At 45.8% G+C, this 125,956-nt stretch overlaps 2 protein-coding genes and 14 non-coding genes across 16 annotated transcripts; 7 read left to right on the top strand and 9 right to left on the bottom strand.

Annotated features, from left to right (window-relative positions):
- Positions 1–2,598: 2,598 nt before the first annotated feature.
- trnap-ugg (transfer RNA proline (anticodon UGG)) lies at positions 2,599–2,688 on the top strand. The gene is given in 2 exon segments: positions 2,599–2,634; positions 2,653–2,688. It is a non-coding gene; the product is annotated as a tRNA-Pro (tRNA).
- A 526-nt stretch (positions 2,689–3,214) lies between these two features.
- trnai-aau (transfer RNA isoleucine (anticodon AAU)) lies at positions 3,215–3,288 on the bottom strand. The gene has a single exon. It is a non-coding gene; the product is annotated as a tRNA-Ile (tRNA).
- Positions 3,289–5,671: 2,383 nt separating this feature from the next.
- Positions 5,672–5,744, top strand: trnav-cac (transfer RNA valine (anticodon CAC)). Its single transcript has one exon. It is a non-coding gene; the product is annotated as a tRNA-Val (tRNA).
- A 4,973-nt stretch (positions 5,745–10,717) lies between these two features.
- Positions 10,718–10,791, top strand: trnat-ugu (transfer RNA threonine (anticodon UGU)). Its single transcript has one exon. It is a non-coding gene; the product is annotated as a tRNA-Thr (tRNA).
- Positions 10,792–14,301: 3,510 nt separating this feature from the next.
- On the top strand, positions 14,302–14,383 carry trnas-gcu (transfer RNA serine (anticodon GCU)). The gene has a single exon. It is a non-coding gene; the product is annotated as a tRNA-Ser (tRNA).
- Positions 14,384–19,392: 5,009 nt separating this feature from the next.
- On the bottom strand, positions 19,393–19,481 carry trnap-agg (transfer RNA proline (anticodon AGG)). The gene is given in 2 exon segments: positions 19,393–19,428; positions 19,446–19,481. It is a non-coding gene; the product is annotated as a tRNA-Pro (tRNA).
- Positions 19,482–23,689: 4,208 nt separating this feature from the next.
- trnat-cgu (transfer RNA threonine (anticodon CGU)) lies at positions 23,690–23,763 on the top strand. Its single transcript has one exon. It is a non-coding gene; the product is annotated as a tRNA-Thr (tRNA).
- Positions 23,764–29,340: 5,577 nt separating this feature from the next.
- On the bottom strand, positions 29,341–29,422 carry trnas-cga (transfer RNA serine (anticodon CGA)). Its single transcript has one exon. It is a non-coding gene; the product is annotated as a tRNA-Ser (tRNA).
- A 13,499-nt stretch (positions 29,423–42,921) lies between these two features.
- LOC137318777 (zinc finger protein 850-like) lies at positions 42,922–76,163 on the bottom strand. The gene is made up of 2 exons (XM_067981428.1): positions 75,994–76,163; positions 42,922–45,445 (listed from the first exon to the last, which is right to left on the bottom strand). The coding sequence occupies exons 1-2, from the start codon at positions 76,161–76,163 to the stop codon at positions 43,351–43,353; spliced, it is 2,265 nt and encodes a 754-aa protein (XP_067837529.1). The 3' UTR covers positions 42,922–43,350.
- Positions 72,723–72,816, top strand: trnay-gua (transfer RNA tyrosine (anticodon GUA)). The gene is made up of 2 exons: positions 72,723–72,759; positions 72,781–72,816. It is a non-coding gene; the product is annotated as a tRNA-Tyr (tRNA).
- Positions 76,164–76,582: 419 nt separating the features above from the next.
- On the bottom strand, positions 76,583–94,643 carry LOC137318776 (zinc finger protein 436-like). The gene is made up of 3 exons (XM_067981427.1): positions 94,481–94,643; positions 83,658–83,902; positions 76,583–78,334 (listed from the first exon to the last, which is right to left on the bottom strand). Exons 1-3 carry the CDS (start codon positions 94,641–94,643, stop codon positions 77,474–77,476), a joined length of 1,269 nt encoding a protein of 422 aa, XP_067837528.1. The 3' UTR covers positions 76,583–77,473.
- Positions 87,161–87,244, bottom strand: trnak-uuu (transfer RNA lysine (anticodon UUU)). The gene is given in 2 exon segments: positions 87,161–87,196; positions 87,209–87,244. It is a non-coding gene; the product is annotated as a tRNA-Lys (tRNA).
- Positions 94,644–95,904: 1,261 nt separating the features above from the next.
- trnan-guu (transfer RNA asparagine (anticodon GUU)) lies at positions 95,905–95,978 on the bottom strand. Its single transcript has one exon. It is a non-coding gene; the product is annotated as a tRNA-Asn (tRNA).
- A 5,617-nt stretch (positions 95,979–101,595) lies between these two features.
- Positions 101,596–101,677, top strand: trnas-uga (transfer RNA serine (anticodon UGA)). Its single transcript has one exon. It is a non-coding gene; the product is annotated as a tRNA-Ser (tRNA).
- Positions 101,678–105,917: 4,240 nt separating this feature from the next.
- trnat-agu (transfer RNA threonine (anticodon AGU)) lies at positions 105,918–105,991 on the bottom strand. The gene has a single exon. It is a non-coding gene; the product is annotated as a tRNA-Thr (tRNA).
- Positions 105,992–115,336: 9,345 nt separating this feature from the next.
- On the bottom strand, positions 115,337–115,418 carry trnas-gcu (transfer RNA serine (anticodon GCU)). The gene has a single exon. It is a non-coding gene; the product is annotated as a tRNA-Ser (tRNA).
- Positions 115,419–125,956: the final 10,538 nt, after the last annotated feature.

The following is a 125,956-nucleotide window of genomic DNA, read 5'->3' as shown; positions in this document are numbered from 1 at the left end:
GATAAATGTGAGGTGATGCATTTTGGTAGATGGAATCGGGCCAGGACCTACTCCGTTAATGGTAGGGCGTTGGGGAGAGTTATAGAACAAAGAGATCTAGGAGTACAGATTCATAGCTCCTTGAAAGTGGAGTCACAGGTGGATAGGGTGGTGAAGAAGGCATTCAGCATGCTTGGTTTCATTGGTCAGAACATTGAATGCAGGAGTTGGGATGTCTTGTTGAAGTTGTACAGGGCATTGGTGAGGCCACACTTGGAGTACTGTGTACAGTTCTGGTCACCCTATTATAGAAAGGATATTATTAAACTAGAAAGAGTGCAGAAAAGATTTACTAGGATGCTACCGGGACTTGATGGTTTGACTTACAGGGAGAGGTTAGACAGACTGGGACTTTATTCCCTGGAGAGTAGGAGGTTAAGGGGTGATCTTATAGAAGTCTATAAAATAATGAGGGGCATAGATAAGGTCGATAGTCAAAATCTTTTCCCAAAGGTAGGGGAGTCTATAACGAGGGGGCACAGATTTAAGGTGAGAGGGGAGAGATACAAAAGGATCCAGAGGGGCAATTTTTTCACTCAAAGGGTGGTGAGTGTCTGGAACGAGCTGCCAGAGGCAGTAGTAGAGGCGGGTACAATTTTGTCTTTTAAAAAGCATTTGGACAGTTACATGGGGAAGATGGGTATCGAGGGATATGGGCCAAGTGCAGGCAATTGGGACTAGCTTAGTGGTATAAACTGGGCGACATGGACATGTTGGGCCGAAGGGCCTGTTTCCATGTATATTTACACCGTCTGACAGGGTTTTACAACGAATATTGAATAGATCACATCCCTTAAACATTGTTACTTGTTTCTGTATATATTGTCGAGGATGTAGATCAAAATTAACAAACAAAGAGCACTTTAATGTAACAAATTAAATTCCGATCAATATTATTTTACTAACAATGAACAGCCCATCTATAAAACACTGCCCCGCTATAAAACCTGTGGGCAGGACCCTGAGCTACTGTGAAAATGATATCACCGCAACGTGATTCGATCACGCTGCGTTTTGACGTTGTGTCAGATGTCTGTCTGTCTATCCGTCTGATTGGGTCTCGGCCTTATTCTCAGGCCAGGCTTTTTGTTTGCTGGCTGCAGGCCTCGCTCCCCGACTGACTGAACAACTACCGGGCCGTGTGTCAGAATCAATGACTGTGTCTGACTGTCTGCCCATTTATGGCCACATTTCTGAGTTCCTGCCATCGCTCTGTGTCGCAGGCCTGTCTCTGTCCCTTAGGATCACAACACACCCACAAGCTTCACGACTGAACGCAGGTTTGGTCAGTCTGTCCTCGCAGGTCCTTCGGAAGCTAATGATTTTGAACTGAATTATTTTTCCTGAGTGACTTGTGAAGTTTTGTTCAGTGATATGTTTGCGAAAGAGAACGGAGGAAATAGTTAGTGTGCAACTCGACATTTCTCTCCATCGGAATAGAAAACGTGATTGGAAGGATAGAAGAGGTCTGAAAGGATGGCCGATCGGCTGTGGGTGGCACCGAATTCTGCAGTGGCTGCAGTCGTTCATTACCGGTAATGAAAATGAGGTAATATACTACCACAAGCTGCCGGTGAAAATCATTCAATTTCCCAAACTTGACCCACCGAATCAAATGAAGCTGCTGGGAAAGCTACAAGACAACGCCGGTCTATCGGGCATCGTTTGAAGCAACTGGCAGTTTAAAGTGGCATCTACAGCCATGCAAGTACTGCCATGTGCCGCTGCGATCGCCGAGTGGTTGAAGCGTTAAATTCAAGATCAAATGGAGTTTTCCTTCGCAGGTTTGATTTCTTCTCGCTGAATTATTGTTTAAAGATCCGTTCAATGCTCAAATGAATGAACTGGATCTAACTCACTTCATTTATCTCCCTCAGAGCATGAGAGATACTCGAGCGTGGCCGGCGCTTTTAATTGGGTGCCCAATGTACTCTTGCAAAATTCAAATACACAAGAAAGAATCTTGCCCAATCTGCAACTAAAATTCTGCTACTTTGCAGAACCACCCATTTATAAGCGACTTTATTTACATGAATCTCTCTATCTCTCCTTTTCTCTTGTCTCTATGTTGTCCCCTGATGGACTTCTCAGGCTTCCTGGAACGGTAAAGGCTGATCTCACCTGCAACACCAGCAGGGAAAGGTAAAGGAAAAAAAGACTGAGAGGGTCGGAAAAGTAAAGGTGCAACCCAGCTGATAAATTCGTAGCTAATGTCTCCACATTTTTGTCTCTTCGCCCTCACAGTGAAAGGAAACAGCAATGTGAGTAAAATATACTTATGGTAGCTTGTATACTCTGACGATGCCGAGATGGATGCCAATGTCGCTTCAGATTAACTAATTCTGAAAAGTATTATTTGAAAAAACAAGTCGTACATTGTAAACGAATTTCGTAAAGAGAGGCTAATATTGGTGACTGGAAATAGGTAGTGTACAACTTGATATTGCTGAATATCGGAATAGAAAACGAGATTGGGTGGACAGAAGCGGTTGGAAAGGATCGCCGATCGGCTGAAGACTATGGTGAAATTTTGGACCGGCTACAGGGCTTTTAGTAAGCGGCTCGTTGGTCTAGGGGTATGATTCTCGCTTTGGGCCTTTTTCTAATGGAATTTGCGAGAGGCGCCGGGTTCAAATCCCGGACGAGCCCTGTTATCTCACTGCTTTTTCGTGAAAAGTCACCAATTGGATTCTGACATCTTTGCAGTTGAACGAATTGAATTATATTTGAGCTCCAGAGGACAAAGTGCAGAAGCTTCCAAGGCGCAACACACACGGAGTAAATAAAATGTCTCAAGATGATGTGGAGATTGAAGCTGAATGTGAATTTACCCCATTTTAGGCGGTATCATTGATATTAGATGACAGGATCGAGAAACACATATCCAAGTTTGCCGATGACACGAAGATAGACAGAATTATAAGCAGTGTGGATGGAAGAATGAGATTGCAGAGAGATATTACTCGATTAAGTGAATGGGCAAAACTGCGGCAAATGGATTTCAACGTAAGCAAGTTTGAGGCCGTCCACTTTGGACCTCAAAAAGATAGATCAGAAAACATATTAATGGATGTTACTCCAAAAAATTGACCTCATGACATTTTGTGTGGATTCGCTTGTTTCCAAAGTCTGCCAAACGTTTAAAAGTTACCAACGCATTGCAATAGGAACCTTATGGCCCGTGCGGGGATCGAACCCGCGACCTTGGCGTTATTAGCACCACGCTCTAACCAACTGAGCTAACCGGTCATGTATGTATTTTAGCTTTATGGGCTTAGCCGCGTGTTGGGTAGTTTGTGTTTATTTTTACACCAGCTGACAGGGTTTTGCAACGAATATTGAATAAACCACATCCCTTAAACATTGTTACTTGTTTCTGTATATACTGTCGAGGATGTAGGTGTCGTCGACAGTGCTATCAAGCGGCACTCACTCACCAATAACCTGCTCACCGATGCTCAGTTTGGGTTTCGCCAGGACCACTCGGCGACAGACCTCATTACAGCCTTGGTCCAAACATGGACAAAAGAGCTAAATTCCGGAGGTGAGGTGAGAGTAACTGCCCTTGACATCAAGGCAGCCTTTGACCGATGTGTCTTCAAGGAGCCCTAGGAAATTGGAAGTCAACGGGAATCAGGGGGGAAACTCTCCAGTAGCTGGAATCTTACCTGGCACCAAGGAAGATGGTAGTGGTTGTTGGAGGCAAATCATCTCCGCCCCAGGACATCACTGCAGGAGTTCCTCAGGGCAGTGTCCTAGGCCCAACCATCTTCAGCTGCTTTATCAATAGCCTTCCCTCCATCATAAGGTCAGAAATGGGGATGTTCGCTGATGATTGCACAGTGTTCAGTTCCATTCGCCATCCCTCAAATAATGAAGCAGTCCGTGCCCGCGTGCAGCAAAACCTGGACAACAATCAGCCTTGGGCTGATGATTGGCAAGTAACATTCAAGTGCCAGGCAATGACCAACTCTAACAAGAGAGAGTCTAGCCAACTCCCCTTGACATTCAACGGCATTATCATCGCCATCAACTCCCCGCCATCAACAGCCTGGGGCTCACCATTGACCAGAAACTGAACTGGACCAGCCAGATAAATACCGTGGCGACAAGAGCAGGTCAGAGGCTGGGTATTGTGCGTCGAGAGACTCATCACCTGACTCCCCAAAGTATTTCTACTATCTACAGTGTACAAGTCAGGAGTGTGATGGAGTACCCTTCACTTGCCTGGATGTGTGCAGCTCCAGCTTCAATCAAGAAGCTCGACACCATCCAGGACAAAGCAGCCCGCTTGATTGGCACCCCATCCATCACCATAAACATTCACCCCCTCCACCACCAGCGCACCGTGGCTGCAGTGTGTACCATCTGCAGGATGCACTGCAGCAATTTGCAAGACTTCTTCGACAAACCCGCGACCTCTATCACCTAGAAAATCAAGGGCATATGGCACATCGGAACAACACCGCCTGCATGTTCCCCTCCAAGTCACACACCATCCTGTCTTGGAAATATATCTCCGTTCCTTCATCGTCGCTGGGTCAAAATCCTGGAGCTCCCTCCCTTACAGCACTGTGGGAGAACCTTCATCCACACGGACTTCAGCGGTTCAAGGAGGTGGCTCACCACCACATTCTCAAGCACAATTAGGGATGGCCAATAAATGCTGGCCTTGCCAGCGACGCTCACATCCCAAATAAATCGTAGAAAGTTTACAGCACGGAAGGACGCCATTCGACTCCATGCAATCGTAATCCAGCTATTCCCACTCTCCCGTCCTTTTCCTGTCGCCCTGCAATTTTTTCCCTTCAAGCACTTATCTAGTTTCCTTTGAATCTGCCTCAACCACCCCCTCGGGCAGTGCAATCCAGATCCTAACCATTCGCTGTTTAAAAAAGTTTTCCCTCATGTCAGCTTTGGTTCCTTTGCTAATCACCTGAAATCTATGTCCTCTGATTCTCGACTCTCCTACCATTGGGAACAGTTTCTCTCTATCTGCTCTGTCTAGACCTATCATGATTTTGAATACCTCTATCAAATCTCCCCGCAACCTTCTTTGTTCCAACGAGAACAACCCCAGCTTCTCCAGTCTGTCTAAGTAACTAAAGTCACTCATCCCTGCAATCATTCTAGTATATCTCTCCTGCACCCTCTGTAAGGCCTTCACATCTTTCCTGAACTGCGGTGCACAGAACCGGACACAATAGTCCAGTTGTTGCCGAAACAGTGTTTTATAATGGTTCATCATGACTTCCATAGCTTGTTACTCGATGCCTCTATTTATGAAGTCCAGGATCCAATTTCCTTTTCAACCGCTTTCTCAACCTGTTCTGAAGTCTTCAACGATTTGTGCACATAAACCACCAGATCTCTCTGGGCCTGTACCCATTTTGGAGTTGTACCCTCTAGTTTATATTGCCTCTCCTGGTTCTTCCTACCGAAATGTATCATTTCGCATTTCTTTGCGTTAAATTTCATCTGCCACGTGTCCGCCAATGCCACCGGCCAATCTATAACCTCTTGAAGTCTGTCACCATCCTTCACACTGTTTACTCCCCTTCCAAGTTTTGTGTCATCTGCAAATTTTGAAATTGTGCCCTGTGCCATTTCCTATAACTGTTTGCACAGCAGCGTTTCCGTAGTGTAGTGGCTATCACGTTCGCCTCACACGCGAAAGGTCCCCGGTTCGAAACCAGGCGGAAACATTTTCAAAACGTTATCCACTAAAAATCAATAAATATGAAAAAACGCAAGAATTCACTCTGTGGTGAAATATGAATAAAATACAAAACCGGTATATTTTCCTTTCTCTGTTCAGTTCGACACACACTCAAACATGACACAGATACCGAAAATGTCTCTCCTTCACTCCAGTTTCCTGCCCTGACTGTGCAGAATTTGCCTCTCAAAGCTCCTCATTGCGACTGGTTTTAGTTGATTTGTGAGAGACCATTAAATGACCCTGAAGAGCGGCCTCGGTTAATAACTACAGTTCGAAACAGCATTGCAGCCGCGGCAACAAACACATCAGTTTTTCGAAGTTCGATGTTCCCCAGCTCCCGGATTGAGTGAGGCCACGACAGCAACGACATTCAGGCCGCCTGTCCGGCCCCGCTCCCTCCAATCACAGGTTGCTGTCGGAAAGCTGCAAATGCCGCCTCAGACAGCGCAATACTGCCCATCCCTGGGGGACAATATACCACCGAAGCTTTCACCACAGATCGCAGGCATCATCTGTCCCGCAGTATTCTTGCTTCGCTGCAAACACAGAACTTGCCAGCTGTTTCAATGTTTATTGTCTGAACAAGGATTTGAACTCTGCACACTCAAATCACGAGCCGCTTATGGAAGTCTGATAGTCCACCGACTGAGCTACCCAGACTCAATATTACAAAAAGATCCATTATACAGATTTATGGTAGGACTCTGAATTATCCCTCGTTGACGTCGAACTGGGGTGAAATCCCTTTTATAAAATTCTCAGTAACATGTTGAGGAGAATCCTTGTTTCTGTTGAACATGATGTAAGAAACAGACAGCGAATTCGTGAGTTTACAATTCTTCCTGTTTGTGCCAAATGTCGTGTCATTCGTTTGCACCAATTAAAATAACACTTCACCCAGTGGCTCAAAAGCTAATCTTGCCCCACACGGGAGTTAGAAAAGGCCTCTCGATCTATCAGCATATTATCATCTGTAAGCTGAATAATTTCACCCGTTACACAGTGACATCAGGCAGAATATTTCCCTTCCAAATTTTCCCCACACGAAACTTCCAACCGATGAATATCGGCTTTAGGAAAAGAAGAATTGTGTGTTTGGTTCTTCAGATTTAAAGATTTCCTACCGGTCCCTTTGCGGCATCAGCTGACGCTAATCGCCCCCTCTCCCACCGTAAACAATTAAACTCGCACCTACTGTTGTAAGACGGGAGTCTAGAGGAACCTAAGTGCCCACATGGGAACACTAAGAAGTAGATGCGTTATGGAACAGACCAGTTGTACCTTGAACTCCGGTCAAAATGTTCGGAGTAAAATGTTCGTCTGTTCTCGGTGAGGCTGAAACTCACAACCTGGGCATTTCTGAAGCTGATAAAAGTGCCGCACGCTGACCGCTTGCGCTACAAGAGCTTCGAGATCTTTCTCCGATTTCTCCAAGAAGCCTCCAATCAAGATGCACTTCGATAAATATCCGCAGTGACCTTTAAAAGCCGTGGAATCTGAAACAAAACCCCAGACGATAAGAGCCTTTAATTATATTATTATTAACTTAGGGACAATTTTTGATGGTACTTTAAGGAGGATTTGGGGAAAGTGTGAGACGAAATTGGGAAACTCTCCCTGGGCTATCGTTGATTCAAGAGATGGGCGTTATTTCATTTGAAAACCGAGGCTCGGAACTTTCTGATGGAGAAGTGTGACAGAAGATTGTGGTTCGTGACAGTTGCCGGTGAGATCGAGACGAGAGGGAGAAAAGTCAAAGTCACAGCTGTGACATCTCTCGTGCTCTGCTTCGCTGTAATATTTAAAAAGTAATGTACAGTACAGAGCAAGCCGATTTGGTATCGGTTATCAAAAATACTAAAAGACACGTGGTCAAACGCGGATTTGTGAAGAGGGAACGGATTTAACCGCCAGACCGAAATCATTCCACATGAATCTGAAGCGTCTTCCGGAAAACGGCAGCGCGAACTGTTATGTTCGTGTCATGACTTGAAAGACCCTCGAATTACCGACAGTATCTTTGAACGAGTTGTGTCAGCAAAACCGTGATTGAAGCCGCTTTGCATTTGTCAAACGTGTCGGGGACGATATTGGGATTGATAAAGGTCGATGTCAAATATTTGAAATATCACCATACGTCATGACCCGAAAATCGACTGTAAAATCGAGTTTTTCCTGTAAGTCGTGAATTGAAGGGAAAGGCGCACCAATCAGATCAGAGATAATGTATAAAACTTGATATCAACCACCAGGTTTCCCCTTTTTTCGGCGTTTAAAACAATCTGTTTCACAGTTTGTCAAACCCGAAACAGCCTCTGGGATTTGTTGATTGGAATTTCAATGCAAATTGGGACCGTCACTTAGTATCGGAACAAATATACCCGCTGAGGTATCGGGGTTGTTACTGGTTTATTGATATCAGTGAGTCACCGATTTTAAACTAGCTGAGGGTCTAAACCTGAGGTAAGAGCCTGGGATAGACAAGAGATTCTTCAATGTATCAAGTTAAATTACACTGATTCTTCAAACACTGTACATCACATCCCTTAAACATTGTTACCTGTTACGATATAACACTGGTGAGGGTGGAAACGGGAAATAACGGAAGAAACCTTCATTGTATCCAACTTATTAATATTATTATTATACAAACAATGTACAGCCTATCCCTTAAAAAAAACTCAATGCTAAACCAGTCGTCAGTCCCAGAGCCGCTGTGCCGGTTATGTGATTTGCATCCGAATCTGACTGACTTAGTATCAGACGCGCTCCCGTCAACAGTAAACGGATGGGGCCGGATTCATAAGAGAAAAATGAGGACCGACCTCCGCATAACCTGTCTTCATAATTTAACCATTTTAGCCCCGGTATCATTCTGGTGAATCTGCGCTGCACCCCCTCCAAGGCCAATATTTCCTTCCTGAGATGTGGTGCCCAGAACTGAATGCAATACTTTAAATTGTTTCTCAGCAGGGATTTCTATCTGTCACATACTTCCCCCCTTTGAATATCGGCTTCCCTGAAATAAAGGCCAACATCCCATGAGACATTTAAATTAATTTTTCTCCCATTCCACTGGCTTTGAGCGATTTCTGTACTTGGACCCCTGAATATCTCTGCTCCTCCACAGTTCCTAGCTTCTCACCATTTAGAAAATACTCTGATCTATCTTGCTTCGGTCCAAAGTAAATGAGCTCACACTGGCCCATTTTGAAAGTTTGAACAGACTGAGGCTCTTCTGAATAGAAAAGAGAAGACTCGGGGGTGACCTGATCTAGGACTTTAAGATTATGCAAGGGTTTGATAGGTTAGACGTAGATAAGGTGTTTGCACTTGCGGAGGTGAGGACTCCAAATCATTGGAGCCATGAACATCAGGCATTCACTATTTAATTCAATATGGCATTCAAGAGGAACACATTCACCCAGAGAGTCGTTAGAATGTGCAATGCGCTCCCACAAGGAGTAGTTTAGGCGAATAGCATGGATTCGTTTACGGCGAAGCTAAATAAACATATGGAGGAGAAAGGAATATAAGGGTTTGCTCATACGGTTTGATGAAGAGGGGATGGCGGAGGCGTGTATTCAGCATAAACACCGGCATAATCTATTTGGGCCGAATTGCCTTTTTCCGTGATGTACATTCTTTGTAATTCTATGTAACTCCATCTGCCACAATTTTGCCAACTCACTTAATCTTTCAATTTCCCTTTGCAACTTTATGCTTCCATTTTCACGACTCACTGTGACACCTGACTTGGTGTCAGCGACAAACGTGGATATACGGCAGTCTATTCCGTCGTCTACGTCATTTATACACAGGGTCTCTGTCTCCCACCTTCTAACCAACTCCCTACCCGTTTCAATAGGTTGCTTTAAATTCTACGCACTCCCATTTATGTTAACAGTCTCTTCTGTAGTTCCTTATCGAATCCCTCTGGAATTCAATATTATATAACACCCATAGAAACTCCATTATCTACCACATTACATATATCTTCAAAAAGTTCAACTAGCTTTGTTGGACTTGACTTACCCTTTACAAATCCATGCTGGTTCTGTCTGATTACTTCATATTTGTCCAAAGTGCTCAGGCATTCTTTCCCTAATAATGGATACTGGTAACTTCCCCACAACAGACGTCAGACTAATGGGTCTATAATTTCCAACTTCATCTCTGCTACCCATCCTAAATAATGGAGTGACATTGACAATGTTTCAATCAAAGGAACAATTCCTGAATCAAGAGAGTTTGAACGATCATGACTAAAACATGTGCCATTTCCTCGCCTATTCCTCTTAATCCCCTCGGGTGGTAACGATCAGGTCCTGGAGATTTGTCTATCTTTATTCTAATTATTTTCTCCATTGCCATGATTTTACTTATACTGAATCCCCATGATTTATTTACAGTTGTCCTCGTGTCTCTGGTATGTTAGCTTCATTTTGTTCTGTGAAGTAAATATTTCGCAATTCTGCCATTTCCTGATATTCAATGACAATATCACCTCCATCTGTCTTTAAGGGGCTCACATTACTCTTAGTCACCCTTCTTTCTCTTAAAGTACTGGTAAAAACCTTGATTGTTGTCCTCATTTTCCCTCAAAGGTTTTTCTCTTTTCCCTGATTGTTCCTCTTCCGGTTTTTAGTTTCAGCACCGCAATAAATAATACTTCGCTCTAAAGTTCGGCTCAATAGTTCTTTACTGTCAGAGAGAGAATTGTCTGATCCCCGAATTTAGTTGATATAACAAACACAAGCACACATAATCATCGGTGTATCAACGCACTGATGGATACACAAAGATAAACACAGCGAGAAATGTTGGAAGTATCGGGATGCACAGGTGAACGGACAAGCGAAACAGACAAAATAAAACGGTCTGAACCCCGAACAGACAATAACGTGTCGCTGATAGATGTTAGTGAGAGGAGGTGTGGGCAGTCTGCAATAAATTGGCGCTGTGGCTTAGTTGGTTAGAGCATCTGTCTTGTAAACAGGCGATCCTGGGTTCAACTCCCAGCAGTGCCTTATACAACATATTATTTTTACCTAATTTGTGAATTAAGCGACAAAATAACACTGTGGTGTTTGGACTTGTTCAGGTTTCAGGCGGAAACAGATATCAAGATGAATGCTCAAAAACGCCCTTTCATTATTCAGACAGAACTCTCATAGAATGTGACTGTAACATGTTCATTCAAGGACACGTTCTTCTTTCCAGTCTCGTTGGGGTCGGGGGATAATTCACGATTTGAAGTTTAAACCCGGAAGTAGTCCTAATTTGGACCGAGATTTGTGATCTTGACCTGCCGTACAAACGTTTGCAAACTGGAAAATGAAAGCCCGAAATCACTCCACCTGAATCCCCGGGCCCGAATGAAATATATCCCAGGATGTTAATAGAAGCAAGGAAGGAAATAGCGGAGGCTCTGACCATCGTTTTCCAATCCTCCCTGGTAACAGGTGTGATGCCGGAGGATTGGAGGACCGCTAAAGATGTACCGTTGTTTAAAAGGGAGAAAGGGGTAGATCGAGTAATTTGTGGCCAGTCAGCCTAACCTCGGTCAGACTGAAGGTATTCCATTAAATCTACACTGTACTTCCTCCACAGCCAATACTGGGAGGAGGGGACTGTTGGCTGACAAGCCTCAGCTACACCAGGAGAGGGAGACTGACCCACGCTCTCTCTTATTTCTGGGATGTGCTACTTTTGAAAAAAAAGGTGAGTATCTCTGTACCTTTAAACTCGCTGTCTCACTGCACGTGCAGTTAAAGTGTATCGTAGGACGGTGTGTGAGTGTCTCTGTACCTATAACCCTCTGGCTTCTACACAGGTATTGACAGTGTATTGTAGGACGGTGTGAGTGTCTTTATACCTTTAAATTCTCTGTTTCACTGCACAGCATTGACAGTGTATTGTAGGATGGTGTGAATGGGACGAGGGTCTGTGGGGCGTAGTGTAGCCGATTGGGAGCAGCGCCCGTTTGCGGGCTGAGTATTGCACGCTTGATTTTCGCGCTCCCTTATTTCTTTCTCTCTTTCTTTCTTTCATCGCCTGAAATCCTATCCTTTCTTTCACTCTCTTTTCATTTCTATTATTTCATTCTTTTTCTTTCTGCCTCCAGCACCTTTGTCTGTGTCCTGTCTTTGTTCTCTCATGCTTCTCTGCTGAAAGATCCATAATTCAGAACCGCCGCTTCTTCCAGATTTTTTTCCTTCCACAATCATGGTCTATTTCATTGACACTTTTCTGCGGCCTTGCCTACTCTAACACTCACTTTCACAGTCTTACACCTTTAAGTTTGCACTGCATCGACCGCTGTTTCTCGGGGGCACATGTCCCGTTCGCATCAATGTCCATTTGTGCCTTGAAACCAGTCGATACATTTCCATCTGCTCCAGAGACAAGCTCAAAGAAAGCAGGGCTGGCATTCGGAAGGACAGCGCATACTTTTCCGTGAAATATCCATGGGATATCTTGTGATACGCGGGATGTTAACTGAAGAACTGGGTTTTGTTTTCATGGTCGTTGGCGCTTTTCCCCGAGCAGCTGATGTGCGGGAGAGACGGGCGGCGCTCCACAGCTGCGAATGACGGCTGAAAGGTGCACTTTTGGCAATCTGGGCGGTGCAGGAAGGTCGGAAATGTTCCGCTTGATCTTAATAGGTCTGTGGAAATGTCCGATTGAAAAGGAATGAGGAGAAATGAAAAGAGCGGCAATGGTGAAAAGGTGTCGATTACCGGAGGTTGGCCGTGAGCGAAAGGTCCTTTGAATGTCCGGCGCGGAGGGGATTTTGTTCGGAAACGGCAGACTTTAAAGCGCGTGAGGAAAGTGAAGTGCGAGCTGCGTCCTTGGCTCAAATTGGGTGTTTTCAGGAAAACAGCCATTGTGAAATCACAAAAATGAAAACAGAAAATGCTGAAAACGCTGAGCAGGTCAGGCTGCACCTGTGGAGAAAGAACCAGAGGGAACGTTTCAGCTCTATGACCTGAATCATCAGAACTGAAGGATTTGCCATGTGCGTGAGTAACTTCGCTGTCTAAGATGCTGGCTTCCATCTCTGAATTATGTGAGCTTGAATCTTACTGCTGCCATAATTTGTAGAGTTTTTCATTTTGGTCGCCTCACCAAAAACACTTCTTTAATAAGAAGTGCTTTTCCGCATTGCTGATTTACACCTGTTTGCACAATTCAGCTAAGTCTGGATTGCCACCCAACTGTTTCTTGGACGGAGGTGTTGGGACTGTAAGATGTGATCTCGGCGAAGTATCAATCAATGTGCACAATGGCGCCCTGGTGAACCGAGTACCTCTTATCGTCAGTATAATATAAAAGATATGCACCATAATTATGAATTTCTTCTTTGCATCACAGTAGCATTTATTATCAGGGAATGTACATGAGCAGGTCGATTTACGTCACGCTCCGGTCGCTTCGCATCGCCTCCCACAAATAGAATAGAATCATAGAAAGGTCACAGCACGAAAAGAGGCCATTCGGCACATCGAGTCCGTGCCGGCTCTCTGCAAGTGCAATCCAGACAGACCCACTCCCCCACCCTTTCCCTGTAGACCTGTATTCTCTTTCGTTTCAAATACTTATCCAGTTCTTTATTGAACACCATGATTGAATCTGCCTCCATCACCCCCTAGGGCGCTGTATTCCAGATCCTAAACACTCGCTGTGTCGAAAAGTTTTTCCTCATGTCACCTTTGGTTCTTTTGCCAAACACCTTAAATCTATGTTCTCTGGTCCTTGAACCTTCCGCCAATTGGAACAGTTTCTCTCTATCTCCTCTGTCCAGATCCTTCATGATTTCGAATACCTCTATCAAATCTCCTCGTAACCGTCTCTGTTCCAAGCAGAACAACCCCAGCTTCTCCAATCTATTCATGAAACTTATACCCCTCATCCCTGGAATCATTACAGTAAATCTCTTCTGTGGGGATTCGTTAGTAACATCGCCGAATCCCCCACCATCAACATACTAGTGGTCATCATTAACCAGAAATTTAACTGGACCAGCCAGATAAATACTGTGGCGACAAGAGCAGGTCAGAGGCTGGGTACTGTGCGGCGAGTGACTCATCACCTGACTCCCCAAAGTCTTTCTACTATCTACAGTGTACAAGTCAGGAGTGTGATGGAGTACCCTTCACTTGCCTGGATGTGTGCAGCTCCAGCTTCAATCAAGAAGCTCGACACCATCCAGGACAAAGCAGCCCGCTTGATTGGCACCCCATACATCACCATAAACATTCACCCCCTCCACCACCAGCGCAACGAGGCTGGATATTCTGCGCCAAGTGACTCACCTTCTAACTCCCTAAAGCCGTTCAACCATTTACAAGGCGCAAGTTGAGTGAGTTGGAATACTCATGTGATGGTCTTGGACCTGAAACGTTAACTCTGTTTCTATGTCGAAAGATTCTGCCTGACCTGCTCAGGATATACACATTTCCAGTTTTTATTTCAGATTGGCAACATAGCCAGAATTTTAATTTTGAATAAAGGGGGTTTCGGATATTTTTGCATGCGACGAGGTGGCCGAGAGGTTAAGGCGATGGACTGCTAATCCATTGTGCTCTGCACGCGTGGGTTCGAATCCCATCCTCGTCGTTATTGCGTTTAAGTTTTGTTTCTCCCATTCACTCCACCCAGAAGGTCTGGTGAAAGTCCCATCCTTCTCGAAACGGCAGACGGAGGGTTTTGCATTGTTTGCTGAAATCAGCAACAGTTCCTTCCAGGAAGGTGTTGAGATTGTGAGATTGTGAGATCGCGAAATATCAGAGTGTACATTGGTGTCATTGTAAAATGAGTAAATCTTATGGTCAACGTAAGAGAAACTTACGTCCCATAATTATGATTTATGTCCGGATCATTTCGTGTCTGTGTCTGTTTCAAAGGGATGTGCTGTAAGTCCCGGATCATTCTGTGTGCGTTTTACGCGATTTTTTTGATACCTTTTTCCTTCTGAACTGAAATGACGATCCTCTCTCGAGAAAAAGGTTCACCGCCTGCTTCGGGCAACTGGTCGGAAAAATAACAAAAACTGATGAGACCAAGTTCATTCTACTGGGCTTCCATTCCAAGCTCCGCACTCTATCCCCCATTCAGACCCACCCCCGCCTGGACAGTATAATCTGCGATATTCATAAGGGAATGGAGAAGCAGAATGTCACGGTTATAATTTTCTTCGTTGCTCAACACTGAATAGCTTCAATTGTAATGATTCAGAAGGTGATCATAGGATCATAGAATCTTACATCACAGAAGGAGGCCATTCGGCCGTCGTGCCAGTGCCAGCTTTTTCGAAGACCTTTCCAAATTAGGCCCACACCCCAGATTTTTCCCAATAATCATGCAAATTAGTCCTCTTCAATTATGTCCAATTGCCTTTTGAATGATCCCATGGAATCGGCTTCCACCACCCTTTCAGGAAGTGCGTTCCTGATCTTAACAACCCTCTGTGTGAAAATAATTCTCCTCAATTCCCCTCTAGTTCTTTTCCCAATTATTTTAAATCTATGATCTCTGGTTACCAACCCACATGCCAGAGGAAACAGTTTCTCCCTACTTGCTCTTTCAAAACCCCTCATTATTTTGAGTACCTCTATTAGGTCTCCCGTTAACCATCTCTGCTGCAAGGAGAACAATCCCAGCTTCTCCAATCTCTCCAAATAACTGAAGTCCCTCATTCCTGGTATCATCCAGGTCAACCTGCTCTGAATCCTCTTCAATCCCTTTTCATCCTAAAGTGTGGTGCCCAGATCTGTACAATATACTCCAGATGAGACCAAAACACTGATTTGTAAGGATTAGTATGATTTCCATTTTTTGTATTCAATGCCCCTATTTACAAAGCGAAGTATCCCATATGCTTTCTTAACCGCCTTATCAACTTGCCCTGTTTTCTGAATATGAACCCCCAGGTTCGTCTGCTCTTGGAACCCCCCATAAATGGTTCCATTTAGATTATACTGCCTCTCCATGTTCTTTTTCGAAAAGTGCATCACTTCACACTGATCGGCGTTAAATCTGTCACGTGACCGCCCATTTCACCAGTCTGTCCATGTCCTCCTGAAGTCTGCTATTGTCATGCTCACTATTTACTACGTTGCCAAGTTCTGTATCATCCGCAAACTTCGAAATTGTATTCCCTATTCCCACATCCAAGATATTTATATATAACAAGAAAAGCAATAGTCCTCATACCGACCCCTGGGGGATTCCACTGCATATTTCTCCCCAGTCAGAAAAACATCCGTTCACCATTCCTCTCTGCCTCCTATCCCCCAGCCTATTACTTGCCCACGTTACCACCGGCCCTTTAATCCCACGTGCTTCTAGTTTTCGAATAAGTCTGAATTTCTAAAATGTGTCCTGAAAATAACTGTAACCCCGTAATTTTATTGTTAAACAATGAGAATACAGATATTAGGACCGGATGATAGATCGGGTTCATTCCCATTATCCGCAGGTGACGGGACCCGAGGAGGGGAAATCCCATTTCGGTTTATATTTTCCGAAAACGGAGACGGAAAATATCAAAACTCAACCCGTCGAAATCCAACAATTGGACGAAGAACCGACAGCCTTTTCCCATCCCGGGTTTGCAGACCTGGCTGTTGAAGGAAGCCTGATAAGTCCATTAGGGATCAACAGCGAAAGTGAAGAAACGCAGACAGAGATAGATAGATGCATGCAAAGAAAAATAGTATAAATCTCCAATTCTGTGGTTGAGCAGAATTTAGGTGGCAGCTTAAAGGAAATTCGTCGCATGCCGTGAAATCTTAGACGTGCACAAAGAGCTGGATTCTTACATTATTTCTGAAAAAAGTAAACGCTGCCTGGTAACGACAGCTCTTATTTATTTGACCATTTTAGAGTGGCGGTTTGAAGTGATTTCGAATCTCAGTGAATTTCAAGACCATGCTTGACCCACTCGTTTGGTCACCCACAGGTAGCACGCGGTTGTAGACTGCGCAGGCTCATCACAGGAACTCTGCCAGACTGCATGTTCCAGACTTGTATCCAACGCTACACGTGCAGCCTGCAGCCGTGTGTGCATTGGTGGTTGAGTGCAGAAATCTCGCCTGCCGACGGGAAACCAGGGGTTTGGTTCCAGGCCAATGCAGCTTCCTTTACCTTTTGTATCTGTACCCATGAGATCGCCTGAATTGGGATAAATTCATGTGCCGGCTTCAATCTGTACAACTTCTTGAAAGATTATCTTCATTTCGTCTACGTGTCTTTCGTGGACAAACCCTCTGCATTCTGTCCTCTGGTGTTCAAACATGCTCGGCTGGAGATAAGTCAAACCTACCTTCTGCACTTGCTTCAATGATGTGAGATGCCAATTGGTGGTTTTTGACGAAAAATGGGGACGCAAGGGGGCTCATACCGGGATTTGAACCAGTGAAACTCCGTGAGCGAGAATCAGATCCAAAGTCCAACTGGTAACAGAGCCGTGCAGCCACTGTAAAATTTCGCTGCCACGCAGCCGATCCGCCATCCTTTCAGAACACCATGGCCATCCAAACTCGCTTTCTTGTACGATATACCATGTAGAGCAATATCAGGTTCTAAACTAATTATTTCAGATCAACAATATTCGTCTCTCTTTATCAAATTTGTTTTGAATGTACGACTTGTATTATCAAGTAACACTTTACAGAATGAATTACTCTGAAACGACATTGTCGTCTGTCTCGGCATCGTCATAGTTTACACTCCACCATAAGCACACTTTACTCAAATTGCTGCTTTCATTCACTATGAGAACGAAGAGCCACAAATGTGGATACATTAGCTGCGAAATTATCAGCTGGGTTGCACCTTTCCTTTTCTGACTTCCTCAGTCTTTTTTTTCTTTACCCTTCTCTGCTATTGTTGCAGGTTAGATCAGCCATCGCCGTTCAAGGAATCCTGAGAAGTCCATTGTGGACAATACAGAGAGACAAGAGACGGAGACATGGAGAGATGGAGAGATGCATGCAAAGAAAATAAAGAGTATAAATGTCAGGTTTTGCAAACTAGCAGAATTTATGTTACAGATTGGGAGAGTTTCCTTCTTGGGTCTTGAAATCTTGCAAGAGAAGATTGGACACAAGTTAAAAGCACCGGCCTCGCTGGAGAATCTCTCATTCTGGGAGAGAGATAAATGCGGTCAATTAACTCCAATTAATCTATTTCAGCACTGAAGGGATCTTTAAACAGTAGCTCTCCGAGCAGAATTCAAACCTGGGCAGGAACACCTCACTTGAATTTTGAGTCCAACGCTTTGGACACTCGGCCACCGCAGCTGTAAACGGCATGTTCATTCAGATCGGATTCCAAATGGACACATGCTGCTATTACAAACGCGCGCATTGATGGTGCTTGGGGTCGAATTCTTACTTTTGACGCTGGAGACCTTGGTTCGATTCCCGATACAATGCAGGATCATTCTGTAACAATGAGGAACTGAAGAATAATAGTATGCTATTTCGCCCCTCGAGCCTTATGCGCAATTCAGTGAGATCCTCGTTGATATGTAATCAAACTGCATATTATCGCCTTAGCCCCATGTCCCTTAATGCCTTCGGTTAACAAAAATCTATCAATTTCAGTTTTACAATTAACAATTCAGCTCGCATCAACTGCCGTTTGTGGAAGAGAGTTCCAAACTTCTACCTCCCTTTGCTTGCAGAGGTGTTTCCCAACTTCACTCCTGAAAGTCCTGACCCTAATATTTAGGCTGCGTCCCCGAGTCCTGGACACGCTAACGGGCGGAAATGTTTTTTTTGTTCTATTTACCCCATCAGTTCCCCTTAATATTTTGAAATGTTCGATCAAATCAGCAATTAATCTACTCAATTCGAGGCAAACCCGAGTTTATGTAATCTCTCCGCGTAATTTAAACTGTGGAGTCCAGGCAACATTCTAGTAAATCGACGCTGCACTCCCTTCATAGCCAATATATCCTTCCGAAGGTGCGTTGCCCAGATCCGAAGGCAATACTCCAGGTGTGGTCCAACCAGAGCTTTGTATAACTGTATCATAATGCCTATCCCCTTGTATTCTAGTCCTCTGGATATAAAGACCAACATTCCATTAACCTTTTTGATTATTTTTTGTCCCTGTCCATGACATTTTAATGATGTATGTTCATGGACCCGTAAGTCTTTTTGGACCTCCACTGTTTCGAGCTTTTCACCATTTAGAAAGTACTCTGATTTATCCTTTTAGGTCCAAAGTGGATGACCTCACACTTGACGAAATTCATATCGATTTGCCACAATTTTGCACATTCATTTATTATATTAATGCCTCTCTGTAATTTTATGCTTTCATCTGCACTGCTCACAATGCTGCCCATCTTGGTGTCATCGGCAAACTTGGAGATGTGGCTTTCTATCCCGTCATCTAATATCCGCCTGAATTGGGAAAAATCCACATTCAGTTTCAATCTCCTCATCATCTTGAGACATTTTATTTGCTTCATGTGTATTGCGCCGACGAAACTTCGGCATTCAGTGCACTGGAGCTCAAACATCCTCCGGATATAATTCAGTTCTCCCAACAGCAAAACTGAAAAGATGTGAGAAGACAATTGGTGACTTTTCACGAAAAGGAAAAACACATGAGGGCTCGTCCGGGATTTGAACCCGGGACCTCTCGCATATCACTCAATGAAACTCCCTAAGCGAGAATCATACCCCTAGACCAACGAGCCACTGTTACTTTAGTTTTGCAGCCAGTGTAAATGTTGGTTGCGTCTCACAGCCGATCGACCATCCTTTCAGACCACTTCGATCCATTCAATCTCGTTTTCTGTTCGGGTGGACAGCAATATCAAGTTGTGCACTAACTATTTCCATTCACCAATATTAGTCTCCCTTTACCAAATTGCTTTCGAGTGCACGACTTGAGTTATCAAGTAAGACGTTTCAGAATTAGTTGCTCTTAAAATACATTCCTTGTGAGGATACTCAGAGTCGTATCGATTGATGGCACGCTCTGTTCCCTTTGCCTTGCAACCTACACATAGAATTGAATCATAGAAAGCTGACAGCACGGAAAGAGGCCATTCGCGCCATCGAGTCCGTGCGAGATCTCTGCAAGAGCAATCCAGCTAGAAACACTCCCCCGCCTTTCCCCGAAGCCCTGCATTTTTTTTCCCTTTCAAGTACCTATCCAGCTCCCCTTTGAAGGCCATGATTGAATCTGCCTCCATTATACCCTCGGGCAGTGCATTCGAGATCCGAACCTCTCGCTGTGTAAAAAAGTTTTTCCTCATGTCACCTTTGGTTATTTTGCCAATCACTTTAAATCTATGTCCTCTGGTTTTTGACCCTTCCGCCAATGGGAACAGTTTCTCTCCATCTTCCATGCCGAGATCCTTCATGATTTTGAATACCTCTATCAAATCTCTACAATACCGTCTCTGTTCCAAGGAGAACAACCTCAGATTCTCCGGTCTATCCACGTCAGTAAAGTCCCTTATCCCTGGAATTATGATCGTATTTTTTTTCTGCACCCCCTCGAAGGCCTTCACATCTTTCCTGAAGTGCGGTGTCCCGAACCCCACACAAAATTTCAGTTGTGTTCGAACCAGTGTGTTATATAGTTTCATCCTGACTTCTATACTTTTGTACTTTTGTACTCTATACATCTATTTCTAAAGCCCAGGATCCCGTATGCTTTTTAACCGCTTTCTCAACCTGCCCTGCCACATTCAACGATTTGTACACATAAACTCCTCTTTGTTCCTCTACCGCTTTTACATTTGTGCCCTGGAGTTTATTTTGCCTCTCCTCGTTTTTCCGACCGAAATGTATCACTTCGCATTTTTTTTGCGTTAAATTTCATCTGCCCCGTCTCCGCCCATGCCACCAGCCTGTCTATATCCTTTGAAGTCTATTACTATCCGTATCACTGTTTACTACCCTTCCAAGTTTTGTTTCATCTGCAAATTTTGAAATTGTGCTCTGTGCACTCAAGTCCAAGTCATTAATATGTATCAGGAAAAGCAGTGGTCCCAGCACTGATCCCTGGGGAACGCCACTGTACACCTCTCGCCAGTTCGAAAAACAACAGTTCACCAGTAATCTGATTCCTTCTGTTCGTCAATTCTGCATTTATGTTGTTTATGCCCCGTTTATTCCATGGGCCGCAATCTTGATGAGAAGCCCACCATGTGGCACTTTAGCAAACACCTTTTGAAAGTCCTTATACACCACATCAACTAAATTGCCCTCATCTATCCTCTCTGTTACCTCATCAAAAAACTCTAACAGGTCAGTTAAACACGATTTGCCTTTAACAAATCCGTGCTGCCTTTCCCTAATCAATCCACCCTCGCCCAAGTGGCTGTTAATTCTGTCCCGGGTTATGGTTTCTGAACGTTTCCCCACCACTGAGGTTAAACTGACTGGCCTATAATTGCTGGGTTTAGCCGTACACCCTTTTTTGGACAAGGGTGTAACCTTTGCAATTTTCCAGTCCGCTGGAACCACACACATGTTGATCGATAATGGCCAGTACCTCCGCAATTTCCACCCTTACTTCCCTCAACAACCTAGCATGCATCCCATCCGGACGTGGTGGCTTATCTACTTTAAGTACAGCCAGCCGTTCAAGTGCCTCTTCTTTATCAATTTTTAGACCATCCAGTATCTCAACGATAACTTCCTTTGCTGAGACTCTGTCTTCTTGGTAAAGATAGATGCAAAATACTCATTTGTTACCTCGGCCATCCCCTCTGCCTCCATGAGTAGATCTCCTTTATCGTGCCGAATCAGCCTCACCCCTCCTCTGACTACCCCTTTACTGTTTACATGCCTGTCGAAGTCTTTTGGATTCCCTTTTATGTTGGCCGTTAGTCTATAGTCATATTTCTCTTTGCCTCTCATTTCCTTTTTCACTTCCCCTCTGAACGCCCTAAATTCGGCCTGGTGAATTAACGCATTAAAAATTTAGCATTTCTTTCAGCCGGAAACAGAAAGTTACTGGTTGATCAATGGCGATTTGAACAAGTATTCGTCTTTTTTACAGAGTTGAATGAGTTTTGCGAAATTAATACAGTGAACTAATACAGTAAAGTTGAATTCCTGATCGGGAACCGCCTCAGACGGCGCATTACTGCCCATCCCTGGGAAACAAGATACGATCGAAACTTTGACAACACATCGCAGGTCCCGCTGCAAAGACATAGCTTGCCAGCTGTTCCGAAATTTGGAGCCTGGACAGGGAGTTAAACGCTGGACCTTCAGCTCACTGCCCACTTTGAAAGTCTGATACTCTACCGACTGAGCTACTCAGGCTCGATACTACATAAGCTCCCATCGTACATATTCATGGGAGGCCTCTGAATCATCCCTGCAGCCGGCGAGCAAGGGTGAGGTCCGTTTGATAAAATTCTCAGCAACGTGTTTAGGAGAATCCTTGTTCCTGTTGAACATGATGTAAGAAACATGGACAGTGAACTCGTGAGTTTACAATTCTTCTTGTATGTGCCAAATGTCTTGTCATTCGTTTGCACCAATTAAAATAACACTTTACCCAGCGGCTCAAATGCTGAACTTGTCCCACACGGGAGTTGGAAAAGGCCTCTCGACCTTTCAGCGTATTAACATCTGGAAGCTGAATAATTTCTTCCGTTACACAGTGACACCAGGCAGAATATTTCCCTTCCAAATTTTGCCAACACGAAACTTCCAACCGAAAAATATCGGCTTAACGAAAAGAAGAATTGTTTGTTTGGTTCTTTAGATTTAAAGATCTCGTACCGGCCCCTTTGCCATATGAGCTGCCGCTAAAAGCCCCCTCTCCCCCTATGAACAAGTAAACTGGCACCTGCTATTGCAAGACGGCAGGCCGGAGGAACCCAAGAGCTCCCATGGGAACACTAAGAAGTAGATGCGTTATTGAACATACCAGTTGTACCTTGAACTCCAGTCAAAATGTTCTGAGTAAAAGGTTTGATTGTTTTAGAAGACGCTCGAACTCACACCCTGATCATTTCTGGAGCCCACACTGCTATAAATAAGTAACGCACGCTCAATAATTGTGCAACACGAGAGCAGCGAACAACCGACAACATCAGCGCTCCTGCCAAACAGCTTTATTTTCGGTCTCTCAATTATCACTTCGAGATCTTTCTCTAACAGAAGCCTCCAATCAAGATGCGCTTCATGAAATAACAATTCTTAAATCAAGAGAGTTTTCATCGATCATGACTAAAGCATGTACAATTTCCTCACTTGTTCCTTTCAATCCCCTGGGATGGTAAACATCAGGTCGTGGAGATTTGTCTATCTTTAGCCTAATTATTTTCTCCATTGCCATTATTTTACTAAAACGAAACCCCTTGATTTATTAACAGTTTTCCTCGTGTCTCTGGTATGTTAGCCTCATCCATTTCTGTGACGACCGATGCAAAGTAAAAATTTAGCAACTCTGCCATTTCCTGATTTTCAATTACAATATCACCTCCATCTGTCTTCAAGCGGCCCACATTACTCCAAGCCTCCCTTCGTTCTCTTAATATATTTGGAAAAACCTTGAGAGTTGTCCTCATTTTCCCTCACAAGTTTTTCTCCTTTTCCCTTTTTGCTCCTCTGACGCTTTTTTTTAGTTTCAGCACGACAATAAAGAACACTTCGCTGGAAGGTTCGGCTCAATAGTTCTCCAATGTCAGAGCGAGAATTGTCTGATCCCCGAATTTATTTAATGTAACAAATACAATCACACATAATCATCCGTGTATCAACGCACTGATGGATACACAAAGATAAACACAGCGAGAAATCCAGTCAGTGTCGGAATGCACAGGTGAACGGACAAGCGAAACAGACAAAGAGAAAACGGCCTGAACCCCCAACAGTGAAGTGTCGCTGATAGATATTAATGAGAGGAGGTGGAGACAAAGTGTCATCAATTGGCGCTGTAGCTTAGTTGGTTAAAGCGTTTGTTTCGTAAACAGAAGATCCTGGGTTCAATTCCCAGCAGTGCCTTGTGCAGCTGGTTATTTTACCTAATTTGTGGAATTGAGCGACAAAATAACACTGTGGTGTTTGTTCAGGAGAAAACGGATAACCGAATGACTGTTCAAAAACGCCCTTTCATTGCACAGACAGACCTCTCATGGAATGTGTCTGCAACACGTTAATTTAAAGACACGTTCTTGTTTCTGGGCTCGTTGGGGTCGGGGTATATTTCGCGATTTGAGGTTCAAACACGGAAGTAGTCCTAATTTGGATCAAGACTTGTGATCTTGACCTGCGGTGCAAACGTTTGCAAAGAGGGAAAGGAAGTCCCCAAATCACTCCACCTGAATCGCCAGGCCCGGATGAAATACATCCCAGGCTGTTAACAGAAGCTAGGTAGGAAATATCGGAGGCTCTGACCATCATTTTCCAATCCTCCCTGGCTGCAGGTGTGTTGCCGGAGGATTGGAGGACTGCTGAAGTTGTACCGTTGTTTAAAAAGGGAGAAAGGAAGAGATCGAATTATTGCAGGCCAGTCAGCCTAACCTCGGTATTGAGCACAATTCTGGGGAAAGTATTAATCTTCATTTAGAAAGGGACGGATTAATGAAGGACAGTCAGCATGGATTTGTTAAGGGAAGGTCGTTTGAATTGAATTTTTTTGGAGGTATCAATGAAGGTGGATGAGTGTAGTGCGTTTTTTGTAGTCTACATAGATTTTCGCGAGGCTTTTGACAAAGTCCTACATGGCAGATTGGTCAAAAGTGTAAAAGCCCATTGGATCTAAGGGAAATTGGCAAGTTGATCCAAAATTGACTGAGTGGCAGGAAGCAATGGTCGACGGGTGTTTTTGTGACTGCAAGGCTGTCTCGAGTGGGGTTCCGCAGGGATCCGTACTAGGTCGCTGCTTTTCGTAGCACAGATCATTGATTTGGATTTAAATGTACGGGGTATTATTAACAATTTTGCAGAAGATGCAAAAATTGGTCGTGTGGTTGATGGTGAGGAGGGAAGCTGTGGACTGCAGGAAGATATCAGTGGAATGGACAGGTGGATAGAATAGTGGCAAATGCAATTCAATCTGGAGAATGAGGTAATGCATTTAGGGAGGGCAAACAAGGCAAGGGAATACACAATAAATATTGAAACTAATTTGCCATTTACACGCCCATTTTGTAAGTTTACTGACGTCTTCCTGTATTTTTCGCTTTGCATTAACTACAGCTCCCAATTATGTGCTGTCTGTCAATTTTGAAATTGTATTTCCGATTCCTATGACTAAATCATTAATGTAAATTGTGAACAACAGTGGTCCCATCACCGATAAATTGTGAACAACAGTTGTCCCAGCAGCGATAAATTGTGAACAACAGTGGCCCCAGCGCCGATAAACTGTGAACAACAGTGGACCCAGCACCGATAAATTGTGAACAACAGTTGTCCCAGCACCGATAAATTGTGAACAACATTGGCGCCAGCACCGACATATTGAGAACAACAGTGGTCCCAGCACCGATAAATTGTAAAAAACTGTGAACCCAGCACCGATAAATTGTGAACAACCGTAAACCTGACGATACCGGATTTCTTTACCCTTAGTCTGGTTCAGCAATAACTGATGAGAATAACACTTGAAAGTTTAACACAATTTATTAGCTGCAGCTGACCTTATCTATAGAATTGATTTCAACTCTTGACAGAGTCTGGTCAATCTCATAGAGCAGGCAAAATTACATAGGCAGATCCACACAATTATACATTTTCAGAGTGGGGAGGGACATGAGTAGCAAGGGGTTAAAACCAATCATAAACTGAGTCATGGCAAGCCATGCTAACTGACATAATGACCGATCACTCACAAGTAATACTTGTTCATGCGTGTGACAAGGAAAAGGGACGTTACCTTATCTCTGGCTTGGGATGTTTTTTGACCTTGCCTGCAAAGGGAGATCCATTCAATAATGCAGCTGCATGAATTCAACTTTATCATATCTCTTTGCTTGATTAACACAAGGAAGGCTTATACATAAAGAAAATTAATAACGTAAACAGGTGGTCAAAGAAGAAGCTCATTGTTTCTAATTCTAGCCAGCAAAATGGGCTACTTATATTAACCATTGGTTCACCACACTGCTACTTCGCTATGGAGGTATCTCACTATAAACCACTAAAAGCTTACCCCATATGCATTTTTATTAAAAGGGCGCCCCGTATGCATTCTCAAACCCAGCACTGATAAATTGTGAACAACAGTAATCCCAGCACCGATAAATTGTGAACAACAATGGTCGCAGCACCGATAAATTGTGAACAACAGTGGTCCCAGCACTGGTAAATTGCGAACAACAGTGGTCCCATCACCGATAAATTGTGAACAACAATGGTCGCAGCACCGATAAATTGTGAACAACAGTGGTCCCAGTACTGGTAAATTGCGAACAACAATGGTCGCAGCACCGATAAATTGTGAACAACAGTGATCCCAGCACCGACAAATTGTGAACAACAGTGGTCCCAGCACTGGTAAATTGTGAACAACAGTGGTCCCAGCACTGGTAAATTGTGAACAACAGTGGTCCCAGCACTGGTAAATTGTGAACAACAGTGATCCCAGAACCGATAAATTGTGAACAACAGTGATCCCAGCACCGATAAATTGTGAACAACAGTGGTCCCAGCACCGACAAATTGTGAACAACAGTGGTCCCAGCACCGATAAATTGTGAACAACAGTGGTCCCAGCACCGACAAATTGTGAACAACAGTGGTCCCAGCACTGGTAAATTGTGAACAACAGTGGTCCCAGCACTGGTAAATTGTGAACAACAGTGATCCCAGAACCGATATATTTTGAACAACAATGGTCGCAGCACCGACAAATTGTAAACAACAGTGGTCCCAGCACTGGTAAATTGTAAACAACAGTGGTCCCAACACCGATAAATTGTAAACAACAGTGGTCCCAACACCGATAAATTGCGAACAACAGTGGTCCCAGCACCGGTAAATTGTGAACAACAGTGGTCCCAGGACTTTTGACCTTGAACTGCATTTGAAACTTCTGCATAAAATGAAATGAAGTCCCCAAATCGCCCCACGTGGCTCTCAAACGCAATGGGAAGAAGTTCAATGCGAACAATCAGGAATTTAAAGGCAACTCAACGACCTGCACTTTCTTTGAATAAGTTTTGTTAGCCATTATATTTGACCGTGAAATCGCTCTCGGCTTTCATCTTGCTGAAGCAGAGTGTGGCCGCTTTGTATCTGCGAGCATGTCGGTGACGTGGTTAGCTTTGACACTGATCGCTTCCAATTTGTAAAATTTCACCAAGCGTCAGCGAAATGAAACCGAGAATCGAATTGTCCCTGTAAGTGATGAATTGAAGGGATTGGTTCTCCAAGCAGATTTGGAAAATGCACAGTGCAATCGGTCAGGAGTTCGAAATCCACCCTCTCGCCACTCACCAATCATATTAACTGAGCTTTACTCTGGTCCAGTGTCACCGCACTGAAAGCGAGTATTTCTCCGGCATGTTTTTCTTCATAGTTGCTGGTTTAAGAGTGAAGACCGGCTGTTTGGATTTTCACTCCTACAAGCTTCAACCATTCATTTTGGACTGACTGTAGACAGTTGTTATATTGGTCGCTGCAAACTCAAAGTTTCGCCCAATTAATTATTGGTTTAGCAGGTGACCTCTTCACCTGTCTAGTTGGTGCTGTCGGTTTGCACGGAAGTTTGATGGTTCGAGCTCTTATTTGATTTTTCCTCAGGATTCTTCGCCTCAAAGTTCCAGGGTTTCAATGTATGTTTTGGAAGCAAGAAAATCACAATTCTCCTTGGCAGACAAGCCCAGGAAAGGCCAGAAGGGAGGCCGCACTTGCTGCAGGAGAGCTGGTTCGCTGTGACATGGAGATTTCTGTAGTGAGCGAGACCAGACTGTTCCTATGTTCAGAGAATAAATATCACACCTTTTATGTTGGAAAAGCAAAACGGTGGGGATTTTTGTATCAGATGTTGCTCGTTGCGTTACTTTCATCTTGATCGTAGAACCGGTTTGGGCGTTCCTGTGATCAACGGCGACAATTGCCTATTCATTTTAAATTTAACAACAGCTGCACTGAGCTTTTAATCATACCCTTAAAATACAGTCTGTAAAATGATGAAATTTGATCATCTGCAAAGCATAAAAATCTGATTAAAGTTTTGACTGTCTCTCGGTAACCACGTCAACATCTCCTTCAGTATGAAATAGAAAGTTATCGTTTGATTAATGGTGAATAAAACAGTCATTCATCTACCAACAGGGTTTAATTAGTTTCATGTAATTAATTTAATAACTTTTGCTAAAGTTAATTCGCTGACTTGGAATCGAACTCATGCGTTGGTGGGAGCATTAAATTCCAACCATCAGTCCATCGGGGAGCGCCCAAGATTGCGCACGGAACACAGCAGAACTGGTAAGATTTACTTTTCTTTCACTCTTCCGTGATTCATTCAGCTCTGTGTTTATTTTCAGGCCTCTTATCTCTCCCTTCTTTTCAGCTTCTGACTGCGGACATTCTTGTGGTTAAATATGAATAATATAGAATATCTCACAGCCCCAGTATATGTGCTCCTTCTCTGTACAGTTCTGTACAAAATCAAACTGTACGTTTAGAACGACGGTGTCTCTCCTTCACCCCCGACAGAAGCAGGAGGAGATGCCACTTTAAACTGCCAGTTGCTTCAAATGATTCATGATGGACCTGTGTGGCCTTGCAATTTTCCCAGGAGCTGCATTCAGGTTCGTGAATTTTGGAAATGGAAACATGTCCATCAGCACCTTGTGGTCGTATTTTACCTCACTTTCCATTTCATGTACATGCCTAGTTGCACTTGGTGCTGTCATTGCCTGAACATCACCTTCTGTCGCGATAGTAGTTTGAACAGAAAATGCCATTTTTTTGCGAGCAGCTTGTCTCGCACGATAATGACCTGAATTACAAAGAGGCAAGTGGGAAAGGCCGCGTTGGGCTGCTTGTTCGCACCAAAGAATTTTCAGCGTTTCTTTGTGGTCTAGTGTTTAGGTTCGATCATCACCATGGCAACGGTTCGATTGGTGTCTGTCTCAACACTCGCATTTAAACACTCTACCATAAGTGCACTGTATTCAAATTGCTGATTTTTTTCACTGTGAGGTCGAAGAGACATAAATGTGTGGACAATAGCTCCGAATACATCAACTGGGTTGCACCTTTGCTTCTCCCCCCGTCTCAGTCTTTCCATCTTTACCCTTCTCTGCTGGTGTTGCAGGTTCGATCATCCTTGGCCGTTCAAGAAAACCTGAGAAGTCCATCAGGGGAAAATTCAGAGAGTCAAGAGACAGGGACAGGGAGAGATTAAAGTGTAGAAACAAATCGGATAAATATCAAGCTTTGCGAACGAGCAGAATTTAAGATGGAGCTTGGTCGAGATTCTTTCACGTGCCGTGCAACTCTGCAAGAGACCATTGGCTCCGAATTAAAAGCATTTGCCACGCTGGATCATCTCTCTGAGGGAGGGAACACGGTCCGTCCACTCCAGTCCTGATTTGTTTGATCATTGAACAAATCTATAAGAAATAGCGCTACGAGCAGGATTCGAACCTGCGCAGGAAAACCCCATTAGATTTCGAGTCCAACGCCTTAACCACTCGGCCATCGCAGCTGTGCAAAAACAGAACAGCTACTGCTACCAAAAGGGTGCAACCAGTGCAGAATTCGGTGCAACCCATCGCCGATCGGCCATCCTGCGATCCATCCAATCACTTTTTCTATTCCGATGCACAGCAATGTGAAGTTGTACACTAACTATTTCATATCAACAATATTAGCCTCTCTTTACCACATTCGTTTTGAATGTGCGACTTGTCATGCCAAGTGAGACTTTTCAGAATTAATTGCTCTAAAGTTACATTGTTGTCTCCCTCGGCATCCGCAGATTATCCACTCTACCACAAGTATAACAGTGACGACACTTCAAAAATACCTCATTGGCTGTATAGCGCTTTGGGAGGTCTTGAGGTCTTGAAAAGCGCTTTATAAAGACAAGACTTTCTTTCTTTTTACACTGGAATAAAATTACTGATGTTTTCACTATGAGGACGAAGAGACATTAATGTGTAGATATTATCTGCGAGTTCATCATCTGGGTTGGATTTTTAGTTTTCCTCCCGTCTCAGTCTTTCGATCTTTACCGTTCTCTGCTGGTGTCGCAGGTTCGATCAGCTTTGGCCGTTCAAGGTTGCCTGAGAAGTCCATCAGGGGGAAACACAGAGAGACAGAGACAGAGAGAGATCGAGAGATAAAAGTATCGAAAAAACCTAACGTCAAGTTCGCAGCATTTACGATGGAGATTGGGAGATATAGAATCATAGAATCGTCACTGCACAGAAGGAGGCCATTCGGCCCATCGAGCCTGTGCCAGCTCTCTTTAAGTGCAATCCAGATCGTCCCATTCCCCTGTTCTTTCCCCGTATACCTGCAAATATTTTCCCTTCAAATACTTATCCAATTCCTCTTAGAAACAAGGATTAAATCTGCTTCCACCACCCTTTCAGGCGATGCATTCCAGATTATATCCACTCGCTAGTTTAAGAAGTTTTTCCTTTTCTCGCCTTTGGTTCTTTTGTCAACCACCGTAAATCTGCGTCCTCTGGTTCTCGAACCCTTCCGCCAACGGGAGCAGTTTTTTTTAATTTACTTTATCTAAACCCGTCATGATTTTGAACACTTCTATCAAATCTCCACTCAACTTTCTCTGCTCGAAGGGAACAACTCCAGCTTCTCCAGTCTACCCACGTAACTGATGACCTCATCCCTGGAACCATTCCAGTAAATGTTTCTGCACCCTCTCTGACGCCTTCGCATCCTTTATAAAGTGCGGTTCCCAGTTTTGGACAGTTGTGGAACATTGTGAAGTTCCCTTCACGTATCTTGATATTTTGCAAGAGACCACTGGGCTCCCAGTTAAAATGATCTGCCGCGGTGGAGTATCTCTCTGAGGGAAGGAATTGCAGCCCGTTATCTCCAGTTCATATTTATTTGAGCATTGAACAAAACTTTACACAATAGCGCCGATAGCACGATTCCAACTTCTGCCAGAATACCCCATTGGGTTTCAGATCTAACGTCTTAACCACCCGACTACCGCAGCTGCGAGCGCCTTTGATGCACGGCTGTAAATCAGAATGCACAGGGTGCTCACAGGAGATTTGTGAGACTATATGTTCTTTCAGACAGGTTTCCAACTGGACACATGCAGCCGCTACCGTCGGACGTTGCTGTTTCACTGGTAGAATTCTCACCTGCCACCCGAGGAGATGGGGATTGATTCCCGGCCGATTAAGGAGGATTTTCTTTCTGCACCTATGAGCTCGCCTGAAAAGAGATAGATTCACATTCAGCTTCAATCTGCACACCACGTTGAGACATTTTCCTTTCCCTATGTGGTGTTGCGTCGACAAACCCTCTGCATTCGAGCCACGAAACGTCAAACATGCACGAGAATTAAGTCAATCCTGTATTCCGCAACGCTGAAAAGATGTGAAAAAGAAATGAATGAATTTCCACTGAAAATAGTGACACAGGAGGGCTCGTCCAGGAATTTGAGCCCCGGACCTCTCACATATCAATTAGTGAAACGCCCAAAGTGAAAACCATAATCCGAGACCAACGAGCCGTCAGTAACACAGCCGTGCAACCAGTCGAAAGTTTCCCTGCTCCCCACAACCGATCGCCTATCCTATTAGACCGCTCTGTCCATCCAATCATCGAATCATAGAATGATTACAGCACAGAAGGAAATCAATTCGGCCCATCCAGACCGTGCCATCCCTTTGTAAGAGCAATCCAGTTAGTCCCATTCCCCCGCTCTTTCCACGTGGCCCTGCAATTTTTTCCCTTCAAGTATTTATCCCATTCCTTTGTGAAAGCCACGATTGAATCTGCTTCCACCGTTTCAGGCAGCACCTTCCAGATCATAACCACTCGCTGCGTAAAAAAGTTTTACTCATTTCGCCTTTGGTTTCTTTTGCCAATCACCTTAAATCTATGTCGTCTGGTTCTCGACCTTTCTGCCAATGGGAACAGCTTCTCTTTATTTACTTTTTCTAAATCCTTCATGATTTTGAACACTTCTATCAAATCTCCTCTCAACCGGCTCTGCTCGAAGAACAATCCCAACTTCTCCAGTCTGTCCACATAACTGAAGTCCCTCATCCCTGGAACCATTCTAGTAAATCTTATCTGCATGCTCTCTAAGGCCTTCTCGTCCTTCCTAAAATGTGGTGCCCAGAATTGGACAGAATACTCTGGTTGTCGCCGAACCAGTGTTTTATAAAGGTTCAACATAACTTTCTTGAGTTTGTACTCTATGCCTATATTTATAAAGCCCAGGACCACGTTCTCAGCCTGTCCTGCCACCTTCAAAGATGTGTGCACATATGCCCCCAGGACTCTCTATTCCCGCACCTCATTTGTATCATTTAGTTTATATTGCCTCTCCTCATTCTTCCTGCCAAAATATATCACTTCGCACTTCTCTGCATTAAATGTTATCTGCCATGTGTCCGCCCATTCCACCAGCCCGTCTGTGTACTCTTGAAGACTATTATTATCCTCTTCACTATTTACTACAATTCCTAGTTTTGTGTTATCTGTGAATTTTGAAATTGTTCCTGTCCGGACAAGTCCAATTTATTAATATATATCAAAAAGCATTGGTCGTAGTCCCGACCCCTGGGAAACAACACTGTCTACCTTCCTCCAGTCCAAAAAAAATACCTTCACCACGACTGTCTGTTTCCTGTCATTTATCCAATTTAGTATCCATGCTTTTATTCCATGGACTTCGATTTTGCTGAGAAGCATATTATGTGGCACTTTACTTCATCGAAAAACTCAATCAAGTTAGTTAAACAAGATTTGCCTTTAACAAATTCGTGCTGGCTTTCCTTTATTAATCTACACTTGTCGAACTGGCTGTTATTTTTATCCCGTATTTATCGTTTCCAAAAGCTTCTCTACCACCGAGGTTTAACTGACTGGCCTGTAGTTGCTGGGTTTATCCTTGCACACGTTTTTAAAAAGGGAGTAACATTTGAGATTTTCTAGTCGTCTGGCACCACCCCCATATCTAAGGACGATTGGAGATTATGGCCAGCAACTCTGAAATTTTCACCCTTACTTCCCTCAGAAACCAAGGATGCATCCGATCCGGACCGTGTGACTGACCCACTTTAAGTACAGCCAGCCTTTCTAGTACCTTTTCTTTATCAATTTTTATCCCATCCAGCATCTCCATGACCTCCTCTTTTGTTGGCTTTGGCAGTTTCTTCTTCCTTTGTAAAGACAGATACAAAGTACACATTTAATACTTCAGCCTTGTCCTCTGCCTCCGTTCATATGTTTGTCCCCGAACCTTAATTTGGATTCTGATGTGGTGCAATGTCAAGTAGTACACTAACTATTTCAAGTCAACAATATTAGTCACTTTTCATCAAATTCATTTATGGTGCATTTTCTTACAGTGAAAACACGCATTGAAATCCGGGATATTGTGTCGTCCCTTGGCGGGGGGTGGGGGGGTCATCAAACCACCAACTTTTCGGTTAAGAGCCGAACGCGCTAAATGATTGTGCCAGAGAAAAACATCACATCGCATGATTAACAACATTAATATTTCACCGAGCTAAAGCTTGCGGTTGCAGTGACCAATGAACGTTATTAAATTAATTAATGAAACTAATGAAAGTCTGTGGAAGATGAATAATTGTTTTAACCGATAACTTTCTGCTGCATTTCAAGAGTCTGGTTAAAAAATATTGAGAGTTTATGACACCAGGAATTTGATACAGCTGTTGTTAAAGTTAACAGGAAGACTCAATAATTGTCCCTTCTCTAAGCACAGGTTGTCGCTTGGAGGTTTTTCCGAAGCAAGTTCCTCAAATCAATGTTTTTACGCTGGACCTGAAATGGAGCTTTTTTGCGTATCAGGCGAATATGATAACCACAACACGACGGAAACCTCAATCCAGGGCTTTCGCAGTACCTCAGGGTCCTGCCTACTGGTTTTACAGCGGGGCAGTGTTTTAGGCATGGGCTCTTCACGGTTCAGACCATAATAATTACCAGAATTAAATTTGTCATGTTAAAATGCTCATTATCTGTTAATTTCGATTTACACGCTCGCCAGTTTTATGCAGAAACAAGTAACAATGTTTAAGGGAAGCAGTTTGTTCAATGTTTTTGCAATAACCCTGTTCCCCAGTGTGAAAACAAACTGCCAACGCGTGCCCCAAGCCCATGACCGTAAAAAATGTAATGCCGGTTAGCTCAGTTGGTTAAAACTTGGGCCTAATCACGCTAAGGTCGCGGGCTCGTTCCCTGTACTAGCCATTAAATTGTTATGGTAACTTTTAAAACCCAGATTTTACAAACAAGCAAATCCACACAAAATGTCACGGGGAATAATTTTGATAATTTTCATTACAATGTTTGAAAAAATGTTCCCCTGGGGCGGAGAAACACATCTTTCTTTATATTTTACTTTCATCCTTCTTTTCTCATTCATCTTTCTGTGTCTCCATCTCTTTCCATCTGACTCTTTTCTCTCCTTTTCTATCTCTCTATTTCTTTCCATTTCTGAAACCATTTTTTCCGGGTATGTTTACTGATACACATTACAATCTGTGTCACTCAGTATCCGGGTATGTTTACTGATACACATTACAATCTGTGTCACTCAGTATCCGGGTATGTTTACTGATACACATTACAATCTGTGTCACTCAGTATCCGGGTATGTTTACTGATACACATTACAATCTGTGTCACTCAGTATCTGGGTATGTTTACTGACACACATTACAATCTGTGTCACTCAGTGTCCGGGTATGTTTACTGACACACATTACAATCTGTGTCACTCAGTATCCTGGTATGTTTACTGATACACATAACAATCTGTGTCACTCAGTATCCGGGTATCTTTACTGATACACATTACAATCTGTGTCACTCAGTATCTGGGTATGTTTACTGATACACATTACAATCTGTGTCACTCAGTATCCGGGTATGTTTACTGACACAAATTACAACCTGTATTACTCAGTATCCAGGTATGTTTACTGATACACATTACAATCTGTGTCACTCAGTATCTGGGTATGTTTACTGACACACATTACAACCTGTGTCACTCAGTATCCAGGTATGTTTACTGACACACATTACAATCTGTGTCACTCAGTATCCGGGTATGTTTACTGATCATCCAGGACAAAGCAGCCCGCTTGATTGGCACCCCATCCACCACCCTAAACATTCACTCCCTTCATCATCGGCGCACAGTGGCTGCAGTGTGTACCATCCACAGGATGCATTGCAGCAATTCGCCAAGGCTTCTTCGACAGCACGTCAAAACCCGAGATCTCTTCCACCTAGAAGGACAAGCGCAGCAGGTACATAGCAACAACACCACCTGCACATTCCCCTCCGAGTCGCACACCATCCTGAATTGGAAATATATCGCCGTTCTTTCATCGTCGCTGGGTCAAAATCATGGAAGTCCCTTCCTAACAGCATTGTGGGAGAATCTTCACCAGACGGACTGCAGCGGTTCAAGAAGGGGGCTCACCACCACCTTCTCAAGGGCAATTAGGGATGGGCAATAAATGCAGGCCTCACCAGCGACGCCCACATCCCATGAACGAATCAAAAAAACACATTACAAGCTCTGTCACTCAATATCCGGGTATGTTTACTGATACACCTTACAACCTGTGTCACTCAGTATCTGTGCAAGTTTACTGACACACATTACAACCTGTGTCACTCAGTATCTGGGTAAGTTTACTGACACACATTACAATCTGTGCCATGCAGTATCCGGGTATGTTTACTGACACACATTACAATCTGTGTCACTCAGTATCCGGGTATGTTTACTGACACACATTACAACCTGTGTCACTCAGTATCCGGGTATGTTTACTGACACACATTACAATCTGTGTCACTCAGTATCCGGGTATGATTACTGACACACATGACAATCTGTGTCACTCAGTATCCGGGCATGATTACTGACACACATTACAACCTGTGTCACTCAGTATCCGGGTATGATTACTGACACACATTACAATCTGTATCACTCAGTATCAGGATATGTTTACTGACACACATTACAATCTGTGACACTCAGTATCCGGGTATTTTACTGAAACACATTACAACCTGTGTCACTCAGTATCCGGGTATGTTTACTGACACACATTACAATCTGTGTCACTCAGTATCCGGCTATTTTACTGAAACACATTGCAATCTGTGTCACTCAGTATCCGTGTATGTTTGCAAACACACATTACAATCTGTGTCACTCAGTATCCGGGTATGTTTACTGACACACATTACAGCCTGTGTCACTCAGTGTGTAACAACGAGAGTCAACGAGTTTTATTCCCGCTGTGTTTTCTCTCTGTCGGTTTGCTGATGAACGTGTAACTCGGGGCCTGTTCCCGTAAATGGCCACAAGTGCTAACAAAAACAGACAGAGCGCGTCTGACCACCCCAAGATCTGGAAAAGGCATCAGTTTAGGAATCAAATGCTTCAAATCAAATGTTCGCTCGGCACAGAGGCAAAAAAAGAGAAAAATTCAGAAGGGAATAGAGAAATAAAGCTAAATAAAGATGCTACCAATATTTCTTATCCTTGATGTCTCTCCATTCCTTCCCCAAGCCTCCAATGAGAGATTCGACCGAAGGAACGTGAGCAGAACAACCAAACATTGCTGAAATTCGGAACTGAACCAGGGAGTTTTACATCTTCAGACTCCCAACTGAGTTATTTCGGCTCCATCGCCAGTTGGACTGTGTGGCTTCGCCTTGGAAGAAAATATAAACCGAGTGGAATTGCCTCTCCCGCTCATTCCTTACTTCGGGGGAATGGGACCGACCAGATCTCGGAGCTCAGGTTGTGTTCATGTTCTGCTGATGATATCTGAATATTATCTTGTGTTTGGGCCACTTTTAACCAGGTTCGTGGACACATTCTTCAATCATCCCGTCCCCCACATCGCGCCTCTCTCATTCATTCTTTCCTCCATTCAATCCATCAGGGAGCGGGAATCAGAGCTCATCCTCAAACCCACTACACATAAACCCCCGGTCAATAATTTACACTCTTTATAAACACTAAATACTAATACACTAGGGGAGACCTCACAGTGTTGGACTCGGAGTGAAATACAAGGAAAAGTTTTAAACACAGAAAGCTGACACTCCGGGGGAGAGCTTAAAATGTTGGACACGGAGTGAAAATCACTGAAGTGTTTATGAAAATTTATAGAACACGTTATTTGTGTAAAATTCTGCGTTCTTTTCTAGGTACTGATGGGTTGTGAAGGGAGAGACGGGCCCGAGCTCCCACTGATGGGCTGTGAAGGGAGAGACGGCCCTGAAGACCCTCTGATCCGCACTGACGCCGAGATGCAGCGAAGATGAAATCAAGTTCAATCTGTAGCGGCGAGCGGTTGGAGAGAGATCAAAGTCCAGAATCAAGCCCTTGAATCTGATTTATATCAAATACTCATTGAACTCTCTACCGGGGGAATTTAGAACTGGGGATCGCTTGTGAAATCAGCCGAAGAATTAAAACACAAACCACCCGAAGTGGGACTCGAACCCACGACCCTGAGAACAGCTAACTCCGCAGAGGCCTGAGACTGAACCTTGGCATTTCCTACTCTGTGGGGCTCAGTACCACTCCGGGTGAGATTAGGTTATGCACCCCAGACCGGAAACTGCCCTTTTCCTGTTCTGTGTGGAGCAGGTGAACGGCCTCTCCCCAGTGTGACTGCGTCGATGAGTTTCAAGCTCAGACGGTGAATTGAATCCCTTCCCACAGTCCCCACATTTCCACGGTTTCTCCGTGGTCCGGGTGTCCTTGTGTCTCTCCAGGTTGGACGATCAGTTGAAGCCTTGTCCACACACACAACACGTGTACGGTTTCTCCCCGCTGTGAATGGTGTGATGTTCTTTCAGGCTGTGTAACTGGTTAAAGCTCTTTCCCCAGTCAGTGCACTGGAACACTCTCACTCGGGTGTGTGTGTCTCGGTGCTTTTCAACTCACACTGATGTTTGAAATCTTCTCCCAAAGACAGAACAGACAAACATTTCTCCTTCCACGTTCAAAGGTCGATGATATTCAGGTCCTGATGAATCGAGTAACTCTATCAGATTTGACATGATTCTTGATTTGAATTTCCCATCAGCAAATCCTCCCCTACTAACACCCTGTAAAAGGAGTTTACGAAGTCATCACTGTAAATACAGGATCGAAATTCAGAACAGACTATTTTAGTTTCTATGGAAAATTCTTTCCTCTCTTGTTCCTCCAAAGCTGTAAATCCCCGTCCCACACACTCTCCCTCCTACCTGTGCTGAAATCCAAACCCATCGCACTGTCTCCAATATTTCTTCCCTCCACCCCCAGTTTTCTCCCTCCCTCTCCTCAGATTGGGTTCAGTTCTAAACCCGCTGTGGGCAGAGTGAGAATAAAATAAATGAGGCACTGGGACCCTGAAGCCCCGCCCACTCTTTGTTCCCGGTCACTGGGACCCTGAAGCCCCGCCCACTCTTTGTTCCCGGTCACTGGGACCCTGAAGCCCCGCCCACTCTTTGTTCCTGGTCACTGGGACCCTGAAGCCCCGCCCACTCTTTGTTCCCGATCACTGGGACCCTGAAGCCCCGCCCACTCTTTGTTCCCGGTCACTGGGACCCTGAAGCCCCGCCCACTCTTTGTTCCCGGTCACTGGGACCCTGAAGCCCCGCCCACTCTTTGTTCCCGGTCACTGGGACCCTGAAGCCCCGCCCACTCTTTGTTCCCGATCACTGGGACCCTGAAGCCCCGCCCACTCTTTGTTCCCGATCACTGGGACCCTGAAGCCCCGCCCACTCTTTGTTCCCGGTCACTGGGACCCTGAAGCCCCGCCCACTCTTTGTTCCCGGTCACTGGGACCCTGAAGCCGCGCCCACTCTTTGTTCCCGGTCACTGGGACCCTGAAGCCCCGCCCACTCTTTGTTCCCGGTCACTGGGACCCTGAAGCCCCGCCCACTCTTTGTTCCCGATCACTGGGACCCTGAAGCCCCGCCCACTCTTTGTTCCCGGTCACTGGGACCCTGAAGCCCCGCCCACTCTTTGTTACCGATCACTGGGACCCTGAAGCCCCGCCCACTCTTTGTTCCCGGTCACTGGGACCCTGAAGCCCCGCCCACTCTTTGTTCCCGATCACTGGGACCCTGAAGCCCCGCCCACTCTTTGTTCCCGATCACTGGGACCCTGAAGCCCCGCCCACTCTTTGTTCCCGGTCACTGGGACCCTGAAGCCCCGCCCACTCTTTGTTCCCGATCACTGGGACCCTGAAGCCCCGCCCACTCTTTGTTCCCGATCACTGAGACCCTGAAGCCCCGCCCACTCTTTGTTCCCGATCACTGGGACCCTGAAGCCCCGCCCACTCTTTGTTCCCGGTCACTGGGACCCTGAAGCCCCGCCCACTCTTTGTTCCCGATCACTGGGATCCTGAAGCCCCGCCCACTCTTTGTTCCCGATCACTGGGACCGTGAAGCCCCGCCCACTCTTTGTTCCCGGTCACTGGGACCCTGAAACCCCGCCCACTGTTTGCTCCTTACCAAGATGGCCGCGCATGCGCCATAATTCCACCATGACTTCCTCTCCCAAGATGGCGGCCGGGCGGCCGCCTGACGGGCCTGTCACCAAGGTGCAAACACGGGGCCTTTTTACTCTTTTTTGTTGCCTCAAGCCGCCCCCGGGTGTTTGTGAAACTTCCCCGCCCACCCACAGATCCAATTCCTCCCCCGCCTCCGACTCGCCTGTTTCCACTCAGTGAATCTCCACCACTCGCACTGCGCATGCTCAGAGCAGGGCCCGGTCCTGCACCTGCGCACTGGTCTCCTGTCGTCATTGATAGGGCACATTCTGAACCTCGGGGGATTCTGGGGAAATACTCCGCCATTGAAGGCTGGAATTGGTGAACAGAAAATTAATTATTGACATCCCACCGAAGTTGGCGCCAGTGGGTCAACAAACAAAATAAATAAATAAATTATACAGAAACCCGAGTGCTCGGGCCCTCCCCCGTGGTGCTAAGTTAACTTGCCGCCACTTTTCAGTTGCTAATTCGCACCTCAGGCCCGCCCCGCCCAGTCTGGTTTAATTGCTAAATGTTCTCTAACTATTCAGACCTGTCATTCTCAGGGAAACTTAAAAGCTCACATTTTTTCTGTGTACTACCCGAGAGCCAGTTAATGGCATTAATAAGTTGTTAACAAATTGTATAAAGGTGGAAAGAGGAGAAAAATGCCACGAGCAATGCCTCAAAACACAAGGGACCACTTACACTGTGACACCAAATCCAGGGACCACTTACACTGGGACACCAAATCCGGGGACCAATTACACTGGGGCACCAAATCCAGGGACCACTTGCACTGGGACACCAAATCCAGGGACCACTTACACTGGGACACCAAATCCGGGGACCAATTACACTGGGACACCAAATCCGGGGACCGCTTACACTGGGACTCCAAATTAAGGGACCACTTGCACTGGGACACCAAATCCGGGGACCACTTACACTGGGACACCAAATCCCAGGACCACTTACACTGGGACACCAAATCCAGGGAAAACGAAGATGGTGACCTCCATTTGAATCCTTTTTTTGCACCTTCTCCAGTGCCTCTATATCCTTTTTATAATATGAAGACCAAAACTTTTCACAGTACACCACGTGCAGTCTAATCAAGGTTCCATACAAGTTGAAGATAACTTCTCTGCTTTTCAATACTATGCTCGAGAAATGAACCCCAGTGCTTGGTTTGCTTTTTTGTGGCCTTTTCAACCTGCGTCACTACTTTTAGTGATTTGTGTATCTGTGCCCCGAGAACTCTTTGCTCTTCTACCCCTTTTAGACTTATTATCCATGCATTATGCGGCCTCCTTGATCTTGCTACCAAAATGCTCGACTTCACCCTCATCTTTTCAAAATTCCTTTGCCAATTACATCCCCATTCTGCAAGTTTATTAATGTCTTCATCAGTATTAATTATACCCACCCCGCCAATCTGGTGTCATCTGTAAATGTTTAAATTGTACATTCATTCCCGAGTCCAAATCGTTTATATAAATTGTGAACAGTGGTCCCAGCACCGATCATTGTGCAACACCACTTTCCACTTTTTACCAGTCTGAGTAGCTGTCAAGAGAAACTTCTTTACAGAGGGAGTTGTGAGACGGTGGAATTCACTTCCAAAGTTCTGTAGTGACAAGTGGTTCTCATGTTTTTTATCCAAAGCAGGCCTCAGCCCAGTCATTGACTCCAAATGTTGATGCAATGGTTCAAGCTAAGAGGTGCCAGGTATCGGGAGCAGCAGTAGCAGTAACTAAAATCTAAATGTAAGTAAGTACCAATATAGTTCATCTTCATCTATTTCTAGTTTAATAACTTTTGCTGAATGTGGCCCAGGCCAAGTGCCAGGATATCGGATCAGGCTTACCATAGAAAATGAGTTTGACACTCCTGAGATAGACAATGTGAACCAATTACACTCATCCACTAACCCAGCAACTTCTTCAAAAAACTCAAGCAAGTTTGAAAGACACAAACTTCTTTTCCAGAAGCCGCGTTGAGTGTCTCTAATGGTCCCTTCTCTTTCCCCGTGATCATAAACAGCATCTCTTAGGATCCATTCAAGCATCTTCCCTCTGATCGAGGTCACACCGATGGGCCTGTCATTCCCCGGCTCTGACTTATCCCCTTTCTTGAAAATGGGAACTGCGTGAGCTACTTTACAATCTCAGGGGACAATCCCTGACTCCATTGAGCAGTTGAAGATACAGGCAAGCGGCTCACAGAGCACCCGTCCCATCTCTTTCAACACCCGTGGGTGGATATCATCTGGATCTGGAACACAAAGTATTTTGAGATTTCATATTTTATCCAAGATGAAATCACTTTCTATTTTAATATTTATGATGTTATTGTCGACAGCACATCCCACAGCTGGAATCCGAGCCTCATCCACAGGAGTGTAGGCTGATGCGAAATAGTCATTTAACAACTCTGCCATAGCCTGGGAATCTGTCCTGAACTGCCTTTCAGTGGCCCTAAAACCATCTTTAATGGTCTTCTGACTCCTGACGTAGCTGGAAAGGCGTTTGCTATTATTCCCACAATTGTGCACCATCTTCTTTTCCAAAGATCTCTGAGCTTCTCTAAGGGCTGCATGTGTCTCCCTCGATTGTGGGTGATATTTGTCCCAATTCTCCTGTAAACTGAATTCATCCTGATCCGATCTGGGTTAAATGTAAGACAGTTCTGGGAGTAAGGAATCATTCACCCCGAGACCCTCACTGACAGGTAAAATCCCAGACGGTTCCTTAGTAAGGATTCCTCTGGTTCCTCGGCATATATTTGTCAGGATACTGAAACCCAGCTTTCTTGCAGTCCACTCCTGGAGGCCCCACTCCCTGAGCCTGCAACCTTCAGCAGGGTCAGAGGTGGAGTTCCGCAGTGGGAGTGATCCCAGAGTAACTGTCGGGATCGCCCCCACCCTGTGGATGGTCCGGGTTGTGTATTTTTAGTGATCCTGGTGTCGAACACGCACACATCAATAAAACCATGAATTCTGGAAACACACTGCAGGTCCTTCTTTATCTGGAGATCGAATGACTGTTGTATAATTGTACCAGCAGTTAACAGGCTCCTGTGAACTCCTCCCTCTGCTATTTTAATGCAGACTTTAACTCATTTATTTTTAACGGGTATATTTTAAATGAGTTAACGCCTGCCTTAAATGGTAGACTCAGGACTGTCACTCAAACAGTTTAAATCTCCATAGAATAATTACCACAGTCATTTTTAGACTGGATGCCGCACGGTGACTTTGCTATCAGAGAAGAGAGACGAGAAAGACCAAAGTGCCGTTTGCCCTTCTCAGTGTGGCCCTGAAGGACTGTGTCCAGGCTGAAGTTCTGTTCCCACCAGACGAACCTCCCCCTAGATTGTCCTTTCTGAGCTCCAGTCAGGTGAGGCTAAACACTCAGGTGGGAAAGACCAAAATCTACAACAAGGGTTTAAAATAAAGTGGATTTAATAAACAGATATCCAGAATATTAAACTCCAGCCCAGTTATAGGGGTTATTGACATCAGCAGAAACAAATCCCAACTGTCAGAATGAACATGGTTCAGTCCTGGATGGGATTAACAGCAGAATCCAACCCCTGCAGTCATATGTGAACTCGCTGGTGTCTCAGCATGTGTGATGACTGAGTGAATCCCTTCCAGCACATGGAGCAGGTGAACAGTCTCTCCCCAATGGGTGCGAGTTGATGTGTCAGCAGTTCATTTCTGCTTTTAAAGCTCTTCTCACAGTCAGTGAATTAAAAGGTCACTCAATAGTGTGAACAAGTTGATGTCTCAGAAGGTGGGATGAATGAGTGAATCCCTTCCCACACACGGAGCAGGTGAACAGTCTCTCCCAAGTGTGAGTGTGTTGGTGTTTCAGCAGATCATTTGTGCTTTTAAAACACTTCTCACAGTCAGAACATTTAAAGGTCTCTTCCCAGGGTGAGTACGTTGGTGTGTCAGAAGGTGGGATGACCGATTGAATCTCTTCTTACACACGGAGCAGGTGAACGGCCTCTCCCCGGTGTGAGTGCGTTGGTGTCTCAGCAGTTCGTTTCTGCTTTTAAACCTCTTCTCACAGTCAGAACATTTAAAAGGTCTCTCATCAGAGTGAACTCGCTGGTGTGTCAGAAGGTGGGATGACCGAGTGAATCTCTTCCCACACACGGAGCAGATGAACGGCCTCTCCCCAGTGTGAGTGCGTTGGTGTCTCAGCAGTTCGTTTCTGCTTTTAAACCTCTTCTCACAGTCAGAACATTTAAAAGGTCTCTCTTCAGAGTGAACTCGTTGGTGTGACAGAAGATGGGATGACCGAGTGAATCTCTTCTTACACACGGAGCAGCAGAATGGTCTCTCCCCAGTGTGAGTGCGTCGATGTCTCAGCAGTTCGTTTCTGCTTTTAAAGCTTTTCTCACAGTCAGAACATTTAAAAGGTCTCTCATCAGAGTGAACTCGCTGGTGTGTCAGCAGGGTGGATGACCGAGTGAATCTCTTCCCAAACACGGAGCAGGTGAACGGCCTCTCCCCAGTGTGAGTGCGTTCGTGTGTCAGCAGATTAACTTTGCTTTTAAACCTCTTCTCACAGTCAGAACATTTAAAAGGTCTCTCCCCTGTGTGAACCCGCTGATGTCTCAGTCGGTGGGATGACCGAGTGAATCCCTTCCCACACACGGAGCAGGTGAACGGCCTCTCCCCAGTGTGAGCCCGCTGGTGTGACAGAAGGTGGGATGACCGAGTGAATCTCTTCTTACACACGGAGCAGGTGAACGGTCTCTCCCCAGTGTGAGTGCGTCGATGTCTCAGCAGTTCGTTTCTGCTTTTAAAGCTTTTCTTACAGTCACAACATTTAAAAGGTCTCTCTTCAGAGTGAACTCGCTGGTGTGTCAGCAGGGTGGATGACTGAGTGAATCTCTTCTTACACTGAGAGCGGGTGAACGGCCTCTCCCCAGTGTGAGTGCGTCGATGTGTCAGCAATTCGTTTCTGATTTTAAAGCTTTTCTTACAGTCACAACATTTAAAAGGTCTCTCTTCAGAGTGAACTCGCTGGTGTGTCAGCAGGGTGGATGACTGAGTGAATCTCTTCTTACACTGAGAGCGGGTGAACGGCCTCTCCCCAGTGTGAGTGCGTCGATGTGTCAGCAATTCGTTTCTGATTTTAAATCTCTTCCCACAGTCAGAACATTTAAAAGGCCTCTCCCCAGTGTGAAATCGCTGGTGCGACAGCAGTTCAGATGAAATAGTGAATCCCTTCCCGCACACAGAGCAGGTGAACGGCCTCTCCCCAGTGTGAGCGCGTTGGTGTGTCAGCAGATTCCTTTTGCTTTTAAACCTCTTCCCACAGTCAGAACATTTAAAAGGTCTCTCATCAGTATGAACTCGCTGGTGTGACAGAAGGTGGGATGACTGAGTGAATCTCTTCTGACACACGGAGCAGGAGAACGGCCTCCCCCCAGTGTGAACTCGCTGGTGTATCAGCAGGTGGGATGACTGAGTGAATCTCTTCTTACACACGGAGCAGGAGAACGGCCTCTCCCCAGTGTGAACTCGCTGGTGTATCAGCAGGTGGGATGACTGAGTGAATCTCTTCTTACACACGGAGCAGGAGAACGGCCTCTTCCCAGTGTGAACTCGCTGGTGTGTCACCAGTTCAATTCTGCGTTTAAATCTCTTCTCACAGTCAGAGCATTTAAAAGGTCTCTCAACGGAGTGAACTCGCTGGTGTGACAGAAGGTTGCATAACTGAGTGAATCCCTTCTTACATACGGAGCAGGTGAACGGCCTCTCCCCTGTGTGAACTCGCTGGTGTGTCAGAAGGTTGGATGACCGAGCGAATCTCTTCCCACACACGGAGCAGGTGAACGGCCTCTCCCCAGTGTGTTTGCGTCGATGAATTTCCAGCTCTGACGGGTAATTGAATCCCTTCCCACAGTCCCCACATTTCCACGGTTTCTCCGTGGTCTGGGTGTCCTTGTGTCTCTCCAGGTTGGACGATCAGTTGAAGCCTCGTCCACACACAGAACACGTGTACGGTTTCTCCCCGCTGTGAATGGTGCGATGTTTTTTCAGGCTGTTTCACTGGTTAAAGCTCTTTCCACAGTCAGTGCACTGGAACACTCTCACTCGGGTGTTTGAAATCTTCTCCCAGAGACAGAACAGACGAACATTTCTCCTTCCACATTCAAAGGCCGATGAATTTCAGGTCCTGATGATGCGAATGACTCTGTCAGATCTTGACATGAAGAGGTTTAAAAGTCATCACTGTAAATACAGGATCGAAATTCAGAACAGGCTATGTTAGTGTCCACAGAACATGCTTTCCTCTCTTGTTCCCTCAAAGCTGCAAATCCCCCATCCCGCGCACTCTCCTTCCTCCCTGTGCTGGAATCCAAACCCATCGCATCATCTTTCAGTGGTCCTAAACCATGAGTGAAAGGGTGAGAGAGTGAATGTGAGAGGGTGAATGTGAGAGGGTGAATGTGAGAGGGTGAATGTGAGAGGGCGAATGTGAGAGGGCGAATGTGAGAGGGCGAATGTGAGAGAGGGAATGTGAGAGGGTGAATGTGAGAGGGCGAATGTGAGAGGGCGAATGTGAGAGGGCGAATGTGAGAGGGCGAATGTGAGAGGGCGAATGTGAGAGAGCGAATGTGAGAGAGCGAATGTGAGAGGGCGAATGTGAGAGGGCGAATGTGAGAGGGCGAATGTGAGAGGGCGAATGTGAGAGAGGGAATGTGAGAGAGGGAATGTGAGAGGGCGAATGTGAGAGCGTGAATGTGAGAGGGTGAATGGGAGAGGGTGAATGGGAGAGGGTGAATGGGAGAGGGTGAATGCGAGAGGGTGAATGCGAGAGAGCGAATGCGAGAGAGCGAATGCGAGAGAGGGAATGCGAGAGAGGGAATGCGAGAGGGTGAAAGCGAGAGGGTGAATGCGAGAGAGTGAATGCGAGAGAGGGAATGAGAGAGGGTGAATGTGAGAGGGCGAATGAGAGAGGGCGAATGCGAGAGAGTGAATGCGAGAGGGTGAATGCGAGAGAGTGAATGCGAGAGGGTGAATGCGAGGGAGCGAATGTGAGAGAGCGAATGTGAGAGGGCGAATGCGAGAGAGTGAATGTGAGAGGGCGAATGTGAGAGGGCGAATGTGAGAGAGCGAATGTGAGAGAGCGAATGTGAGAGGGCGAATGTGAGAGGGCGAATGTGAGAGGGCGAATGTGAGAGGGGGAATGTGAGAGGGGGAATGTGAGAGGGGGAATGTGAGAGGGTGAATGTGAGAGGGTGAATGCGAGAGGGTGAATGCGAGAGAGTGAATGCGAGAGAGTGAATGCGAGAGAGGGAATGTGAGAGAGCGAAAGTGAGAGAGCGAAAGTGAGAGAGCGAAAGTGAGAGAGCGAAAGTGGGAGAGCGAAAGTGAGAGAGAGAATGTGAGAGAGCGAAAGTGAGAGAGCGAAAGTGAGAGAGCGAATGTGAGAGGGTGAATGTGAGAGAGTGAATGTGAGAGGGTGAATGTGCGAGAGGGTGAAAATGCAAGAGGGTGAATGTGAGAGAGTGAATGTGAGAGAGGGAATGTGAGAGAGCGAAAGTGAGAGAGCGAATGTGAGAGGGCGAATGTGAGAGAGCGAAAGTGAGAGAGCGAAAGTGAGAGAGCGAATGTGAGAGAGCGAATGTGAGAGGGCGAATGTGAGAGAGTGAATGTGAGAGAGTGAATGTGAGAGAGTGAATGTGAGAGAGTGAATGTGAGAGGGTGAAAATGCGAGAGGGCGAATGGGAGAGGGCGAATGTGAGAGGGTGAATGTGAGAGGGTGAATGTGAGAGGGTGAATGCGAGAGAGTGAATGCGAGAGGGCGAATGTGAGAGAGCGAATGTGAGAGGGTGAATGTGAGAGGGTGAATGCGAGAGAGCGAATGTGAGAGAGCGAATGTGAGAGAGTGAATGTGGGAGGGCGAATGTGAGAGAGCGAATGTGAGAGAGCGAATGTGAGAGAGCGAAAGTGGGAGGGCGAATGTGAGAGGGCGAATGTGAGAGGGCGAATGTGAGAGGGTGAAAATGCGAGAGGGCGAATGGGAGAGGGCGAATGTGAGAGGGTGAATGTGAGAGGGTGAATGCGAGAGAGTGAATGCGAGAGGGCGAATGTGAGAGAGCGAATGTGAGAGGGTGAATGTGAGAGGGTGAATGCGAGAGAGCGAATGTGAGAGAGCGAATGTGAGAGAGCGAAAGTGGGAGGGCGAAAGTGAGAGAGCGAAAGTGAGAGAGCGAATGTGAGAGAGCGAAAGTGGGAGAGCGAAAGTGAGAGAGCGAAAGTGAGAGAGCGAAAGTGAGAGAGAGAATGTGAGAGAGCGAAAGTGAGAGAGCGAATGTGAGAGAGCGAAAGTGGGAGGGCGAATGTGAGAGGGCGAATGTGAGAGGGCGAATGTGAGAGGGCGAATGTGAGAGGGTGAAAATGCGAGAGAGCGAATGTGAGAGGGCGAATGGGAGAGGGCGAATGGGAGAGGGTGAATGGGAGAGGGTGAATGTGAGAGAGTGAATGTGAGGGAGTGAATGTGAGAGGGCGAATGTGAGAGGGCGAATGTGAGAGGGTGAATATGAGAGGGCGAATGTGAGAGAGCGAATGTGAGAGGGTGAAAATGCGAGAGAGCGAATGTGAGAGGGCGAATGGGAGAGGGCGAATGGGAGAGGGTGAATGGGAGAGGGTGAATGTGAGAGGGTGAATGTGAGAGGGCGAATGTGAGAGGGCGAATGTGAGAGGGCGAATGCGAGAGGGTGAATGCGAGAGGGCGAATGCGAGAGGGCGAATGTGAGAGGGCGAATGTGAGAGGGCGAATGTGAGAGGGTGAATGTGAGAGGGTGAATGTGAGAGGGTGAATGTGAGAGGGCGAATGTGAGAGAGCGAATGCGAGAGGGCGAATGCGAGAGGGTGAATGCGAGAGGGTGAATGTGAGAGGGTGAATGTGAGAGAGTGAATGTGAGAGGGCGAATGCGAGAGGGCGAATGTGAGAGGGTGAATGTGAGAGAGTGAATGTGAGAGGGTGAATGTGAGAGAGTGAATGTGAGAGGGTGAATGTGAGAGGGTGAATGTGAGAGGGCGAATGCGAGAGAGTGAATGTGAGAGGGTGAATGTGAGAGAGTGAATGTGAGAGAGTGAATGTGAGAGAGTGAATGTGAGAGGGTGAAAATGCGAGAGGGTGAATGTGAGAGGGCGAATGTGAGAGGGCGAATGTGAGAGGGCGAATGTGAGAGGGTGAATGTGAGAGGGCGAATGTGAGAGAGCGAATGCGAGAGGGCGAATGTGAGAGGGCGAATGTGAGAGGGCGAATGTGAGAGGGCGAATGCGAGAGGGCGAATGGGAGAGAGCGAATGCGAGAGGGCGAATGCGAGAGGGCGAATGCGAGAGGGCGAATGCGAGAGGGCGAATGCGAGAGGGCGAATGCGAGAGAGTGAATGCGAGAGGGTGAATGCGAGAGGGTGAATGCGAGAGGGCGAATGCGAGAGGGTGAATGCGAGAGAGTGAATGTGAGAGGGTGAATGTGAGAGGGTGAATGTGAGAGAGTGAATGTGAGAGGGTGAATGTGAGAGGGCGAATGCGAGAGGGTGAATGTGAGAGAGTGAATGTGAGAGAGTGAATGTGAGAGGGTGAATGTGAGAGGGTGAATGTGAGAGAGTGAATGTGAGAGGGTGAATGTGAGAGGGCGAATGCGAGAGAGTGAATGCGAGAGGGTGAATGTGAGAGAGTGAATGTGAGAGGGTGAATGTGAGAGGGTGAATGTGAGAGAGTGAATGTGAGAGGGTGAAAATGCGAGAGGGTGAATGTGAGAGAGCGAATGTGAGAGGGTGAATGTGAGAGAGGGAATGTGAGAGGGTGAAAATGCGAGAGGGTGAATGTGAGAGAGCGAATGTGAGAGGGCGAATGTGAAAGGGCGAATGTGAGAGGGCGAATGTGAGAGAGGGAATGTGAGAGGGCGAATGTGAGAGCGTGAATGTGAGAGGGTGAATGTGAGAGGGCGAATGTGAGAGCGTGAATGTGAGAGGGCGAATGTCAGAGGGCGAATGTGAGAGGGCGAATGTGAGAGGGTGAATGTGAGAGAGGGAATGTCAGAGGGCGAATGTGAGAGAGCGAATGTGAGAGGGTGAATGTGAGAGGGTGAATGTGAGAGGGCGAATGTGAGAGGGTGAATGTGAGAGGGTGAATGTGAGAGGGTGAATGTGAGAGGGTGAATGTGAGAGGGTGAATGTGAGAGAGGGAATGAGAGAGTGAATGTGAGAGGGTGAATGTGAGAGAGTGAATGTGAGAGGGTGAATGTGAGAGGGTGAATGTGAGAGGGCGAATGTGAGAGGGCGAATGTGAGAGAGCGAATGTGAGAGAGTGAATGTGAGAGGGTGAATGTGGGAAGGTGAATGTGAGAGAGTGAATGTGAGAGAGTGAATGTCAGAGGGGGAATGCGAGAGGGGGAATGCGAGAGGGCGAATGTGAGAGGGCGAATGTGAGAGGGCGAATGTGAGAGGGCGAATGCGAGAGAGCGAATGCGAGAGGGCGATTGCGAGGGAGCGAATGCGAGAGGGCGAATGCGAGAGTGCGAATGCGAGAGGGTGAATGTGAGAGGGCGAATGTGAGCGGGCGAATGCGAGAGGGAATGAGAGAGAGGGAATGAGAGAGTGAATGTGAGAGACTGAATGTGAGAGAGTGAATGTGAGAGGGCGAATGTGAGAGGGCGAATGCGAGAGAGGGAATGCGAGAGAGGGAATGAGAGAGTGAATGTGAGAGAGTGAATGTGAGAGAGTGAATGTCAGAGGGTGAATGTCAGAGGGTGAATACGAGAGGGGGAATGCGAGAGAGTGAATGCGAGAGGGCGAATGCGAGAGGGCGAATGTGAGAGGGCGAATGTGAGAGGGCGAATGTGAGAGGGCGAATGCGAGAGAGCGAATGCGAGAGGGCGAATGCGAGAGGGCGAATGCGAGAGAGGGAATGCGAGAGAGGGAGTGAGAGAGTGAATGTGAGAGAGTGAATGCGAGAGAGTGAATGCGAGAGAGCGAATGCGAGAGAGCGAATGCGAGAGAGGGAATGCGAGAGAGGGAATGCGAGAGAGGGAATGCGAGAGAGGGAATGCGAGAGAGTGAATGCGACAGAGTGAATGCGACAGAGTGAATGCGAGAGGGTGAATGCGAGAGGGTGAATGCGAGAGGGCGAATGCGAGAGGGCGAATGCGAGAGGGCGAATGCGAGAGAGGGAATGCGAGAGAGTCAATGTGAGAGGGTGAATGCGAGAGGGTGAATGCGAGAGGGTGAATGCGAGAGGGTGAATGTGAGAGAGCGAATGTGAGAGGGCGAATGTGAGAGAGGGAATGTGAGAGAGTCAATGTGAGAGGGCGAATGTGAGAGGGCGAATGTGAGAGGGCGAATGTGAGAGAGGGAATGTGAGAGAGCGAATGCTGAGAATCCCAACGTGGTCAGTTTTCGGTAAAATATTAAGATGCCTACGTGGCAAAGAAGCAGAATGTAAAATGGTTAGAAAGGGTTAATTAGTTAGTAACTGAGATTGGTGCAGGTGGCCTGGCCTCCTGCTGGGCCATATGTTTGCGTAGTCAGCAGGTTTGCATGGTCTTAGCAATGTCGAGTGTTTGATGTGATTCAAGGACTGGTCTGAATGTCTCCATGTTTATGGCAGATCAATATAGGTAACGAGCTTAGCCAAAGTTGAAAGACATTCCAGGTTGGGAGATAAGGAACAGAAGGAACAGGGAAGAACATTCCAAGTTGGAAGGTGAGGAAGTATTCCCTTTGATGTCTAACAGCAACATGGTCAGCACATGGACGATTTATGATTGGCCGGAAATAATGGAACCTCGCATGGCAACCTGTGCCCGGCTTTTGATTGGTGTTGACCCTCGTTAAGTATGTTCCAACCCCTATTGATTGTATAAAAACGTGTGGATTTCTGTATGTTTTTGTTCTTGCTCTGCCAGCATAGAGGGACTCTATCAGGAGTCCAAATCAATGCTGCAGACTAAGAACCCTGCTATTAAAGTTGTGCTGAACTTTAAAATGTATTCGACTTCAGTTTATACTGAACCAGACTGAGGGGAAAGAATCCGGATCGTCAATGCGAGAGGGCGAATGTGAGAGGGTGAATGTGAGAGGGCGAATGTGAGAGGGCGAATGTGAGAGGGCGAATGTGAGAGAGCGAATGTGAGAGAGCGAATGTGAGAGGGCGAATGCGATTGGGTGAATGTGAGAGAGCGAATGTGAGAGAGCGAATGTGAGAGGGCGAATGTGAGAGGGCGAATGTGAGAGGGCGAATGTGAGAGGGCGAATGTGAGAGGGCGAATGTGAGAGGGCGAATGTGAGAGGGCGAATGTGAGAGGGCGAATGTGAGAGGGTGAATGTGAGAGAGCGAAAGTGAGAGGGAAAGTGAGAGGGTGAATGTGAGAGAGCGAATGTGAGAGGGCGAATGTGAGAGGGCGATTGTGAGAGCGCGAATGTGAGAGAGCGAATGTGAGAGGGCGAATGTGAGAGGGCGAATGTGAGAGGGCGAATGTGAGAGAGGGAATGTGAGAGTGAATGTGAGAGGGCGAATGTGAGAGGGCGAATGTGAGAGGGCGAATGTGAGAGGGCGAATGTGAGAGGGCGAATGTGAGAGGGCGAGTGTGAGAGGGCGAGTGTGAGAGGGCGAGTGTGAGAGGGCGAGTGTGAGAGCGCGAGTGTGAGAGGGCGAGTGTGAGAGGGCGAGTGTGAGAGGGCGACTGTGAGAGGGCGAATGTGAGAGGGCGAATGTGAGAGAGGGAATGTGAGAGGGTGAATGTGAGAGCGTGAATGCGAGAGAGTGAATGTGAGAGGGTGAATGCGAGTGAGTGAATGTGAGAGGGCGAATGTGAGAGGGCGATTGTGAGAGGGCGAATGTGAGAGCGCGAATGTGAGAGGGCGAATGTGAGAGGGCGAATGTGAGAGGGCGAATGTGAGAGAGGGAATGTGAGAGTGAATGTGAGAGAGCGAATGTGAGAGGGCGAATGTGAGAGGGCGAATGTGAGAGGGTGAATGCGAGAGGGCGAATGCGAGAGGGCGAATGCGAGAGGTTGAATGCGAGAGAGTGAATGCGAGAGGGTGAATGCGAGAGGGTGAATGCGAGTGAGTGAATGCGAGAGGGTGAATGCGAGAGCGTGAATGCGAGAGGGTGAATGTGAGAGAGTGAATGTGAGAGGGTGAATGCGAGAGGGTGAATGCGAGAGGTTGAATGTGAGAGGGTGAATGTGAGAGGGTGAATGTGAGAGGGTGAATGCGAGAGGGTGAATGCGAGAGGGTGAATGTGAGAGGGTGAATGCGAGAGAGTGAATGCGAGAGAGTGAATGCGAGAGGGTGAATGCGAGAGGGTGAATGCGAGAGGGTGAATGCGAGAGGGTGAATGCGAGAGGGTGAATGTGAGAGGGTGAATGCGAGAGGGTGAATGCGAGAGGGTGAATGCGAGAGGGTGAATGCGAGAGGGTGAATGCGAGAGGGTGAATGCGAGAGGGTGAATGCGAGAGGGTGAATGCGAGAGAGTGAATGCGAGAGAGTGAATGCGAGAGGGCGAATGTGAGAGGGCGAATGTGAGAGGGTGAATGTGAGAGAGCGAATGTGAGAGGGTGAATGTGAGAGAGTGAATGTGAGAGGGTGAATGTGAGAGGGTGAATGTGAGAGAGTGAATGTGAGAGGGTGAATGTGAGAGAGTGAATGTGAGAGGGTGAATGCGAGAGGGTGAATGCGAGAGGGTGAATGCGAGAGAGTGAATGTGAGAGGGCGAATGTGAGAGAGGGAATGTGAGAGAGGGAATGTGAGAGGGCGAATGTGAGAGGGCGAATGCGAGAGGGTGAATGTGAGAGCGTGAATGCGAGAGGGTGAATGCGAGAGGGTGAATGCGAGAGGGTGAATGTGAGAGGGTGAATGTGAGAGGGTGAATGTGAGAGAGTGAATGTGAGAGGGTGAATGTGAGAGGGTGAATGTGAGAGGGTGAATGTGAGAGGGTGAATGTGAGAGGGTGAATGTGAGAGGGTGAATGTGAGAGAGTGAATGTGAGAGGGTGAATGCGAGAGGGTGAATGCGAGAGGTTGAATGCGAGAGAGTGAATGGGAGAGGGTGAATGCGAGAGGGTGAATGCGACAGGGTGAATGCGAGAGGGTGAATGCGAGAGGGTGAATGCGAGAGCGTGAATGCGAGAGGGTGAATGCGAGAGGGTGAATGCGAGTGAGTGAATGCGAGAGGGTGAATGCGAGAGGGTGAATGCGAGAGGGTGAATGCGAGAGAGTGAATGCGAGAGAGTGAATGCGAGAGGGTGAATGTGAGAGGGTGAATGTGAGAGGGTGAATGTGAGAGGGTGAATGTGAGAGGGTGAATGTGAGAGAGTGAATGTGAGAGAGCGAATGTGAGAGGGTGAATGTGAGAGAGTGAATGCGAGAGGTTGAATGCGAGAGAGTGAATGCGAGAGAGTGAATGTGAGAGGGTGAATGCGAGAGAGTGAATGCGAGAGGTTGAATGCGAGAGAGTGAATGCGAGAGGGTGAATGCGAGAGGGTGAATGCGAGAGGGTGAATGCGAGAGGGTGAATGCGAGAGAGTGAATGCGAGAGGGTGAATGCGAGAGGGTGAATGCGAGAGGGTGAATGCGAGAGGGTGAATGCGAGAGGGTGAATGCGAGAGAGTGAATGCGAGAGGGTGAATGCGAGAGGGTGAATGTGAGAGGGTGAATGCGAGAGCGTGAATGCGAGAGCGTGAATGCGAGAGAGTGAATGCGAGTGAGTGAATGCGAGAGGGTGAATGTGAGAGAGTGAATGTGAGAGGGTGAATGCGAGAGAGTGAATGCGAGTGAGTGAATGCGAGAGGGTGAATGCGAGAGGGTGAATGCGAGAGGGTGAATGTGAGAGAGTGAATGTGAGAGGGTGAATGCGAGAGCGCGAATGCGAGTGAGTGAATGTGAGAGAGTGAATCTGAGAGGGCGAATGCGAGAGAGGGAATGCGAGAGAGGGAATGCGAGAGAGGGAATGCGAGAGAGGGAATGCGAGAGAGGGAATGCGAGAGGGTGAATGTGAGAGGGTGAATGTGAGAGGGTGAATGTGAGAGGGTGAATGTGAGAGAGTGAATGTGAGAGGGTGAATCTGAGAGGCCGAATGCGAGAGAGGGAATGCGAGAGAGTGAATGTGAGAGGGTGAATGCGAGAGGGTGACTGTGAGAGGGTGACTGTGAGAGAGTGAATGTGAGAGAGTGAATGTGAGAGAGTGAATGTGAGAGGGTGAATGTGAGAGGGTGAATGTGAGAGGGTGAATGTGAGAGAGTGAATGTGAGAGAGTGAATGTGAGAGGGTGAATGTGAGAGAGTGAATGTGAGAGAGTGAATGTGAGAGTGAATGTGAGAGGGTGACTCTGAGAGGGTGAATGTGAGAGGGTGAATGTGAGAGGGTGAATGTGAGAGGGTGAATGTGAGAGGGTGAATGTGAGAGGGTGAATGTGAGAGGGTGAATGTGAGAGGGTGAATGTGAGAGGGTGAATGTGAGAGGGTGAATCTGAGAGGGCGAATGCGAGAGAGGGAATGCGAGAGAGGGAATGCGAGAGAGCGAATGCGAGAGGGTGACTGTGAGAGAGTGAATGTGAGAGAGCGAATGTGAGAGAGCGAATGTGAGAGGGTGAATGTGAGAGGGCGAATGCGAGAGAGGGAATGCGAGAGAGCGAATGCGAGAGGGTGACTCTGAGAGGGTGAATGTGAGAGAGTGAATGTGAGAGGGTGAATGTGAGAGAGTGAATGTGAGAGAGTGAATGTGAGAGAGTGAATGTGAGAGAGCGAATGTGAGAGGGCGAATGTGAGAGGGTGAATGTGAGAGAGTGAATGTGAGAGGGTGAATGTGAGAGAGTGAATGTGAGAGGGTGAATGTGAGAGGGTGAATGTGAGAGGGTGAATGTGAGAGAGTGAATGTGAGAGAGTGAATGTGAGAGAGTGAATGTGAGAGGGCGAATGCGAGAGAGGGAATGCGAGAGAGGGAATGCGAGAGAGCGAATGTAAGATGGTGAATGTGCGAGGGTGAATCTGAGAGGGTGAATGTGAGAGGGTGAATGTGAGAGAGTGAATGTGAGAGAGTGAATGTGAGAGGGCGAATGTGAGAGAGTGAATGTGAGAGAGTGAATGTGAGAGAGTGAATGTGAGAGGGTGAATGTGAGAGGGTGAATGTGAGAGGGTGAATGTGAGAGAGTGAATGTGAGAGGGTGAATGTGAGAGGGTGAATGTGAGAGAGTGAATGTGAGAGAGTGAATGTGAGAGAGTGAATGTGAGAGGGTGAATGTGAGAGGGTGAATGTGAGAGGGTGAATGTGAGAGGGTGAATGTGAGAGAGTGAATGTGAGAGAGTGAATGTGAGAGGGTGAATGTGAGAGGGTGAATGTGAGAGGGTGAATGTGAGAGAGTGAATGTGAGAGAGTGAATGTGAGAGGGTGAATGTGAGAGAGTGAATGTGAGAGAGTGAATGTGAGAGAGTGAATGTGAGAGGGTGAATGTGAGAGAGTGAATGTGAGAGGGTGAATGTGAGAGGGTGAATGTGAGAGAGTGAATGTGAGGGAGTGAATGTGAGAGGGTGAATGTGAGAGGGCGAATGTGAGAGGGCGAATGTGAGAGAGCGAATGTGAGAGAGTGAATGTGAGAGGGCGAATGCGAGAGGGCGAATGCGAGAGGGCGAATGCGAGAGGGCGAATGCGAGAGAGCGAATGCGAGAGGGCGAATGCGAGAGGGCGAATGCGAGAGGGCGAATGCGAGAGAGCGAATGCGAGAGGGCGAATGCGAGAGAGGGTGAATGTGAGAGAGTGAAGGTGAGAGAGTGAAGGTGAGAGAGTGAATGTGAGAGGGTGAATCTGAGAGGCCGAATGCGAGAGAGGGAATGCGAGAGAGGGAATGCGAGAGAGGGAATGCGAGAGGGCGAATGTGAGAGAGTGACTGTGAGAGAGCAAATGTGAGAGGGTGAATGTGAGAGGGTGAATGTGAGAGAGTGAATGTGAGAGGGTGAATGTGAGAGAGTGAATGTGAGAGGGTGAATGTGAGAGAGTGAATGAGAGAGAGTGAATGTGAGAGAGTGAATGTGAGAGTGAATGTGAGAGGGTGAATCTGAGAGGGCGAATGCGAGAGAGCGAATGCGAGAGGGTGACTCTGAGAGGGTGACTGTGAGAGAGTGAATGTGAGAGAGCGAATGTGAGAGGGTGAATGTGAGAGGGTGAATGTGAGAGAGCGAATGTGAGAGGGTGAATCTGAGAGGGCGAATGCGAGAGGGTGACTCTGAGAGGGTGACTCTGAGAGGGTGACTGTGAGAGAGTGAATGTGAGAGAGCGAATGTGAGAGGGCGAATGTGAGAGGGTGAATGTGAGAGAGTGAATGTGAGAGGGTGAATGTGAGAGAGTGAATGTGAGAGGGTGAATGTGAGAGAGTGAATCTGAGAGGGCGAATGCGAGAGAGGGAATGCGAGAGAGGGAATGCGAGAGAGGGAATGCGAGAGAGGGAATGCGAGAGAGGGAATGCGAGAGGGCGAATGTGAGAGAGGGAATGTGAGAGAGCAAATGTAAGAGGGTGAATGTGAGAGGGTGAATGTGAGAGAGTGAATGTGAGAGAGTGAATGTGAGAGTGAATGTGAGAGGGTGAATGTGAGAGGGTGACTGTGAGAGGGTGAATGTGAGAGAGTGAATGTGAGAGGGTGAATGTGAGAGGGTGACTGTGAGAGGGTGAATGTGAGAGAGTGAATGTGAGAGGGTGAATGTGAGAGAGTGAATGTGAGAGAGTGAATGTGAGAGGGTGAATGTGAGAGGGTGAATGTGAGAGGGTGAATGTGAGAGGGTGAATGTGAGAGAGTGAATGTGAGAGAGTGAATGTGAGAGAGTGAATGTGAGAGGGTGACTGTGAGAGGGTGACTGTGAGAGGGTGAATGTGAGAGAGTGAATGTGAGAGAGTGAATGTGAGAGGGTGAATGTGAGAGGGTGAATGTGAGAGGGTGAATGTGAGAGAGTGAATGTGAGAGGGTGAATGTGAGAGGGTGAATGTGAGAGGGTGAATGTGAGAGGGTGAATGTGAGAGGGTGACTGTGATAGGGTGAATGTGAGAGGGCGAATGTGAGAGAGTGAATGTGAGGGAGTGAATGTGAGAGGGTGAATGTGAGAGGGTGAATGTGAGAGGGTGAATGTGAGAGGGCGAATGTGAGAGAGCGAATGTGAGAGGGCGAATGTGAGAGAGCGAATGTGAGAGGGCGAATGCGAGAGGGCGAATGCGAGAGGGCGAATGCGAGAGAGCGAATGCGAGAGGGCGAATGCGAGAGGGCGAATGCGAGAGAGGGAATGCGAGAGGGTGAATGTGAGAGAGGGAATGCGAGAGACGGTGAATGCGAGAGGGTGACTCTGAGAGGGTGACTGTGAGAGAGTGAATGTGAGAGAGCGAATGTGAGAGGGCGAATGTGAGAGGGTGAATGTGAGAGAGTGAATGTGAGAGGGTGAATGTGAGAGAGTGAATGTGAGAGGGTGAATGTGAGAGAGTGAATGTGAGAGAGTGAATCTGAGAGGGCGAATGCGAGAGAGGGAATGCGAGAGAGGGAATGCGAGAGAGGGAATGCGAGAGAGGGAATGCGAGAGAGGGAATGCGAGAGGGCGAATGTAAGAGGGTGAATGTGAGAGGGTGAATGTGAGAGAGTGAATGTGAGAGAGTGAATGTGAGAGTGAATGTGAGAGGGTGAATGTGAGAGGGTGACTGTGAGAGGGTGAATGTGAGAGAGTGAATGTGAGAGGGTGAATGTGAGAGAGTGAATGTGAGAGAGCGAATGTGAGAGAGGGAATGTGAGAGAGCGAATGTAAGAGGGTGAATGTGAGAGGGTGAATGTGAGAGAGTGAATGTGAGAGAGTGAATGTGAGAGGGTGAATGTGAGAGGGTGACTGTGAGAGGGTGAATGTGAGAGAGTGAATGTGAGAGGGTGAATGTGAGAGAGTGAATGTGAGAGAGTGAATGTGAGAGAGTGAATGTGAGAGGGTGAATGTGAGAGGGTGAATGTGAGAGGGTGAATGTGAGAGGGTGAATGTGAGAGAGTGAATGTGAGAGGGTGAATGTGAGAGGGTGAATGTGAGAGGGTGAATGTGAGAGGGTGAATGTGAGAGAGTGAATGTGAGAGAGTGAATGTGAGAGAGTGAATGTGAGAGGGTGACTGTGAGAGGGTGAATGTGAGAGAGTGAATGTGAGAGAGTGAATGTGAGAGAGTGAATGTGAGAGGGTGAATGTGAGAGGGTGAATGTGAGAGAGTGAATGTGAGAGAGTGAATGTGAGAGGGTGAATGTGAGAGAGTGAATGTGAGAGGGTGAATGTGAGAGGGTGAATGTGAGAGGGTGAATGTGAGAGGGTGACTGTGATAGGGTGAATGTGAGAGGGCGAATGTGAGAGAGTGAATGTGAGGGAGTGAATGTGAGAGGGTGAATGTGAGAGGGTGAATGTGAGAGGGTGAATGTGAGAGGGCGAATGTGAGAGAGCGAATGTGAGAGGGCGAATGTGAGAGAGCGAATGTGAGAGGGCGAATGCGAGAGGGCGAATGCGAGAGGGCGAATGCGAGAGGGCGAATGCGAGAGGGCGAATGCGAGAGAGCGAATGCGAGAGGGCGAATGCGAGAGGGCGAATGCGAGAGAGGGAATGCGAGAGGGTGAATGTGAGAGAGGGAATGCGAGAGAGGGTGAATGTGAGAGAGTGAAGGTGAGAGAGTGAAGGTGAGAGAGTGAAGGTGAGAGAGTGAAGGTGAGAGAGTGAAGGTGAGAGAGAGAATGTGAGAGAGAGAATGAGAGAGGACGAATGAGAGAGTGAATGTGAGAGTGTGAATGCGAGAGGGCGAATGCGAGAGGGTGAATGTGAGAGAGTGAAGGTGAGAGAGAGAATGTGAGAGAGAGAATGAGAGAGGACGAATGAGAGGGTGAATGTGAGAGGGTGAATGTGAGAGGGTGAATGTGAGAGGGTGAATGTGAGAGGGCGAATGTGAGAGGGCGAATGTGAGAGGGCGAATGTGAGAGGGCGAATGTGAGAGGGCGAATGTGAGAGGGCGAATGTGAGAGGGCGAATGTGAGAGAGCGAATGTGAGAGGGTGAATGTGAGAGGGCGAATGTGAGAGGGTGAATATGAGAGGGTGAATGTGAGAGAGTGAATGTGAGAGGGTGAATGTGAGAGAGTGAATGTGAGAGAGTGAATGTGAGAGGGTGAATGTGAGAGGGTGAATGTGAGAGGGTGAATGTGAGAGAGTGAATGTGAGAGTGTGAATGTGAGAGCGTGAATGTGAGAGCGTGAATGTGAGAGCGTGAATGTGAGAGGGTGAATGTGAGAGGGCGAATGTGAGAGGGCGAATGTGAGAGGGCGAATGTGAGAGGGTGAATGTGAGAGAGTGAATGTGAGAGGGTGAATGTGAGAGGGCGAATGTGAGAGGGCGAATGTGAGAGGGTGAATGTGAGGGAGTGAATGTGAGAGGGTGAATGTGAGAGAGAGAATGTGAGAGGGCGAATGTGAGAGGGTGAATGTGAGGGAGTGAATGTGAGAGGGTGAATGTGAGAGAGAGAATGTGAGAGGGTGAATGTGAGAGGGCGAATGTGAGAGGGCGAATGTGAGAGGGCGAATGTGAGAGGGCGAATGTGAGAGGGCTAATGTGAGAGGGCGAATGTGAGAGGGCGAATGTGAGAGGGCGAATGTGAGAGGGCGAATGTGAGAGAGCGAATGTGAGAGGGCGAATGTGAGAGGGCGAATGTGAGAGGGCGAATGTGAGAGGGCGAATGTGAGAGCGTGAATGTGAGAGGGCGAATGTGAGAGGGCGAATGTGAGAGCGTGAATGTGAGAGCGTGAATGTGAGAGGGTGAATGTGAGAGGGCGAATGTGAGAGGGCGAATGTGAGAGGGTGAATGTGAGAGAGTGAATGTGAGAGGGCGAATGTGAGAGGGCGAATGTGAGAGGGCGAATGTGAGAGGGTGAATGTGAGGGAGTGAATGTGAGAGGGTGAATGTGAGAGAGAGAATGTGAGAGGGCGAATGTGAGAGGGCGAATGTGAGAGGGCGAATGTGAGAGGGCGAATGTGAGAGGGCTAATGTGAGAGGGCGAATGTGAGAGGGCGAATGTGAGAGGGCGAATGTGAGAGGGCGAATGTGAGAGAGCGAATGTGAGAGGGCGAATGTGAGAGGGCGAATGTGAGAGGGCGAATGTGAGAGGGCGAATGTGAGAGCGTGAATGTGAGAGGGCGAATGTGAGAGGGCGAATGTGAGAGAGGGAATGTGAGAGAGTGAATGTGAGAGGGTGAATGTGAGAGAGTGAATGTGAGAGGGTGAATGTGAGAGAGTGAATGTGAGAGGGTGAATGTGAGAGGGCGAATGTGAGAGGGCGAATGTGAGAGGGCGAATGTGAGAGGGCGAATGTGAGAGGGCGAATGTGAGAGGGCGAATGTGAGAGGGCGAATGTGAGAGGGCGAATGTGAGAGGGCGAATGTGAGAGGGCGAATGTGAGAGGGCGAATGTGAGAGGGCGAATGTGAGAGGGTGAATGTGAGAGGGTGAATGTGAGAGGGTGAATGTGAGAGCGTGAATGTGAGAGGGTGAATGTGAGAGAGTGAATGTGAGAGGACGAATGAGAGAGTGAATGTGAGAGGGTGAATGTGAGAGGGTGAATGTGAGAGGGTGAATGTGAGAGGGTGAATGTGAGAGGGTGAATGTGAGAGGGTGAATGTGAGAGGACGAATGAGAGGGTGAATGTGAGAGGGTGAATGTGAGAGGGGGAATGTGAGAGGACGAATGAGAGAGGGCGAATGTGAGAGGGCGAATGTGAGAGAGGGAATGCGAGAGAGGGAATGCGAGAGAGGGAATGCGAGAGGGCGAATGTGAGAGGGCGAATGCGAGAGAGGGAATGCGAGAGAGGGAATGCGAGAGGGCGAATGCGAGAGAGGGAATGCGAGAGGGCGAATGCGAGAGAGGGAATGCGAGAGGGTGAATGCGAGAGGGTGAATGTGAGAGAGGGAATGTGAGAGAGGGAATGTGAGAGAGGGTGAATGTGAGAGAGGGAAGGTGAGAGAGGGAATGCGAGAGAGTGAATGCGAGAGAGTGAATGCGAGAGAGTGAATGCGAGAGAGTGAATGCGAGAGAGTGAATGCGAGAGGGCGAATGAGAGAGGGCGAATGCGAGAGAGCGAATGCGAGAGAGCGAATGCGAGAGGGCGAATGCGAGAGAGCGAATGCGAGAGAGCGAATGCGAGAGGGTGAATGTGAGAGGGCGAATGCGAGAGAGCGAATGCGAGAGGGTGAATGCGAGAGGGCGAATGGGAGAGGGTGAATGTGAGAGAGGGAATGTGAGAGAGGGTGAATGTGAGAGAGGGAAGGTGAGAGAGGGAATGCGAGAGAGTGAATGCGAGAGAGTGAATGTGAGAGAGTGAATGGGAGAGAGTGAATGGGAGAGAGTGAATGCGAGAGGGCGAATGCGAGAGAGGGAATGCGAGAGAGGGTGAATGTGAGAGAGTGAATGTGAGAGAGTGAAGGTGAGAGAGTGAAGGTGAGAGAGTGAATGCGAGAGGGTGAATGCGAGAGGGCGAATGCGAGAGAGGGAATGCGAGAGAGGGTGAATGTGAGAGAGTGAAGGTGAGAGAGTGAAGGTGAGAGAGTGAAGGTGAGAGAGTGAATGCGAGAGAGTGAATGCGAGAGGGTGAATGCGAGAGGTTGAATGAGAGAGAGTGAACGCGAGAGAGTGAATGCGAGAGGGTGAATGCGAGAGGGTGAATGCGAGAGGGCGAATGCGAGAGAGGGAATGCGAGAGAGTGAATGCGAGAGGGCGAATGCGAGAGGGCGAATGCGAGAGGGCGAATGCGAGAGGGTGAATGCGAGAGGGTGAATGCGAGAGGTTGAATGAGAGAGAGTGAATGCGAGAGAGTGAATGCGAGAGAGTGAAGGCGAGAGGGTGAATGCGAGAGAGTGAATGCGAGAGAGTGAATGCGAGAGAGTGAATGCGAGAGAGTGAATGCGAGAGAGTGAATGAGAGAGAGTGAATGCGAGAGAGTGAATGCGAGAGGGTGAATGCGAGAGGGTGAATGCGAGAGGGTGAATGCGAGAGAGTGAATGCGAGAGAGTGAATGCGAGAGGGCGAATGCGAGAGGGCGAATGCGAGAGGGCGAATGCGAGAGGGCGAATGCGAGAGGTTGAATGAGAGAGAGTGAATGCGAGAGAGTGAATGCGAGAGAGTGAATGCGAGAGAGTGAATGCGAGAGGGTGAATGCGAGAGGGTGAATGCGAGAGGGTGAATGCGAGAGAGTGAATGCGAGAGGGTGAATGCGAGAGGGTGAATGCGAGAGGGTGAATGCGAGAGGGTGAATGCGAGAGGGTGAATGCGAGAGGTTGAATGCGAGAGAGTGAATGCGAGAGGGTGAATGCGAGAGGGTGAATGCGAGAGGGTGAATGCGAGAGGGTGAATGCGAGAGGGTGAATGCGAGAGGGTGAATGCGAGAGGGTGAATGCGAGAGGGTGAATGCGAGAGGGTGAATGCGAGAGGGTGAATGCGAGAGGGTGAATGCGAGAGGGTGAATGCGAGAGGGCGAATGCGAGAGGGCGAATGCGAGAGGGCGAATGCGAGAGGGCGAATGCGAGAGGGCGAATGAGAGAGAGTGAATGCGAGAGAGTGAATGCGAGAGAGTGAATGCGAGAGAGTGAATGCGAGAGGGTGAATGCGAGAGGGTGAATGCGAGAGGGTGAATGCGAGAGGTTGAATGCGAGAGAGTGAATGCGAGAGAGTGAATGCGAGAGGGTGAATGCGAGAGGGTGAATGCGAGAGGGTGAATGCGAGAGGGTGAATGCGAGAGGTTGAATGCGAGAGAGTGAATGCGAGAGGGTGAATGCGAGAGGGTGAATGCGAGAGGGTGAATGCGAGAGGGTGAATGCGAGAGGGTGAATGCGAGAGGGTGAATGCGAGAGGGTGAATGCGAGAGGGTGAATGCGAGAGGGTGAATGCGAGAGGGTGAATGCGAGAGGGTGAATGCGAGAGGGTGAATGCGAGAGGGTGAATGCGAGAGGGTGAATGCGAGAGGGTGAATGCGAGAGGGTGAATGCGAGAGGGTGAATGCGAGAGGGTGAATGCGAGAGGGTGAATGCGAGAGGGTGAATGCGAGAGGGTGAATGCGAGAGGGTGAATGCGAGAGGGTGAATGCGAGAGGGTGAATGCGAGAGGGTGAATGCGAGAGGGTGAATGCGAGAGGGTGAATGCGAGAGGGTGAATGCGAGAGGGTGAATGCGAGAGGGTGAATGCGAGAGAGTGAATGCGAGAGGGTGAATGCGAGAGGGTGAATGCGAGAGGGTGAATGCGAGAGAGTGAATGCGAGAGAGTGAATGCGAGAGGGCGAATGTGAGAGGGCGAATGCGAGAGGGCGAATGCGAGAGGTTGAATGTGAGAGAGTGAATGCGAGAGAGTGAATGCGAGAGAGTGAATGCGAGAGAGTGAATGTGAGAGAGAGAATGTGAGAGAGTGAATGTGGGAGAGTGAATGAGAGAAGACGAATGAGAGGGTGAATGTGAGAGGGTGAATGCGAGAGAGTGAATGCGAGAGAGTGAATGCGAGAGAGTGAATGCGAGAGGGTGAATGCGAGAGGGTGAATGCGAGAGGGTGAATGCGAGAGAGTGAATGCGAGAGAGTGAATGTGAGAGGGCGAATGTGAGAGGGCGAATGCGAGAGGGCGAATGCGAGAGGGCGAATGCGAGAGAGTGAATGCGAGAGAGTGAATGTGAGAGAGAGAATGTGAGAGAGTGAATGTGGGAGAGTGAATGAGAGAAGACGAATGAGAGGGTGAATGTGAGAGGGCGAATGCGAGAGGGTGAATGCGAGAGAGTGAATGCGAGAGAGTGAATGCGAGAGAGTGAATGCGAGAGGGTGAATGTGAGAGGGTGAATGTGAGAGGGTGAATGTGAGAGAGTGAATGTGAGAGGGTGAATGTGAGAGGGTGAATGCGAGAGAGCGAATGCGAGAGAGCGAATGTGAGAGAGAGAATGTGAGAGAGTGAATGAGAGAGGGTGAATAGGAGAGGGTGAATAGGAGAGGGTGAATAGGAGAGAGTGAACGCGAGAGAGTGAACGCGAGAGAGTGAACGCGAGAGAGTGAACGCGAGAGAGTGAACGCGAGAGAGTGAACGCGAGAGAGTGAACGCGAGAGAGTGAACGCGAGAGAGCGAACGCGAGAGCGAATGTGAGAGGGTGAATGTGAGAGTGGGAATGTGAGAGAGGGAATGTGAGTCCAGCAGTGGGCTCGGTGTGGAGAATGAAGTGGGGCAGGTGGAGCATGTTTCAGTGGGGCAGCAGTGATCATAATCTCATTGGGTTTAGAATAGTTACGGAAAAGGACAAGGAACAAACAAATGTGAAAATACTGAACCGATTGGAGGGCAAATTCCAATGAGTTAAAAAGGGATCTTGTCCAGGTGGATTGGAATCAAAAATTGGCAACAATATTAATTGAACAATGGGAGGCCTTGAAGGAGGAGTTGGTTCAGGTCCAGAGTGGACAGATCCCTACGGGAGAGAAAGGAAGGGCATCCAAAGCTCGAGCTCCCTGGATGACTAAAGAAAGGAATCTTACAACACCAGGTTATAGTCCAACAAATTTATTTTAAAATCACAAGCTTTCGGAGATTATCTCCTTCGTCAGATGAATCTCCACATCATGATGACTAAAGAGATAGAGATTAAAATGAAACAGAAAAAGGAGGCTTATGACGAATGTAAGGTTCATAATATAGTCGTGAACCAGGCTGAACAAAGAAAGTACAGAGGAGATCTAAAAAAGGGAATAAGAGGTGCAAAGAGAGAGTATGAGAATAGATTGGTGGTTAACATAAAAGGGAATCCAAAAGTCTTTTATAAACATACAAACAGTAAAAGGGGAGTCAAAGGAAGGGTGGGGTCGATTAGGGACAAAAAAGGAGATCTTCTTGTGGAGGCAGAGGGCATGGCTGAGGCACTAAATGAATACTTTACATCCGTCTTCACCAGAGAAGAGGATTCTGCCATTGTACAGTAAAGGAGGAGGTAGTAGTGATATTGGAGACGATAAAAATAGATAAAGAGGAGGTACTTAAAAGATTGGCAGTGCTCAAAGTAAAAAAGTCTTTCGGTCCAGATGGGATGCCTCCGAGATTACTGAGGGAAGTAAGGGTGTAGATAGCGGAGGCTCTGACCACAATCTTCCAATCCTCCTTGGATATGGGAGTGGTGTCTGAGGAATGGAGGATTGCAAGTGTCACACCCCTGTTCAAGAATATGGGAGAGGGATAAACCCAGCAATTACAGGCCAGTCAGCCTAACGTCGGTGGTGGGAAACTTCTCGAGGCCAGAATCCGGGACAAAATTAATTCTCACTTGGAAGAACGTGGGTTAATAAATGAGAGCTAATATAGATTTGTTGAAAGTAGATTTGTTAAAAGTAAAATCATTTAATTTGATTGAGTTCTTCAATGAAATAACGGAGAGGGTTGATGAGGGTAGTGCACTCGATGTTGTGTACACGGACATTTCAAAGGCGTTTGGTAAAGTACCACCGAATGGACCTGTTGGTAAAATTGAAGCCCATGGCAGCATGGATACAAAATTGGCTGAGAGACAGAATGCAGAGTGCAGTGGTGAACCGTTGTTTCACAGACTGGAAGGAAGTATACAGTGGTGTTCCGTCGGGGTTGGTATGAGGACCATGACTCTTTTTGATATACATTGATGGCCTGGACGTGTAACTAGTGGGGTGCTGCAAGGATCAGTGCTTGGGCCTCAGCTATTTACAATATATATCAATGACTTCGATGATGGGACCAAGTGTGATGTATCCAAGTTTGCTGACGACATGAAGCTAGGTGGGAAAGTAAACTGTGAGGAGGGCACAAAGAGTCTGCAAAGGGATATAGACAGGTTGAGTGAGTGGCCAAGAAGGTGGAAGATAGAGTATAATGTGGGGAAATGTGAGGTTATTCACTTTGGTAGGAAAAAAAGAAAAACAGAATTTTTAAAATGGTGAGAAACTATTAAATGTTGGTGTCCAGAGAGATTTGGGTGTCCTCGTACAAGAAACACCGAAAGATAACATGCAGGTACAGCAAGCAATTAGGAAGGTAAATAGAATGTTGGAATTTATTGCAAGGGGGTTGGAGTGGAAGAATAAGGAAGTCTTGTTGCAATTGTACAGGGCTTTGGTGAGACCACACCTGGAGTACTGTGTACAGTTGTGCTCTCCTTATCTAAGGGTATATGCAGCGAAGGTTCACAGGATTGATTCCTGGGATGAGACAGTTGTCCAATGAGGAGAAATTGAACAGAATGGGCCTATACTCTCTGGAGTTCAGAAGAATGTTAGATATTTTATCAGTACATTAAGAACAAGAGGATAGCTCAGGAAAAGGTGGGACCTATCAGGGATGATAAGGGTAACTTGTGTGTCGAAGCAGAACATGTGGGTAGGGTTTGAAATGAATATTTTTTCTCCGTATTGACAAAGGAACAGGATGATCCAGACGTAGTAGTTAAAAGAGGACAGGTGTGAAATATTGGATAAGGTAAACATAACGAGAGAGGAAGTACCAGAGGGACTGGAATCCTTGAAAGTTGATAAGTCACCAGGGCCGGATGGATTGTTTCCTAGGCTATTAGAGGAAGCCAGGGAGGAAATAGCGGATGCTCTGAGGATCATTTTCCAATCCTCACTGGATACAGGGGAGGTACCAGAAGACTGGAAGACTGCAAACGTAAAACCATTGTTTAAAAAGGTTACAAGGGAAAGACCGAACAATTATAGGCCGGTCAGTCTTACCTCGGTGGTGGGCAAACTATTACAATCAATACTGAGAGATAGGATAAACTGTCACTTGGAAAGGCATGGTTTAATTAGGGATAGTCAGCATGGATTTGTTCAGGGAAGGTCATGCCTTCCAAATCTGATTAAATTATTTGAGGAAGTGACAAGGAGGATTGATGAGGGTCGTGCTGTTGGATGTTGTCTACATGGATTGTAGCAAGGCATTTGACAAGGTCCCACGTGGCAGACTGGTCAGAAAGGTAAAAGCCCATGGGATACAGGGAAATGTGGTGAATTAGATCCAAAATTGGCTCAGTAACAGGAAACAAAGGGTAAAAGTTGATGGATATCTTTGCGAATGGAAATCTGTTTCCAGTGGTGTGCCATCGGGCTCAGTGTTGGGTCCCTGCTGTTTGTGGTATATCTTAATGATTTGGACTTGAATGTCGGGAGCATGATAGGCAAATGTGCAGATAATACAAAAACTTTTTTACCCAGAGGGTGGTGGGTGCATGGAATTCACTGCCCGAATTGGTGGTAGAGGTAGGGACCCTCAACTCTTTTAAAAAGTACCTGGACCTGCACCTAAAGTGCTGTAAGCTGCAGGGCTACGGACCGGGTGCTGGAAGGTGGGATTAGAATGGGCACCTGGTTGTTCTTCGAGCCGGCGCGGACACAATGGGCCGAATGGCCCCTTTCTGTGCTGTATCTTTTCTATGGTTCTAGGAATGAGAGGTGATCTCATTGAAACTTGTAAGATTCTGAGAGGGCTTGAGAGGGTACATACTGAGAGGATGCTTCCCCTGGCTGGAGAGTGTCGAAGTACTCGCACTGTCTCAGGATAAGGGGTCGGCCATTTAAGACTGAGATGAGAAGGAATTTCATCACTGAGAGGGTTATAAATCTTTGGAATTCTCTACCTCAGAGGGCTGTGGATGCACAGTCGTTGAGTATATGCAAGGCTGAGATTGATAGATTTTTGGACTCGAAGGGAATCAAGGGATATGTGGATTGCTCCCTGACCGATCACCATTTCTCCTTCATCTTCAGACGCTCCCTGACCTTCACCATTTCTCCTGCATACACAGACGCTCCTTGCCCGATCACCATTTCTCAATTCATCGACAGAATCCCCCGACCTTCACCATTTCTTTTTCATTTACAGACGCTCCCCGATCTGTCATCATTTATCGTCTATTTGCAGATGCTCCCTGACCGATCACCACTTATCCTTCATTTGCAGACTCTCCCTGACCGATCACCATTTCTCCTTCATTTACAGACTCTCCCTGACCGATCACCATTTCTCCTTCATTTACAGATACTCCCTGACCGATCACCATTTCTCCTTCATTTACAGACTCTCCCTGACCGATCATCATTTCTCCTTCATTTACAGATACTCCCTGACCAATCACCATTACTTCATCATTTACAGACTCTCCCTGACCGATCACCATTTCTCCTTCATTTACAGATACTCCCTGACCAATCACCATTACTTCATCATTTACAGACTCTCCCTGACCGATCACCATTTCTCCTTCATTTACAGATACTCCCTGACCAATCACCATTTCTCCTTCATTTACAAATGCTCCCTGACCCGTCACCATTTCTCCTTCATTTACAGATACTCCCTGACCAATCACCATTACTTCATCATTTACAGACTCTCCCTGACCGATCACCATTTCTCCTTCACTTACACACACTCCCTGACCGATCACCATTTCTCCTTCATTTACAGACGCTCCCTGACCGATCACAATTTCTCCTTCATTTACAGACGCTCCCTGACCGATCACCATTTCTCCTTCATTTACAGACGCTCCCTGACCGATCTCCATTTCTCCTTCATTTACAGACGCTCCCTGACCGATCACAATTTCTCCTTCATTTACAGACGCTCCCTGACCGATCACCATTTCTCCTTCATTTACAGACGCTCCCTGACCGATCACCATTTCTCCTTCATTTACAGACGCTCCCTGACCGATCACCATTTCTCCTTCATTTACAGACGCTCCCTGACCGATCACCATTTCTCCTTCATTTACAGACGCTCCCTGATTCGATGAGTCACGAGGTTTGACGCTAACACTGCGCATGCTCGGAGGCCGCGGGCCGTGTGTTGAGTTTCGGGTCTGATCTAAACCGGAGCCCCCGGAGTGTAGAGAGAGAGAGGAGAATGTTCACTGTTTGATATTCGGGCCCGGGGCCGCACTCGGGGTTTGTGAAGCCCCCGCCCCCTCCCCCGGGGTTTATTAACCCGCTCCCCCCGCCCATCTCTCACCTGTTGCGGACACGATCTCGGCCTCACTCCCCGCCCGCCGCGCATGCTCAGCTCACACTGCCCGGGTGATTGACGGGAGCTCCGGACCAATAGGAAGAGCGGAGAGGGACTGGAGGACCGAGCGGGCGGTTGGTCCTCCAACCAATGGGAGTGTGTGAGGGGCGGGACTTGCGGCACCGAGTGGGCGGGGCTGAGCCCGGATCTCCCTCATTGGCTGAAAGTCTGCCTCATTTTGAAAGCTGATTGGTGTGAAACTCTTGGGGAAAACTGGCCCTTTGTGTTGTGGAGAAAAACCGATGGAACCGAGTGGGTGGAGCAAAGATTTCAACATTGGGAATGAAATGGATTAATTCAGGACAGACAGCAGGGATTATTGGAGGGAATAACACAGGGTGGGGATAAAATGCAATGGAGGTTGTGAAGATGGATTGTTAAAAAGTGTTTGAGAAGATGCCGGACAGGAGGCTTGTTGATCAGATTCAAGCTCCAGATCCCTTTCAACCCTCACACAACACAAACCCATCAATCTCAATATTGAACATTTCAATCGAGCCCCAGCATCCACAGCCTTTCGGGGAAGTGAGTTTATGATTTCCACCACCATTTGTGTGAAAAATTACTTATTTTGCTCATAAATGACCTCGCTCTAATGTTAAGATCATCAAGAAGTTGGCAGATGGAGTATCATGTGGGGAAATGTGAAATTATTCACTTTGGTGGGAAGAATAGAAAAGCAGAATATTTTTTTAAAAGGTGAGAGACTAAGAAATGCTGTTGTTCAGAGGGTTTTGGGTGTCCTTGTACACGGATCACATGAAGTTAATACGCAGGTACAGCAAACAATTAGGAAAGCAAATGGTATGTTGGCCTTTATTGCAAGGGGGTTGGAGTATAAGAGTAAGGAAGTCTTGCTGCAGTTATATGGGGCTTTGGTGAGACCACACCTGGAGTACTGTGTACAGTTTTGGTCTCCTGACCGGAGGAAGGATATACTTGCCTTCGAGGGGGTGCCACAAAGGTTCACTGGATTGATTCCTGGGATGAGATGGTTGTTGTGTGAGGAGAGATTGAACAGAATGGCCCCATAATCTCTGGAATTTAGAAGAATGAGAGGTGATCTAATTGACACGTCTAAAATTCTTAGAGGGCTTGGCAGGGTAGATGCTGAGAGGCTGTTTCCCCTGGCTGGAGAGTCTAGAACTAGGAGGCATAGTCTCAGGATAAGGGATCTGCCATTTAGGACAGAGATAAGGAAAAATTTCTTCACTCAGAAGGTGGTGAATTTTTGGAATTCTCTACCCCAGAGGGCTGTGGACGCTCAGACGTTGAATATATACAAGAATGAGATCGAGAGATTTTTGGACACAGAAGGACTCAAGGAATCAGGCAGGAAAGTGGAGTTAAGGTAGAAGATCAGCCATGTACTTACTGAATGGCAGAGCAGGCTCGAGGGGCCCACTCATGCTCCTATTTCTTATGCCCTCTTGTTCTGGATTCCTCCTCCAGATTAAATCATTTCTCTGTATCTACCTTATTGAATCCCTTTATTATTTTAATCATCTCGATGAGATCACATCTCAATGTTTTAAACTCATTGGAATAAAAACCAAGTTTATGCAACCCGTCCTCATAATTTAATCCTTTTAACCCCGGCGTCATTCTGGTGAATCTGCACTGTATCTTTCCCAAGGCCGATTTATCTCTCCTTAGGTTCGGTGCCCTGTTCTCCAGGTGGGGTCTGACCAAGGTTCTTTACAACTGAAGCATCACTTCTGTATTCCAACCCCACTCAAGATAAAGATCAACATTAAATTAGACTTGTTGATTATTGTCAAGATTTGAAAGGTATTTGCAAAGGATTCGAGGGGATCTTAGAGTTGGAATTTTTCTTTATTCTGTCCACTCAAGGAGTTTGATAACAGACTTACTCCTTTGAATTTAGTGCTGGATTATTGGGCCGTGATGTGTTTACTTGTTTGTATTTTGTTAAATACATTTGCAGAGTGGATTTAAATCGAAGCCGAGATTCCCAGACCTGATGCTCTATTCACACATCGAAGGTGAGAGAGATGCTGTGGGACACACGATAAGTCCAGTAGCTGAAAGTGATTCACAGACTGGGTTTTGTGTTTAGTGATCCTGGGTACATTACTGATACCTTCCCTGGATCCCAAGGCTGGGAGAGGCACTCGGGAAGGACCGGGAAACTGGGACTTGGCCATGAGAGTAATTGAAGGTATGAGAACTGAAATCATCTGAAGTGAGAAAGGAGAAAAGGCATAATAATCGGTAATTAGGACATCAATTAGTCTCTTATCTTGAATTCATCAAGTAATTGACCCATTCTGTTTTAAACAAAGTTGATTTATTTGACATAGATCCAGAATATTGAATTTCAGCCCAGTTACAGCGGTTATTAACATCATCAGAAACAAATCCCAACTGCCAGAATGAAGTTCTGCTGCTGAAACCCTCATCCGTGCCTTTGTTTACCTCTAGACTCGACTATTCCAATGCTCTCCAGGCCCGGCCTTCCACTTTACATCCTCCGTAAACTTGAACCCACAATCTCCAGATCAATAATCAGTCGCATTATTCATTGTGTCACTGGCCCAGGCTGTGGAGAACACGGAGCAGCTCACACTCCCACAGCACTGCGGTATGAGCAGGTACCGAGTCAGCCTCAGTCATGATCACTGGAATCCACGAGTCCGGGTGTGTCAAAGGTGCACGGTGAACAATCACCAAAGTGAAACATTTTTGCCGCTTCCCTTCGATACCTCAGCTGGTCGAGCGACAAGACTGTCGTGGAAAATAAGATAAAGTCATCCTTACGTGATTTGTTCAATTCCTGCTCGAAGGAGTACGCGTGATTTTGCAATAAGCAGCAATTAGTTCAAGGTCGCTCTCTTAACTTTACAGGCACCTTACAGATTAACATGTTGCCATGAAGGCACAGGACGCCTCTTTTCCTTTCTCAAACCTTAAAACTTTCTGTGTCTGCCCAAACAAGGCTGTTTTGCCTCTGCTCACCAGCAGGGAGTGCTTTTGAGCAGCAATACTTCAAAACACTCAGCTCTGGCTTTCAGGCAAAAGAAGTCTTCGATCAGCACCGGACTCCACGAGTCTGAACATGTCAACAGGCGCACGGTGAACAATCACCAAAGACAATTCTTTGTATCGCTTCCCTTCGATAGCTCAGCTGGTAGAGCGGAGGACTGTAGTGAATTAAACAAAGTAAAGTCATCCTTAGGTCGCTGGTTCAATTCCGGCTCGAAGGAGTGAGTGTGCTTTTGGAATAAGCAGCAATTACCTCAAGGTCGCTCTCTTAACTTTACAGGCAGTTTACAGATTAACATGTTGCCACTGAGTCACAGGACACCGCTTTTCATTTCTTGAAGCTTTCTGTGTCTGCCCGAGCACGGCTGTTTCACTCGAGCATTTGCCTCTGCTCACCAGCAGGGAGTGCCTTTGAGCAGCAACACTTCAAATCGCCCTCAATTTCAGGCAAAAAGGTCTTCGATCAGTCAGTCAGACAGGGCTCACGCTGCTCCCTCAGGCTCGGGCGGCTGTTGCTTTCCGGTGACCTCGTCTTCCTTCCGCAGGCTCGGGCTCTTCTCAGCATCATTCATGATTACTGTGGCTTCCCGTTCTGCTGTTCCTCACTTGCTGATGCTCGATACCGCCGATTGGAGCAAAGTATTTAATATATTCAGGGAGCGGCAACCCAGGCAAGATTTCTCTGCTGGTCGTGGAGCAGCTTGGAGGTGAGTGCGAGGCGGGAACTGTGAAGGGCGATTTACAAACAGCAAACGAGGAATTAGCTCAACTGGTGGAGCGCTCACTTGGCATGTGAGAAGTAGCGGGATCGTTGATTATATTCTCCACTCACCGATTGTCTTGGTGCAATTATACAGAAACAAGAGTGTTGTCACTGAGTCCATAGCCCATGAACTTCCTAAATTTCACTGTGTGTTTGGGTACAGAGAGGTCAAGGGGCAGCAAATCTTTTGATGTGCTGCAGTCAGCAAAAGTTCTTGATTTTGCTATGCAGAAAGATGGAAAGATGAGGTGAGAGATGGAAAAAAATCTTCGTAATCCCTGATGCCTTCTCTGAAGATTGAATTCATGACTTTCAGATTATGACACTGAACCATTGCTTGCTGCACTAAGAAGGCACTTACCAGGTATGCAGCCAGGCAGCACCAGCAAGTAGGACAGCTTGCAAGGTATTGAATGTGATAAAATAATGCAGAGTTTGCAAAAAAAAATTCCAAGCCCGATCGGAGTCGAACTTATAATCTTGTGATTTTTAGTCAAATGCCTTATCCATTGCACCACTGGCCCCAGTTATAGTGAGGAAGTAGCAGTAGGAGGCAGTGGGCATGGCGGAGGCACTAAATAAATACTTTGTATCTGTCTTCACCAAGGAAGAAAATGCTGCCAGAATGTCAATAAAGGAAGATGTCGTTGAGATACTGGATTGGCTAAAAATTCATAAAGAGGAGGTACTTGAAAGGCTGTCTGTACTTAAAGTAGAAACGTCACCTGGTCCGGATGGGATGCATCCTCGGTTAGTGAGGGAAGTAATGGTAGAAATTGCAGAGGTACTGGCCATAATCTTCCAAACATCCCTTGGTATGGGGGTGATGCCAGAGGACTGGAGAATTGCAAATGTTACACCATTGTTCAAGAAAGGGTGAATGATAAAACCCAGCATCTACAGACCAGTCAGTTTAACCTCGGTAGTGGGGAAAGTTCTAGCAACGATAATCCGGGATAGAATTAGCAGTCATTTGGACAAGGATTAGGGAAAGCCAGCACGGATTTGTTAAAGGCAAATCGTGTTTAACTAACTTGATCGCGTTTTTTTGATAAGGAGCAGAGAGGGTCGATGAGGGCAATGCAGTTGATGTGGTGTGTTTGGACTTTCAAAAGGCGTTAGATAAAGTGTCGCATAATGGGCTTGTCATCAAGATTGAAGCCCATGGAATAAAAGGGGCAGTAGCAGCATGGATATAGAATTGGCTAAATAGCAGGAAACAGAGAGTAGTGGTGAACAGTTGTTTTTCGGAATGGAGGGAGGTGGGCAGTGGTGTTCCCCAGGGGTCGGTGCTGGGACCACTGCTTTTCTTGATATATATTAATGACTTGGACCTGGGTATACAGGGCACAATTTCCAAATTTGCAGATGACACAAAACTTGAAAGTGCAGTGAACAGTGAGGATAATAAACTGTGAGGAGGAGAGTGATTTACTTCAAGAGATTCCCAATTCGATTCGGAAATGCAGCGGATCCGTGGCTCTAACGCAGGCGGACACCCTAAATGGGAAGATATGGAGGACAAATTAGGATAAATGTGATGGTGGCCGGGGATGAGACGGGATATTAAAGATCTTGTGGTGGGATGTGTGATTGGTGCTCGGTGGATGGGGTGCCAATCAACCAGGCTGCTTTGTCCTGGATGGTGTCGAGCTTCTTGAGTGTTGTTGGAGCTGCACTCATCCAGGCAAGTGTAGAGTATTCCATCATACTCCTGACTTGTGCCTTGTAGATGGTGGAAAGGCTTTGGGGAGTCAGGAGGTGAGTCACTTGGCGCAGAATACCCAGCCTCTGACCTGCTCTTGTAGCCACAGTATTTATATGGCTGGTCCAGTTAAGTTTCTGGTCAATGGTGACCCCGAGGATGTTGATGGTGGGGGATTCGGTGATGGTAATGCCATTGAATGTCAAGGGGAGATGGTTAGACTCTCTCTTGTTGGAGATGGTCATTGCCTGGCACTTGTCTGGCGCGAATGTTGCTTGCCACTTATCTGGCCAAGCCTGGATGTTGTCCACGTCTTGCTGCATGCAGGCACAGACTGCTTCATTATCTGAGGGGTTGCGAATGGAACTGAACACTGTGCAATCATCAGCGAACATCTGCATTTCTGAACTTATCATGGAGGGAGGGTCATTAATAATGCAGCTGAAGATGGTTGGGCCTAGGACACTGCCCTGAGGAACTCCTGCAGCAATGTCCTGGAGCTGAGATGATTAGCCTACAACAACCACTACCATCTTCCTTTGTGCTAGGTATTACTCCAGCCACTGGAGAGTATTCCCCCGATTCCCATTGACTTCAATTTTGCTGTTCAATTTTGTCCCCGTTAATGAAAATTGGAACTATGTGAGCTACCTTCTAATCTCAGGGGACTATCGCCGACTCTATTGAGCTGTTGAAGATACAGGCAATGGGCTCACAGAGCACCCGTCCCATCTCTTTGAACACCCGGGGGTGGATATCATCTGGACCTGGAGCACAATCCATTTTGAGATTTCATATTTTATCCAAGATCACATCCCTTTCTATTTTAATATTTATGATGTTATTGTTGACAGCACATCCCACAGCTGGAATCTGAGTATCATCCACAGGAGTGTAGACTGATGAGAAATACTCATTTAACAGCTGTACCATAGCCCAGGGATCTGTCCTGAACTGTCTTTCAGTGGACCTAAACCATCTTTAATGGTCTTCTGACTCCTGACGTAGCTGGAAAATCTTTTACTATTATTACCACAATTGTGCACCATCTTCTTTTCCAAAGATCTCTGAGTTTCTCTAATGGCTGCTTTTGTCTCCATCGATTGTGGGTGATATTTGTCCCAATTCTCCTGTAAACTGAATTGATCCTGATCCGATCTGGGTTAAAAGTAAGACAGTTCTGCGAGTCAGGAATCATTCACCCCGAGACCTACACTGACATGTAAGGTTTCCTCTGGTTCCTCGGCATATATTTGTCAGGATACCGAAACCCAGCTTTCTCACAGTCCACTCCTGGAGGCCCCACTCCCTGAGCCTGCAACCTTCAGCAGGGTCAGTGGTGGAGTCCCGCAGCGGGGGTGATCCCAGAGTAACTGTCGAGATCGCCCCCACCCCGTGAATGGTCAGGGTCGTGTATCTTTCATTATCCTGGTGTCTAACACAAAGACATCAATAAAACAGGGAATTCTGGAAACACACTGCAGGTCCTTCTTTACCTGCAGATCAAATGACTGTTGTATAATTGTACCAGCAGTTAACAGGCTCCTGTGAATTAACTCTTCATTATTTTATTGCACACTTTAACCCACTGATTTTAAATGGGTTTATTTTCGCCTGCCTTAATTGGTAGACTCAGGACTGTCACACAAACAATTTAAATCTTCATAGAATAATTACCAGTTATTTTTAGACTGGAGACTTAAACCTGCCGTTTCACTTCCAGTCAGGAATCGATCACAGTTTTACACCAATCTCTGATTTGACAGCACTTTTCCAGCATTCACCATTGTCCTTCTTGAATCCATTGGAAAGGACCCTTCTGTTCCGTGCCTAGGAGATCTGAACCATGAAAGAGAGCGGCTGGGACACATTTCTTACACGCAAGATAAACCCGCACGGCGACTTTACTGTCAGTGAAGAGAGACGAGAAAGACCAAAGTGCCGTTTGCCCCTCTCAGTGTGGCCCTGAAGGACTGTGTCCAGGCTGAAGTTCTGTTCCCACCGGACGATCCTCCCCGCAGATTGTCCTTTCTGAGCTCCAGACAGGCGATGCTAAACACTCAGGTGGGAAAGACCAAAATCAACAATAAAGTGTTTAAAATAAAGCTGATTTATTTTACAGATATTCAGAATATTAAACTCCAGCCCAGTTATAGGGGTTATTAACATCAGAAGAAACAAACCCCAACTGTCAGAATGAACATGGTTCAGTCCTGGATGGGATTAACAGCAGAATCCAACCCCTGCAGTCATATGTGAACTCGCTGGTGTCTCAGCACGTGTGATGACTGAGTGAATCCCTTCCCACACACGGAGCAGGTGAACAGTCTCTCCCCAATAGGTGTGAGTTGCTGTGTCAGCAGTTCATTTCTGCTTTTGAAGCTCTTCTCACAGTCACTGAGTTTAAAGGTCACTCAATAGTGTGAACAAGTTGATGTCTCAGAAGGTGGGATGAATTAGTGAATCCCTTCCCACACACGGAGCAGGTGAACAGTCTCTCCCCAGTGTGAGCGTGTTGGTGTTTCAGCAGATCATTTGTGCTTTTAAAGCCCTTCTCACATTCAGAACATTTAAAAAGTCTCTCCCCAGTGTGAGTACGTTGGTGTGTCAGTAGATTCCTTTTGCTTTTATATCTCTTCCCACAGTCAGAACATTTAAAAGGTTTCTCATCAGTGTGAACTCGCTGGTGTCTCAGCAGGTTGGATGACTCAGTGAATCTCTTCCCACACACAGAGCAGGAGAATGGCCTCTCCCCAGTGTGAACTCGCTGGTGTATCAGCAGGGTGGATGACTGAGTGAATCTCTTCCCACACACAGAGCAGGAGAATGGCCTCTCCCCAGTGTGAACTCGCTGGTGTTTCAGCAGGTTGGATGACTGAGTGAATCTCTTCTTACACACGGAACAGGAGAATGGCCTCTCCCCAGTGTGAATTCGCTGGTGTCTCAGCAGGGTGGACGAACGAGTAAATCTCTTCTTACACACAGAGCAGATGAACGGCCTCTCCCCAGTGTCACCGTGCTGATGTCTCAGAAGTTTGTTTCTGCTTTTAAAGCTCTTCCCACAGTCAGAGCATGTAAAAGGTATCTCATCAGAGTGAACTCGTTGGTGTGTCAGCAGGTGGGATGACTCAGTGAATCTCTTCTTACACACGGAGCAGATGAACGGCCTCTCCCCGGTGTGTCTGCGTCGATGAATTTCCAGCTGTGATGGGTAATTGAATCCCTTCCCACAGTCCCCACATTTCCACGGTTTCTCCGTGGTCCGGGTGTCCTTGTGTCTCTCCAGGTTGGACGATCAGTTGAAGCCTCGTCCACACACAGAACACGTGTACGGTTTCTCCCCGCTGTGAATGGTGTGATGTTTTTTCAGGCTGTGTAACTGGTTAAAGCTCTTTCCACAGTCAGTGCACTGGAACACTCTCACTCGGGTGTGTGTGTCTCGGTGCTTTTCCACTCACACTGATGTTTCAAATCTTTTCCGAAAGACAGAACAGACAAACATTTCTCCTTCCACATTCAAAGGCCGATGATATTCAGGTCCTGATGAATCGAGTGACTCTGTCAGATCTTGACGTGGTCTTTGGTTTGAGTTTCCTGTCTGCAAATCCACCCCTTCAAATACCCTGTAAAAGGAGTTTATAAAAGTTATCACTGTAAGTACAGGATAAAAATTTAGAACAGACAATTCTCGTTTCTATGGAACATTCTTTACTCTCTTGTTCCTCAAAGCTATAAATCCCCATCCCACACACTCTCCCTCCTCCCTGAGCTGAAATCCAAACCCATCGCATCATCTTTCAGTGGTGCTAAACCATGAGTGAAAGGGAGAGAGAGGAATGTGAGAGCGTGAATATGAGAGAGGGAATGTGAGAGAGTGAATGTGAGAGAGTGTGAAAGAGTGAATGTGAGAGAGTGAATGTGAGAGAGTGAATGTGAGAGAGTGAATGTGAGAGGGTGAATGTGAGAGAGTGAATGTGAGAGAGTGAATGTGAGTACAGCAGTGGGCTCGGTGTGGAGAATGAAGTGGGGCAGGTGGAGCATGTTTCAGTGGGGCAGCAGTGATCATAATCTCATTAGGTTTAGAACAGTTATGGAAAAGTACAAGGGACAGTCAAATGTGAAAATACTTAACTGGAGGAGGGCTAATTTCAGTGAGTTAAAAAGGGATCTTGTCCAGGTGGATTGGAATCAAAAATTGGCAACAAAACAGTAATTGAACAATGGGAGGCCTTCGAGGAGGAGTTGGTTTGAGTACAGAGCAGACAGATTCCCACGAGGAGGAAAGGAACGGCCTCCAAAGCTGGAGATCCCTGGATGACAAAAGGTGTAGAGATCGTTATTTCTCCTTCATTTTTAGACGCTCCCTGACCGATCACTATTTCTCCTTCATTTATAGACGCTCCCTGACCCACCATTATTTCTCCTTCATTTATAGACACTCCCTGACGGATCAGCATTTCTACTTCATTTACAGACGCTCCCTGACCGATCACTATTTCTCCTTCATTTATAGACGCTCCCTGCCCCATTATTTCTCCTTCATTTACAGACGCTCCCTGACGGATCAGCATTTCTACTTCATTTACAGACGCTCCCTGAGAAGTCCCAGTTTACACCGCGCAGGCGCGGGGCCGCGGCCTTTTGTTGAGAGTTGGTCCGGAGCGAAACGGGAGAAACCGGAAACCGGCGGGTAGTGAGGGGGGATAATGTTCACTGTTTTATATTCGGGTCTGGGGCCGCACTCGGGGTTTGTGAAGCCTGAGCCTGGGCCTGAGCCCGGACCCGGGCCCCGGGGTTTATTGATCCTCTTGCTCCGATCCTCTCACCTGCACCGAACGCGCTCCTCCCGCAGCCTCGACTGACCGCGCATGCTCAGGACACGCTGCGTTATCATGAGTCACTAATGCGCCTGCGCACTGGGCTCCTCTGATTCAGATAGGGCATAATCTGTACCGCGCTGCATGCTGGGTGCTACAGCCGCCATTGCTAATCGTAATGTCTGTACGAAAAGCAAAAACATTTGAAGCAGGGAGAGCGCGTTTGGATCAAGGATAATGAAATAAACTGAAAGCCCAGCCCTTCGTGCCATTTAAACCGGCACAAACACACGGCATAGAAGCCCCCCCCCCCCCCACACACACACTTTGGTGAACTCCAGAAAATATTTTATTCGGTAACTTGTATTAATTTCGTTTTATTAATTGTTGCAACTGACGGGTTCAATTAATGTTTATTTTCCAACTGCACCTCAGAACCGTCAGTTTCTCAATTAATCCCGCTATGGTGATTAACGAGATATCCGGACCAAAAGGAGCAGCAGGAATTTATTGCAATTTCCTGTAACGAGTGGGGTGCCACAGCGATCAGTGCTGGGGCCTCAACTTTTTACAGTATATAATAATGGCTTGGATGAAGGAACAGAGTGTCTTGTGGCCAAATTTGTTGATGATACAAAGATATGTGGAAAAGCAAGTTGCGATAAGGACACAAAGTGACTGGTAGATGGAATATAATGTGGGAAAATATGAAGTCATGCACTTTGGGAGGAAAAATAAAAAAGCAAAATATTATTTGAATGGAGAAATACTACAAAATGCTGCGGTACAGAGGAATCTGGTTGTCCTCGTACATGAAACATAAAAAGTCAACATACAAGTGCAGCAGGTAATCCGGAAGGCAAACGGAATATTGGCCTTTATTTCGAGGGGGTTGGAGTGTTAAAGCAGGGAAGTCATGCTACAACTGTACAGGGTGCTGGTGAGACCACATCTGGAGTACTGCGTACAGTTCTGGTGACCTTATTTAAGGAAGGGCATACTTGCATTGGAGGCAGTTCAGAGAAGGTTCACTCGGTTGATTCCGGATATGGAAGGGCTGTCTTATGAGGAAAGATTGATCAGGTTGGGTCTATAATCATTGGAGTTGAGAAGAATGAGAGGAGATCTTATTGAAACATACAAGATTCTGAGGGGACTCGACAGGGTAGATACTGAGAGGTTGTTACCCCTCATGGGGGAATCTAAAACTAGGAGGCATAGTCTCAGAATAAGTGGTCGCCCGTTTTAGACGGAAATGAGGAGGACTTTCTTCTCCCAGAGGGTTGTGAATCTTTGCAATTCTTTACCCCTAAAAGCTGTGGAGGCTGAGTCATTGAATACATTCAAGGCTGAGTTCGACAAATTTTTGATTCGCAAGGGAGTCAAAGGATATGGGGAAAGGGCGGGTAAGTGGAGTTGAAGTAAACATCAGATCAGCCATGATCTCATTAAATGGCGGAGCAGGCTCGAGGGGCCGAATGGCCTACTCCTGCTACTATCTCTTATGATCTTATGGTCTTATGGTAAATTGACTGGAGGGATGAGCGGACAGTTGGTCCTCCAACCAATCGGAGTGTGTGAGGGGCGTGAGTTGCGGCACTGAATGGGCGGGTCTCAGCCCAGATGTCCCCATGTCTGAAGCATCATCGTAAAAAAATAATTTATCTTAAGCTCCAGGAGCAAACTCGACCTTTCTGTTGTGGCTTGAAACAGATGAAACCAGATGAGGTGGAGCAAACATTTCAACATTTGTTGGATAAACACATTAATTAAGAATAGCCAACATGGATAATTTGAGATAACTCGAGTCTTCTGATAAAGGGAATGTAGCGGTGGTTGTGCAGATGGATTGTGCAAAGGTATTTGATAAGATGCCGGACAGGAGGCTTGTTGATAAAATTAATACTCACGGTATTAAAATGAATGCGGCAGTGTGGATAGGAAGTTGTGTAAAGGGCAGAAAACAGAGAGTAGTGTTTAATGGATGTTCTTCAGACAGGACAGATGTAAACAGTGGTGTCCCCCAGGGTCAGTGTTGGGACCATTGCTCTTCTCAATACAGAGAATGATCTGAGCTTGGGTATGTGGGACACAAGGTGAAAATCTCTCGATGACGCCAAAATTGGCAGCGTGGGGAACTGTGAAGAGGAGTCAGTGACGTCATTGTGACGTCCACAGGTTCGGAAACAGGCAGGTGAAGTTTAATGGAGAGAAATGTGACGTGATAGATTTTGAGAGGAAGAAAAATGAGATGAAATGTACACTAAATGGTCAAAGTTTTAAAGTAGAGGAGCAGAGAGACTTAGGGGTGGAAGGTTCTAACTAATGCATTGTCTTATTAATGAACAAGTCTGAGAGTCAGCAACTTTAATACCTTATTAAGAAATATATGAACAAATTCTCTTCCCTCTACCGCACCGGAGTAAACATGCAAGTCCCCCGTGCAGACGAGATGAACCCTCTGGATGGAACATCAGGCACCCTGAGCTTGATCTCCGGTGTCTCCACTCCCGACTGCCCCTTACATCAGTATCCCATCACTTTTATACACTGTAGTGACCCAACCCTGTCACTGGAGCTGGAACTTCCCTTGTCTGTGGTTTACAAGGACACATTGCTTGGTTCCTAGCAGTTATTTTTATTCAGTAGCATTCTCATGACCCCTGAACTACCTTGCTTACTGTTAATTAGAATCATGGAATCAAAGGAATTTACGGCACAGAAAGAGACCGTTCGGCCCATCGCGTCTGTGCCAGCCGAAAAAGAGATATCCAGCTTAATCCCACTGTCCAGCTCTTGGTCTGTCGCCTTATAGTTTACAGCACTTCAAGTACATACCCACGTACTCTTTAAATGCGATGAGAGTGTCCGCCTCTACCATCCTTTCAGGCAGTGAGTTGCAGACCCCACAACAATTGGGCGAAAGAATTTCTCCTCAGCTCCCAAATAATCCTCCCATCAATCACTTTAAATCTATGCCCCTGGTTACTATCCTATCTGTGAAGGGATATGGGTCCTTCCAATCCACACTAGGCCCCTCATAATTTTGTACACCTCAATTAAATCTGCATTCAGCCTCTTCTGTTCCAAAGAAAACATCTGTTACCTGACTCTTTTAATGATGCCGACCTTTAACTGTAACTCACAGTGTCTGAGCAGTTACCGTTATCATTGGACTTTTATGTATCTTCTTGTGCTCCATCTTCTTAACAACACAAGCTGATCACAGCAATGTTTTCTTCAAATGGAATCCCAGTGTGAAAAAATGCACAATTTCAGAGCGAAGCATCATATGCAAGATTGATGGGAGATGCGACTGGAGATAATGGGCCTGGGGCAGTGAGACCATCTCTTGAGCATTAAGATATTCAGTATCCGAAGAAGCTGGGAGATGAGATCGTTGTGTCTATTGATCCAGGTATCTGCAAAATCCATCGTCTCTCAACACCCAGCATCATTCTTCCCCTCTCCTGCTTTCCAGTTAAGGTTTTTTACTCGTTGAGTCGCAGTATTTGCTTTGAACATCTATTTCACCGGCATCTGGAGGAGCAGAGGAAGCTGGAGATAAAGTAATGACAGAAACAGAAGGAGATGGCTCGTGATGGCAGAATCTTGTGTGTGTCAATTGCTTCAAGTGAGACATGACAGTCCTGCGTTGCCTTGCACCTTTCCCAGGAGCTGCACTGATTCGGTGCGTGCGTTTTGGAAATGGAAACAGTTCCACCAGCAGCTTGTGGTAATATTTCCCCTCACTGTCCATTTCATGTACCTGCCTACCCGCACTTGGTGCTGTCGTTGTCTGAACAACTCTTTCATGTTCGAACAGTAAATTCCATTTTGTGCGAGCAACTTGTCTGGGACGAAAGTGACGTAAGTTTCAAAGGGACAAGTCGGAAAGGCAGCGTTGGTCTGCTTGCTTGAATGAAAATTGCAGCGGATTCGCTGGTGGTCTCGTGCTGAGGATTCGGAGCTCTCGCCGCCGCGGCACCATGTTTGATTCCCGATCAGGGAACTTGACTTTCCTGGTGTTGTGCAAAATAGCACCAACCAAATTCCCCCGACTGAGCGCAAAGCTCGCTCCTGATCAACATGAGCAATTTCACCGCTCCTGCCTGAACAGCCAGCAGCCCATCATTCTTTAATTTTAAAACCCATAAGAGCGATAAACAATGCACTTTCTTGCCTTCTGTAAAATGCCTCCTGTTCGAAAGTCGTGCCGCTGATCAAAGTCTGCATGAAGTTTTCTTGCCATTTCTGTCATGATTTGGAAAAGATCTGCTGCCTGACACTTTAAATGTTGAAGAACCTTTAAAAGTAGATCACAGTGTCCTAACAGTCACTGTTATCATTAGCCTTTGATGTATCTTCTTTTACTCCATTTCCTGAACAACACCAGCTGATCACAGCTTCGTTTTCTTCAAGTTGAATCCCAGTGTGAAAAAATGAACAATTTCAAAGCTAAGCTACGTGTGCAAGATTGGAAGGAGAGTGCGAGTGGAGATAATTGGCTTGGATCAGTGATCTCTTGAGCATTCAGACATTCATTATCTGTGAGAAGCACGGAGATTATATTTTTGTCGAGATTTATCAGTGTAGAAAAGAAGCAGGGAGTTGAGATCCGTTTGTCCATTCATCCTGCTATCTACAAAATCCTTCGCCTCCCGATGCCCAGCATCTTTCTTTCCAACCCCCTGATCTGCAGGGAAGTCTTGGTTTCATTAATTCTCCGTGCTTGCTGCAAACATCTAATTCACCTGGCAGATCTGGCCTTGTCTTCCAGTCATAATACATCCCATCGTGCTGACATCATGTTAGCAACTCAAGATAAGCTGACTTATGTTCATGGAATGCATTCGAGCCAGTTTTCTGGATCAATATGTCGAGGAACCAACAAGGGAACAGGCTATTTTACATCGAGTATTGTGTAATGAGACTGGATTAATTAGTAATCTTATAGTCAATGATCCTCTGGGGAAGAATGATCAGAATATGATAGAATTTCATATTGAGTTTGAGAGTGATGTCGTTCAGTCCGAAACTAGGGTCTTAAATTTAAACAAAACCAATAACTTAGTTATGAGGGGTGAGTTGGCTCAGGCAGTTTGTGAAATTGGATTAAAAATATGATGGTAGATTAGCAATGGCGAACATTTAAAGACATAATTCATAATTCTTCAACAAGATTACATTCGCTTGAGGATTAAAAACTTCACCGGAAAAGTGGTGCAACCTTGATTAACTGGAGAAATTAATGATAGTATTAGGTTAAAAGAGGCTTACAATGTTGCCAAAAAGAGTAGTAAGCCTGAGGATTAGGAGGGTTTTTAGAAATCAGCAAAGGATGACCAAGAAATTGCTAAAATGGGAGAAAATAGAATGAAGGTAAACCAGCAAGAAATATTAAAATGGATTGTAAGAGCTTCTCCAAGTATATATAAAGCAAGAGATTAGCGAAAGTAAACATGGGTCCCTTGGAGACAGAGACAGGAGAATTTACAATGGAGAAAACGGAAATGGCAGAGACGTTAAACAAGTATTTTGTATCTGTCTTCACAGTAGAAGACACAAAAATCATACCACAATTATTGGGGAACCAAGGTTCTAATGAAAGTGAGGAACCTAAAGCAATGAAGATTAGTAATGAAAAAGTGCTGGAGAAATTAATGGGACTAAAAGCTTACAAATTCATTGGACCTGATGGCCTACATCCTAGGGTATTCAAAGACGTAGCTGCAGAGAAAGTGGATGCATTGGATTTACCTTCCAGAGTTCCCAGGATTATAGAAAGGTCCCCATGGATTGGAAGATACCAAATGTAACCCCACCATTCAAGAAAGGAGGGAGAGAGAAAACAGCGAACGACAGGCCATTTAGCCTGACAATAGTAGTAGAGAAATTTTGAGAACCTATTTCTAGGGAAGTGGTAACAGGGCACTTAGAAACTCATAATATGATTCGGCACATGGAACACGGTTTTATGAAAGGGAAATCGTGTTTGACAACTCTATTAGAGGTTATGAGGGTGTAGATAGCAGGGTAGATAAGGGAGAACCAGTGGATGTAGAATATTTGGATTTTCAAAAGGCATTCGACAAGGTGCCACACAAAATGTTGTTGAACAAGATTAAGGTTCATGGGATTGTGGGTAATATATTAGCATGGATGAGGGATTTGTTGACGTACGGAAAACAGAAAGTCGCAATGAACAGGTCATTTTCGTGTTGGCAGGTTGTAACCAGTTGGGTGCCGTGAAGATCAGTGCTTGGGCCTCAGCTATTTACAATCTATATTAATGACTTAGATGAGGGAACCGAGTGTAATGTATCCAAGTTTGCTGACGATACAAAGCTAGGTAGGAAATTAAGCTGTGAGCAGGATGCAAAGAGGATGCAAAGTGACACAGACAGGTTAAGTTAGTGGGCTAGAAGTTGACAAATGAAGCATGAAGTGTGGAAATGTGAGGTTATTCACTTTGGTAGGAAGATTAGAAAAGCACAATATCTTTTAAAAGGTGAGAGACTACGAAATGTTGATAGTCAGAGGGATTTTCGTGTGCTTGTACACGGATTACAGAAGGTTAACATGCAGGTGCAGCAAGCAATTAGGAAAGCAAATGGTATGTTGGTCTTTATTGCGAGGTGGTTGGATTACAAAGATGAGGAATTCTTCCTCGAATTATATAGGGTTTGGTGAGACCGCATCTGGAGTACTGTGTACAGTTTTGATCTCCTTACCTTTGGAACGATAAACTTGCCTTCGAATGGGTGTAACAAAGGTTCACTAGATTGATTCCTGGGATGCGAGGGTTGTCCTGTGAGGAGAGATTGAGTAGAATGAGCCTATATTCTCTGGAGTTTACAATAATGAGGTGATCTCATTGAAACATATAAAATTCTTAGAGGGTAGATGCTGGGACGCTGTTTCCCCTAGCTGGAGAGTCTAGAACTAATGGTTATAATCTCAACATAAGGGGCCGGCCATATAGAACAGTGTTGAGGAATAATTTCTTCACTGAGAGGGTTGTGAACCATTGGAATTCTCTGCCCCAGAAAGCTGTGGATGCTGAGCCATTGAATAGATTCAAAACTGAGATTGGTAGATTTTTGGACACCAAGGAACTCAAGGGAGATGGAGCGAGGTCGGGAAAATGGAGTTGAGATCGAAGATCAGCGATGACGCTGTCAAATGTCGGAGCAGGCCACTGCATGGCCAACTCTTGCTCCTTTCGCTTCTGTTGGTCCGCTGGAAAAGCAGATCTTGCCAGCTGTTTTAAAATTTTGAGCCTGAACAGGGACTTGAACCCTGGACCCTCAGATCACTACCTGTTTTAAAAGTCTGTGCTCTACCGACTGAGCTATTCAGGCTCGCTGTTGGATTGGTTTCCATCATACAGATTCATGGTAGGACTCAGAATTATACCTGTCGATTTCGAATTTGGGGGAGTATCACTTTTATACAATTTCCAGCATCGTGTTGAGGAGAATCCTTGCTTCTGTTGAACATGATGTATGAAACATGGACAGCGAACTCGTGATTTTGCAACTCTTCTTGTTTGTACAAAATGTCTTGTCATTCGTTAGCAGCAGTTAAAAATAACACTTTACCCAATGGCTCAAAAGCTAAACTTGTTCCACAGGGAGCTGGAAAATGCCTCTCGACGTTTCAGCCGATCAACAATTGAAAGCTGAATAATTTCACCCGTCACACCGTGACACCAGGCAGCAGATTTTACTCCCGAATTTTCCCGACACGACACTTCAAACCGATGAAAACCTACTTCACGTAAAGAAGAATTGTGTTTTTGGTTCTTTCGATTTAAAGATGTCGTGCCGGCCGCTTTACCATTTCAGTTGTCGCCAATTGCCCCCTCTCCCTCCATTTAACAAATAAACTCTCACCTGCCATTGCAAGACGGTCGGCCAGAGGAGCCTCAGTGCCCACATGGGGACATGAAGAAGTCGATGCGTTATGGAACCGGTTGTACCTTGAACTCCAGTCAAAATGTTGAGAAGTTTCAACTACCTTCGACGGCGCTGGAGCTCACAACCCCAGCATTAATCGAGCGTATAATTATTGTAGAAGTAACACGCGCTGACCCAATGCGCCACTGGAGCCGCGCACGGTCTGTGTCACCAGTGCTCCCATCAAACAGCTTCATCCTCGGTCTCTCAATTATCGCTTCGTGATCTTTCCCACACAGAAGCCTCCAACCAAGACGCGATTCGTTGAACATCCGCAGTGACCGTTAAAAGCCGTGGCATCTGAAACAAAACCCCAGGCGATAAGAACTTTGAATTATATTATTATTATTAACTTAAGGACAATTATTTTCATGCTACTTTGAGGATTTGGGGAAATTGGGAGCTGAAACTAAGAAACTCTCTCTGAGCTGTCGGTGATTGGAGAGATGGGCGTTATTTCATTTGAAAACCGAGACTCGGAACTTTCTGATGGAGAAGTGTGACAGAAGATTGTGGTTCGTGGGAGTTTCCGGGGAGGTCTAGAGGAGAGGGAGAAAAGTCAAAGTCACAGTTGTGACAGTTCATGTGCTCTGCTTATCTGTAATATTTAGAAAGTAATGTACAACACAGGACAAACCAGTTTGGTGTCGGTTATTACTAAAAGTCCCGGGTTCAAAGGCGGATTTGTGAAGAGGGAACGGATTGAACCGCCAGACCGATATCATTCCCCATGAATCTGAAGCGTCTTTCAGAAAACGGCAGTGCGAACTGTTCTGTTCGTGTCATGACTTGAAAGACCCTTCAATTACCGACAGTATCTTTGAACGAGTTGTTCAACAAAACCGCGATAGAAACCGCTTTGCATTCGTCAAACGTGTCGGTGAGGATATTGGGGTTGATAAGAGTCGATTTCAATTAGTTGAAATCTCACCATGTGACCGCAGAATCGAGTTTTTCCTGCAAGTCCTGAATTGAAGGGAAAGGCGCAACAAGCAGGTCGGAGAAATGAAGAGCAGAAAATGTGGATAAAACTTGCACGAGTGGAAATCCCTGTCTGTTGGAAGACTCAGTACCCAGTGGTGGAGAGGATTGGTATTTCAAGCTGTCTCACAGCTCACACACACACCATTGGCTCATTTAATCACCTTCAACAACTCGATTACATCATCACTTAATCTTCTATACACAAGGAAATGCAAACCTTGTCTATGCAACCTGTCCCGCATAACTTCACTATTTTAGCCCCGGGATCATTCTGGTGAATCTGCGCTGCACTCCCTCCAAGGCCAATATATCCTCCCTGAGGTGTGGTGCTCAGAACTGAATGCAGGACTCGAAATGTGGTCTCAGCAGAGTTTATATAACTGTAACATAGCGTACACCCCTTTGAATTCCAGCTCCCTTAAGATAAAGGCCAACATTCCATTTGCATTTTGGGTTATTTTTTGTAAATGCCCACTGACTTTTAGTGATTTCTGCACTTGGACCCTTAAACATCTTTCCTCCTCCACAGTTCCTAGCTTCTCACCAGTTAGAAAATATTCTCACCTATCTTGCTTCCGTCCAAAGTTCATACTTCCCCATATTGAAAGATTGAACAGACTGGGGCTCTTTTCCATAGGAAAGAGAATGCTGAGGGGTGACCTGATATAGGACTTCAAGATTATGCAAGGGTTTGATAGGTCAGATGTAGATAAGGTGTTTGCACTTTTGGTGGTGAGGATTCCAAAACTTGGGGCCAAAAAAAAAGTCACTAATTAATCCAATATGGCATTCAAGGGAACCATATTTACCCAGAGACTCGTTAGAATGTGCAACTCGCTACCTCAAGAAGTAGTTAAGACGAATAGCATGGATGCGTTTACGGGGAAGCTAGATAAACACATGGAGGAGAAAGGAATATAAGGGTTTGCTCATAAGATTAGATGAAGAGGGGTTGGAGGAGGTTCGTCTGCAGCATAAACAGCGGCATAGTCCAGTTGGGCCGAATTGTCCGTTTCTGTGTTGTACATTCCATGTAATTCTATGAAAGCTCCATCTGCCACAGTTTTACCAACTCACTTAATCTATCAATTTCTCTTATAACTTTATGCTCCGACCTGCACTACTCACTGTGCCTCCTAACTTGGTGTCGTCGACAAACTTGGATAGACGGCACTCATTCATTCATCTACGTCATTTATCCATATAGTAAAAAGCTGATGCCCCGGTACAGATCCCTGGGGGACACCACTAATCACATCCTGTCAATTTGAGCACAGATGCATTATCCCTACTCTCTGTCTCCTATCTCCCAACCAACTCCCTCCCCATGTCAATGTGTTGTTTTAATTTCCATGTGCTCCCATTTGTGTTCACAGTCTCTTATCTGGCACCTTATCGAATGCCTCTGGAAGTCAATATACATATAACACCCAGAGACACTCCATTATCTACCGCGTTATTATATCTTCAAAAAGTTCAACTAGTTTCGTTGGACTTGACTTCGCCTCAACAAATCCATGCTGGCTCTCTCTGATCAATTCATGTGTATCCAAGTGCTCAGGCATTCTTTCCCTAATAACAGATACTGGTAACTTCCCCACAACAGACGCCAGAATAATAGGTCTGTAATTTTCTACTTTATCTCTCCTCCCCTTCCTAAATAATGGAGTGACGTTGTCAATTTTTCAATCCATGGAACAATTCCTGATTCAAGAGAGTTTTGAACGATCATGACTAAAGCATGTACAATTTCCTCACCGATTCCTTTTAATCCCCTGGGATGGTCACCATCAGGTCGTGGAGATTTGTTTATCTTTAGTCTAATTATTTTCTCCATTGCCATTATTTTACTTACACTGAATCCCCTTGATTTATTTTCAGTTTTCCTCGTGTCTCTGGGATATTGTCCTCATCCTTTTCTATGAGTATTTAGCAAGTCTGCCATTTCCTGATTTTCAATTACAATATCGCCCCCAACCATCTTTCAAGGGCCCACATTACTCCAAGTCACCCTTCTTTCTCTTTGTATACTGTTAATACCGTGAGAGTATCCGTATTTTCCTTCTCAAGTTATTCTCGTTTTCCCTTTTTGCACCTCTTAAGATTTTTTAAATTTCAGCACCACGATAAACAACACTTCGCTGTGAAATTTGCTTCATTAGTTCTTCAGTGTCAGAGCGAGAATTGTCTGATCCTCCAATTTATTTAATGTAACAAACAAACACAAGCAAACATATCCATCCGTGTATCAACGCACTGATGGACACACAAAGATAAACACAGCTTGAAACGCAGTCAGTATCGGGATTCACAGGGAAACGGGCAACCGAAATAGACAAAGATGGAACAGTCTGAACCCCCAACAGAATGTGACGTGTGGCTGATAGATATTAATGAGAGGAGGTGAAAACCACAGCCAAGAATTTGTTCCGTGGCTTAGTTGGTTAAAGCGCTTGTCGAATAAACAGGAGATTCTGGGTTCATCTCTCAGCGGTGCCTTTATGTAATTTATGATGTTGAGTGAATCTGACATGCGAAAACAGATAGTATGGTGTTTGTCCTTGTTCAGAGAGTCAACACAGAATTGATCAAAATGTTTCTTCAAAAATGCCCTTTCAATTTTCAGATCGACCTCTCATGGAATCTGACCGTAGCACGTCAATGAAAGGACACGTTCTTGTCTCTGGGCTGGTTGAGGTCGGGGTATAATTCTCGATTCGAGAGTCGAAGCCCGAATTTAACCCGGGACTTTTGATCTTGACCTGCGGTTCAAACTTTCGCAAAGAGGGGAAAGAAGTCCCCAGATCACTCCACTTGAATCTCAAGCACCTTCGGAAGAAGTTCAGTTCAAACAATCAGGACTTTAAAGGCACCTCAATGACCTGCACTTACATTGAACGAGCGTTACTAACAATTGCATTCGACCTTGAAACCGCTCTGGGCTTTCATCTCACTGAAGCAGAGTGTGTCCGCTTTGTATCTGTGAGCATGTCGGTGACGAGGTTCGCTTTGATATTGGTCGCTTACAAATTTTAAAATTTCACCAAGCATCGGGGAAAAGGAACCGAGAATCGAATTGTCCCTGTAAGTGATGAATTGAAGGGATTGGTGCTCCAAGCAGATCTGGAAAATGCACAGTGCGGTCGATCAGGAGTTCCAAATCCACCCTCTCGCCACTGGGCGATCATATTAACTGAACTTTACTCTGGCCCAGTGTCACCGCGCTGAAATCGAGTATTTCTCCGGCACGTTTCTCTTAACTTCATAGTTGCTGATTTAAGAGTGAAGACCGGCTCGTTGGATTTTCACTCCTGCAAGCTTCAATCATTCATTTTGGACTGACAGTAGACAAATGTTATAATGGTCACTGCAACCTCAAAGATTAGCTGAGTGAATTATTGGTTCAGTCGGTAAATTCTTCACCTGTCTCGTGGTGCTATCGTTTGACGCGAAGGTTTGATGGTTTGATCCCTAATTTTATTTTCCCTAAGGATTCATCACCTCAAAGTTCCAGGGTTTCAATGTGTGTTTTGTCTGCAAGAAAATGTACCGTGATGATTGCCGGCTGAGCAGGGCTGATATTCCACCATTTACCCTGCGGTCGGAGAGCAGGCACATCAATCATATAAAGGAATGGAACATTGGCTTCACGGAAATCACAATTCATAACCCATTTATTTTAAGCGGGTTTATTTTAAATGAGTTAACGCCTGCCTTAAATGGTCGACTCAGGACTGTCAGACAAAGAGGTTAAATCTTCAGAGAATAATTACCACAGTCATTTTTAGACTGAATGCCGCACGGCCACTTTGCTATCAGTGAACAGAGCCAAGATAGACCAAAGTGCCGTTTGCCCCTCTCAGTGTGGCCCTGAAGGACTGTGTCCAGGTTGAAGTTCTGTTCCCATCGGACGATCCTGCCCCCAGATTGTCCTTTCTGAGCTCCAGTCAGGTGATGCTAAACACTCAGGTGGGAAAGACCAAAATCTACAACAAGATGTTTAAAACAAAGCTGATTTATTCAACAGAAATCCAGAAAATTAAACTCCAGCCCAGTTATAGGGGTTATTAACATCAGAAGAAACAAACCCGAAATGTCAGAATGAAAATGGTTCAGTTCTGGATGGGATTAACAGCAGAATCCAACTCCTGCAGTCACTTTTGAACTCACTGGTGTCTCAGCACGTGTGATGACTGAGTGAATCCCTTCCCACACACGGAATCATGGAATCATAGAAAATTACAAAACAGTAGGAAGCCATTCGGCCTATCGTTTCTGTGCCTGCCGAAAAAGAGCTATCCAACTTAATCCTACTTTCCAACACTTGGTCCATAGCCCTGCAGATTACGGCACTTCAAATGCACATCCAAGTACTTTTTAAATGAGTTGAGGTTTTCTGCCTCGACCACCCTTTCAGACAGTGAGTTCCAGACCCCTAACAACCTGTCCGCTTTTGTGTATCCTGTTACTTTTTCACCGCTATCCGGAAGTCTATAAACAACTCCCACCAAAGTCTTGTATTCTATTCTGTTACTCATTTCTACGCAAAGCCTTTCTACTGCGTGCTCACCTTGACTGATATCTCTTCTTTCCAATGCAGTAATAGTATCCCTCATCAATATCGCTACTCCACCGCCTTTTCCAATGCCCCTATCCTTTCCAAACGGCTTATAATTTGAAATATTTATCTCAGTCATGCCCAGTTTGTCGTCAGGTCTCAGTGATGAGCACTACGTCATGCACTATAAGCTTAATTTACGCTTCTAATTCACTTGTTTTATTTCTTATGCTACGTACATTAGTGCATAGAACATTTAATTGGGCATTGGAACTTGTCCGACCTTTATGCCCTGATGTTGTTTTTAACATCCTTGGTAAATAAGGTTGGTGAGCTGCAGACACAAGTGGTAACATGGGATTATATTACAGTGTCAATAATGGAGACCTGGCTCAAACAAGCGGAGGAGTGGCCACTTAGATATTCCAAGCTACAACGTTTTCAGGAAAGGCAGGGGAAAAAAGGAGGGGGGGCGGGGCTAGAGGGGAGCAGGCACTATTGATCAAAAATACTGTGACAGCGGTAGAAAGGGTTGACATGCTTAAGGGTTCAAAGGCAGAATCTATTTGTTTAGAATTAAGGAACAATTGAGGAGCTATTCCGCTGCTGGATGCTGGACCAAATAGTGGGAAGGAGATAGAGGAGCAAATTGGCAGGTAAATTGGAGAAAGATGCAATAATTTTAGAGTAGTGATAAAAGGGAACTTCATTTATCCGAATATAGACTGGGAAATAGCAGTGTAAAAGTCAAAGAGGGCGAGCAATTCCTGAAATGTGTCCAAGAGAAATTTCTTAATCCGTATGTTTTCAGCCCAACGAGGAAGGAAGCAGTGTTGGATTTATTTAGGGGAAAGAAGTGGGGCAAGTGGAGCATGATTCTCTGGGGGAGCATTTGCAGCAGGTTTAGTGTAGTTATGGAAAATGCAAGGAAATATCAGGTATGAAAATACTCAACTGGGAAGAGCGAATTTCAGCGAGTTGAAAAGGAATCGGGTCCAGGTGGATTGGAATCAAAAATTGGCAGGTAAAACAGTAAATGAGCAATGGGAGGCCTTGAGTGAGGAGATAGTTCGGGTCCAGACTGGACACATTCTTACTCGAGGAAAGGTTGGGCATGGAAATCGAGAGCTCCCAGGATGACAACAGAGTATTTGAGACAGCATTTTGTACAATCTGAATACCAATGTCCGGACAGGTGTGCCCGCGGTTCTCAACCACAACCTCGTCACCTCCACGCTGACAGATAAAAAGCGGCCACATTCTGCTTCAGTGAGATGAAATCCGAGAGCGGTTTCAAGGTCAATTGCAAGTGCAAGCAGAATGCATTCAGAGGACGTGAGATCATTGAGATACCTCCCAACACCCTGCCAGTTTGAACAGCAGCTCAAGATCAAAAGTCTGGGGGGGTGGGGGGGAAATGAGGGCTCGTCTGGGATTTGAACCCGGGATCTCTCACATATTTTAAACAACAAACCCGAAGCGAGAATCATACCCCCAGACCAACGAGCCCGCTGAAAAAAAAAACAAGTAGTAGTTTCTGAGTAACAGCGGCCACTTTCCCCAAATCTCCCTGAAAGTACCGTAAACAAAAATGTGTCCGTACATTAGTGAAGAATCATAAAGCCAATTTCTTCACTGTTGTGTTTTGTTTAGGTCTCCTGACGCTCATAAAGATGATTGGGGACAGTTGATGAGTTATGGGTGTGAGGGCGCAGAAACTCCGGTGTGAGGGCGCAGAAACTCCGGTGTGAAGGCGCAGAAACTCCGGTGTGAGGGCGCAGAAACTCCGGTGTGAGGGCGCAAATACTCCGGTGTGAGGGCGCAGAAACTCCGATGTGAGGGCGCAGAAACTCCGGTGTGAGGGCGCAGAAACTCCGGTGTGAGGGCGCAAATACTCCGGTGTGAGGGCGCAAATACTCCGGTGTGAGGGCGCAAATACTCCGGTGTGAGGGCGCAAATACTCCGGTGTGAGGGCGCAAATACTCCGGTGTGAGGGCGCAAATACTCCGGTGTGAGGGTGCAGATGCTCGGATTTAATGGTGCAGATACTCCGGTGTAATGGTGCAGATATTCCGGTGTAATGGTGCAAATACTCGGATTTAAGGGTGCAGATACTCGGATGTGAGGATTTGTTGCCGCGACTGAAATGCGGCTTAGAACTGTTGTTATTATCCAAGGCAGCGCTGCAGGATCCTTTCATGATCTCTCACAAATCAACTGAAACCCATCGGAATGTGAATACAATTTTGCGTTTCCAAAATAAAAGGGAGTGAGATTCATTGTGGAAACAGTCTGGCGTCACTCACTGCAGAAATATCCATGTCAGAGTGAAGCGGCTCTCCTGCAAACTTCGGACCTTGTCTTTCAAGAAGAATTCTGATTTCCGCGAAGCCAATCACAGGTCAAATGGTGGAAGATCGGCCGTGCTCAGCTGGCCATCGAAACCTGGCATTTGTTTTGCAGCCAAAACAAACATCAGAAACCAGGAAATGCGAGACCATGAAGATAAAAGTTTCCCGACCGTCCCTGGGTGGGATCGAACCACCAACCTTTCGGTTAACAGCCAAACGCGCTAACCGATTGCGCCACAGAGACAACACACGTTTGTGTTGAACTACTGATTCAACGAACTAAAAATTCAGGTTGCAGCGATCAAAATAAATTCTCTCTACTATCAGTTTACTTTTCCAAAATAAAGTGGGTGAAGCTTGCACGAGTGAAAATCTGTGCTCTATTATTCCTGAACATTAAACTCACCTTGTCATTAAACACCTGTATGTTGGAAGACTCAGTCCCCTCGTGGTCGAGAGGATTGATTTCTCGAGCTGTGATTCGCCATTCTCCATTCCAGTAATATTCAGTTTTGCTGAAAATGAGATGAGATGAAATGAGCAGGTCCGACGAGCAGGTCTGTGACACGACTCGGTGTTTACAACGATGTCTCTTGCACTTACAGTGAAGCGGACTGCAGTTTTCACTCTTAAACCACGAACCATGATGTTCAGAAAAAGTGTGGCCTGGAAATACCCGATTTCAGCGCGTTGCACTGGGTCAGAGTAAAGTTCAGTTCATGCGATTGCCGAGTGGCGAGAAGGTGGATTTGGAACTCCTGTGCGGCTGCACTGCGAGTTGTTCAGATCGACTTGGAGCGATATTCACTTCAATTCATCACTGACAGGGACAATTTGATTCCAAGATTCTTTTTCTCTGGTGCTTGGTGAGATTTCAAAAGTTGTGAACGACCCATACCGACCCCAAACTCGTCACTTCCACTCTGACAGATGTAACGCGGTCACACTCTTCACTTCAGTGAGATGAAAGCCGGGAGCGATTTCACGGTCGAATGCAATGGCGAAGAAAACTCATTCCAAGATATTGCAGGTCATTGAGGTGCCTTTAAATTCCTGATTGTTTGAACTGAACGTCTTCCCAAAGCGTTTAAGATTCACGTGGAGCGATTTGGGGACTTCTTTTCCATCTTTGCAAAAGTTTCAACCGCAGGTCAAAATCAAAAGACGAGGGCGGAATGAGACTCCTTCCTGAAATTTGAGAACCAGGGAAGCAGACTTTAGAGCAAGGTTCTGTTTATTGAGGAAAAGCAGATACAATATTCATCCCGGAACGATCCAGAATCCGATCAGCTCGAAAAGTAACGGTTACCCCGTGATTTGAACACGCAGCCTTCTGGTGACGCAATAAGTCATGAAGATTGAAGCAGGAAGTTGAAAAGTGGGAATTGATAGATTCAGTGAGTGGGCAAAACTGCGGCAAATATAGTTCAATGGGGGGTGAGCGAGATCATCCAATTTAAATCTAAGAAAGATAAATCAGAATGTTTTCTATATGGTGAGAAACTGGGAACTGTGGAGGAGCAGAGAGATTTCGGGGTCCAAGTACAGAAAGCGCTACCAACTAGCGTTCAGGTACAGAAATTAATTAAAATGTCTAATGGACAGTCAGTACGGCCGGTTAACTCATTTGCTCAGAGTGTGTTGTAACGCCTTAATCACGGATTCGATTCTTGTAATTTACTTTATTTATTTCGTCTTTTTGTAACTTTCAAAATCGAAGCTTTACAAAAAAATATATCAAGACAGATTCGAGGGGACAGTTTTTTGAATAACATCCATTCTCACTTTGCCCCTGGACCGGAGAAACACGTCTTTCTTTTTACTCGTTTTTTTGGCAACTGTCCCTGTGGTGCAATGACGAGTGTGTTGGACTTCAACTTGTTTTGTTTGATAAGCCATTCAAAGGTTGTGGATTCGAGTTGCAACGGCGTTGGATTTTAGTTCGGGAGCTGGGAAGTGAAATTTTGCAGCAAAACCGCAACAGGATCATTAATGTCCGTCAGGGATGTGAAACTGCCCCCGACACTTCATCTTACACAAGTGGCTCCAGTCACACCCGAATTCATGATTCTTAAACCACTCTGAGCTGGATTGGCGAAACTCTCTCAAGAAGGAGACTCAACATCTGCTCAGAACGAAAGTCAATCTGCTGGACTTCCGGCTCTGTCAGACTGCATGTTCCTTCAGACAGGTTTCCAACTGGACACATTCATCCTGCTGCCGTGGCAGCATTGGTGCTTCAGGGGTAGAATTCTTGCTTGCAGTAATTCTATTCCTGTAAAACTAGCTCCTGAAGTGTAGGATGGAAAGTATCCTGGCTGAGCGGCCTCTGGCGCTGGTTTAAAGCTCCAGTTAATTCCCACGATTTGAAGATGGATCAAAATCATAGTTTGTGTCTACAAAACCGCAGCCTCCCTCCTGAAAACAAGTAATACTAAACATCTCATCTGGTCTTGCAACAGCGTAGTCCGGAGGAACCACATGGCAATTCAGATAATTAAATGAATTTTGGAACACAGCAATTGTACCTTCAACTCCGGTCGAAATGTTCACAAGGAACAGGATAGTTTGATCTTGCTGAGATTCGAATTAAAAACCCCGGCATTTCCTGAGCCTGTAACTAATATAAGGACCGATTGCGCCGCGAGAGCCCGGTCACTCTGATCACCTGTCACACTCTGCTGGAAAGAATCTGAAGGTGAGAGGTCATTACCTGTGGAAACGTGTCCAGTCACTGTGATGAAACTAATATCTGCACTTTCACTTTCAGCTACTTTCACATCCTCTGCTCCATCGCACTGCAATCGGGTTTTCTGTGAACAGGTCAAAATGGATATTTGCAGAAATTCTGTCAGTGGTAAAATTAGAATCGAGAAACGCACCAAACATTGAAACCAGCGATTTAAACCACCAGCTCACAGTTCCACAAAACAAGGCCTGTCTTTAAAGGTCTGTTTAATGATCAAATAAATTAATTGAAGCCATTTGACCGCATTTGCCTCGTGCTGGGGTTGTTCGCCTTGGAGCAGAGAAGGTTCAGAGGAGATTTGATAGAAGTGTTCAAAATCATGAAGAGTTCAGATAAAGTAAACAAAGAGAAGCTGTTTTAATTGGCGGAATGGTCAGGAACCAGAGGACACAGATTTGAGGTGATTGCAAAAGAACAAAAGGCGATATGAGGAAAAACTTAATTACGCAGCGAGTAGTTCTGATCTGGAATGCGCTGCTTGAAAGGATGGTGGAAGCAGATTCAATCGTGACTTAAAAAAGGAATTTGAAGGGGAAAAATACAGAGCACCGGGAAAGGGCCGGGGAATGGGACTAATTGGATTGCTCTTATAAAAAGCCGCCACAGGCTCGATGAGCCGAACAGCCTCCTTCTGTGCTGTAACCATTCTATGATTCGATGGACAGAAGCGGTCTGAATGAATGGGCGATCGGTTGTGGGTAACAGGGAAATTTTTGACTGTTTGTCCGGTTGTGTTCCTGACTGCTCCTTGTTCTCGGATTATGGTTTTCATTTTGGCCGTTTCACTGTTTGATATGTGAGAGGTCCCCAGTTCAAATCCCAGAACCCTCCTGTTTCACTATTTCCAGTGAGGATTCACTCATTTCTTTCTCACATCTTTTCAGCGTTGCAGAAAGCAGCATTGATTTAATTCTCGAGCATGTTTGAGTTCCAGAGGCCAGAATGCAGCCGGTTTATCGACGCAACACACACGGAGAAAGTAAAATGTATCACGGCGGTGTGCAGATTGAAACTGAAGGTGAATTTATCCCAATTCAGGCGATCTCAGAGGTGCAGAACAAAAATGCGCCTTAATTGGTCGGGAAAACGAACCCTGTTCCCTCGCGTGGTAAGTGCAAATTCTACCAGTGAAACAGCAACGTTTGCATGGTATCGTGCTCTCTGTGTCCAGTTGGAAACCTGTTTAAAACAACATATAATTTCACAAACCTCCTCTGAGTACCTTGCGCATTCTGATTTACAGCCGTGCATTACTTGCACTCGCTGCTTGTGATGGCCGAGTGGTTAAGCCGTTACATCTAAAACTCGACAGGGTCTTTCGGTGAAACATTGGAATGCTGCTCGCGGCGCTATTGTTTACAGTTTTGTTCAATGCTCAAATAAATATGAACTGGAGATAACGGGCCGCATTTCCTTCTCTCAGACAGATCCTCCACCGCGGCAGAGCCTTTTAATTGGGAGCCCTGTGGTCTCTTGCAAAATTTCAAGGTGCGTGAAGGAAACTTCACAATAATCCACAACTGGAGTATTGTGTCCAATTCTGAGCACCGCACTTTAGGAAGGATGTGAAGGCCTTAGAGGTGGAGCAGAAAAGATTTACTGGAATGGTTTCAGGGATGAAGGACTTCAGTTACGTGGATAGACTGGAGAAGCTGGGGTTGTTCTCCTTCGGGCAGGCAGGTTGAGAGGAAATTTGATGGAAGTGTTCAAAATCATGACGGGTTTAGATAAAGTAAATAAACAGAAACTGCTCCCGTTGGCGGAAGAGTCGAGAATCAGAAGACACAGATTTACGGTGGTTGACAAAAGAACCAAAGGAGATATGAGGAAAAACGTTTTAAATCAGCGAGTAGTTATAATTGGGAATGCATCTCCTGAAAGGGTGGTGGAAACGGATTTAATCGTTAATTTCTAAAAGGAATTGGACAAGTATTTGAAGGAAATATATTTGCGGTCTACAGGGAAAGAACGGGGAAATGGGACTAACTGGATTGCTCTTAAAGAGATCCGGGGCAGGCTCAATGGGCCGAATGGCCTCCTTCTGTGCAGTAACGATTCTTTGAGTGTATGATTCCATCTCTCTCAATCTTCATTTAAAATTCTTTTAACTTGATATTCAGGCTTATTTTCTATACTTTTATCTCTCTATCTCTCCCTGTCTCTGTCCCGCTCTGTTTTCCCCTGATGGACTTCTCAGGCTTCATTGAACGGCCAAAGCTCATCGAACCTGCAACACCAGCAGAGAACGGTAAAGATCGAAAGAATGAGACGGCAGGAAAAGTAAAGGACCAACCCAGATGATGAATTCGTAGCCAATGTCCACATATTGATGTCTCTTCGTCCTCATAGTGAAATTATCAGTACTTTTAGCCCAGTATAAAAACAAAGTCTTGTATTTATAAAGCGCTTTTCACGACATCAAGACGTCCCGAAGCGCTTTACAGCCAATGAAGTATTTTTGAAGTGTTGTCACTGTTATACTTGTGGTGGAGTGGATAATCTGCGGATGCCGAGACAGACAACAATGTAGCTTTAGAGCAATTAATTCTGCAAAGTCTCACTTGATATTACAACTCGCACATTCGAAACGAATGTGGTAAAGAGAGGCTAATATTGTTGATATGAAATAGTTAATGTACGTCTTCACATTGCCGTACATCGGAATAGATAAAGTGATAGGATGTAGAGAATGGTGGCCGATCGGCTGTGGGTGGCACCGAATTCTGCATTGGTTTCACCCCTCTGTTATCAGTGGCTCGTTGGTCTTGGGGTATGATTCTCGCTTTGGGGATTTGCTGATTGTTATGTGACGCAACACACGTGGAGAATGGAAAATGTCTCGAAATGGTGCGCAGATTGAAGCTGAGGGCGAATGTCGCACAATTCCCGCGATCGTATGAATGGAGAATGAAAATAATCCTAAACGAACCGGAAATCGAACTCCGGTTTCTCACGTGATAAATGAGAATTCTATCACCGAAACAGCAAAGTCAGCACATGAACAAGCTGTAAGTTTCCAGTTGGAAACCTGTCTGAGAGAACAAAGTGTCACAGATCTCGTGTGATAACCCTACGCATTCTGATTTATAGCTGTGCATCATCGATGCTTGCAGCTGCGATGGCCGAGTGGTTAAGGCGTTGGACTTGAAATCCAATGGGGTTTCCCTGCACAGGTTCGAATCCTGTTTGCAGCGCTACTTTTTAAAGTTTGTTCAGTGTTCAAATTAATCTGAACTTGAACGAACGGACCTTGTTCGCTCCCTCAGAGAGGTGCTCCATCGCCAACGACGCTTTTTACTCGGAGCCCAATGATCTCTTGCAAAATTGCAAGACACGTGAAGGAATCTCTCCCAAGCTCCATTCGAAGTTCTGCTCGTTCGCAGAACTTGACATTTATACAACTTATTTCTATGTTTTAATCTCTCCCTGTCTCTGTCTCTTGACTTTGCCTGTTTTCTCCTGATGGACTTCTCAGGCATCGTGAACAGCGAAGAATGATGGAACCTGCAACACCAGCAGACAAGGGTAAAGATGGAAAGACTGAGACGGTAGGAAAAGAAAAGGTGCAACCCAGCTGATGAATTCGTAATTAATGTCCACACATTTATGTTTCTTCCCCTCACAATGAAAAAATCAGCAATTTGAGTACAGTACACTTATGGTAGAGTGTATAATATGCGGATGTTGAGACCGACAATCGAACCTTTGCCGTGGTGATGAAAGCGCCGAATCCTAAACACTAAACCCCAAGGAAACGCTGAAAATTCTTTGCTGCGAACAAGCAGAGCAACGCAGCCTTTCCTACTTGGCCCTTTGTAATTCAGGTCATTTTCCTGCCAGACAAACTGCTCGCACAAAATGGCATTTTCTTTTCGAAATAATATCGCGACAGAGGTGATGTTCAGGCAATGACATCACCAAGTGCAAGTAGGCATGTACATGAAATGGAAAGTGAGGTAAAATACGACCACAAGCTGCTGATGGACATGTTTCCATTTCCAAAATTCACGCACTGAATGCAGCTCCTTGGAAAACTGCAAGGCCACGCAGGTCCATCATGAATCGTTTGAAGCAACTGGCAGTTTAAAGTGGCATCTCCTGCTGCTTCTGTGGGGAGTGAGAGAGAGGCACTGCCGGTATTTGCGTGCAGTTTGATTTTGCACAGGACTGCACAGAGAAACAGCAAATATACCGGGGCTGTGAGATGTTCTATATTATTCATATTTAGCCACAGGAATATCCGCAGTCAGAAGCTGAAAAGAAGGAGAGATAAGAGGCCTGAGAATAAACACAGAGCTGAATGAATCATGAAAGAGCGAAAGAAAAACTAATGTCATCAGTTCCACTTTGTCTCGTGCGCAATCTTGGGAGCTCCCCAATGGCCTGGTGGTGAGAATTCGGTACTCTCACCGCCGCGAGGTTCGATTCCCAATCAGGGAATTAACTTTAAAAAGAGTTATGAACTTATTAAATTAATTACATGAAGCTAATTAAATCCTGTTCGCAGTTGAATCCCTGTTTGAATCACCATGAATCAATCGATAACTTTCTATTCCAGACTGAAGGCGATGTTGACGTGGTTCCCGAGAGACGGTCAAAACTTTAATAAGATTTTTATGCTTTGAATGTGATGATTTTTTTTCATTTTAAAGACTGCATCTTAAGAGTGGGATTAAAAACGCAGTGGAGTCGTTGTTAAATTTAACATTAACTGGCAATTGTCGCTGTTTATCACAGGAGCGCCCGAACTGGTTCGCCGATCAAGATGAAAGTAACGCAACGAGGAACATCTGATACAACACGAAAGGCATCGGGCTATGACAAAAATCCCCACCGTTTTGCTTTTCCAAAATAAAGGGTGTGAAATGTATTCTCTGAACATAGGAACAGTCTGGTCTCACTCACTGCAGAAATCTCCATTTCACAGCGAACCAGCTCTCCTGCTGCGAATGCGGCCTCCCTTCAGGCCTTTCGGGGTTTGTCTGTCAAGGAGAATTGTAATTACCGTGAAGCCAATGTTCCATTCCTTTATATGATTCATGTGCCTGATTCCCGACCGCAGGGTAAATGGTGGAATATCAGCCCTGCTCAGCTGGCAATGATTCCGGTACATTTTCTTGATTCCAAAACATGCGTTGAAACCCTGGAACTTTGAGGCGATGAATCCTGAGGAAAAATAAAATAAGGGCTCGAACAATCAAACTTTCACGCTAACGGATAACACCGCCGAGAACAGGTGAAGAGATCACCTGCTAAACCAATAATTCACTGGGCTAAACGTTGAGATTGCAGCGACCAATATAACAACTGTCTGCAGTCAGTGAAAAATGAATGATTAAAGCTTGTAGGAGTTAAAATCCAACCAGCCAGTCTTCACTCTTAAACCAGCAACTATGAAGAAAAACATGCCGGAGAAATACTCGATTTCACTGCGGCGACACTGGGCTAGAGTAAAGTTCATTCAATATAATTGCCGAATGGCTGGAGGGTGGATTTGGAACTCCTGACCGATTGCACCACGCATTTTCCAGATCTGCTTGGATCACCAATCCCTTCAGTTCATCACTTAGAGGGACAATTCGATTCTCGGTTACTTTTCCCAGACGATTGATGAATTTTACAAATTGGAAGCGATCAATATCAAAGCTAACACGTCACAGACATGCTCACAGATAGAAAGCGGCCACACTCTGCTTCAGTGAGATGAAAGTCAAGAGCGATTTCACGGTCGAATGTAATGGCTAACAAAATTCATTCAACGGAAGTTCAGGTCGTTGAGGTGCCTTTAAAGTCCAGATTGTTTCTATTAAACTTCTTCCCAAAGCGTTTGAGATTCACGTGGGACGATTTGGGGACGTTATTTCTTTTTATGCAAAAGTTTCAACTGCAGTTCAAGATCAAAATTCGTGGGACCACAGCTGTTCACAAATTGTCGGCGCTGGGACCACTGTTGTTCACAATTTATCGGTTCTGGGACCACTGTTGTTCACAATTTATCGGTTCTGGGACCACTGTTGTTCACAATTTATCGGTTCTGGGACCACTGTTGTTTACAATTGATCAGTGGTGGGACCAGTGTTGTTCACAATTTATCAGTGGTGGGACCACTGTTGTTCAAAATTTACATTCATGATTTGGACACGGGAATCGGAAGTACAATTCCAAAATTAGGGATGACACCTAATTGCGAGCTGTAGTTAATACAAAGGAAAAATGAGAAAAATAAGGACGACATTAACAACATTGTAGAATGGGCGTGTAAATGGCAAATTAATAACAATATTTGATGTGCACTCCATTGCCTTTTTGCCCCCCCCCCCCCACAACTCACTCACACTTCTTCAGATTGAATTGTATTTGCCACTTTTCTATCCACCGTTCCGCTCTATCTATATCTTCCTGTAGTCGACAGCTTTCCTCCTCACTATCAACCACAGGACCAATTTTTGTATCATCTGCACATTTCTTAATCATGCCCCCTGCATTTAATTCTAAATCGATGATCTTTACCACGAAAAGCAGGGACCTATTACGAAGCCGCATGGAACCCCACTCGAAACAGCCTTCCAGTCACAAAAGCACCCGTCGATCACAACCGCTTGCTTCCTGCCACTCAGCCAATTTTGGATTTAACTTGCCAATGTCCCTTGGATGCAATGGGCATTTACATTTTTGACCAATCTGCCCTGTAGAACTTTGTCAAAAGCCTCGCTAAAACCCATGTAGACTTCATCAATCGCGCTACCCTCATCGATCCTCCTTGATATCTCCTCAAGTAATTCAATTCAAACGACCTTCCCTTAACAAATCCACGCTGACTGTCCTTGATTAATCCGTGCCGTTCGAAATGACGATTAATACTTTCCGTCAGAATTGTGCTAAATAATTTACCCACCATCGAGTTTAGGCTGACTGGCCTGAATTTACTCGATCGATCCCTTTCTCCCTTTTTAAACAATGGTACAACGTTAGCAATCCTCCAATCCTCCAGCACGACAACTTTTGCCAGGGTGGATTGGAAAATGATGGTCAGAGCCTCCGCTATTTCCTTCCTTGCTTCTGTTAACATCCTGGGATATATTTCATCTGGGTCTGGAGATTCAGGTGGAGCGATTTGAAGACTTATTTTTCCTATTTGCAAACGTTTGTACCGCAGGTCAAGATCACAAGTCGAGGTCCAAATTTGGACGAGTTCCGACTTTGAACCTCAAATCGTGAATTATGCCTGGACCCCAACGAGCCCAGAAACAAGAACGTGTCCTTAAATTAACGTGTGACAGACACATTCCATGAGAGGTCTGTCTGTGGAATGAAAGGGCGTTTTTGAACAGTCATCTTGCTATCCGTTTCCTCCTGAAACCTGAACAAAGACAAATACCACATTGTTATTTTGTCGCTTAATTCCACAAATTAGGTAAAATAATAAGCTACACAAGGCACTGCTGGGAGTTGAACCCAGGATCTCCTGTTTACTAAACAGATGCTTTAACCAATTAAGCCACAGCGCCAATTGATGATGCAACAGCCCCACCTCCTCTCACTAATATCTATCAGCGACACTTCACTATTGGGGGTTCAGGCCGTTTTCTCTCTGTCCATTTCGCTTGTCCGTTTACCTGTGCATTCCGACACTGACTGGATTTCTCGCTGTGTTTATCTTTGTGCATCCATCAGTGCGTTGATACATGGATGATTATGTGTGATTTTATTTGTTACGTTAAATAAATTAGGGCTTCAGACAATTCTCGCTCTGACATTGGAGAACTATTGAGCCGAACTTTACAGCGAAGTGTTGTTTACTGTGGTGCTGAAACTAAAAAATCCCAAGAGAAGCAAAAAGGGAAAAGGAGAAAAACTTGTGAGGGAAAATGAGGACAACTCTCAAGGTTTTTACAAGTATATTAAGAGAAAGAAGGGAGGCTTAGTGTAATGTTGGCCGCTTGAAGACAGATGGAGGTGATATTGTAATTGAAAATCAGGAAATGGCAGAGTTGCTAAATTTTGAATTTGCATCGGTCGTCACAGAAATGGATGAGGCTAACATACCAGAGACACGAGGAAAACTGTTAATAAATCAAGGGGATTCGTACAAGTAAAATAATGGCAATGGAGAAAATAATTAGGCTGAAGATACACAAATCTCCAGGACCTGATGGTCACCATTCCAGATGATTAAAAGGAACAGGTGAGGAAATTTAGTCATGATCGATCAAAACTCTCTTGATTTAGGAATTGTTATTTAACGAAGCGCATCTTGATTGGAGGCTTCTGTTTGAGAAAGATCTCGAAGTGATAATTGAGAGACCGAAAATGAAGCTGTTTGGCAGGAGTGCTGATGCCGTCCGTTGTTCGCTGCTCTCGTATTGTACAATTGTTAAGCGTGCCTTACTTATTTATAGCATTATGGGCTCCAGAAATGACCAGGTTGTGAGTTCGAGCGTCTTCTAAAATAACCAAACCTTTTACACCGAACATTTTGATCGGAGTTCAAGGTACAAATGGAATCTTCCACAACGCATCTTGTTAACAACCAGTCCTTTTTACAATACGCTCTTGTGGGACAAACGTATGGAGGTCAACAATCGACTTCTTAGTTTTCCCATGTGGGCATTTGCGTTCCTCTGGCCGACCGTCTTGTAATAGCAGGTGCCAGTTTAGTTGTTCATAGCGGGAGAGGGGGCTTTTAGCGGCAGCTCATATGGCAAAGGGGCCGGTACGAGATCTTTAAATCTAAAGAACCAAACAAACAATTCTTCTTTTCTTGAAGCCGATATTCATCGGTTGGAATTTTCGTTTGGGGAAAATTTGGAAGAGAAATATGCTGCCTGGTTTCACTGTGTCACGGGTGAAATTATTCAGCTCACAGATGTTAATACGCTGAAAGGTCGAGAGGCCTTTTCCAACTCCCGTGTGAGACAAGTTCAGCTTTTGAGCCTCTGGGTAAAGTGTTATTTTTAATTGCTGCTAACGAATGACAAGACATTTGGCACAAACAAGAAGAATTGTAAACTCACGAGTTCACTGTTCATGTTTCTTACATCATGTTCAACAGGAACAAGGATTCTCCTCAACATGTTCCCGAGAATTTTATCAAACCGACCTCACGCTCGTTCGACGGCTGCAGGGATAATTCAGAGATCTCCCATGAATATGTACGATGGGAGCTCATGTAGTATCGAGCCTGGGTAGCTCAGTCGGTCGAGTATCAGACTTTTAAAGTGGGCAGTGAGCTGAAGGTCCAACGTTTAACTCCCTGTCCAGGCTCCAGATTTCGGAACAGCTGGCAAGCTGTGACTTTGTAGGGGGATCTGAGATGTGTTGTCAAAGTTTCGATCGTATCTTGTTTCCCAGGGATGGGCAGTAATGCGCTGTCTGAGGCGGTTCCCGATCAGGAATTCAACTTTACTGTATTAGTTCATTGTATTAATTTCGCAAAACTCATTAAACTCTGTAAAAAAGACGAATACTTGTTCAAATCGCCATTGCTCAACCAGTAACTTTCTGTTTCCGGCTGAAAGAAATGTTAACTTTTTTATGCGTTCATTCACCAGGCAGAATTTAGGGAGTTCAGAGGGGAAGGAAAAAGAAAATGAGAGGCACAGAGAAATATGACTCTAGACTGACGGCCAACATAAAATGGAATCCAAAAGACTTCGACAGGCATGTAAACAGTAAACGGGTAGTCAGAGGAGGGGTGAGGCCGATTAGGCACGATAAAGGAGATCTACTCATGGAGGCAGAGGGGATGGCCTTGGTAACAAATGAGTACTTTGCATCTGTCTTTACCAAGAAGACAGAGTATCAGCAAAGGAAGTTATCGTTGAGATACTGGATAGTCTAAAAATTGATAAAGAAGAGGCACTTGAACGGCTGGCTGTACTTAAAGTAGATAAACCACCACGTCCGGATGGAATGCAAGCTCGGTTGCTGAGGGAAGTTAGGGTGGAAATTGCGGAGGTACTGACCATAATCTACCAACATCCTTAGATATGTGGGTGGTGCCAGAGGACTGGAGAATTGCAAAGTTTACACCCTTGTTCAAAAAAGGGTGTACGATTAAACCCAGCAACTATCCGCCAGTCAGTTTAACCTCAGTGGTGGGGAAACGTTTAGAAACGATAACCCGGGACAGAATTAACAGTCACTTGGACGAGGGTGGATTGATTAGGGAAAGGCAGCACGGATTTGTTAAAGGTAAATCGTGGTTAACTGACCTGTTAGAGTTTTTTGATGAGGTAACAGAGAGGATAGATGAGGGAAATTTAGTTGATGTGGTGTATAAGGACTTTCAAAAGGTGTTTGATAAAGTGCCGCATGGTAGGCTTATCATCAAGATTGCGGCAGTAACAACATGAATGCAGAATTGACCAACAGCAGGAAACAGATTACTGGTGAACTGTTGTTTTTCGAACTGGCGAGAGGTGTACAGTGGCGTTCCCCAGGGCTCAGTGCTGGAAACACTGCTTTTCTTGATATATATTAATGACTTGGACTCGAGTGCACAGGGCACAATTTCAAAATTTGCAGATGAAACAAACCTTGGAAGGGTAGTAAACAATGATAAGGATAGTGATGAACTTCAAAGGATATGGACAGGCTGGTGGCATGGGCGGAGACGGGGCAGATGAAATTTAACGCAAAAAAAATGCGAAGTGATACATTTCGGTCGGAGAAACGAGGAGAGGCAAAATAAACTCCAGGGCACAAATGTAAAAGCGGTAGAGGAACAAAGAGGGGTTTATGTGTACAAATCGTTGAATGTGGCAGGGCAGGTTGAGAAAGCGGTTAAAAAGCATACGGGATCTTGGGCTTTAGAAATAGATGTACTGAGTACAAAAGTACAAAAGTATAGAAGTCAGGATGAAACTTTACAACACACTGGTTCGAACACAACTGAAATTTTGTGTGGGGTTCGGTACACCGCACTTCAGGAAAGATGTGAAGGCCTTCGAGGGGGTTCCGGAAAAAATACTATAATAATTCCAGGGATGAGGGACTTTACTCACGTGGATAGACCGGAGAATCTGAGGTTGTTCTCCTTGGTACAGAGACGGTTTTGTAGAGATTTGATAGAGGTATTCAAAATCATGAAGGATCTCGGCATGGAAGATGGAGAGAAACTGTTCCCATTGGCGGAAGGGTCAAGAACCAGAGGACATAGATTTAAGGTGATTCGTAAAATAACCAAAGGTGACATGAGGAAAAACTTTTTTACACAGCGAGAGGTTCGGATCTCGAATGCACTGCCCGAGGGTATAATGGAGGCAGATTCAATCATGGCCTTCAAAGGGGATCTGGATAAGTACTTGAAAGGAAAATAAATGCAGGGCTTCGGGGAAAGGCGGGGGAGTGGTTCTAGCTGGATTGCTCTTGCAGAGATCTCGCACGGACTCGATGGCGCGAATGGCCTCTTTCCGTGCTGGAAGCTTTCTATGATTCAATTCTATGTGTGGGTTGCAATTCAAAGGGAACAGAGCGTGCCAGAAATCGATACGACTCTGAGTATCCTCACAAGCAATGTATTTTAAGAGCAACTAATTCTGAAACGTCTTACTTGATAACTCAAGTCGTGCACTTGAAAGCAATTTGGTAAAGGGAGACTAATATTGGTGAATGGGAATAGTTGGTGCACAACTTGATATTGCTGTCCACCCGAACAGAAAACGAGATTGAATGGATCGAAGTGGTCTGAAAGGATGGTCGAGCGGCTGTGAGACGCAACCAACTTTTACACTGGCTGCACAGCTAAAGTAACAGCGGCTCGTTGGTCTCGGGGTATGATTCTCGCTTCGGGAGTTTCATTGAGTGATATGCGAGAGGTCCCGGGTTCAATTCCCGGACGAGCCCGCATGTATTTCTGTTTTCGTGAAAAGTCACCAATTGTCTTCTCACATCTTTTCAGTTTTGCTGTTGGTGGAACTGAATTATATCCAGAGAATGTTTGAGCTCCAGTGGACTGAATGCCGAAGTTTCGTCGACGCAATACACATGAAGCAAATAAAATGTCTCAAGATGGTGAGGAGATTGAAACTGAATTTGGATTTTTCCCAGTTCAGGCGGATATTAGATGACGGGATAGAAAGCCACATATCCAAGTTTGCCGATGACACCAAGATGGGCAGCATTGTAAGCAGTGCAGATGAAAGCATAAAATTACAGAGAGGCATTAATATAATAAATGCATGTGCAAAATTGTGGCAAATCGATATGAATTTCGTCAAGTGTGAGGTCATCCACTTTGGACCTAAAAGGATAAATCAGAGTACTTTCGAAATGGTGAAAAGCTCGAAACAGTGGAGGTCCAAAAAGACTTCGGGGTCCATGAACACACGTCATTAAAATGTCATGGACAGGTCCAAAAAATAATCAAAAAGGTTAATGGAATGTTGGTCTTTATATCCAGAGGACTAGAATACAAGGGGATAGGCATTATGATACAGTTATACAAAGCTCTGGTTAGACCACACCTGGAGTATTGCCTTCGGTTCTGGGCAACGCACCTTCGGAAGGATATATTGGCTATGAAGGGAGTGCAGCGTCGATTTACTAGAATGTTACCTGGACTCCACAGTTTAAATTACGCGGAGAGATTACATAAACTCGGGTTTGCCTCGAATTCAGTACATTAAGTGCTGATTTGATCGAACATTTCAAAATATTAAAGGGAACTGATGGGGTAAATAGAACAAAAACTATTTCCGCCCGTTAGCATGTCTGGGACACGGGGACATCGCCTAACTATTAGGGTCAGGACTTTCAGGCGTGAAGTTGGGAAACACCTCTGCAAGCAAAGGGAGGGAGAAGTTTGGAACTCTCTTCCACAAACGGCAGTTGATGCGAGCTCAATTGTTAATTGTAAAACTGAGATTGATAGATTTTTGTTAACCAAAGGCATTAAGGGACATGGGGCTAAGGCGATAATATGCAGTTAGGTTACATATCAACCAGGATCTCACTGAATTGCGCATAAGGCTCGAGGGGCGAAATAGTATACTTTTGCTCTTCAGCTCCTCATTGTTACAGAATGATCCTGCATTGTATTGGGAATCGAACCAAGGTCGCCAGCGTAACAAGTAAGAATTCGACCCCAAGCACCATCAATGCGCGCGTTTGTAACAGCAGCATGTGTCCATTTGGAATCCGATCTGAATGAACATGCCGTTTACAGCTGCGGTGGCCGAGTGTTTAAAGCGTTGGACTCAAAATTCAATTGAGGTTTTCCTGCCCAGGTTTGAATTCTGCTCGCAGAGCAACTGTTTAAAGATCCCTTCAGTGCTGAAATAGATTAATTGGAATTAATTGACCGCATTTATCTCTCTCCCAGAATGAGAGATTCTCCAGCGAGGCCTATGCTTTTAAGTTGTGTCCAATCTTCTCTTGCAAGATTTCAAGACCCAAGAAGGAATCTCTCCCAATCCGTAACATAAATTCTGCTAGTTTGCAAAACCTGACATTTATACTCTTTATTTTCTTTGCATGCATCTCTCTATCTCTCCATGTCTCCGTCTCTTGTCTCTCTGTATCGTCCACAATGAACTTCTCAGGCTTCCTTGAACGGCGATGGCTGATCTAACCTGCAACAATAGCAGAGAAGGGTAAAGAAAAAAAAGACTGAGACAGCAGGAAAAGGAAAGGTGCAACCCAGCTGATAATTTCGCAGCTAATGTTTCCACATTCGTGGCTCTTCGTTCTCATGGTGAATGAAAGCAGCAATTTGAGCAAAGTGTACTTATGGTGGAGTGTAAACTATGACGATGCCGAGACAGACGACAATGTCGTTTCAGAGTAATTCATTCTGGAAAGTGTTACTTGATAATACAAGTCATACATTCAAAACAAATTTGATAAAGAGAGACTAATGTTGTTGATCTGAAATAATTAGTTTAGAACCTGATATTGCTCTACATCGTATATCGTACAAGAAAGCGAGTTTGGATGGCCATGGTGTTCTGAAAGGATTGCGGATCAGCTGCGCGGCAGCGAAATTTTACAGTGGCTGCACGGCTCTGTTACCAGTTGGACTTTGGATCTGATTCTCGCTCAGGGAGTTTCACTGGTTCAAATCCCGGTATGAGCCCCCTTGCGTCCCCATTTTTCGTCAAAAACCACCAATTGGCTTCTCACATCTTTGAATCAAGTGCAGAAGGCAGGTTTGACTTATCTCCAGCCGAGCATGTTTGAACACCAGAGGAGAGAATGCAGAGGGTATGTCCACGAAAGACACGTCGACGAAATGAAGATAATCTTTCAAGAAGTTGTACAGATTGAAGCCGGCACATGAATTTATCCCAATTCAGGCGATTTCATGGTTCCAGATACAAAAGGTAAAGGAAGCTGCATTGGCCTGGAACCAAACCCCTGGTTTCCCGTCGGCAGTCGAGGGTTCTACACTCAACCACCAATCCACACACGGCTGCAGGCTGCACGTGTAGCGTTGGATACAAGTCTGGAACATGCAGTCTGGCAGAGTTCCTGTGATTATCCTGCGCAGTCTACAACCGCGTGCTACCTGTGGGTGACCAAACGAGTGGGTCAAGCATGGTCTTGAAATTCACTGAGATTCGAAATCACTTCAAACCGCCACTGTAAAATGGTCAAATAAATAAGAGCTGTCGTTACCAGGCAGTGTTTACTTTTTTCAGAAATAATGTAAGAATCCAGCCCCATGTACACGTCTAAGATTTCACGGCATGCGACGAATTTCCATTAAGCTGCCACCTAAATTCTGCTCAATGACAGAATTGGAGATTTATACTATTTTTCTTTGCATGTATCTATCTATCTCTGTCTGCGTTTCTTCACTTTCGCTGTTGATCCCTAATGGACTTATCAGGCTTCCTTCAACAGCCAGGTCTGCAAACCCGGGATGGGAAAAGGCTGTCGGTTCTTCGTCCAATTGTTGGATTTCGACGGGTTGAGTTTTGCTATTTTCCGTCTCCGTTTTCGGAAAATATAAACCGAGATGGGATTTCCCCTGCTCGGGTCCCGTCACCTGCGGATAATGGGAATGAACCCGATCTATCATCCGGTCCTAATATCTGTATTCTCATTGTTTAACAATAAAATTACGGGGTTACAGTTATTTTCAGGACACATTTTAGAAATTCAGACTTATTCGAAAACTAGAAGCACGTGGGATTAAAGGGCCGGTGGTAACGTGGGCAAGTAATAGTCTGGGGGATAGGAGGCTGAGAGTAGTGGTGAACGGATGTTTTTCTGACTGGGGAGAAATATGCAGTGGAATCCCCCAGGGGTCGGTATTTGGACTATTGCTTTTCTTGTTATATATAAATGTCTTGGATGTGGGAATAGGGAGTACAATTTCGAAGTTTGCGGATGATACAGAACTTGGCAACGTAGTAAATAGTGAGCATGATAATAGCAGACTTCAGGAGGACATGGACAGACTGGTGAAATGGGCGGTCACGTGACAGATTTAACGCCGATCAGTGTGAAGTGATGCACTTTTGGAAGAAGAACATGGAGAGGCAGTATAATCTAAATGGAACAATTTATGGGGGGTTCCAAGAGCAGAGGAACCTGGGGGTTCATATTCAGAAAACAGGGCAAGTTGATAAGGCGGTTAAGAAAGCGTATGGGATACTTGGCTTTGTAAATAGGGGCATTGAATACAAAAAATGGAAGTCATACTAATCCTTACAAATCAGTGTTTAGGTCTCATCTGGAGTATATTGTACAGATCTGGGCACCACACTTTAGGATGAAAAGGGATTGAAGAGGATTCAGAGCAGGTCGACCTGGATGATACCAGGGATGAGGGACTTCAGTTATTTGGAGAGATTGGAGAAGCTGGGATTGTTCTCCTTACAGCAGAGATGGTGAACGGGAGACCTAATCGAGGTATTCAAAATAATGAGGGGTTTTGAAAGAGCAAGTATGGAGAAACTGTTTCCTCTGGCATGTGGGTTGGTAACCGGAGATCACAGATTTAAAATAATTGGGAAAAGAACTAGAGGGGAATTGAGGAGAATTTTTTTCACACAGAGGGTTGTTAAGATCAGGAACGCACTTCCTGAAAGGGTGGTGGAAGCAGATTCCATGGGATCATTCAAAAGGCAATTGGACATAATTAAAGAGGACTAATTTGCATGATTATTGGGAAGAATCTGGGGTGTGGGTCTAATTTGGACAGATCTTCGAAAAAGCCGGCACTGGCACGACGGCCGAATGGCCTCCTTCTGTGATGTAAGATTCTATGATTCTATGATTACCTTCTGAATCATTGCAATTGAAGCTATTCAGTGTTGAGCAAAGAAGAAAATTATAACCGTGATATTCTGTTTCTCCATTCCCTTATGAATATCGCAGATTATAATGTCCAGGCGGGGGTGGGTCTGAATGGGGGATAGAGTGCGGAGATTGGAATGGAAGTCCAGCAGAATGAACTTGGTCTCATCAGTTTTTGTTATTTTTCCGACCAGTTGCCCGAAGCAGGCGGTGAAAATTCTTCTCGAGAGAGGATCGTCATTTCAGTTCAGAAGGAAAAAGGTATCAAGAAAATCGCGTAAAACGCACACAGAATGATCCGGGACTGACAGCACATCCCTTTTAAACAGACACAGACACGAAATGATCCGGACATAAATCATAATTATGGGACGTAAGTTTCTCTTACGTTGACCATAAGATTTACTCATTTTACAATGACACCAATGTACACTCTGATATTTCGCGATCTCACATTCTCACAATCTCAACACCTTCCTGGAAGGAACTGTTGCTGATTTCAGCAAACAATACAAAATCCTCCGTCTGCCGTTTCGAGAAGGATGGGACTTTCACCAGACCTTCTGGGTGGACTGAATGGGAGAAACAAAACATAAACGCAATAACGACGAAGATGGGATTCGAACCCACGCGTGCAGAGCACAATGGATTAGCAGTCCATCGCCTTAACTTCTCGGCCACCTCGTCGCATGCAGAAACATGCGAAACCCCCTTTATTCAAAATTAAAATTCTGGCTATGTTGCCAATCTGAAATAAAAACTGTGAATGTGGATATCCTCAGCAGGTCAGGCAGAATCTTTCGACATGGAAACAGAGTTAACGTTTCAGGTCAATGACCATCACATGAGTATTCCAACTCACTCAACTTGCGCCTTGTAAATGGTTGAACGGCTTTAGGGAGTTAGAAGGTGAGTGACTTGGCTCAGAATATCCAGCCTCTGACCTGCTCTTGTCGCCACAATATTTATGTAGCTGGTCCAGTTAAATTTCTGGTTAATGATGACCACAAGTATGTTGATGGTGGGGGATTCGGCGATGTTACTAACGAATCCCCACAGAAGAGATTTACTGTAATGATTCCAGGGATGAGGGGTATAAGTTTCATGAATAGATTGGAGAAGCTGGGGTTGTTCTGCTTGGAACAGAGACGGTTCCGAGGAGATTTGATAGAGGTATTCAAAATCATGAAGGATCCAGACAGAGTAGATAGAGAGAAACTGTTCCAATTGGCGGAAGGTTCAAGGACCAGAGAACATAGATTTAAGGTGTTCGGCAAAAGAACCAAAGGTGACATGAGGAAAAACTTTTCGACACAGCGAGTGTTTAGGATCTGGAATACACCGCCCGAGGGGGTGGTGGAGGCAGATTCACTCATGGTCTTCAATAAAGAACTGGATAAGTATTTGAAACGAAAGAGAATACAGGGCTGCAGGGAATGGACGGGGGAGTGGGTCTGTCTGGATTGCACTTGCAGAGAGCCGGCACGGACTCGATGTGCCGAATGGCCTCTTTTCGTGCTGTGACCTTTCTATGATTCTATTCTATTTGTGGGAGGCGATGCGAAGCGACCGGAGCGTGACGTAAATCGACCTGTTCACGTACATTCCCTGATAATAAATCCGAGTGTGATGAAAAGAAGAAATGCATAATTATGGTGCATATCTTTTATATTATACTGACTATAAGAGGTACTCGGTTCACCAGGGCGCCATTGTGCACATTGATTGATACTTCACCGAGATCACACCTTACAGTCCCAACACCTCCGTCTAAGAAACAGTTGGGTGGCAATCCAGACTTTGCTGAATTGTGCAAATAGGTGGAAACCAGCAATGCGGAAAAGCACTTCTTATTTAAGAAGGGTTTTTGGTGAGGCGGCCAAAATGGAAGGGTGTACAAATTCTGGCAGCAGTGAGATTCGAACCCACATAATTCAGAGATGGAAGCCAGCATCTGAAACAGCGAAGTTACTCACGCACATGGCAAACCCTTCAGATGTGATGATAAAGGTCATAGAGCTGAAACGTTCCCTCTGATTCTTTCTCCACAGGCGCTGCCTGACCTGCTCAGCGTTTTCAGCATTTTCTGTTTTCATTTTTGTGATTTCACAATGGCTGTTTCCCTGAAAACACCCAATTTGACCCAAGGACAAAGCTCACACTTCACTTTCCTCACGCGCTTAAAGTCTGCCGTTTCCGAACAAAATCCCCTCCGCGCCGAGCTTTCAAAGGACCTTTCGCTCATGGCCAATCTCCTGTAATCGACACCTTTTCACCATTGCCGCTCTTTTCATTTCTCCTCATTCATTTTCAATCGGACATTTCCACAGACCTATTAAGATCAAGCGGAACATTTCCGACTTTCCTGCACCGCCCAGATTGCTAAAGTGCACATTTCTGCCGTCATTCGCAGCTATGCAGCGCCGCCCGTCTCTCCCGCACATCAACTGCTCGGGGAAAAGCGCCAACGACCATGGAAACAAAACCCAGTTCTTCAGTTAACATCCCCCGTGTCACAAGATACCCCAGGGAAATTTAACGGAAAAGTATGCGCTGTCCTTCCGAATGCCAGCCCTGATTTCTAAGTGCTTGTCCCTGGAGCAGACACGCAGATGGAAATGTATCGACTGGTTTCAAGTCAAAAATGAACATTGATGCGAACGGGACATGTGTCCACCAGGAACAGGGGTCGATGTAGAGCAAACTAAACGGCATCACAAAGTGAAAGTGAATGTTAGAGTAGCAAGGCCGCAGTAAAGTCTCAACGAAATGGACCATGATTGTGGAAGGAAGACAAAGCTGGAAGAAGCGGCGGGTCTGAATTTTGGATCATCCAGCAGAGACACATGAGAGAACAAAAACAGGATACAAACAAAGGTGCTGGAGGCAGAATGAAAAAAAAACGAATTGAGAGGAATGAAAAGAGAGTGACTTACTTGAGAGCGAAGAGACATTAATGTGTAGACATTGGCTGCAGCAGCTGGATTGCCCCTTTACTTTTCCTACTGTCTCAGTCTTTCTGCTGGTGTTGCAGGTTCGACCAGCCGTCGCCGTTCAAGGAAGCCTGAGAAGTCCATCAGGGGACAACACAAGAGACCGAGTGCAGGGAGAGATAGAGAAATGCATGCAAATAAAATAAAGAGAATAAATAGAATCATACAATCATAAAATGGTTACAGCACAGATGGAGGCTATTCGGTCCATCGAGCCCGTGCCGGCTCATTATAAGAGCGATCCAGTTCGTCCCACTCCCCCGCCTCTTCCCTGTAGCCCTGCATTTTTTCCCTTCAACTATTTATCAAATTCGTTTTTGAAAGCCACGATTGAATCTGCTTCCACCATCCTTTCAGGCAGCGCATTCCAGATCATAACTACTCGATGGGGAAAAAAATAATTTCCTCGTGTCGCCTTTGGTTCTTTAGCCAATCACCTTAAATCTTTGTCCTCTGGTTCTCGACACTTCCGCCAATGGGAACAGTTTCTATTTATTTACTTTATCTAAACCCTTCATGGTTTTGAACACTTCTATCAAATCTCCTCTTAAAGTTCTCTGCTCTGAGGAGAACAACCCCAGCACGGGGTAAATGCGATCAATTAGCTTCAATTCATTTATTTGAGCATTAAACAGCTCTTTAAACGTTACTGTGACATTATGTTAGCGCGACCTCGCGGTCCAGCGTGTTCCATCAACTTTCAATGGAGGAGTGGGTTAGAATCCCACCGCTGTTAGAATTTCTGCCCATGTTTATTTCGACCTGTTAGCAGAAAACCCGATTGTAGTGCGATGGAGCAGAGGCTGTGAGATAAGCTGAAAGTCAAAGTGCAGATATTATTTTCATCACGGGGACAGGACACGTTTCCACAGGTAAGGACATCTCACCATAATATTCTTTCGAGCAGAGTGGGACAGGTGATCAAAGTAACCGGGCTCAAGTGGCGCAATCAGTCAGTGCGCGGTCCTTATGTGATATTACAGGGTCGGGAATGTTAGTCGAGTCTCACCGAGATCAACCAATCCTTTTCCTTGTGAACATTTCGACTGGAGTTGAAGGTATAATTGGTGTTTTCCAAAATGCATCTCCTTATTTGAATTGCCATGTGGTTCCTCCGGACTACGCTGTTGCAATAACAGATGAGATGTTCACTGTTATGAGTTTGCAGGAGGGAGGCTGCGGAATTGGAGCCACAAACTATGATTTCGGTCCATTTACAAATTATGGGATTTAGCTTGAGCTTTAAACCAGCGTGTTAGACCGCTCAGCCTCGATACTTTCCATCTTGCGATCTTCAGGAGCTACTTTTACAGGAATAGAATTACTGCAAGCAAGAATTCTACCCCTCAAGCACCAATGCTCGCACGGCAGCAGGATGAATGTGTCCAGTTAGATGATGAGCCTCCTTCTTGAGAGTGTTTCGCCAATCCAGCTCAGAGTGGATTAAACATTATAAATTCGGGTGGGACTGGAGCCACTTGTGTAAGAGGAAGTGGAGGGGGTTGTTTCCCTTCCTTGACGAACGTTATTGATCCTGTTGTGGTTTTGCTGCAAAATTTTACTTCCCAGCTCCGAAGTCGCTCGTTTTAACAGCAGGTCAACATCAAAAGGCGTGGAGAAAATGAGGGTTCGTCCGCGATCTCTCGCATATTTCAATCAGTAAACCCGAATCGAGAATCATTCCCCTGGACCAACGAGCCTGCTGAAAAAATAGCACCAAGTAGCGATATGCGAGGGTGACTTTCTGAGTATCAGCGCCCACTTTCCCCAAATCTCCTTTAAAGTACACGAAATAAAAATATGTCCGTACATGAGTGAAAAGTTATAAAGCTAATTTCTTCTATGTTGGGTTTTGTTTCGGGTTCCCGATGCTGTTCTAGGTGATTGGGGACGGTTCATGAGTTAACGGGTGTAAGGTTGCGATACTCCGGTGTAAGCGTGCAGATACTCCGGTGTCAGGGTGCAGATACTCGGATTTAAGGGTGCAGATACTCCGGTGTCAGGGTGCAGATACTCGGATTTAAGGGTGCAGATACTCGGATTTAAAGGTGCAGATACTCGGATGTAAGGATTTGTTGCCGCGACTGTAATGCGGCTCAGAACTGTTGTTATTATCCGAGGCAGCGCTGCAGGATCCTTTCATGATCTCTCCCAAATGAACTGAAACCCTTCGGAATGTGAAGACAATTTTGCGTTTCAAAATAAAGGGAATGACATTCATTGTGGAAACAGTCTGGTGTCGCTCACTGCAGAAATATCCATGTCAGAGTGAAGCGCCTCTCCTGCAACCTTCGGACCTTGTCTGTCAAGAAGAATTCAGATTTCCGCGAAGCCAATCACAGGTCAAATGGTGGAAGATCGGCCGCGCTCAGCTGGCCATCGAAACCGAGCATTTATTTTGCAGCCAAAGCACACATTGGAAACGAGGAAATGCGAGACCATGATTCTTAAGGTAAAAGTGACCCTCGCGTTCCTGGGTGGGCTGGAATTACAAACTTTTCTATTAATAGCCGAACGCACTAAAAGATTGTGACACAGAGAAGCGATACGTTCGCTACTGGACCACTAATTCAACGAGCTCAAAATTCAGCTTGCAGCGATCAATATAACATCTCTCCACTATCAGTTTACTTTTCCAAAATAAAGGGTGTGAAGGTTGCACGAGTGAAAACCTGTGCTGTATTATTTCTGAACATTAAACTCACCTTGCCACTAAACACCTGAATGTTGGAAGACTCGGTCCCCTCGTAATAGAGAGGGTTGATCTTTCAAGCTGTGATTCGCCATTCTTCATTCTCACCCAGGTCCAACGAGCAGGTCTCTGACACTACACGGTGTCTACAAAGTTGTCTCTTGCACTTACATTCAGGCGGGCGGCAGTTTTCACTCTTAAACCAGTAACTATGATGTTAAGAACAAAAAGGCCGAGAAATACTCGATTTCAGCGCGCTGACACTGGGTCAGAGTAAAGTTCAGTTAATGTGATTGCCGAGTGGTGAGAGGGTGGATTTGGAACTCCTGTGCGGCTGCACTGCGCATTGTCCAAATCTGCTTGGAGCGATATTCACTTCAATTCATCACTTGCAGGGACATTTGATTCCATGTTTCTTCTCTCTGGTGCATGGTGAGATTTCAGAAGTTGAAAACGACCTGTGCTTACCCCAACCTCGTCAATTACACGCTGACCGATACAAAGCGGTCACACTCTGGTTCATTGAGATGTAAATCGGGAGCGATTTTACGGTCGAATGCAAAGGCGAACAAAACTCATTCAAAGAAAGTGCAGGTCATTGAGCTGCCTTTAAATTCCTGAGTGTTTGCACTGAACTTCTTCCCAAAGCGTTTGAGATTCACGTTGAGAGATTTGGGGATTTCTCCCTCTTTGCAAAAGTTCCATCCGCAGTTCAAGATCAAAAGTCGAGGGCAGAATGAGACGCCTTCCTGAAATTTGGGAACTAGGGAAGCAGACTTTAGAGCAAGGTTCTGTTTATTGAGAAAAATCAGATAAATCGTTCATTCCGGTAACGATCCAGAATCCTACCAGCTCGAAAAGTAACTGTTACCCCGGCGGGATTTGAACACGCAGCCTCCTGGGGGAGCAGTGAGTAATGTGGAAAGAAGGAGGAAGTTAAAAAGTGGGAAATGATAGATTCAGTGAGTGAGCAAAACTGTGGCAAAGAGTTCAATGTGAGGGAGAGCGAGGTCATCCACTTTAAAGCTAAGAAAGATGAATCAGAGTACTTTCCAAATGGTGATAAGCTCGGAACTGTGGAGGAGCAGAGAGATTCAGGGGTCCTTGTATAGAAATCACTTCAAACTAGAAAAGGTACCAAAAAAGGTTTGAAATTTTGAATGGGATGTTAGTAACGGCTGGTCAGCCTGCTAGATTAATACATGCCATAATGTCGTGATCGCGGGTTTGATTCTTGTCTGGGCTGATGAGGGGCTTTGTTTTGGGTTTTCGTAATTTTAAAGTCCAAGCTTCACAAACAGATCCACAGACAAATTCACGGGACAATTTTATTGAATAACATCCATTTTAACTTTAACCCCGGGCCGGAGAAACACGTCTTTATTTTTATTTGTCTTTCTCCGGTTTGCGGAGAAAAGTTTAACTCGCGGCCTGTTCCCATTAATGATCATCAGCAACAACAGACAGACAGAGCGGGTCTGACCGCCCCGAGATGTGAAATACGCACCCACATTTCATATGTAAACATCTCATTCATATATACATACACAAAGCTCAGAGAGGGGAAGGGACTATCAGAGGGTATTAGAGAGTGTAAATGGGTCACAGCGTGGGCAAATGAGTATCAGAGGGCATCAGCAGGCTCAGGGTGCATGGGTGGATAAGGGGCATTTAGCGGGCATCACAGAACATAAAGGGTGTTGAAAAGGTTGAAAGAGGACAATGGATTATCTGAGGATATTGGAGAAGATAAGGAGCTCAGGGAGAATCGAAGAGGGCAAGGGGGTGCTCAGGAGGTATCAGAGAGGTCAGTTTGAGAAATAAACACAAAGCCCCCAAAATGGGGCTCGAACCCATGACCGTAAGATTAAGAATCTAATGCTCTACCGACTGAGCTGGCCGCGCCCCCTATCATACCTCTTCCCATCCTATTATTACAGAGAGGCAGCTGTTGGCTTTGCTGCAGGGGTCCTGTCTGTCCGACAATCCCAGGGAAGCTCCTTCTGAACACCCGATTTTCATTCTGGAGTCAGTCTGATGCCTTTAACCTGTCATGCAGACCCGCGCCGAGCAGGATAGGAACAGCGGGGCCAGAGAAGACCATTCAGCCCCTCGAAACTGCTGTCCCATTCAATTGGATCATGAGGTGGTCTGTAACTCAACTCTATTTCCCCGCCTTCGACACATATTACTTGGGTCCCGAAACGAAAAAAGATCGATCAATATCAGCCTTGAAAATTTGAACTGAGCCAGAATCCACATCCTTTTGGCCGAGAGATTTCCAGCTTTCGGCCGTATTCTGTTTGCTAAAGTGATTCCTGATTTCTTGCCTCATTAATCTGGCTCCAATTTCAAGATTAAGCCCCTCATTATGGATTGCTCCAACTGAGAGAGAGGAAAAAAGCTCGTTTTTAGCAGAGATTGAACAAAGAATCTCTGGATTTTAATTCTAATGCTTCCCCATCTGAGCTATTTCTGTTTTCTGTACATGCAATGTTTTATTTTTCTTTGAAAGTCAAATAAACTTAGATGCGATTTCCCTCTCGGTGAACAGAGTGCTTCGGAGGAATGGGAGCGAACAAACCGTGGGTCTGATCCTGAACAAAGACTGGTAGATCCACATGTGGAATTAAATCGCACTTGGGGAGCAGAGAGGTTAATTGCTCCTGAGAATGAACCAGGGAGTCCAAGGGTTTCTTAGTGTCGATCCGGAGGGTCAACGGTATTCCCAGAGGCTGTGAGGGAATCAAAGGGCTTCTCAGGGCTTATAAAGGGGTATGAGGCTACGAAGTATCAAAGAGTTTACGGCACTGTCAGAACTTATCAGAGCGGGCAAGGGACTGTCAGATGTTGTCAGGGAGAGTCAGGGCGTGTCAATGGGTAAGGGGCACTCCGAGCGTATCACAGAATGTAAATGGTACGGAGGCGGTATCAAGATTTGTTTTTAATTCGTTCATTGGACGTGGGCGTTGCTGGCGAGGCCGGCACTTATTGCCCATTCCTAATTGCCCTTGAGAAGGTGGTGGTGCGCAGCCTTCTTGAACCGCTGCAGTTCTATGTGATGGAACGATGGAACGATTCCAACGATGGAAAATCGATAATGGGATATAAGCAACGGTTCGTTAGCTTGGTTAGAAGTGCCATAATATCCCGATCGCGGTTTGAATCCTGTATGGGCTGATAAGGGGCGTTGATTCAGGTTTATATGACTTTTAAAATCCAAGCTTTACAAACAGATCCACAGACTAAATCACGGGGACAATTTTTTGAATAATATCCATTGTAACTTTGCCCCTTGGCCGGAGAAACACGTCTTTCTTTTTATTTGTCCTTCTCCGGTTTGCAGATATACGTTTAACTCGTGGCCTGTTCCCATGAACGAAGATCAACAGCAACAGACAGACAGAACGGGTCTGACCGCCCCGAGATGTGGAAAATAGATCAGTTTCGGACAAATGCATCAAATCAAATGTTCACTCGGCACCGAGAGAAAAAAAAAAACAAGAGAAAAAGGCAGAAGGTAACTGAGAAATAAAACCAAATAAAGACAATAGAAATAATTCCCATCCTTGATGTCTCTCTATTCAATCCCCAATCCTTCAGTGGCGGGGATAACATTTCGCTGCAAATAAATGCGAGAATCGCCCCAAAGAAGAAGAAACTAAATAACCGCCTTGCTATTCATTACCGCACTTCATATATAAACATCGCACTCATATATAGCCAAGCGCAGTCCATAGATAAACACCGCACTCATATGCACACATCCACAGTTCATATATATAAACATCGCACTTATATATACACACCCACAGTTCATATATAAACATCTCACTCACATATACATACCCACAGTTCATATATAAACATCGCACCCACATATACAAATCGACAGTCCACATATAAACATCGCACTCATATATACACACCCACAGTTCATATATAAAAATTGCATTCATATATACTCATCCACAGTTCATATTTAAACATCGCACTCGGATATACACACCCACAGTTCATACACAAACATCGCACCCACATATACAAATCGACAGTCCATATATAAACAGCGCACTCATATAGACATACCCACAGTTCATATATAAACATCGTACCCACATATACAAATCGACAGTTCATATATCAACATCTCACTCATGTATACGTACCCAGAGTTAATATATAAACATCACACCCACATATAATCACCCACAGTTTATATATAAATATCACATTCATTAATACTCACCCACAGCTTATACATAAACATCGCAATTTTTTTATTCGTGCATGGGATGTGGGCGTCACTGGCGAGGCCAGCATTTATTGCCCATCCCTAATTGGCCTTGAGAAGGTGGTGGTGAGCCGCCTTCTTGAACTGCTGCAGTCCGTGCGGTGAAGCTTCTCCCACAATGCTGTTAGGAAGGGAGTTCCAGGATTTTGACCCAGCGACGATGAAGGAACGGCGATATATTTCCAAGTCAGGATGGTGTATAGCTTGGAGGGGAACGTTCAGGTGGTGTTGTTCCCATGTTCCTGCTGCTCTTGTCCTTCTGGGTGGTAGAGGTCGCAGGTTTGGGAGGTGCTGTCGAAGAAGCCTTGGCGAGTTGCTGCAGTGCATCCTGTGGATGGTGCACACTGCAGCCACTGTGCGCAGGTGGTGAAGGGAGTGAATGTTTAGGGCGGTGGATGGGGTGCCAATCAAGCGGGCTGCTTTGTCCTGGATGGTGTCCAGCTTCTTAATTATTGTTGGAGCTGCACTCATCCAGGCAAGTGGAGAGTATTCCATCGCACACCTGACTTGTGAATTGTAGATGGTAGAAAGGCTTTGGGGAGTCAGGAGGTGAGTCACTCGCCGCAGAATACCTAACCTCTGACATGCTCTCGTAGCCACATGTGGACTGTCGATTTGTATATGTGGGTGCGATGTTTATATATGAACTGTGGGTATGTATATGTGAGTGAGATGTTAATAGATGAACTGTGGGTGTGTATATATAAGTGCGATGTTTATATGGCTGGTCCAGTTAAGTTTCTTTTCAATGGTGACCCCCAGGATGTTGATGGTGGGGTATTTGGCGATGATAATAACGTTGAATGTCAAGGGGAGGTAGTTAGACTTTCTCTTGTTGGAGATGGTCATTATCTGGCACTTGTCTGGTGCGAATGTTACTTGCCACTTATGAGCCCAAGCCTGATTGTTGTCCAGGTCTTGCTGCATACGGGCTCGGACTACTTCATTATTTGAGGGGTTGCGAATGGAACTGAAAACTGTGCAACCATCAGCGAACATCCCCATTTCAGACCTTGTGATGGAGGGAAGGTCATTGATGAAGCAGCTGAAGATGGTTGGGCCTAGGATACTGCCCTGAGTAACTCCTGCAGCAATATCCTGGGGCTGAAATGTTTGGCCTCCAACAACCACTATTATCTTCCTTTGTGCTAATTATGACTCCAGCCACTGGAGAGTTTTCCCCCTGATTCCCATTGACTTCAATTTTACGAGAGCTCCTTGGTGCCACACTCGGTCAAATGCTGCC

The sequence above is a fragment of the Heptranchias perlo genome, unplaced genomic scaffold, assembly GCF_035084215.1.
Source record: "Heptranchias perlo isolate sHepPer1 unplaced genomic scaffold, sHepPer1.hap1 HAP1_SCAFFOLD_73, whole genome shotgun sequence".
Lineage (NCBI taxonomy): Eukaryota > Metazoa > Chordata > Chondrichthyes > Hexanchiformes > Hexanchidae > Heptranchias > Heptranchias perlo.
The sequence above is the reverse complement of the archived record's forward strand: the minus strand, read 5'-3'. Positions and strand labels throughout refer to the sequence as shown.

Bases quoted from the DNA above. Each gene is read 5' to 3' on its own strand.
- LOC137318777 (XM_067981428.1), bottom strand. From the start codon at position 76,163: ATGGAGACAAAAGCAGCCATTAGAGAAACTCAGAGATCTTTGGAAAAG. The intron at 45,446-75,993 runs GTACAGCTGTTA...CCTGGAGAGACA, and splicing joins GGACAGATCCCTGGGCTATG to CAAGGACACCCAGACCACGG.
- LOC137318776 (XM_067981427.1), bottom strand. From the start codon at position 94,643: ATGTGGCCGCTTTTTATCTGTCAGCGTGGAGGTGACGAGGTTGTGGTT. The intron at 83,903-94,480 runs GTAAGAATGTGT...GCACAACACCAG, and splicing joins CATGCCCAACCTTTCCTCGA to GAAAGTCAAGTTCCCTGATC. The intron at 78,335-83,657 runs GTAGGCAGGTAC...GAGAGACACAAG, and splicing joins AACGACAGCACCAAGTGCGG to GACACCCGGACCACGGAGAA.